The 144179-nt window shown below is 41.6% G+C and overlaps 1 protein-coding gene and 1 non-coding gene across 2 annotated transcripts; one reads left to right on the forward strand and one right to left on the reverse strand.

Moving 5' to 3' along the window:
- Positions 1–24294: 24294 nt before the first annotated feature.
- Positions 24295–24365, reverse strand: TRNAG-GCC (transfer RNA glycine (anticodon GCC)). Its single transcript has one exon. It is a non-coding gene; the product is annotated as a tRNA-Gly (tRNA).
- A 31754-nt stretch (positions 24366–56119) lies between these two features.
- On the forward strand, positions 56120–115220 carry LOC128700090 (uncharacterized). Its single transcript, XM_070098817.1, has 4 exons — positions 56120–56927; positions 79937–80123; positions 93953–94094; positions 113538–115220. The coding sequence occupies exons 1-4, from the start codon at positions 56120–56122 to the stop codon at positions 114609–114611; spliced, it is 2211 nt and encodes a 736-aa protein (XP_069954918.1). The 3' UTR covers positions 114612–115220.
- Positions 115221–144179: the final 28959 nt, after the last annotated feature.

Below are 144179 nucleotides of genomic sequence, written 5' to 3' on the forward strand. Positions count from 1 at the left end.
CTGAACATGGACCAGAGAACACCTGAACATAGACCAGAGAACACCTGAACATAGACCAGAGAACACCTGAACATGGACCAGAGAACACCTGAACATGGACCAGAGAACACCTGAACATGGACCAGAGAACACCTGAACATAGACCAGAGAACACCTGAACATGGACCAGAGAACACCTGAACATGGACCAGAGAACACCTGAACATGCCAATTATTCCTAGAGCCTTCATTTATTTATAGTTCATCAGAGTTAAAAGTTAAGATAAGATTGTGTTCGTATTTTTAACCCCGAAGGGTTAGCCACCCAGGGTATCCCAAGAAAGTCAGTGCGTCATCAAGGGACTGTCTGTCTTATTTCCATTGTAGTCCTTCAACCTCTAAGTCTGAAGAAATACTTCCTAACGTGAATATGACTCATCTGAGTTGTTAGCTTCCAGTTGTATCTTCTTGTTCCTGTGTCCCATCTCTGAAACATTCTAGCCCTGTCCACCTCGTCACTTACTCTCAGTATTTTATACTTCGTTATCATGTCCTCAGTATCCCTCTTGTCGTACAATGTCGTCAGGCTGTGTTCCATTAACCTCTCCTTGTAGGACATAGCCCATACCACCGGAACTAGTCTTGTTGCAAACTTTTGTTCTTTCTCCAGTTCGTTAACATGTTTGACCAGGTGTGGGTTCCAAACTGGTGCTGCATACTCCAGTATGGGCCTGACGTACACGGTGTACAGTGTCGTGAATGACTCCTTACCTAGATGTCGAAACGATATTCTTAGGTTTGCCATTCGCCCATATACTGCAGCGGTTATTTGGTTGGTGTGCGCCTTTTACTTGAACAAGTTTTGCAGCCTATGGCAACCCTAGGCTGTATTCCGTCTGAGGTCTCTCTTGTCCTTCCCTAAACTTTATGACTTAGCATTTGGTGGGGTTAAACTCCAGGAGCCTTTTGTTGGATCAGGCTTGCAACCTGTGCAGATCCCCTTGTAGTCTTACCTGATCCTCATCCGCTTGTATTCTCATTAGTTTTACATCGTCTTCAAACAGGGACACCTCTGAATTCATCCCTTCCGTCATATTCACATTTTCAAGGAATAGCACTGAACCTAGGAGTGACCCTTGTGGAACCCCACTCGACACATGCGTCCATTTTCACACCTCGTCACTTACCAACACTGTTTCCTTCCTGTTAGGTATTCCCTAATCCATTGCAGTACTTTTCCTACTATTCCTGCCTGCTCTTGTGTAGTACTGTTTCGAAAGCTTTCCTACAGTCCAACAAGAGGCCGTCTACCCATTCCTCTTTCTCGTGTCTTACTTCTGTTACCTTATCGTAAATGTCTCGTAGGTTTGTGAAGCAGGATTTTCCTTCCTTGAAACCGTGATGGTTGCTATGTATGAGCCAGCTCCTTTTTTTGTGCTCCACCACTCTTTTCCTGATAATCTTCTCCAAGACTTAACATACTATATGACACTGGTTTGTAGTTTAGTGTTTCCTGTCTGTCTCCGTTCTTATAAATGGGATCACGTTTCCTGTTTTCTACACTACAGGCAGTTGCCCTCTTTTGATAGATTTATTAAAGATTGTTGTTAGCGGCATGCACAGTTCATCTTTTCCCTCTCCCCACAGTTATCCCTCATAGTTCCCCGCCAGGTCTCCCACTCCCCCAACCCCAACGTTCTCCCCAGACCACAGTTTCAGAAAAGAAGTTGAAAGTTTGGCATATGCATAAGGATGGAATAACGAATAAATGTGAGGAGTGGTATGATAGAATCAAGGAGACGTCCCCAGACATTATAGCACTCACAGAAACGAAACTCACAGGGATGATAACAGATGCAATCTTCCCACGCAGATATCAGATCCTGAGGAAAGATAAAGGGAGCAGAGGGGGAGGAGTTCCACTGCTCACCAAAATATGATGGGATTTGAGGAAATGGATAGAATGGACGAAAGGGTCTTCATAGTAGGTGCAATTCAGTCTTGGGGACATCAGGTATTCATTGCAGTGATGTGCAACCTGCCACAGAACTGCAGGTGACTCAGAGAAGAATGTGAAGAGAGTAACAAAGCATTGGTGGACACACTAGCTGAGGTAGCCAGAAGAGCTCACATGGGTAGAGCAAAGCTACTTATGGGTGATTTCAATCACAAGGAGACTGACTGGGAAAACCTGAAGCCACATGAGGCCCCCAAAACATGGAAAACCAAGATAATGGATGTGGTAGTGGAAAACCTCGTGCATCATGTTAAGGACATTACCAGAAAGAGAGGGTGGATGAACCAGCAAGACTGGACCTCGTACTCACCTTGAGTAGCTCGGACATCGAGGGCATCACATTTGAAAAGCCCCTCAGAGTTAGTGATCACGTGATTCTGAGCTTTGAATACATAGTACAGAAACAAGTGGAGAGGGTAACAGGAGTAGGATTGGAAAAGGCAAACTACAAAAGGGAAGACTACACAGGCATGAGGAACATTCTGAAAGAGGTTCAGTAGGAAAAAGAATTGACAGAAAATTCAGCAAACAAAATGATGGACTACGTGATAAAATGTAAGGAGGCAGAGGAAAGGTTAGTTCCCAAGAGCAACAGAAATAATGGGAAGACCAGAAAGAGTAATTAGTTTCCCTAAAGGTGCAGGGAGGCAAAAATTTAGTGTGCTAGAGAATGGAAAAAGCACGGAAGACAAAGGATCCAGGAAAATAAAGAGAGAGCCGAAGAGCCAAAAAGCCAGAAACAGGTATGTACAGATACGGAGGGAGGCCCAGCGGCAGTACGAAAACGACATTGCATCGAAAGCCAAGTCTGACCCAAAGCTGTTGCATAGCCACATCAGGAGGAAGACAATCAAAGACCAGGTAACCAGCTGAGGAAGGAAGGTGGGGGAGCTCACAAGAAACGACCAAGAAGTATGTGAGGAACTCAACGTGAGACTAAGGAAGTATTTACAGTGGAGACAGGACTCATGGGAGTCAGGACAGGGGGGGGGGGGGTACACCAAGAAGGGATACACCAACAAGAGGAGGTGAAGAAGCCGTTAAGTGAACTTTATATCTCAAAGGCATTGGGACTGGACATCTCTCCGTGGGTCCTGAGAGACGGTACAGAGACACTATGCGTGCCACTAACAACAAATTTTCAACATATCCATTAAATCTGGGCAACTACCTGAGGTATGGTAGATGGCAAATGTAGTCCCCATTTTTAAAAAAGGAGACAGACACAAGGCACTGAACTACAGACCAATGTCACTGAAGTGTATAGTATGCAAAGTCATGGAGAAGATTATCAGAAGGAGAGTGGAGGAACACCTAGAACAGAACAAGCTTATAAATGACAACCAGCACAGATTCAGGGAAGGAAATTCCTGTCACAAACCTACTGGAGTTTTACGACAAGGTAATGGAAGTAAGACGCGAGAGAGAAGGGTGGGTAGATTGCATTTTCTTGGATTACAAGGCCTTCGACACAGTTCCTCCCAAAAGAATAGTACAAAAGCTGGAGGACCAGACATGCATAACAGGAATGGCACTGCAATAGATCAAGAAGTACCTGACAGAGAGGCAACAACGAGTCATGGTACACGATGAGGTGTCAGAGTGGGTGCCTGAGACGAGCGGGATTCCACAGGGGTTAGTCCTAGGACCAGTGCTGTTTTGGAATATGTGAATGACGTGATGGAAGGGATAGACTCAGAAGAGTCCCTATTTGCAGATGATGTGAAGCTGAGGACTCGGATGACTCTGAGATGTAAGGAAGCATTTCTTCAGTCATAGAGTTGTCAGGGAATGGAATAGTATTGCAAGTGACGTAGTGGTGGCAAGAACCATACATAGCTTCAAGACGAGGTATGATAAAGCTTATTGAGCAGGGAGAGAGAGAAGACCCAGTAGCGGACAGTGAAGGGGTCAGGACCTGCGAATCGACCCCTGTAACTACAAATAGGAGAGTACAAATAGGTGAAAAACACACACACACACACACACACACACACACACACACACACACACACACACACACACACACACACATATGGAGTACGTGCTAGGGGGTTAAAGACTGGATACCACTCAAGGAAAATGATCTTGGGGTGAATATCATACCGAACACATATCCTGAGGCGCACGTCAACCAAATAACTGCTGTAGCATATGAGCGCCTTCCAAATTATGAATAGCGTTTCGACATCTGAGTAAGAGTCATTCACGACACTGTACACCATGTATGTCAGGCCCATTTTGGAGTATACAGCACCAGTACGGAACCCACACCTGGTAAAGCACGTCATCAAGTTAGATTTGAAAAAGTGTAAAATTTCTGCAGTAACATTAGTCTAGAAGATAAAAGGAATGTCCTATGAGGAGAGGTTAAGGGAACTCAACCTAACAACATTGGAGGATGGGGAAGATAGGAAAGACATAATAACGTATAAAATACTTAGAGGAATTAACAAGGTGAACAGGGGCAGAATGTTTCAGAGATGGCATGCAAGAATTAGAGGACACAACTGGATGTTGAAAACACAGAAGAGTGATAGGAATTTTAGGAAGTATTTCTTCCACCTTAGAGTTGTCAGGCATGGAACAATCTGGAGAGTGAAGTAGTGGAGGCAGACTCCATTCATAGCTTTAAGAGGTATGATAAAGCTCCTGGAGCAAGGAGAGAGTGGACTTAATAGCAACAAGAGAAGAGGCGGAGGCAGAAGATGTAAACCGAGCCCTGCAACTACAAATGGGTGAGTAAATACACAATAACAGAGGCGGTTAGAAGACACAAGGGTAAAACAAAACTGTTTATCATGGAGCGTTTCTGACCCATAGAAACTGACTATGAACTGGAATCCAGATGTGGGACAGGCAACATAGACCTTTTTGTTGATGGAGGATACTGCAAAGAGAGAGATAGGGAAAGGAATCAGCAAAACTGGACCTACCTGGAGTACACCTGGAGAGGGTTTCGGGGGTCAGTGCCCCGGAAGCTCGGTCTGAGACCAGGCCTCGTGGTGGATCAGGGTCTGATCAACCAGGCTGTTACTGCTGGCCGCACGCAGGAACACCTACCAAGCTAATCAGGTATGGACTTTAGGTGCCTGTCCAGCCTCTTCTTGAAGACAGCCAGGGGTCTATTCGTATGCCCCCTTATGTATGCTGGGAGGCAGTTGAACAGTTTTGGGGCCCTGACACTTATTGTGTTGTCTCTCACTATACTTCTGGCCCCCCTTCTTTTCATTGGAGGAATGTTGCATCTACTGCCGAGTCTTTTGCTTTCAAAGGGAGTGATTTTCTTGTGCAAGTTTGGTACTAATCCCTCTAGGACTTTTCTAGTGTATATTATCACGTATCTCTCTCGGCTGCATTCCAGGGAATAGAAATAAAGTGACTTCAACCATTCCCAGTAATTTAGGTGCTTCATCGTACTTATGTGTGCTGTGAAAGTTCTTTTGTGCACTCTCCAGGTCAGCAATTTCGCTTGCCATGAAACGGACAGTTAGCGTACAGCAGTATTCCAGCCTAGGGAGAGAAGCGATTTGAAGAGAATCATGGGCTTGCAAGGTAAAGGTGAGGTCCTCTGACATTATCACTCCCAGGTCTTTCACATTACTTTATCGCTCTATTGTGTGGCTAGAATTTGTTGTATAACCTGATACAGTTTTAATTTCCTCAAGTTTTTCAAATCTGAGTATTTGAAATTTCTCTTCATTGAACTTCATATTGTTTTGAGTGGCCCATTTGAAGATTTGGTTGATGTCCACTTGGAGTCTTGCGGTGTCTTCGATGGAGGACACTGTTGTGGCACTTCAGGTGTCATCCACAAAGGAAGACATGGATCCATGGCTTGCATTTCAGTCTATGTCGGACATCAGGATGAGGAATAGGATGAGAGAGAATACTGTGCCTTGTGGAACAGTTTTTTTTCACCGTAGCTGCCTCAGACTTTGTTTACTATTACTCTTTGTGTTCTATTTGTTAGGAAGATAGAGATTCATCTACCAACTTTTCCTGTTATTCCTTTATCATGCAGTTTGTGCGCTATTATACTGTGGTCGCACTTGTCGAAGGGTTTTTCAAAGTCTGTGTATTTTACTACTGCATTTTGTTTATCCTCTTTAGCAGCCAGGACCTTGTCATAGTGGTCCAGTAGCTGGGACAGGCAGGAGCGACCTGCTCTAAACCAGTGTTGCCCTGGGTTGTGTAACTGATGGGTATCAAGGTGGTTGGCTATCTTGCTTTTTAGAACCCTGTCAAAGATTTTTATGATATGGAATGTTAGTGCTATCCGTTTGTAGTTCATTGCAATTACTTTACTTCTACCTTTGTGGAGTGGGGCTGTCTGTTGTTTTTAGTGTGTGTGGGATGACCCCCCTGTCCATGCTCCCTCTCCATAAAATGCTGAAGGCACGCGATAGGGACATAGTAAGATGATTGATATGAAAACGTTGACTGTATGATTTTCTTCTGTTTTCTTCACAGTTTTGTTGAGTGAGCAATTGGAAGAGATGTATATTGGTTACCATTGTGCAATAAGATACATTTCAAGCTTCTAATGGAGCTGTCTATAAACAGCCGCCAATCTCATGGTCGATATTCAAGTCCCATTCAAAGAAGTCCAGGGATGTTATCGCTGTAGTAAGGAAGAGAGTTAAGCCTCTTTTGTCCGATAAGCTGATATTTTAACTTCTTGTTGTAGACAGTTCTTTCCTTTCAGTTGAGATGTTTGCTTTGACACACTGAGGTTACGTATCAGATCACTGAGTTCTTCCTGGAAGAATTGATGTAATAGAGTTTACTTCATATTCACTTCCACTGCTGTCACCTGTGTTACATCCTAAACCCTGAGTATGGTAAAGTCTTCACTGTGTGGCACAGTGATCCTTGCAGACACCAAATCAGGATATTCCCACCTGACTTTCCTGTATCAATTGAAGCCTTTCGCATTCACCATACAGAAATAACAATTGTCGTACTGTTTTTTTCGACTCTCTTCACACCATAGGCACACCGAAGTTTAAACATTTTCTTTGCCTATTTTTCCACTGTCATAAGCATTCTACACAAGTTTTGCAAACCATATGGGAAGCCACTCCAAAATACGCAAGATTACTTTACATAATGTGATTTTTTCTTTGCTTTTGCAAAGAGTATTAGCCACAAATACAGGAAAATGCATTAGAATTATTTAGGAAGGCTCTTCATGAATAAGAAATTTTATTCTTTATTAAAACTATCTGTATATATAAGTTGTCACTACATATGTTATGGCTCAGTTTCCTGTTAATTGATGGAAAATATGCATTATCCTACAAATTAGTCAATTTTTGAAACGTACAACAGATGAATAAAGTTATTTTTCAGATGAAGTCCATGGTTACAGATCATTGGTAGTGAGACGGAGCAAGGTCGAACCTCTTCAGAAAGGACACATTCAATAGGTGACAAAGCACCCTTTTAATTAGATATTTTGGGGTAGTTTTACTGCTAAAAGCCCTGGACGGTTTGTTACTGTTAAGGGAATGGTGAATAATAAATACAAGGCAATCCTGGCAACTCACTTGCTTCCCCATTGTGGACAGAGACTTTCCTGATGGAGAAGGCATTTTCCAGCAGGATCTTACTCTGTGCCACACTTCCCCCCCCCCCAAAAAAAAAAAGCTAAACTGGCCTAGAAACTCTCCTGACCTCGACCCAATTGAGAATCTATGGGCAATAACCAAACACAGGATCGCAAAACAGGACTGTTCAGCTGTGAAGCTAATTGCTGCTGTTGTAAGGACCTGGTACCAGGACGAAGAACTTGCCAAAATGTGTTCAACATTGGTCGATTCTATGCCAAAACGTGTAGCAATGCTAATAAAATCAAAGGGTAGTCAAATCTCTTAATAAATTATCTATCACTGCCGTATATTTTCAAAAAAACATAATTTTCCAAATATCTTATTGCATCACTGCCCCAATTAATATGCACACCACTGTGTTAGACGCACCGCCAGTACGTCTAACATAGAAAAAGAATAGGAAAGACGCGTGAGCACTAGTGACCACTTGTGGAACTAAACGTACCGTGAAAGGGTAATGGAGGGAGCGAGAAACCGAACTTTAGAAGAGGGAAATTTGCAGCAATGAGAAAATTCCTGAATGCAGCGCAGTGGGAAAGAAAATGGAAGGAAAGTCGGCGGATATGAAGGAGCACCTTGCTGGAAAGTGCGGGGAAAAAGAGAGCTTCATACTAAGTAGACGGAGAAATAGCAATTAGAAAGAAAGCCTTGGATCACTCAGTGCCTGAAAGAACTGCAGGAAACGTCAGTACCAGTAGCATCAGTCTCAGCAGCATCAGTACACGTAGTGTCAGTAGCATAATAATAATAATAATCTTTATTTACTACAAGTACATGTACAAGGTATACAGTCCTAGCTGACAACAATGACATACTACTATATAGAAACTCCCTTGTTATGCTCCGCATTTCGGGCAAATTAGGTCAGTGTCCCAGGATGCGACCCACACCAGTCGACTAACACCCAGGTACCCATTTTACTGATGGGGAACATAGACAACAGGTGGAAAGAAACACGTCCAATGTTTCTACTCTGGCTGGGAATCATTGGGCGTGTTTCTTTCCACCTGTTGTCTATGTTCCCCATCAGTCTCATCAGTGTCAGTCTCAGCAGCATTAGTACCAGTAGCGTCAGAAGCATTAGTAACAGCATCAGCAGCATCAGTACCAGTAACGTCAGCAGCTTCGGTACCAGTAACGTCAGCAGCTTCGGTACGAGTAACGTCTGCAGCTTCGGTACCAGTAGCGTCAGTAGCATCAGTATCAGTAGCGTCAGCAGCATCAGTAGCGTCAGCAGCATCAGTATCAGTAGCATAGGTAGCATCAGTACCAGCAGCGTCAGCAGCTTTGGTATCAGTGGCGTCAGCAACATTAGTACCAGTAGCGTCAGCAACATCAGTACCAGTAGCGTCAGCAACTTCATTACCAGTAGCGTCAGTACCAGTAGCATCAGGAATATCAGTACCAGTAGCGTCAGCAACATCAGTACCAGGAAAAACGTGTACAATTGTCGTGGCTTCTCAGTATCCCTCCTGTTGACCTGTTGGCTGCTCCAGTCACCCAGGTGAGTGAGAGCACACCTGCGTTAATATCTTCATTTCTACAAATACATGTGCAGGGTATATAGGCCTAGTTGATATCAGTGACCTACTATATAGAAAGCCGTTTGTTACACAGAACATTTCGGGGAAATTATGTCAGTTTTGTCCCAGGATGCGACCCATACCAGTCGACTAACTCTCAGGTACCCATTTTACTTATGGGTGAACATAGACAACCGGTGTAAAGAAACACGCCCAATGTTTCTACCCTCGTTGGGAATCGAACCCAGACGCTCGCCGTGTGAAGCAAGAGCAGGCCACGGGGCACCCAGGTGAATGAGTTGGCTGCTGTGTCCAATTCATCATCTGTGTTACTGAGTACATATACGAATTACATTGGCCATCTTGCATGCCCCCGACGCGACACCCATTTGTACATGGAATATGGGGATACCTTCCTCGGTTCATACAGTGACCATAATGCATCATTTTTTCCTGGAGATGTATATCAAATATCAAAGACGACCTGCAAAGAGCTTAGTGAAAAACTTTCATAAAGACCAAGGATCACAGGGCGGCCAGCTTCCTCTCTCAGTGACTCAGTATTGCGATCCAGAGAGGAAATGTCTGCAGCATTCTGGGCACGCGGCTCACTGCCGGGAAGCTGGACAAAGTATTGGAGATATAGCTCTGAGTTCTTGTTCTACTCCTTGTTGTATCTCTCTCTCTCTCTCTCTCTCTCTCTCTCTCTCTCTCTCTCTCTCTCTCTCTCTCTCAGATATATATATATATATATATATATATATATATATATATATATATATATATATATATATATATATATATATTTTATTTATTTATGTCATGCCGAATAGGTAAAACTTGAGATTTTGACTTAAATAGCAATGCTCTTCTTGCCGAATAAGGCAGGCGAAAATTTGTGTATACAATAATTTCGCAAAAATCATTCTGAATCTAGCGAATAAAATATATTTCATTGTGCTTGTTTATTATTAAATAATTGTAAACTTATTTAAAATATATTGGATTAGGCTAAATTAAATTGAGCTTTTTATAACAAGGTTAGGTATGTTTTCTAAGGTTCTTTTGGTACAAAATTTTTACTTTTTACATTAATATAAGTAAAAAATATATGTATTTAAACATACAGAAAAAATTAAGAAAGGACTTTATATTAAATGAGTTTTAGCTAGGTGACCAATTTTATTTACACACACACACACACACACACAAATTACACATAGACATGCACATAATGTTGCATCGGTTACACGGTGAAGTGTCCGGGTTTCGTGTTGTGATGAGCTACAGCAAACACCTGTATACCTGGAGGGAATTCCAAGAGTCAGAGCCCCCGCGGCCAGGTCCATGACCAGGCCTCGCGGAGGATGATGAACCAGGCTGGTACTGCTGGCCGCACGCACGCCCACTTGCGAACTACATCCCGGCTGGTCAGGTACTGATATTAGGTACCTGTCCACCGCCTTCTTTGAAAACAGCCAGGGTTCTGTTGGTAATTTCCCTTATCTGTGCTGGGAGGCAGTTGAACAGTCTTGGGCCCCTGACACTTATTGTATTGTCTCTTAGCATTCTCGTGGCACCCCTGCTTTTCATTGGGGGGGGGAATGTAGCATCTCCTGCCGAGTCTTTTGCTTTCGTAGGGACTGATTTCTGTGTGCAAATTTGTCATTAGTCCCTCTAGGATTTTCCAAGTGAATATTATCAAATATCTTTCTTGTATGCATTCCAGGGACTACAAATCAACCATTTGCAGTAATTTAGGTACTTATAAGTACCGTGAAAATTCTCGGTACATTTCCAGGTATGTCTCAGTAGTAGTAACCAGTTACCAGTAACCAGTGTACCAGTAGATGACTCACTACCAACCGTCTCTGCCTGAGTCACTGTCTGTATTCATATTGTGCTGACCACAGCAGTATTCAGACCCCCTCACATATGGGTACTGTGGGCGGTCAGTCATACGAGAGTGAGCAAGGAGGCAAGGTTACGGCTGTTTGGGCGCTCCCCACATTATCCATAATTATACGTACTACCAGCCTACGTGAGTATTACTTTACCCTATCCACGTGTTCGAACTCCCACATGATATATGCAGTTTTGCCTGCCTTAAAAGGGGTTGTTAGTGTACAATATTCCAGCCTAGAGAGAACAAGCGGTTTGACGAGTATCATTATGGGCTTGGTATCCCTAGTTTTGAAGGTTCTTGTTATGCATTCTATCATTTTTCCTGGCAGATGTGGTAGATACAGTGCTGTGATCTTTGAAAGTGAGATTTTTTGACATCACTCCCAGGTCCTTCACATCAGTTTCTCGATCTATTGTGTGGTTGGATTTTGTTTTTTAGTTCAATTAAGTTTTAATTTCCTCCAACACGTTATTTGACACATTTTTCCATCTTATGTGTGTCAAGTTGAAATCACCCAACAATAAGATATTTGGAGTCAAGGTTGGGAGATTTTCCAGGCAGTAGTCAATTTTCAAAAGCTCTTCCTTGAATTGTTGGAAAGCTGTATCAGGTGGCTTGTATACAACCACAATGACAAGGTTTTGGTTATCAGTGTTTACTGCCAAAACTTTCACTACACCATTTGAGGTGTTTAGTTGCTCCGAGCTTATGGGTGACTCAGTGACTTAGAGGCTAACCCCCCCCCTTGTTGCTTATTCTTTCTGTCGCATCTGCATAAGATGTACCCTGGGATCCACATTTCTTTGTCAAAGTGATCCTTTGTGTGGGTCTCTGTGAAAGCCGCTAACTTTGCATTTGACTCTTTGAGCTGCCCACTAATGAAAGGCATTTTGTTGTTTGTTGGCTTTAGACCAGGTATATTTTCAAATACAAATATTATCGTATGGATGGTATGTGGGTGGTGGGTGGGGTGCTTTATTTAACACTAATATCTGTTGCTGTGGAGTGGGGTGGGGGGCACTGACTGTGCCTCCAAGGTGTATTCCTGTCATTACTTTTGTTGCCAGGTTTTTTTCCTTCCTGGAGCTATAAATCTGTCTCTGGAATGGTTGTAACTACTCTGGTTTGTTTCCCAAGGTCTGTGTGATCTGTACTTTCTTGTCCCCTTTAACTGGTGTGCCTGCAAGTATGTATTGTAGTATTTTCTTTCATGGACTGAAGAGTAACACATTTCAGGGTGAAATAGTTTACAAGAAGAAGAATTGCTTTCACCTTTGGTCATGAGGTCGTCGCATTTTTTGTGATGGTCAAAACTGCACATCCCACCTGGTTTTTTTTTTTTTTTTAGATTGTCCATACCTACAGATACCCAAGGCACAGAATTTGCAAAGATTTTATTTCTGCCAGGATTTTTGGTGGCTGGGTTCCCTACTAGTACATTTTTCTGACCACTATGTACAGCACCTGTCCTAGCATCAGTGCCACCATCAGTTATTATTGGTAACGCATCAACATTATTCCCCGAAGCATCACTCCCCTTTTTTTTTTCCATCTCCAGCAGTACTGCTATTTTGTATTTCAGGAAACTCGCAAATCTTGGTGTTTACCTGATTCGTAAATACCAGGACCACTGTCAGTGTCTGGTGCACTGTCTTCTAGTTCTGTATCCTTACAGGTACCGTCTTCCAAGACAGTACCAGCGCCTGGGGTGACAGCTCCATATGACCCTTTTTCTTGACTTACCCAACTGTTATGCAAGACTCAAATTTTCTAAAAGGAATGTTTTTTTGTTGGTGCTTCCTTTAGCATAAATATAATTTTCTCCCCCAGGTGTCTGTCACTTGGACAGACCCAAAAATATTCTCCTGTTTTAGTGGTAGACTGCTGTAGTGAAGTACGGCAAACACCTGTAGTGATGATCTACGGCAAACACCTGCAGTGATGAACTAAAGAAAACACCTGTAGTGATGAAGTGCGACAAACACCTGTAGTGATGAACTATGGCAAACATCTGTAGTGAACTACGGCAAACACCTGTGGTGATGAACTACAGTAAACACCTGTGGTGATGAACAACGGCAAACACCTGTAGTGATGAACTACGGCAAACACCTGTAGTGATGAACTACAGCACACACCTGTGGTGAGGAACTACAACAAACACCTGTGGTGATGAACCACCCCGAACACCAGTGGTTGGGAGAAGTATCGATTTGTCAGTTCAGTAACGACTAAAAATTCCCTAAAATTCTGCTTATTTTTCTATTCATGTCAACAATTATTGGCTTTATAAAGCCATGAAAAAATCCTCAGATTAACCCTATCGAACTGCGAATATTTTTATTTATTATTAAAGATTCGCCGGTATTCTCCCGGCCCGGGCCTTTTCCAAGTGGTGGCCCGGCCTTGGCTCCCTCTTCAGGGAGTGTCTGAGACCGAAGTCTCCCATGGGAGGAGACACAAGTACATCCTCATCTTTGGGACCAACTGTCCCCAGGCCTAGCCACAAGCTAGGCCTCTCTGGTCTGCCATCCCCGCCCCAAGGGGGCACATGGGAATGACAGTCTTATGAGCTAAGGGCTCGGGCTCAGGCACCTACCCTACCCTAGAAGGGTTAGGCATGGTGTCGATCGAAATATTTTTATTATTATTATTAAATATTCGCCGGTATTCTCCCGGCCCGGGCCTTTTCCAAGTGGTGGCCCGGCTTTGGCTCCCTCTTCAGGGAGTGTCTGAGACCTAAGTCTCCCATGGGAGGAGGCAAAAGTACCTCCTCATCTTTGGGACCAACTGTCCCCAGGCCTAGCCACAAGCTAGGCCTCTCTGGTCTGCCATCCCCGCCCCAAGGGGGCACATGGGAATGACAGTCTTATGAGCTAAAGGCTCGGCCTCAGGCACCTACCCTACCCTAGAAGGGCTGGGCATGGGGTCGATCGAAATACAGTGGACCCCCGCATAACGATTACCTCCGAATGTGACCAATTATGTAAGTGTATTTATGTAAGTGCATTTGTATGTGTATGTGTGGGGATCTGAAATGGGCTAATCTACTTCACAATATTTCTTATGGGAACAAATTCGGTCAGTACTGGCACCTGATCATACTTCTGGAGTGAAAAAATATCGTTAACCGGGGGTCCACTGTATTTCTACATCAAAGAAACTTAATGAATAACGGAAAAATTAATTTCCTAAATATTTGACGATTTTATGTAAACACTTTACGTATTTAAGACATTTTTAATAAAATTTTCAAAATTCTTATTTATTTTATACGTAACCTTTTAATAGTGAAAGAAATATTCACAACGTATTATTATAATATTAAAACAGGAAGATTTTTATATGGTAATAAAATTTTTTTTAATATTTTATCTGGTCATAAATTTAGATGTAGCATTACCTTGCTCTCCTAAAATATATAACTGGGTTATAATAAAAAGGAATAATATAATACAAAGTATCATGTAGGACAGCTCATGGCGTGGTTCATGACGTGGTTCATGACGTGGCTCATGACGTGGCTCATGACGTGACTCATGGCGTGGTTCATGACGTGGCTCATGGCGTGGTTCATGACGTGGTTCATGGCGTGGTTCATGATGTGGCTCATGGCGTGGTTCATGACGTGGTTCATGACGTGACTCATGGCGTGGTTCATGACGTGGCTCATGGCGTGGTTCATGACGTGGTTCATGGCGTGGTTCATGATGTGGCTCATGGCGTGGTTCATGACGTGACTCATGGCGTGGTTCATGACGTGGCTCATGGCGTGGTTCATGACGTGGCTCATGACGTGACTCATGGCGTGGTTCATGACGTGGCTCATGGCGTGGTTCATGACGTGGCTCATGGCGTGGTTCATGACGTGACTCATGGCGTGGTTCATGACATGGCTCATGGCGTGGTTCATGACGTGGCTCATGGCGTGGTTCATGACGTGGCTCATGGCGTGGTTCATGACGTGGCTCATGGCGTGGTTCATGACGTGACTCATGGCGTGGTTCATGACGTGGCTCATGGCATGGTTCATGACGTGGCTCATGGCGTGGTTCATGACGTGGCTCATGGCGTGGTTCATGACGTGGCTCATGGCGTGGTTCATGACGTGGCTCATGGCGTGGTTCATGACGTGGCTCATGGCGTGGTTCATGACGTGACTCATGGTGTCATGTGGGTTTCGAAAACGTGGATAGGGTAAAAATACTCACGTAGGCTGGTAGTACGTATAATATAACGGAATGTGTGTGAAGGCGCCAACTGCCGTCCTGCCTCTGCTCTCTATCATAAGACTCACTGACCCACAGTGCCTATGTGAGGGGGTGTTTGAAATCCTGCTATGGTCAGCAGCATGAATACAGTCAGTGATTCACGCAGAGACGGTTGGTAGTGAGTCATCTACTGGTACACTGGTTACTGGTAACTGGTTACTAGGAACTGGTACTACTACTGAGAGCTCGGCGACGCTAACGTATGTCGTCCCGACATACAACTAATACAAACTAGAGATGGCAGGTATACGGCTTGGGCTGATTCTATACAATGTCAAAGTACACAACAATTGAACATTATAACATACATAAGTAGAATATTGGAATGGAAGCTTATGTAACTGAAACTGTAATGCAATACAAGGTATAATATAGCACAACTCATCGAATGAAACTCAACATTGAGATTACACAATAGAAGTGATAAAAAAAAATTGATCGATCGATCTGTATTCATGTGATCTACGGATTCTGAGGAAGGAATATATACAAAGAAAGAAGTGTTTAACAGAAAGGCAGATTCGGTGCACTCAAATCTAGACTGTTAACTCTCAGAATTCGGAGAGAACGTGAACACACAAAAAAAATTCTTGAATACTGATAAGCTGATACTGTAATTATTCATCTATACAGGTTATTTACATTTAACCCCAACTCTGCTAGGGTGAGATTGACATATGCAGAATGGGTGTCATCTCTGGGAGGATCAAACTCTGTTGCACTGGCTAACTCATGCTGTATTTGAGGCAAATCTGAATTGGTAGTTACAAATGATACTTGAGGATTTCTCAATACCTGTCATGTACGTAGGGAATAATGACATTCAGGTTGATCGTCTGACTGAGTATCAGAGGAAGAGAGTACAGGGTCAGGAGGATTGTCAGAGTCTGTCACATTAGTCTGGGTTGGAACATCATTATCATCACATACTAACTTCATATGATCTAAATGCGATTCTTTATACTGACCAGTACTAATTTCTCTAACCTTATGCTTATTATCAGTGAGATGTTCAACTACTCGATAAGGACCAACAAACTTTTGATCAAGCTTTGGCATTGCAGACGTTTTGTTAAAGTTAGTCAGCATAACTCTCGAACCTATTTTGATTTTGGATGGCTTTGCTCGAGTGTTTGCCACTGTTGATTTATGAAGTGTTTCACGGATTCTTCTAAAAACACTTTGAGCTAAGCTGGTATGAGTTGCTATGAAATCATCAGGGTTGTAATTTGGTTTCGGATTAGAATATAACAACTCATAAGGCAAACGTTTATCTACCATACAATGCATAATGTGGAGTGTCACCTATAGAAACATTGTAAGCAGAATTTATAGCACACTGCACATCAGGTATAACTTCATCCCAAGTTTCACTGTTGGGATTGATAGTGGCTCTCAAGACATCAAGTACTACATCAAGTCTTTTCAAGTGTGTATCCACGTCTTTAGACGTGACGATTATGTCATCTAAGTACACCATAAGTGCATTACCTATGAGACCTCTAAAGATATTAGTCATGAGCCTTGAGAACGTGATAGGGGAGGATCGTAATCCAAACGCCATACGGAGGAAGTGATAATGACCTGTAGGAGTGGAGAATGCAGTTAGCTCTTGGCTGTCCTCGTGAAGGACTTGCCAAAACCCTTGTAACAAATCCAGGGTTGAAAAGACTTTGTTATCTCCGATGTTACGTAAAAGATCACCCAGTACAGGAAGTGGGAAGCGATCTGGAATAGTTTTTGCATTTAACTTCTTAAAGTCAATTACTGGGCGCCAAGTACCATCCTTCTTAGGTACTAGGATCAAGGGCGCATTCCAAGGTGAATTGCTAGGTGCAATAACTCCATCATCAAGCATTTGATTGATCAATTCTTCTGCGACAGCAACTTGTGAATGAGACATTCTGTACGCAGGTATATAGATAGGTCTAGTACCAGGTTCAAGTGGAATACGATGGGACAATAAGGTCGTAATACCCATCTTCTCACCTGGTAAGGCAATGGCTTTACGACGTTTGTTCAACAGAGTCAACAAACGCTTGACTTCATCTGGGAAGTCAGTGGGAGCTAAGTCTTTCTCCTCAACTGGTGGAACAGATTGATCCAGTGAAGTGGATGAGGTCTCCCCGGTAGAAATAGCACCGACCCACTGGTCAGGTGGCAACTCATCCTCTACCTGAACAGGGTAAGGATAGTGAACAAGGTCAACAAGATTGGTATTAGCTCTGAGACGAACACTGTGACCAGAAGTGCTAGCTAAGAAGAAATGGATCTTACTATCTCTTACAACATGTAAGGATGGTTCAACAAATAGACCTTTTACTTTGCAGGAATCACTGTCAACTAGGACGTTATCACTATCTGGAACACTAGGAACAACAACAGACACTCTAGTGAGGGCACTAGCTGCGACGGAAACGTCTTTCTGCAGACGGCATGTGACATCAACAAGAGATGGCATTACTAGTTGCAAGTAATCGTTTTCCGACAAGGCGTCCCCTGTGGAGAAACTACTACTTGAACTAGCAGACATTGTAGGGATAGGCTCAGCACTCAAGGCAGTCAGAGCGTCCTCGGACACTTGAAGTAACTGGACACTATCTTGCAAGTCTGAAGTTGCAGGAACACAGACAGGAGTGACAGGATCATCAGTGCCTGACCGCTTGGGTACGCTACTGGAAAATGCACTGGCCTGTAAGGACTTAATTCGAATGTCATACTCTGCGGCAGTATGGCAGATCTCGGATCCAAGCTGGTAACCCCAAAATGGTACGATCAAGTCATCAATTTGGCCATGCCATCGATAAGGGTCGAGCACAATGCATAAGTCTCGCATGGAAGCAAATCCCAGTAGAAGGTCACCAGGGAAAGTAATCTGGTCGACAACAAGGAAGGAAGCAGTGAAGGCTCTACCTTGGATAGAAAAAGTTAGGGAAGTCCGACCTCGGACACGCAGGTGAGAACCAGCTACTCCACTAAGGGAGGACACATGAGTCGGTTCTACGAGAAGGACATGTCGTAACTGCTTATCCTTAAACAAACTAGACCTAATAATATTGACTTGCACACCAGAGTCCATGAACAAATGAATGGGCGCATTATGAACAGATGCTTGCACTATAGGGCCTATGGTTGCATTGGAAGTTATGTGCAAACAAAAAGGTGGATTGTCATCAGCAAAGATTTGTTCCACTTCATCCCCAAAATCATCTACGTCAGAGACATGTGAAGCAACATCATCAGCAGGATTGTCATTCTCGAGACTGCTTAAGGCTTCAAAGGAATTGTGAACGGGGATGGTGTACTCATTATCACCTACTGTCACCATGGGACGGTTTGACTGGGGTGCTCGAATTCCCCCGAATTGGAAGAATGAGCCTGGTTCTGGTTAGTTTGAGAACCACGACGTCTGTTTCCTCTACGGGTTCTGCGGTTGGAACGGCTACGGAAAGACCTAGAGTACTGAAGGTTGTAGAGAGCATTGCACTCAGATGTGTCATGTCCATGTATTCTATGATAAGTACAGTACGGCAGTGACTGGTACTCATCATCAGTACGACGCCTCTTAGGGTAACTATCAGGACAATTAACTGCAATATGGCCACGGAAACCACAGTTGTAACAAGTCCGCTGAGTATGGTTACTAAATGTACTATGAATACTACGAGGTTTATAATGACTCTGTACACTGGTCCTTGGTGATCGCTGAGATGGTTGACGACCACGATTTGTCGCTGTGGCGCAAACAAGAGGTGGTGCAGACTGAGGCATAGGTGTGAAATTACTTTTGATACATGGGAAAGTACCCTGGGGGCACAAGGAACGTACATGATTTAGGGCTGTAAGTGGTTCCATTGTCACAGTTGGAGGATTAGCCTCATAAGCACACACGGAAGCAGGTGGCATTAGTTCTTTGATTGCTCCAAAAGCTGCTATTTTAGCAAACGGTGCTGTGAATGGTTTAACCTCGTCAGGGACAAAAGTTGAGGACTGGACAGCATTGATAAATGATAAAAGTTTGTCTAATCTAACAGCAAAGGCACTCAACGATTCATTAGTCATGGGTGTAGCATTCACAAGTTCCCGAAGAACGACATATGGATCAGCTGTTTTTACTGGTACAAGGAAAGAACGAATCAGTTCCTCATATTGTGACCACTTAGTAAGATTCCTGAAGTCACGCATATCAAGGAGATCAACAACGTGAACAGCAGCAGGGGATCGATGAAGAGCTTCTTTAGCAAGTCTGATAAGACTTTCCTCTGAAGGAGGACCTTCAACTAGAGCATTAGCACGAGAACAAATGGCAGTAAACCATGCTTCAAGACTATGTACATGGCCATTGAATAAAGGTAACGCATCAAGGGAATCACGAGTATAACTATAGTATCTCAGTGTCTGGGTCGGTCTGTCAGTCGCTAAGGAACTGAGAGGACTGATGACAGGAGCAGCAGTAGCCTGAGAGGTCTGAGTGTCGACATTCACTAAAGTATCACTTGACGGCATGTGAGACATAATGGCAAAGAAGTTGCACGAGAACAAATAAGGCAAAAATAATGAACACTAAAAATGATACAAAATGCTAAAATTGAAATAAAAGAGATGCAACTAATTCTGCAGAAGTAATAAAAAAATGTCTAAGATACACTGCAAGAGGAAGGACAAATCAATGTAAAGGACTGCTGGCCAAGATAAAAATTACATTGAAATTTACAAGTAAAAATATTACTGGAGACTGAATTAAATGCAAAATGAGCTGTCTGTACTCTTGCTAATAAAGAAATTAACTAATAAAATTTTAAATCAATGTAAAAAGTATAAAATAAAATTACTAAATTGTATGCAACGAGAGATAACTGGAAAATTTAAATATTTTCTAAGAATGCATAAACAAAATTAAAATATAATGCAAAGATAACATCAGGAAAATTAATAAAATGAAAAACAAGATGCAATAATGAACTGAGAATAATAAAGCATAAAAATATCAATAAAAGAAAATAATTCACTGCAGAACAAGTGCAACAAAATAATTCACTGCAGAACAAGTGCAACAAAATAATTCACTGCAACAATAAAGGTACACTGGGAAAATGTAGGTTAAATAATAAAAATAAAAATATGAAGAAAAACTGATTGAACACTTTAACTCTTAATTGTAAATTAGACAAAACAATTTACTCAGAGTAAAGAAAACACTTTACGTTAAAAGAAATTGAAATTACATCAAGAGTGAATTTGTTCAAAGAAATATAAAAATTATGAATAAAAATAAACCAAGGAACAAAACGGAAGTGTAACACTTACAAGTGGTGAGGCAAGTGTAACACTTACAAGTGGCGGGACACACAACACTTAATCACGTATTCATTATTTTAGTATATTCTTACAACAAAATCTTGCTTTGACTGATACGACAAAAATTTGCTGGCAAAAATAATGGTACACAAGTCTGCGAAAAAAATTAGAGGAATGAGACACTGCTGGCATACGAAAAAAGGTACACATAGAAATAAATGGATAATTTGGTATACTGGGGTGAATATCACTGCATGAACTACAATGACAAATACTGGAGAATACAATGCTGAAAGAATACAAGAAAAAAAATGAATCACTTCACACGGAGTGACTGACTGGTACACTACACAATAATAATACAGACAGAGAGTAGCATAAAAAAAAAACACAGATAAAAAAAATATGAGATGAGCGAATAACACTGAAAAATATTGCAAAAAAAAAAATGAGTCAAAGAAACACTGAGTCTAGACTGAAAACACAAGGCTTAGAGTGCACAGGAAATTCACTATAAATGTCTCGCACACGCAAATGTCTTTAAATGCAAGAAAAATGTCTCTAAACAGAAAATTATCACTGGAGTCTGTAGTAGTAGACGGAGTGGCGAGTGAAGGGGAAGTCCTGCGTGGTGATGACTGACGCCCCCGACACTTCCTACACTCACACTGTCGTCGTGAAGAACTGCGCTTTTTCGGTGAACTCACATAACTGGCTTTATCGTTGGCGCTCAGCTACAATCTCTTGACCAATTATGTGAGCCAAAACAGTATTAGGACCCGGTACAAGGGAGCAAACAGCCACAGGTAGATGAGGTGGGTGGCTGGTGGTGGTGGTGGATTGTGAGTAGAGTGGCGGGTGGTGGTGGTGTGACTCACTCACTGGCGCGCACTCTTACCACTCACGAAGGTGGCTTGATAAGCCACTCTATACCACAGGAATGGTGAAATTCACTCTTAGCATCCAACAGGGAGCACAAAGCGATATATGAGACAATACTTCAGAGGAACTTGCGTGGCTTACTTCTCTCTCTCAGCTGGGTTAGAAGCTGGGTTGGCTGACTGGCTTAACCCACGAGAATGGCTGACTGGCTTAACCCACGAGAATGGCTGACTGGCTTAACCCACGAGAATGGCTGACTGGAAGACGTGTAATGATGCACACAGCATGAAGGAGCAGGTGGATGACAGGAGACAGACTGGATGGTAGGCTGAGGCAGGCTGACTAGCGTTCACTTCCACAGTCCGGCTTACTGACTGGCTTAATTGCAAAATCCGGGTCAACCCCTCGGAGATTGAAGCAATTAGCACACGAACTAAGCCAGGAAGCTTGAAAAACGGCTGCAACAGGCTTGCAGGCTGGAGTACACAGGGTGGTGGTGAGTGAGGGGAGCGAGTAGCTGGAGATGGGTGAGACGGTTCACCTTTTGACCCGTCGGCTACTCACAAACAGTCTTCTAACGTCTTCAAATACCCTTAAAAAAGCTTAAATCCATGCTCCCACACCGTTGCCACCATTTGTCATGTGGGTTTCGAAAACGTGGATAGGGTAAAAATACTCACGTAGGGTGGTAGTACGTATAATATAATGGAATGTGTGTGAAGGCACCAACCACCGTCCTGCCTCTCTGCTCTATATCGTAAGACTCACTGACCCACAGTGCCTATGTGAGGGGGTGTTTGAAATCCTGCTATGGTCAGCAGCATGAATACAGTCAGTGATTCACGCAGAGACGGTTGGTAGTGAGTCATCTACTGGTACGCTGGTTACTGGTAACTGGTTACTAGGAACTGGTACTACTACTGAGAATGACGTGGTTCATGACGTGGCTCATGGCGTGGTTCATGACGTGGTTCATGACGTGGTTCATGACGTGGTTCATGACGTGGTTCATGACGTGTCTCATGACGTAGTTCATGACGTGACTCATGGCGTGGTTCATGACGTGGTTCATGACGTGGCTCATGACGTGGTTCATGACGTGGTTCATGACGTGGCTTCGGTTCCTACATGAAGGTCCGGGTTCCAACGACTTGTTTCCCGTACAATAAATATAGTTCTTTATTTGAGTTCCATTTGATGTGGTTCCCTGGATGTCCCGGACCGGGTCTTGTCCAGTTGATTACCTGGCGTTGGCCCGGTATGTCCTGGACCGGGTCTTGTCCAGTTGATTACCTGGCATTGGCCCGGTATGTCCTGGACCGGGTCTTGTCCAGTTGATTACCTGGCGTTGACCCGGTATGTCCCAGACCGGGTCTTGTCCAGTTAATTACCTGGCATTGGCCCGGTATGTCCCGGACCGGGTCTTGTCCAGTTGATTACCTGGCGTTGGCCCGTTATGTCCCGGACCAGGTCTTGTCCAGTTGATTACCTGGCGTTGGCCCGGTATGTTCCGGACCGAGTCTTGTCCAGTTGATTACCTGGCGTTGGCCCGGTATGTCCCGGACCGGGTCTTGTCCAGTTGATTACCTGGCGTTGACCTGGTATGTCCCAGACCGGGTCTTGTCCAGTTGATTACCTGGCGTTGACCCGGTATGTCCTGGACCGGGTCTTGTCCAGTTGATTACCTGGCGTTGACCCAGTATGTCCCAGACCGGGTCTTGTCCAGTTGATTACCTGGCGTTGACCCGGTATGTCCCGGACCGGGTCTTGTCCAGTTGATTACCTGGCGTTGACCCGGTATGTCCCGGACCAGGTCTTGTCCAGTTGATTACCTGGCATTGACCCGGTATGTCCCGGACCAAGTCTTGTCCAGTTGATTACCTGGCATTGACCCGGTATGTCCCGGACCGGGTCTTGTCCAGTTGATTACCTGGCGTTGACCCGGTATGTCCCGGACCGAGTCTTGTCCAGTTGATTACCTGGCATTGACCCGGTATGTTCCGGACCGGGTCTTATCAAGTTGATTACCCGGCACTGACCCGGTATGTCCGTATGTCATTACGATTTCATGGGACATGTCAGTGCCTTTGTACTTACCAACATTTGATAAAACGTAAATCACACATAACCTTTACAAAGAATTAAAAATTGTATTGTAAGTAGGTACCTCAGAGTTAGTAGACTGCTGTTTGGTTGCATCCTGGGCAAGAGGATAAAAAAAACCAGACGTGTTGTGGTAACACAATACGTCCGGTTAAGTTTTAATGTGTTTTAATTTAGTGTAATTCAAGGTATACAGGTGTTAGAGGCTCATGCATATGGTTTATTATGCTGTTTTATCCTAGGATAATCCAAACAAGTCAGTCTAAATTTATTTTCACTGGGGTTTTATTTCATAACAAAATACTACTAGAAATACGTTGCATAATTCGGGGTTTATCAATCATTGTAAACATTGTAATTCTCACTAACTCATTATATAAATTAATGCTACTTAATATTTCTGCTGCATTACAAGGACTACAGTGGAAATAAGTCATCTATTTTTTTGTTTTTTGGATTATCCTAGGTAATTTATACATGTTACTATGATAACTGTAGTCACCTAAATTTGTGTATCTGTACTTATGTGTATTTATCTATACATAAATGAACTTAATCTTACACGAAGGCCTCTTCCACCAGCCTCTGTTCACCCCCTCCTCCAAAAGTATCATAATTTTTTAGCTTCTAGGAACACACGAATATTCCAGAAAAACAATGTGAGTTCTGTCCATTAAATATATCGAAAAAAAAAAGAATGTGCATCGGCCGGGAATCGAACCCGGGCCTCCCGCGTGGCAGGCGAGAATTCTACCACTGAACCACCGATGCTTGAGTTACTTCGTACTAATTCTTTCTATTTAAATCTGTTAAAAACTATATATGATTCCTATCTTGAGAGACGTCATGTTTTGAGCAAAGATGTGCATAATGAGTTTAAGTACAGGTACACATAAGCACAATTATCAGATAATTTATATGTCTGAACTACCTAGGATAACCCAGAAAAAAGGTCAGAGCGGCTTATTTCCATTGTGGTCCTTGTAATATTTAAGGCCTGGCTGTGAGATTCACTAGAAATCAGTCATGATTATAATCTTTAAACAACTTGATTATAATCTTTAAACAACTGTGTGGAAATCAGTTACAATAAAATCAATGGAAATCAAAGACTCCATTGGAATAAGTCACATTTTTGGGTTATCCTAGGTAATGTACACATGTGCTGCTATGTAGGATAATAAAATTAAAATTCAATTCAATTCAAAGTTTATTCTCTATAAGGATTACAATGCTGAGTTTACAGAATTTGGTTATTGTGTGGTTTACATGTAGTTAAATAATGATTACAGAGTGTACCACTAGAACACCTAGCATGGCTAGGCATTTCGGGCAGACTTAGTTTAATTCTTAATTTTAAAATACATATTACAAATTATGAGGTAAGTTGGTATTATGGCTAAGTGACTAAATACTAGTTGGTGAGTTTAGCAATGTGAATGCTTTTGTTTTGGCACAGTACATAGTTTCAGTATTGGAGTATCACAGGATTCATTATTTTAAAATTGAGGTTAATATTTCTGTTTATGGTCAAATGGGTGAGTGAGTGTAAGTGTGAACCACCAGGTGGTATTCGTGTAGTTAGTTGATGAGGTGTATCAGGGAGATAAGATGTTTTCTAATGGTAGTTTTGAAGGTGATGAATGTGTCTGCAGTTCTAGAGTTCTCAGGTAGGGTGTTCCAGATTTTAGGGCCTTTGACATACATTGAATTTTTGTAAAGGTTTAGTCGGACACGGGGAATGTCGTAGAGATGTTTGTGTCTGGTGTTATGCCTGTGGGTTCTGTCACAACTGTCAAGAAAGCGTTTTAGGTCAAGGTTGATATTGGAGTTTAAGGTCCTGTAGATGTAGATTGCACAGTAGTAAGTGTGGATGTACTGAACAGGGAGTAAGTTTAGATCTATGAAGAGTGGGGGGGGGGGTGTGTTGCCAGGGATGGGATTTAGTGATTATTCTTACTGCAGCTTTTTGTTGGGTTATTATTGGCTTTAGGTGTGTTGCTGCAGTTGATCCCCAAGCACAAATAGCATAGGTGAGGTATGGATAAATAAGTGAGTGGTATAGTGTGAGAAGGGCATTTTGCGGCACGTAGTATCGTATCTTGGAGAGGATCCCAACCGTTTTGGATACTTTTTTGGTTATGTGTTGATGAGGTGTATCAGGGAGATAAGATGTTTTCTAATGGTAGTTTTGAAGGTGATGAATGTGTCTGCAGTTCTAGAGTTCTCAGGTAGGGTGTTCCAGATTTTAGGGCCTTTGACATACATTGAATTCTTAAGCTGGCACTGGACAAGCACCTAAAGACAGTTCCTGATCAGCCGGGCTGTGGCTCGTACGTTGGTTTGCGTGCAGCCAGCAGCAACAGCCTGGTTGATCAGGCGCTGATCCACCAGGAGGCCTGGTCACAGACCGGGCCGCGGGGGCGTTGACCCCCGAAACTCTCTCCAGGTAAACTCCAGGATATGGGTGCTGAAATTCAGGTTGTTGTCAAGGTATAGGCCTAGGAATTTGCCCTCATTATGTCTGGTAATTAGAGTGTTGTCGATCTTAATGTTAATTTGTGCATCTCCTGCTCTGATACCAAACATAATATAGTAGGTTTTGTCAGTGTTAAGCGTAAGTTTATTGGCTGTCATCCAAGTCGATATTTTGATCAGCTCCTCGTTATTAACAATGGTGTCGAGGGTGGCAAGATTAGGGTGAGATGACATAAGTCGTGTCGTCAGCAAAGAGAATGGGTTTCAGGTGTTGAGATACGTTTGGAAGATCATTGATGTATATGAGGAAGAGCAGGGGACCAAGGACACTTCCCTGGGGAACTCCAGTATCAAGTGGCCGTGTTGTTGATGCTGTGTCTTTAATTAATGGTGACATACCGATACCTATTAGTAAGGTAAGATTTGAAATAAGCAAGCGCATGGCCTCTTATACCGTAATGGTCAAGTTTGTGGAGTAGGATGTCATGGTCTACTGTGTCAAAAGCTTTTCTTAGGTCAATAAAAATTCCTAGTGGATATTCCTTATTTTCCAATGCTGTGTAAAGCAGATCTAGCATTTTTATGATTGCATCATTAGTGCTTTTATTTTTCCTGAATCCAAATTGGCAGGGGTTGAGTATGTTTTGTGCCGTTATAAATGAATATAGTCTCCTGTGCACGAGTTTCTCAAAGATTTTGGATAGCAATGGTAAGTTTGATATTGGCCTATAGTTGTTTAAGTCTGTAGGGTCACCACCTTTATGTATTGGTGTAACCCTTGCCATCTTGAGTAGTTTCGGGAAGGTGCTAGTTTCTAGTGACTTGTTAAAGAGTAATGAAATAGCATGCGAAAGGACATGGGCCGCTTGCTTGTACAGTAATGGTGGGACATGAGACAGATTCCCTGAGTTATTTTTAAGTGACTTTATAATCTCGGTGACTTCCGTGGGCTCAGTTGGTGCAAGATAGAAGGAATTTGGGAAATTCCCATCTAGGTAGTCCCCGGCATGGGCATTGGTATGTGGGATTTTATTGGCGAGATTAGATCCTATGGTTGAGAAGAAGTCGTTTATCTTGTTAGCTGTGTCAGTGGGATGTAGTGGTGTTTCATTAGGTTTAGTTAGGACAATATTCTTGTTTTTTTTCAGTTTGTGGGTCCCTAGAATCTGAGAGAGTGTTTTCCAGGTCTTTTTTATATCTCCTCTTGTGTCTGTGAATCTACTGGAGTAGTATAGTTGTTTGGCTTTCTTTATTACTTTGGTGAGAACTGATGAATAGTGTTTAAGAATATCTTTGTGTATTAAGCCCTGTCTATATTGCTTTTCATATTGGTTTTTCTTGTCAATGGATTTCAGAATGGTGCTGGTTAGCCATGGGCAACCAAGCTGTTTGTTTGTGATCTGTTTCGTTTTTATAGGACAAAGTTTGTTGTATAGTCTAAGTAATTTGTAGAGAAAAATGTCTGTCCAGTCATCAATACCATAGGCCTTGGAGAATTCTGTAGGTCAGTCAGCAGTCTCTAGGTCAGCTGTGAACTTCCTTATTGAGGCCTCGTCATGGAGTCTAAATGAGACTTTGTTGTACTCAAATGATGGTTTACTAATGTTTGTCAGGAGGAAGGTAGGGTAGTGGTCTGTAGTGCTATCTGTGATTATCCCTGATTTGAGGGGGGCTAGTATATTGGTCCATATGTGGTCTATTATGGTTGCACTTGTCTCAGTGAGCCTGGTTGGTTTAGTTATTGTTGGTATGAGAAGTGTGTTGTTCATGTTGTTAATGAAATCAGTTACAGGCTGATCATCTAGTAAGCCAAGGTTGATGTTGAAGTCTCCAGCTAAGAGAAGGTGGTGCATTTTCATTTGTCTGTTTGTTATTAGTGACTTTAATTTCTCACTGAAATTTGGGATGTTTGTGTGAGGTAAATGGCACCGATTGTTATAGGTGTCTTAAGGTTTTTTACAGTAAAATTAGCAAAAATGTATTCCCCATATTCATCACTAAAGCAAGTGGTGCTAATACAAGATAATTGGTTAGAGTAATAGATTGCAATACCACCCCCAACTTGGTTTGGTCTGCAGTTGTGAATTGCAGTGTATCCTGGTAGAGGGTAGATATCTATTGTGTCCTGCTTAAGCCAGGTCTCAGTAAGAATAATGCAGGAGAAGGGTGTCTTTAGTGATTCAAGGAGTGCCAGGAGGTCATCATAGTGTTTGCTTAAGGACCTGATGTTGTAGTTAAGTACTGATAGGCTTTTAGCATTGTTTAGGATAGTGCTGGCTTGTGATGCTGTGTAATAAAGGCAGTTACTTTCCAATAGGTTTTGATTGGGTGTCAGATTATGGAGGTTTAGATCAGGGTCAACGTGATCAATCATCTTCTAGGTTTAAATTATGGTTATTTATACCCTGAGTTGTGTGTTGAGTTCTAGTACTGATATTTGTAGTGGTGGGAAGTTTGGACAAGTATATAGCTAGAGTATTTTGGTCATGTAGAGTATAGTCACTAATACACATAATGAAGTTGATGTTGTCTATGTGTTGTGCTGGAATGAACTAAAGTACAACTAGGTATAAACTAGTAATATAAAAATACAAATTAAAAATAGCACCAGTCTCTCACTAGTAACTGCACTATGGTCTAATATAATGATTTTGGTATTGACTATGTATTGAGCTAGAATGAGCTATAGTACAACTGAGTTTAATCTAATAATATAAAAATGACACAAGACTCTCAATTGTAATTGCACTAAGGTCTTATATAAGTTGTTTACAAGAATGAGAGTATAACTAGATTTAAATTGACAAGATAAAATACACAAGTTTAAGGTAGCAAAAGAATAATAAAAAAAAAAATGATAAAAATAAAAATGGCAATGACTTGGTTATAATATGCTAGTAATATGGTAGACAGGATAATATAAAAGTTGTAGTTGAAAATACTAGTTTAAAAAAGTATAGAATAAAAATGGTCAATAAAAGAAGTTTACAATAAGTTTGATCAATATAGTTTAAAGCAAAATTGGGCAATAATAGGGATTTTAGAATAAAACTGGGCAATTGAGTATTTCTTAAAGTGAGGTAGAATTATTGAGGACAAGTTATGGTTAGTTTATAATAAAATAAGATAGAACAGTGATGTGGTAAGTTGTAATAAAGGAGAGAGATTCTGTAGATATTAAACACAATTAAGACCATGAGGTATTATTATTATTATTATTAAAGATTCGCCGGTATTCTCCCGGCCCGGGCCTTTTCCAAGTGGTGGCCCGGCCTTGGCTCCCTCTTTAGGGAGTGTCTGAGACCTAAGTCTCCCATGGGAGGAGGCCCAAGTACCTCCTCATCTTCGGGACCAACTGTCCCTAGGCCTAGCCACAAGCTAGGCCTCTCTGGTCTGCCATCCCCGCCACAAGGGGGCAAATGGGAATGACAGTCTTATGAGCTAAAGGCTCGGGCTCAGGCACCTACCCTACCCTAGAAGGGTTAGGCATGGTGTCGATCACTATGAGGTACAATGGTCGTTGAATACAACAATGACAATCAAAAGTAGTTGGGGTATTAAAATATAATTTATGTAACTGTATTTATGTGTACTTGTACCAGAATAAACTTTAGAAAAATGTCAGTGACTAAGAAAATTCTAATATTGATGAAAGTCAGATTAAGTAAGTTTATTCAGGTATACACTAATACAGTTACATAGATTATCATACATAGCAGCATATGTGTAGAGAACCTGGGATAACCCAAAAAAATCAGACAGAGTGACTTATTTTCATTGGGGTTCTTTTACCTCGGTGCTGCTGGAAAAAATAGAGGGAATAGTACCGAACTTGCACACGAAAACCACTCACAATGAAAGCAAAAGACTCGGCAGACGATGCAACATCCCCCCCCCCTATGAAAAGCAGGGGTGTCACTAGCAGGTTAAGAGACAATACAATAAGTGCCAGGGGCCCGGAACTTTAGCTCATTCTAGCTCAATACATAGACAACACCTAAACTAACTATACCTAGTTGTACTTCAGCTCATTCTAGCTCAATACATAGACAACAATAAATTCATTATATTAGACCTTAGTGCAATTACAAGAGTGAGTCTGGTGCCACTTGTAATTTTTTTTTTTAGTATTAGTTTATACCTAGTTGTACTGTAGCTCATTCTAGCACAACACATAGACAATATCAATTTCATTATGTTTATTAGTGACTATACTCTATATGACCAAAGTGCTTTAGCTATATACTTGTCCAAACCTCCCACCACTACAGAAATCAGTATTAGAACTCACCACATAATACAGGATATAAACAACCACTATTTAAACCTAAAAGATGAATGATCACGTTGACCCTGATCTAAACCTCCATAATCTAACACACAATCAAAACTTATTGGAAAGTAACTGCCTTTATTACACAGCATCACAAGCCAGCACTATCCTGAACACTGCTCAAAGTCTATCAGTTCTTAACTACAACATCAGGTCCTTAAGCAAACACTGTGATGACCTCCTGGCACTCCTTGAGTCACTAAAGACACCCTTCTCCTGCATTATTCTTACTGAGACCTGGGTTAAGCAGGACACAACTGATATCTACCCACTACCAGGATACACAGTAGCCCACAACTGCAGACCATACCAAGTTGGGGTGGTGCTGCAATCTATTACTCTAACCAACTATCTTGTATTAGCACTAATTGCTTTAGTGATGAATATGGGGAATACATTTTTGCTAATTTTACTGTAAAAAACCTCAAGACGCCTATAACAATCGGTGCCATATACCGGATACCCCACACAAACATCCCAAACTTCAGTGAGAATCTAAAGTCACTAATAACAAACAGACAAATGAACAAGCACTACCTTCTCTTAGCTGGAGACTTCAATATCAACCTTGGCCTACCTGATGATTAGACTGTAACTGATTTCATCAAAAATATGAACAACACACTTCTCATACCAACAATAACTAAACCAACCAGGCTCACTGAGGCAAGTGCAACCATAATAGACCACATATGGACCAATATACTAACCCCCCTTAAATCAGGGATAATCACAGACAGCACTACTGACCACTACCCAACCTTCCTCTTAATAAACATTAGTAAGCCACCACTCGAATACAACAAAGTTTCATTTAGACTCCATGACGAGGCCTCAATAAGGAATTTCACAGCAGACCTAGAGACTGTTGACTGGCCTACAGAATTCTCCAATGCCATTGGTATTGACGATTGGACATAAATTTTTCTTAACAAAATACTTAGACTATACAACAAACATTGTCCTATAAAAACGAAACAGATCACGAATAAATGGCTTGGTTGCCCATGGCTAACCAGAAGCATTCTGAAATCCATTGATAAGAAACACCAATATGAAAAGCAGTATAGACAGGGCTTAATACACAAAGATATTCTTAAACAATATTCAACAGTTCTCACCAAATTAATAAAGAAACCCAAACAACTGTACTACTCCAGCAGATTCACTGACACAAGAGGAGATATAAAAAAGACCTGGAAAACATTTTCCGGATTCTGGGGACCCACAAACTGAAAAAAAAAACAAGAATTTTGTTCTAACTAAACCTAATGAAACACCACTGAATCCCACTGATACAGCTAACAAGATGAACGACTTCTTGTCAACCATAGGATCTAATCTCGCCAGTAAAATCAAACGTACCAATGCCCGCGCCGAGGACTACCTAGATGGGAATTTCCCAAATTCCTTCTATCTTGTACCAACTGAGCCCACGGAAGTCACCGTGATCATAAAGTCACTTAAAAATAACTCAGGGAATCTGTCTCGCGTCCCATCATTATTGTACAAGCGAGCAGCCCATGTCCTTTCGCATGCTATTACATTACTTTTTAACAAGTTACTAGAAACTAGCACTTTCCCGACACTACTCAAGACAGCAAGGATTACACCAATACATAAAGGTGGTGACCCTACAGACGTAAACAACTATAGGCCAATATCAAACTTACCTTTGCTATCCAAAATCTTCGAGAAACTCGTGCACAGGAGACTATATTCATTTATAACGTCACAAAACATACTCAACCCCTGTCAATCTGGATTCAGGAAAAATAAAAGCACTAATGATGCAATTATAAAAATGCTAGACCTGCTTTACACAGCCTTGGAAGATAAGGAATATCCACTAGGAAATTTTATTGACCTAAGAAAAGCGTTTGACAAACTTGACCACTATGGTATAAGAGGCCATGCGCTTGCATATTTTAAATCCTACCTTTCTAATAGGTATCAGTATGTCACCATTAAAGACACAGCTTCATCAGTACGGCCACTTGATACTGGAGTTCCGCAGGGAAGTGTCCTTGGACCCCTGCTCTTCCTCATTTACATCAATGATCTTCCAAACGTATCCCAACACCTGAAACCCATTCTCTTTGCTGACGACACGACTTATGTCATCTCCCACCCTAATCTTGCCACCCTCAACACCATTGTTAACGAGGAGCTGCTCAAAATATCGACTTGGATTACAGCCAATAAACGTACACTTAACACTGGCAAAACCTTCTATATTATGTTTGGTAGAAGAGCAGGTGTTGTGCAACTTAACATTAAGATCGACAACACTCTAATTGCCAGACATAATGAGGGCAAATTCCTTGGCCTATACCTCGACAACAACCTAAATTTCAGCACCCATATCCAACACATAACAAAAAAAGTATCCAAAACGGTGGGGATCCTCTCCAAGATACGATACTACGTGCCACAAACTGCTCTTCTCACATGCTATCTGTGCTTGGGGTTCAACTGCAGCAACACACCTAAAGCCAATAATAACCCAACAAAAAGCCGCAGTAAAAATAATCACTAAATCCCATCCCTGGCAACACCCCCCCCCCCACTCTTCATAGATCTAAACTTACTCCCTGTTCAGAACATCCACACTTACTACTGTGCAATGTACATCTACAGGACCTTAAATTCCAATATTAACCTTGACCTAAAATGCTTTCTTGACAGTTGTGACATTATCCACAGGCATAACACCAGACACAAACATCTCTATGACATTACCCGTGTTCGACTAAACCTTTACAAAAAATCAATGTGTGTCGAAGGGCCTAAAATCTGGAACACCCTACCTGAAAACTCTAGAACTGCAGACACATCCATCACCTTCAAAACTACAGTTAGAAAACATCTTATCTCCCAGATCCACCCCGACAACTAACTTGTTCTTGTCCAGACCAGAGCTTTGGTGAGATGGGTAAGGAAGAAGGATGGGTAAGGATAGAAATTTTGGAAAAGGGTGGGAGGGGGGAGAGAGGTAGGATATAAAAGGTAAGTGGCCCAACCACTTTGGTGTAATTTAAAAAGTGTACGTGAAATGATAAGATATTCTTTAAGGGGTATAAGAATAACCCATCAGAGTCACAGACTCTGAATTGGTAGTAATTATACAAGTTGCAATTGCTTTTTTTTGCGATTGCACAACGGATATTTATGCGACAATGAAGGCAATAATTTTCTGGCCAGTTTATAGAATTACGTGACAATGGCTTCTTACAGGTGGCATAATTTTTACATTAGATTGTTACATAAGATTTCTCCCTAATTGGGGGCGATGATGTTCTCAGTATACATAGAAGGGTTCTGGTGTTACCCAATCTTCTTCATCAGGGAGGTTGCTCAATATCATGGGTCGATGGTAATCATCTTTATCTATAAAACGACGGACCCTCTGTGGGAGAGTCATTCTTTGAGTCCTTTGAGGAGGAGTATTGATGATATAATCCGTGGTATTTACCACTTGTGTAGGATGTTCTCTATCTGGCATGTATAGTTCGTGCATTGTACAGAGTTGTTTCTTTTTTAGGGTGTCAAGGCGTACATTTATGGCAGTAATATCTTGTTGTATGTGTAAATCTGCCATTTTAACTCTGTCTCTCCTCCTGGTATCGGTAATGAAGCGAAGAGCTCTGTTCTGGACCCTATGTAACCGTAGCATATTGGTCTTTGTTGTTAATGACATTGGGACACAAGGGTATTCGAGTATAGGTCGTATTAACATTTTATACAGATTTTTTTTGACATGTTGAGGGGCTTGATTGAATCGAAAGAGACTGCTAAGACCGGCTTTGGCTATGTTGGTCTTTTTAGTTACATGAGATGTTGAGTGGAGCAGCCTGTCTATTTCATATCCCAAAATCTTGTTAGGGTTTCTAATGGCTACAGGTGTACCTCTGATGGAGATACCCCCTTTATCTTCAATTGTTGATGCAAAACATCCTATCGTGCTAACAAGGACCTTGTCAGGATTAGTCGTAATTCTCCATTTCTTTTCCCAATTAGATGTTCGACGAAGTTCAATATTCATTTTTTCTATGACTCTCTCATACTTGTATTTTCCTGTTACCGGAGTTGATGAGACGACATGGATAACATCATCTGCAAACTGTGTCACAATTGTATCATTAAACTCTGGTTGAGGAAGGTCATTCACATAAATGTTGAACAAAAGTGGACTGAGACAAGACCCTTGTGGGACACCAGCTGTCGGTATAAAAGGCTCTGTCGACCTGCCATGAAAGGTGGGAATGATTTTTCTTTGAGTTAAGAAATTATATATTACTCTGAGAAAGGTCCAGTTATGGTCTGGTAGGTCAATGAGTTTGTATATAAGGCCATCATGCCATAAGCTATCAAAAGCTTTATGAACATATGTGGTGGCAATTAAGGCAAGATTGCCCTGATGATTTAGACTTGCTACAGTATCGAAAATAACAATTATTGCATGATTGGTACCTCTGTGTTTTAAAGCCAAATTGTTTTTCAGTAAAAAAGTGATTAAACTACATATAGTAGTTCAATCTGTTGGAAATGACCTTCTCAAGAACTTTTCCAGTGACTTCAAGTAAAGATATAGGTCTATAGTTCCCAGGTTGGTGGATGTCTTTATTGGGCTTAGCAAGAAAGATCATCCTAGCAGTCTTAAAAACCACTGGAAAATGTCCTGAGGCCAAGATGGCATTAAAGATATTTACCAAAGACTGTTTACAATTTCTGGGTAGGAACTTTATTTGTTTCATTGTTATTCCAGAGAGGCCAGGGGCTCTATTTCTCATTCTTCCAATAACCTGACTTATCTCTAGTAATGTAATAGGTCTAGTAAGCGGGTGGGTATCTTCAAGAGTTGAAGTATCGATGGAAGATAGTGGTTGTAGATCATCCAAGTTCTCATCTCTCCATTCATTTACCAACTGATAATGATTATTGTTAAATTGACGACTGTTATTGTGGGAGAGAATTTTCTCCCATACATCACCCATCAAATTAGCCTGGTCCTGTGGATCGTCAAGTTTAATTTCAACATCTTCATCATCCTCATCAGTGAAGGTATGAACTAGGTAGTTAGGAGCCTTGTGCTTTGCCCCTAAAAGTTGTCGGAACTTACTCCAAAATTTTGCTGGTTCACGTTTATACTGATTAGCTTGAAGAACTAGCAATTTCCATAAGTCACGTTTGTGATGACTAATCATGTTAATTAATTCTTGCCTTAATCGGTGCAGTGTAGCTACTGGTGGTTGTCGCGTTTGAAGATGCCTTCGACATTCTGCTTGATAATTTCTTAAATTGTCTCTAATTTCCCTAGTAGGTTTATATTGTTGGTATATCTTTGTGGAAGCTAATTGAGAAGTTGCATTAGTAGCTTCAATTATTCGATTATGCAGGGACCGGATTGCATCATCAATTGCACTGGAAGGTAGATTTTCCAATGACACAATTTCATCGTCACCCAGAAATGCCCTGAAGGGGTCAAATCCTAGGGTGTTAAGATTGGGTTTAGGAGTTACAGGTATTCTAAATGGAGAAGTTTGTAGTTGTATTATAACAGGGATATGGTCAGATCCTACGTTTCCACCAGGAGATATACGACAGTGAAAGATGTCACAGTCTCTGTTGATCAGTACAATATCTGGTGTCCCTGGATGAGGTCCAATGTACGATTTAAAGAATGGGCCTTGAAATGACAAGTTTCTAGCTGTCATGATATTAAATAGTTGTTTTCCTTTTAAGTCACCCAGTGGAATACCAGCTCCACAGTTGAAGAGGGCAGGGTGATGAGCATTAAAATCTCCTGCTAGAATTGTTGGAATATTTCTGCTTAATATCCTATGTAGAGGAATTGACTCTATATATTGTTGTCTCGGGGGGAAAATATCCAGTTCCTATCACTAGTTGTCCATGAGACGTTGTCATTTCTATTGCAAGAATGTTATCTTCATCAACATGAATATTTTTAAAAGTGTAGCCTAATTTAACTAAGATGGCTACACCACTAAAGGGTCCTCTCGATTTCTCCACAGTAGAGTAACCACGTAATTTAATATGTTGATCAACTCTTGCAGCTGTCTCGTTCAAGAGTATAACATCGGGATTGTAATTATGTAGTTCAACCTCAAGGAGGTAACGGTTATTAAAGAAATGTTGAACATTAAGTTGGAAAATTGTAATCCCCATTATTTCTTGCACTTCGCTCGTGTACTGCGTTCTGAACGCCTGCAAGTAATGTCATTTTTGTTATCCACACTATCCCTGCTGGACTCGTCAAGGGGAGGAGGGAACTTCTGCGTAGTTGCTTGTGTATTAAAAATGCCATCATCTTCACTAGAGGTAGTAATATTAACAGACTCATTAGAATCGTTAGAGTCATCATCATAAAACTGAGGTATGATATTCTCAGTTTCAGGAAGCAGAGGCTCGTGAGAGTTAATGGGAGACTGTGGAGGCTCCAAGGGAAAATTAGGTAGGCAAGGTGAGTTACCCTGGGAAAGTTCCTGTTCGACAGGATCAGCTTCAATAGCGGGAGAGTAGGCAACAATTTCTGGGGCATTGTTATGTTCAGGTGTTGACTTATCAGGTTGAGGGGAGTTGACAACCTGGGTATGCAAGGTGGGCGATCCCTGGGCCAGGGATGACTTAGGCTTATTTTTAGATGTAGAGTAGGGTACATACTGCTTGTTATGAGAAGGCTGGGTCATAATAGCCTTCACATTTTCTGGGATAGTGATGGGAGTGATCCCATTAGCCATTAACAGATCATTTAAAACCTGAGAGCAGAGTTGAATGTCACCACCTGTTATGTCTTTGGCCATCATATACATTAGTTGTGCTCTCGTCATATCCCCGGCTGTGGATACCTGAGACATAGGAGATGAGACTGAACCTTGTTGCGTTTGTGTATGTTGTAGGTGGGGCGCTCCAAGAGGGGCAGAATTCCAAACATTGGAACCATTGGTAGAGACCTGAGGAGTCCCACTTGATCCAGGCAGAGCTGGGAAGGAAGTTTGGGACATCGTTGGCGGTGCCTGGGGAGTGGTCTTCTTAGAAGTGGACAGTTTCTTGGCTTCAATAATTTTCTGCATTTCCTTTTTCCTTTCAGGACAAATAGCAGAAACAGCATGATGTTTTCCGTTGCAGAGGACACATTTGGGTGTATTTTTATTATTACAATCTCTATAAGAATGTTGGCCAGAGCAAATGCTACAAATCTGCCCTTGAGTACTGCATTTGTTGGTGTTATGACCAAAGGCATAACACTTAAAACATTGTCACACTGACAAATCGTTCAAGAGAGATTTGGTCAGGTGTACATCTGGTGCCAAAACATTTGAAGCCATTTTGACACACTAGTTTGGCCTCCTCAGGTGTCTCAAGTATTAACTTTAAGGTTACCTTGTTGTTGTTAGGTTTAGAGAATTTATGTGCTTCGACAGCCCTAAAGTCAGAATTCGCTGTATTAAAGTCTTCAACAATTTCATTCGCTGTGCTATGTCTCATGAAACTGTTGATTCTGGCAACAAACACAGTCCTCTGAGCTTGATAGCTGTCAGGTGCAACTGGGGTAACACCAGAAGTCTTCAGTTTTTCAAGAACATCATGCTTCAGCAGTTGAAGTAACTCTTCTTCCGAAGAGAGGAGAAGTACTGCTCCAGCGTGGGTTTGAAAAACATCCACTGGAGCAACAGTTGAGTTCGAGCAAATACATGCTAGAATTTCTTTCATCGACATTTGATTTCCATCAATACGTAATCGTACTCGTATCCTCGCCATGATGTCTAGGAAGGAACATCTGGCAGAGGAGTTTCTTAACAAAAAGGGAACTTTCCTTAATGTTATACTAGCATCCTATTTCAGCTGACTTATGAAGGTCAGCCCCTAAGATAGCCTACCCTCGAGTGGTGAGGGGAAAGGGCCCAAGGCAAAGATCGGCCGGATTTTAAAAAACCACACGGGCTACCGGATAGTCAAAATGCCTTGTGTTAACTCGCCAAAGCGAAGTTGCCGAAAAAGAAGATAGGAAAGTCAGAAGGATAGCAATGTATGTAGTGTGTGGGCCAGTGTTGATGTTTGGGTGAGGGGAGGATGGGGAAGGATGGGGGGATGGGGATGAGAGGGGTGAACAAGCAAGCAAGTCACCGCCTTACCCTCTTGATGGGATGGGGCTCGAAGTGACTGCAAGCAAGTTTCCTCTCAGCTCTGGTGAAGAACTACTCAGGATAACCCAAGAAAAATCTCGAGCAACAGTGTTCAGAGTTGCTCAGCTGAAGAGCAGGAACGACGACGTCTTCTCTCCACGGTGACTGGGCTGCAACTCCTCTCATTTGTCTATAGCCGACTTGAGTCCTGGAAATGGGAAGTACAATGTCTGCACTTTAAAGGAGGGGTTTGGGATATTGGCTGCTTCTCACAACTAACTACATGATAACCACCTGGTGGTTCACAATTACACTCACCCACTGACTATAAACCCAGAAATACTAATCTTAAAATAATAAATCCTAACTAGTCATAAGTTTGCCTATGATACTCCAATATAGACACCTTGTATTGTGCCAAAACAAAAGCATTCACATTGCTAAACTCACGAATTATGATGTAGTCACTAAGCCTTAATACCATAATCTGTAAGGATTTAATGTTAAGATTAAATCTAAGTCTGCTCGAAATGCCTAGCCATGCTAGGTGTCCTAGTGGCCCCCTCTTTAATCAGTATTTTATAACATGTAAACCACACAATACCCAAAACCTGTAAACCCCAAATTGTAACCCTTATAGAGAATAAACTTGAACTGAATTTAATTGAATTGAATTGAACTGCCTCCCAGCATACATAAGGGCCATGTGGCCTGGTGGCTAAAGCTCCCGCTTCACACACGGAGGGTCCGGGTTCGATTCTCGGCGGGTGGAAACATTTCGACACGTTTCCTTACACCTGTTGTTCTGTTCACCTAGCAGCAAATAGGTACCTGGGTGTTAGTCGACTGGTGTGGGTCGCATCCTGGGGGACAAGATTGAGGACCCCAATGGAAATAAGTTAGTCCTCGATGACGCACTGACTTTCTTGGGTTATCCTGGGTGGCTAACCCTCCGGGGATTAAAAATCCGAACGAAATCTTATCTTATCTTACCAATAGACCCCTGGCTGTCTTCAAGCAGGCACTGGACAAGCACCTAAAGTCGGTACCTGACCAGCCGGACTGTGGCTCGTACGTTGGATTGCGTGCAGCCAGCAGTAACAGCCTGGTTGATCAGTCTCTGATCCACCATGAGGCCTGGTCACAGACCGGGCCTCGAGGGCGTTGACCCCCGGAACTCTCTCCAGGTAAACTCCAGGTCTCCAGGAATAAGACAACTCAAGCCTTGCTGGAAGTATTCGTTTATCCAGGGTGTCGGTGTCAGTGAATAAGACAACTCAAGCAATTGCGGTAACTAGTGACATGGTCCTCAGACAAATAGAGAAACTAAAACCTAACAAATCCCCAGGCCCTGATGAACTGTTTGCAAGGGTGTTAAAGGAATGTAAAGAGGAACTCAGCATACCCTTTTAACATATCACTACAAACTGGCATAGTGCTTGATAAGTGGAAAATGGCAAATGTAATACCTATTTACAAGGCAGGTGACAGGTCCTTGGCTTCGAACTATAGACCAATAAGCCTTACCTCCATAGTGGGAAAATTTATGGAATCAATAATTGCCGAAGCAATTCGTAGCCAACTTGACAGGCACAGATTGATTAATGAATCTCAACACGGTTTTACAAAGGGGCGTTCTTGTCTTACGAATTTACTAACTTTTTTCACTAAGGTGTTGGAGGAGGTAGATCATGGTAATGAATATGATATTGTGTATATGGACTTCAGTAAGGCTTTCGATAGAGTTCCACACCAGAGGCTATTGAGGAAACTTAAGGCACACGGAATAGGAGAAATTTTTTCCTGGGTAGAGGCATAGCTGACACATAGACAGCAGAGAGTTTGCATAAATGGGGAGATATCAGAATGGGGGCGCGCCACAAGCGGTGTTCCTCAGGGGTCAGTGCTGGGCCCGTTGTTGTTCACAATTTACATAAACGACGTAGATGAGGGAATAAATAGCGACATAAGCAAAATTTGCTGATGACACCAAAATAGGCCCTCCAATTCATTCTAATGAGGACACTAGAGCACTCCAGGATGATTTGAGTAGACTGATGCAATGGTCGGAGAAGTGACAGATGCAGTTTAATATTGACAAATGCAAAATTCTAAATGTTGAACAGTTAAATAACCATGCCACATATAAACTAAATAATGTAGATCTTAATACTACTGATTGCAAAAAGGATTTAGGAGTTCTGGTTAGCAGTAATCTAAAACCAAGACAACAGTGCATTAGTGTTCACAATAAAGCTAACAGAATTCTTGGCTTCATATCTAGAAGTATAAATAATAGAAGTCCTCAGGTTGTTCTTCAACTTTCTATATCCTTGGTTAGGCCTCATTTAGACTATGCTGCTCAGTTCTGGTCACCATATTACAGAATGGATATAAATGCTCTGGAAAACGTACAGAGGAGGATGACAAAGATGATCCAATGTATCAGAAATCTTCCCTATGAGGATCGACTGAAGGCCCTGAATCTGCACTCTCTCGAAAGGCGTAGAATTAAGGGGGATATGATCGAGGTGTATAAATGGAAAACAGGAATAAATAAAAGGGATGTAAATAGCGTGCTGAAAATTTCCAGCCAAGACAGGACTCGCAGCAATGGTTTCAAGTTGGAAAAATTCAGATTCAGGAAGGATATAGAAAAGCACTGGTTTGGTAATAGAGTTGTGGATGAGTGGAACAAACTCCCGAATACAGTTATTCAGGCTAAAACGTTGTGTAATTTTAAAAATAGGTTAGATAAATACATGAGTGGGTGTGGGTGGGTGGGTATGAGTTGGACCTGACTAGCTTGTGCTGCTGGGTCTGGTGCCGTGCTCCTTCCTTGAGTAGAGGTGTCCTGACTGGGTGGGTCATTGGGCTAATCCGGGGGGGACATGGACCTGCTCCGTATGGGTCAGTAGGCCTGTTGCAGTGTTCTTTCTTACGTTCTTAAGACAACTCAAGCCTTGAAATAGACACATGTGCAACATCTGGGTATCTTTATTGTAGACGTTTCGCCATCCAGTGGCTTTATCAATACAAATTCTAGGACATAACTTGAAGACAGTAGAACTATGTACAGAAGATGAGGTAATCAGTCCCTCAACCTTGGAGTAGGTGCGAAGAGCACCGACTACGGTGCTCTTCACACCAACTCCAAGGTTGAGGGACTGATTACCTCATCTTCTGTACATAGTTCTACTGTCTTCAAGTTATGTCCTAGAATTTGTATTGATAAAGCCACTGGATGGCGAAACGTCTACAATAAAGATACCCAGATGTTGCACATGTGTCTTTATTTCATCTTGTCGGTATTATATACCATTCTTGCACAACTCAAGCCTTGCTGGAAATATTTGTTCATCCAGGGTATCAGTGTCAGTGAACAAGACAACTCAAGCCTTGCTGGAAATATTCGTTCATCCAGGGTATCAGTGTCAGTGAATAAGACAACTCAAGCCTTGCTGGAAATATTCGTTCATCCAGGGTATCAGTGTCAGTGAATAAGACAACTCAAGCCTTGCTGGAAATATTCGTTCATCCAGGGTATCAGTGTCAGTGAACAAGACAACTCAAGCCTTGCTGGAAATATTCGTTCATCCAGGGTATCAGTGTCAGTGAATAAGATAGTTCAAGCCTTGCTGGAAATATTCGTTCATCCAGGGTATCAGTGTCCGTGAATAAGACAACTCAAGCCTTGCTGGAAATATTCGTTCATCCAGGGTATCAGTGTCAGTGAATAAGACAACTCAAGCCTTGCTGGAAATATTCGTTCATCCAGGGTATCAGTGTCAGTGAATAAGACAACTCAAGCCTTGCTGGAAATATTCGTACATCCAGGGTATCAGTGTCAGTGAATAAGACAACTCAAGCCTTGCTGGAAATATTCGTACATCCAGGGTATCAGTGTCAGTGAATAAGACAACTCAAGCCTTGCTGGAAATATTCGTACATCCAGGGTATCAGTGTCAGTGAATAAAACAACTCAAGCCTTGCTGGAAATATTCGTACATCCAGGGTATCAGTGTCAGTGAATAAAACAACTCAAGCCTTGCTGGAAATATTCGTACATCCAGGGTATCAGTGTCAGTGAATAAAACAACTCAAGCCTTGCTGGAAATATTCGTACATCCAGGGTATCGGTACAGAAATCCTACACTGGCCAGCGAGAACTCTAAATGATGTGAGTGATGGTGCACTGTCCTTATTTTCCACCATCCAAATGCAATTCTAGAGGTCCCACAAATTTCCTGTCCCAATTCTTCAACAGGGGACATTAACACAGGTTCCTATTACAAATTCCGGCCGAAACACCCAACTTCAGCCTCACTATTAACAGACCAGTGCTCACTTGTATTTTCACTATAGTGTCCTCCCACTGTATCACTTCGTAGCCGCTGCACACCCTCCTTCACACAAAATTTAATGAAGGGTCATATCAGCTTCACATTTTAAAACACAATTATTATATTATTCATATTTACACATGCTGAATTTAGGAAAATTAAAAAAAATTCCACAGGTTATTTGGATATTTTTTTTTATAGAGAATGGTCAAAAAATGTCATTAAATATAAATATTTAATGACATTTTTTTGGCTTACATCAATAAAAATATATACATAACCCAACTGAACCATATTAATTTGGTTGGTTAATTAATTCTGCTTATACATGTTAAATACTTGTCTGCTCACTGGGTCTGATCGCTGTATGTTGCCTGTGCATCACCTGTCTATACTTATCTGGAGTATACCTGACAGTCAGGGGTCTGTTGGTAATCAGCCTTGTGTATACTGGGAGACAGTTGAACAGTCTTGGGCTTTTGACACTTACTGTCTCTTATCGTGCTAGTGACACCCCTGCTTTTCATTGAGGGGATGTTGCATCGTCTGCTGAGTCTTTTGCTTTCAAAGGGAGTGATTTTCGTGTGTAAATTTGGTGCTAATCCCTCCAGGATTTTCCATGTGTATCTCTCCTGTCTGTGTTCCAGGCAGTACAGGTCGAATAACTTCAAACGATCCCAGTAATTTAGAAGTTTTATGGCACTTACGCGTGCCATGAAGGTTCTCTGTACATTTTCTAGGTCAGCAATTTCACCTGCCTTGAAAGGTGTGCAGCAATATTCCAGCCTAGATGGAACAAGCGACCTGAAGAGTGTTATCAAGGGCTTGGCATAGCTAGTTTGAAGGTTCTCATTATCCATCTTGCCATATTTCTATCATAGGTGATTGATATAATGTTGTGATCTTTGAAAGTGAGATCCCTTGACATAATCACTCCTAGGTCTTTTACATTAGTTTTTCGCTCTATTGTATGGTTGGAATTTGTTTTATATTCCGATATAGTTTTAATTTCCTCACGTTTTCCATATTGGAGTAATTGAAATTTCTCATCATTGAACTTCATATTGTTTTAAGTGGCCGATTTGAAGATTTTTTATTGACAGTGACCTCTATGGAGGTCACCAAGCGGTGGTCATCCGCAAAGGAAGACATAGAAAACACGGAGCTATGGCTTACATCTCTCTCTGTCAGATATAAGAATGAGGAATAAATGGAGTACCTGGAGAGGGTTTTGGAGGTCAATGCCCCCGCGGCAAGGTCTGTGACCAGGCCTCATGGTGGATCAGGGCCTGATCAACCAGGCTGTTATTGCTGGCTGCAAGCAACCGTATATACAAACCGCAGCCCGGCTGGTCAGTTATTGACTTCAGGTGACTGTCCAATGCCTTCTTAAAGACAGCCAGAGGTCTGTTGGTAATCCTCCCTATCTATGCTGGGAGGCAGTTGAGCAGTGTAGGCCACTCACACTTATTGTGTTGTCTCTTATCGTGTTAGTGGCACCCTTGCTTTTCACTAGGGGGATGTTGCATTGTTTTCCGAGTCTTTTGCTTTCATGAGGAGTGATTTTCGTGTGCAAGTTTGGTATTAATCCCTCTAGGATTTTCCAAGTGTTTATCATCATATCTCTCTCCAGCCTGAGTTCTAGGGAGTACAGGCTGAGGAACTTCAAGCGTTCCCAGTAATTGAGGTGTTTTGTCACAGTTATGTGCGCCGTGAAGCTTCTCTGTGCATTTTCTAGGTCAGCAATTTCACCTGCCTTTAAAGGTGCCTGGAGTTTACCTGGAGTGAGTTCCGGGGGTCAACGCCCCCGCGGCCCGGTCTGTGACCAGGCCTTCTTAGGTCAGTGTCCCAGGATGCGACCCACACCAGTCGACTAACACCCAGGTACCCATTTTACTGATGGGGAACATAGACAACAGGTGGAAAGAAACACGTCCAATGTTTCTACTCTGGCTGGGAATCGAACCCAGGCCCTCACCGTGTGAAGCGAGAGCGTTAACCACCAGGCCACCAGAGCCCTTTGCTGTTAGTGTGCAGCAATATTCCAGTCTAGATAGAATAAGCGATTTGAAGAGCGTCATCATGGGCTTGGCATCCTTAGTTTTGGAGCTGCTTCTTATCCATCCTGTTATTTTTCTAGCAGATGCAATTGATACAATGTTATGGTCTTTAAAGGTGAGATCCTCTGACATTAACACTTCCAGGTTTTTTACATTAGTTTTTTTGTTCTGTTGTGTGGTTGGAATTTGTTTTAAACTCCGATATAATTTTAATTTGTTCACGTTTTCCATATCGGAGTAATTAAAATTTCCCATCATTGAACGTCATACTGTTTTCTGCGGCCCATTTAAAAATTGGGTTGATGTCCGCCTGGAGTCTTGCAGTGTCTTCATTGGAGGACACTGTCATGAAGATTCGTGTCATCTGCAAAGGAAGACATGGTGCTGTGGCTTACATCCCTGTCTATATCAGATATGAGGATGAGGAACAGGATGGGAGCGAGTACTGTGCCTTGTGGAATAGAGCATTTCACTGTAGCCGCCTCAAACTTTACTCTGTTTACTATTACTCTTTGTGTTCTATTTGTTAGGAAGTTATAGATCTATCTACCAACTTTTCCTGTTATTCCTTTGTCATGCATTTTGTGCGCTATTACGCCATGGTCACACTTGTCGAAAACTTTTGCAAAGTTCTGTGTATACATCTGCATTATATTTATCCTCTACAGCATCCAGGACCTTGTCATAGTGGTACAATGGCTCGGACAGGCAGGAGCCACCTGCTTTTAACCCACGTTGCTTTGGGTTGTGTAACTCTTGGGTATGTAGTTGGTTAGCGATCTTGCTTCATAGAACCCTTTCAAAGATTTTTATGATATGGGATATTAGTGCAATGCGTCTGTAGTTCTTTGCAATTGCTTAACTGCCACCTTCGTAGAGTGGGGCTATGTCTGTTGTTTTTAGTGAGTGTGGGATGACCCATGTGTTCATGCTCCCTCTCCACAGAATGCTGAAGGCACGTGATAGGGATTTCTTGCAATTCTTGATGAATACAGAGTTCCATGAATTTAGGACTCTGGCCGAGTGCATGGGCATGTCATTTATTGCTTTTTCAAAGTCTTGTGGTGTTAGGATAATATCAAAGATTTTTGAGATGACCAAATTATGGGTCTCGTTCATAAAGAATACATCTGGATTGTCCACCCTTAGTCTGGGTAAAGGCTCGCTGAACATTGAGTCATATTGGGATTTTAGTATCTCACTCATTTATTGGCTGTCATCTGTGTATGTCCCATCTCGTCTAAGCAAGGGCCCAATACTGGATGTTGTTTTTCCTTTAGATTTAGCATTAGACAAGTTTTTTGTTTTTCAGTTTTCTTTATGGCTCTTAGTTCTTCCTGTGATTCTGGTCTCCTGTAAGATTCCGTCAGCTTGAGTTCAATATTCATTTTACTGACCAGTGCCTCACTTCGTATTTCAAATATTTTGGCACCTCTCATCAGCTCAGTGATTCTTTGCCTTCGTCTGTATAGGGAGCGTCTCTCTCTTTCTAGTTTACATCTTCTCATTCTTTTTCTTAATGGAATGTGCCTCGAGAAGAGCTCAAGAACTGCAAAGTTTGTTTCTAGGCAAAGGTTCACATCTGTGTTGTTTAGGATATCTTTCCAGCTTGTTTTTGTTATTAAAGTTGAATTTTGTGGAGACACCATCATGACTGATCACATTTTGCTGGTTAGGAGCCGTGTGCATTCATGTCTGTACCTTTATAATGTTGTGATCAGAATGTATCGTCTTTGATACGGTTAAATTACATATCAAATCGTCGTTGTTAGTGAAGGTGAGGTCCATTGTATTTTCTAGTCTTGTACTCTCTAATATATGCTGGTTTAAAGTGAGTTTGGTGTAGATTTAATAGCTCTTGTGTGTGTGAATTTTCGTCTTAGCTGCCTCTTGAGGTGATCTCTGCTAAAATATAATTTGCTACACTCCTCTATTTTAGGTGTCACAAGTTGAAATATCCCAGTAGCAAGATGTTTGAGGCAGAAGTTGGGAGATTTTCTAGAAAATGGTCGATTTTCAAAAGCTATTCTTGGAATTGCTGGTAAGCTGTATCCTGAGCTTGTATTCAACCATACTGACAAAATTTTGGTGTTTAATCTTCTCTGCCAAAACTTCAACTACATCATTTGAGGTGTTTAGTACTGTGATGTATAAGCAACCTTCCCCTACCCCCCATGTTGCCTTTTTAGTCTCTCGCATCTGAATAGGTTATAACCTGGGATTCGTATTTCGTTGTCAAAACGATGCTTTATGTGGGTCTCTGTGAATGCTGCAAACATTGCATTTGACTCCGTGAGTAGTTCCTTGATGTAAGGAATTTTATTGTTTGTTGACGACTTTAGACCATATACCTCTACCTCCTGCTTTCCCTATCCCATCATCTCCATTCCCCCCTTTTTTCCCCCTTTCCCCCTCCCAACCCACCCCTTTCCCCATCCCATTTGTAGTCTCCCGGGTCTTCCCCTCTGTCATTACAGTTTCTAGGTAGAGATTAGTATTTCTTTACACTGGTATACAGTTTGCTCTCTATATATTTTCCCTTCCCGTGCATTCTGTATCTTGGATACTGCGTTTTTGATCTCTTCCATCTCCCATCTTGTTAGGTGATTTTAACGATCAACATCTGTGGGGAGGGTCCCACTGTGACTCTCGTGGTGATCAGTTGGAGAGACTTCTCGCTTCTCATTCTCTTCATGTTTTAAATACGGTTGCTTCTACCCATTTTGACTCTTGCACTCAATCTCTCTCTTGCATTGATCTTTCTGTCCGTTCCTCGTCAATTGCACTTGATTAAGCTTGGTCTGTTCTTCCAGATTTACACGAGAGTGATCACTTTCCTATTCTTATCTCTACGTATTCCCCACCGCCTCGTAGCCCTCGTTGGCAATTTACACGAGCGAACTGGGACTTGTACTCTCATTTTACCACCTATTGTGGGGACCCTCTTTCGTCCTCTATTGATGAACTGGTACACCAGTTTTCGACCTTAGTTTTGACTGCGGCGTCACGTTCTACTACTCAAACCTCAGGCAGGCATTCTCAGACGTGCGTTCCGTGGTGGTCTCCTGTGTGTGCCCATGCAGTGGGCCGTTATCGATATAATCGGACTTCAGATAGTCTTTTGAATTTTAAGCGGGCAAGGGCAGTTGCCTGGTGCATCATACACGATGGTAAATGCTCTTGTTGGCAAGACTGTGTGTACCATTACCTCTTCATCCCCTAAGTGTGCAGTTTGGAAGAAGGTGCGGAAGTTTTGTGGCAAGTACTCTCCGGACCCAGCTCCTGCTTTGCGGGTTGCCTCTTGAAGGTGCCACGGAAATCGGGAACTATCTTGTCGTGTCTCCTAAGGGCTTCACCTTTGTCCCTCATTTCTTGCGTCTAAGTCTACCAAGGAGCAATTGCAGTAGGATTTCTCCTCTAAGGGAATGGAGCCGTATAACGTACCTTTCACTCTCCTAGAGCTAGAATCCACAGCTGGACATGATGGTGTTCATGTCAGCATGCTGCAACATCTGCATTCTATGGCCCTTACAGTCCTTTTGCATCTTTTCAATCTTATTTGGGCGTGAGGAGCTCTCCTTCAACAACGGAAATCTGCCATTGTACTACCTTTTCGCAAACCAGGCACTTCGGGGCTTGATACTTCTTACTATCGTCCCATTGCCCTGACCAGTGTAGTTTGCAAGGTGATGGAAAGATTGGTGAATAGTCGTCTGATATGGTTCTTGGAGACTTACAATAGTCTTTCCCTCTCCAATATGGCTTTCGTAAGGGCAGTTCTACTTTGGACTCCTTGCTCCACTTAGATACGTATGTGCGAAATGCCTTCGCTAACAAACACACTATCCTAGCAGTCTTTTTTGATCTTGAGAAGGCATATGACACCACTTGGAGGTATAACATCTTAGCCCAGGCCTAGTCCATAAGCCTCCGCGGTAATCTATCAACCTTCCTTGTTGCTTTCTTATCTGACAGACATTTTCGGGCTCGTGTTGACGCCTCGCTTTCTTCAGACATTGTTCAAGCCGAGGGAGTCCCACAAGGTTGTGTCATTAGCACTACCCTTTTTCTCTTAGCTATAAATGACCTACCTTCCGTTCTTCCATCACATATATGGTCGTCACTTTATGCGGATGACTTCGCTATAGATTACTCAGGCGCTGACTGTCACCTGGTAGCAGCCTCCCTTCGGGATGCAATGGACCGAATTTCACATTGGACCACTTCTCATGGCTTTGAATTTTCTAGTACGAAAACCCATTTAATTACCTTCACTAGACGTCCTCTTGTCCCAGATATTCCATTGTATTTACTCGGCTCACGTATTCTAGAATGTGATATAGTCAAGTTTCTTGGCCTTCTCGATCGCCGGTTGACAATGTCACCTCACATTCCTTCTTTGAAGGCAGCCTGCTATGGTCGGCTGAATCACCTTAAAATTCTTGCGCATCGTTCATGGGAGCAGATCGCCGAACTCTCCTCCGTTTGCATTCCACCCTAGTCTTGTCCAAGCTAGATTATGGCGACCAAGTTAATTCTGTGGCTTCTCCTACAACTCTTTCTAAATTAGATTCCCTTCATCATAGGGTCTATGTTTATGCCTTGGTGCCTTTCGTTCATTCCCCGTTGAAAGCCTCTATGCAGAGGCGAATGTTCCTTCCTTAGGTGATCGTCGTGATGCTCATTGTCTTCGTTACTTTGTCTGCGCTCATGATCTTCGTGTTTCTTCTACATATAGGTTAGTCTCAGACGTTAGTAGAAGCCCACTGTTTGTTCAGCACCCCTGCCTACTCCAACCGTCTTCTCTTCATTTTCACTCACTCCGGTCGTCTCTCTAGTTGCCTTCCTTGTATGTTCATTTAGTGTCTGCCTTTTCCTTTTCCCCTTGGGAAGTTCCGACGGATTGTGTCTGTTCTCTCCTACTTCTGTGCGACAAAGCTCTCCTGCCTACGACTGCTTCTCACTCTCTTTTTCTCTATCACTTCCGGTTACATGCTCATGCCATCGCTGTTTATGCAGATGGTTCTAAATTTTCCGACTTTGTTGGGTTGGCAGCAGTATTCCCTGTCGATGTTGTCCGAGGTCATTTGTTAGACTCGGCTAGTATTTTTACAGCCGAATTGTATGCCATCCCAGCCCCTGGACCCATTATGTACCTCCTTAATCTGTAAATACCTTTATAACTTGTCATGATTGTGACCAGATCTACCTGGAGTTCATTACTTTTGTAACTTGCTCAGCTATTAAAACTTTGGGGCCCAGTCCCTTGACCCATTATGTACCTCTGTAATCTTTTGACTACCGCCCACAGGATGGGTGTGGGGTGCATAATAAACCTATTAAGCTAACTCATAGTGCTTCTTCTTATTGTATACATGTCGCCTTCGATGTTTGTGATCATTTCAGATTCCCTCAGTGCTTTACAAGCCATTAAACAATTTGATTCCCCTCATCCATCGTATTCAACTATGGCTGTGCCGTGTGGCTAGCAATAACAAAGACGTCGCTTTCTGTTGGGTCCCTGGACACACTGATGTGCAGGGCAGTGAATAAGCGGATGCTGCTGCGCAGTTAGCAGTGCATGATCTTCCGGTTTCCTATAGAGGTATTCCGTACAGAGAAGATTTTCCAGTCATCTCGATCTGTCTTCACAGCCGTTGGTAACAACGGTGGTTGGACATGCACCATAACAAACTGCAGTCTATTAAACCGCTTTTAGGTTTGTGGCCATCTTCTTACCACTGTTGCCATACTCAGAATAATATAATAATAATAATATCTTTATTTACTACAAGTACATGTACAAGGTATACAGTCCTAGCTGACAACAATGACATACTACTACGTAGAAACTCTCTTGTTATGCTCTGCATTTCGGGCAAATTAGGTCAGTGTCCCGGGATGCGACCCACACCAGTCGACTAACACCCAGGTACCCATTTTACTGATGGGGAACATAGACAACAGGTGGAAAGAAACACGTCCAATGTTTCTACTCTGGCTGGGAATCGAACCCAGACCCCTCGCCGTGTGAAGCGAAAGCGAGAAGACTGCTCTCTTCCGGCTCTGCATTGGCCACTCGCCTTACCCATGGGTATCTCATGGAACGGCACCCTATTTCTCTCTGTGAGGTTCGTCAGATCCCTATTTCGGTTCTTCACTTTGTCAATTGCTCGGTTTACCAGCGAGTTAGCAGGATTTACCTCCACCGCCGCCGCCGCCACACTACCACTCTTACCTTATCTTCCTTCTTGCAGACGGTCCTGCCTTTGACTTAATCACTTTTTGACTTTTTGTCAGCAACTGCTTTACTGTACAAACTTTGACACATAGTCCTCAGCGCCCCTTCCAGCCTTTTTCTCCTCTCACCTCTGATCTCCTCTCCACCTAGCTGTTTATAGTCTCAGCAACATTTTCTGCCTCACAGCGATGTATGACCCTTGTGGGTTTAGCACTTTCTTTGATTATAATAATAATTTAGACCCTGTATGTTTGCAAAGACAAATGTTATATTGATGGAATTTAGTTTTTTTTTTTTTATTTGCTGGCTCTAATATCTGCTGTTCTGGAGTGGAGGCCAATGACTGTGCCTTTGCTATAGAAGTGTTTTCAGTCTGTGTAAGACTTCTGTCATATCTTGCTTGTCTTTTTTCCTTTCTGACACTAAAAGAAAACCTCTTTCTCTAAAGAGGTTATGGCTCTCCTAGTTTGTTTCCATAGTCTGGCTGGTCTGTGTCTTCTTGTCCCCTTTAAATGATGCGCCTGGCAGTATATGTTGTATTTGTAGATGAATGGTTCACAGAACCGACATGTTGATAAATTAGACACATGTGCAACTCTTGGGTATCTTTATTGAGGAAACGTTTCGCCACACAGTGGCTTCACCAGTCCATACATAGGAGAAACTTGAAGAACAGGAGGAGAATGAGGTAATCAGTCCCTCAACCTTGAGTCGATGTGTTCAGTCCATCAATCTTGATGTATTCTACTCAAGATTGATGGACTGAACACATCGACTCAAGGTTGAGGGACTGATTACCTCATTCTCCTCCTGTTCTTCAAGTTTCTCCTATGTATGGACTGGTGAAGCCACTGTGTGGCGAAACGTTTCCTCAATAAAGATACCCAAGAGTTGCACATGTGTCTAATTTATCAGTATATGTTGTAGCATTTCCTTTCATGGAATGACGAGTGACACATTTCGGGGTGAAATAAGATACAGGAAAGGGAGTTGCACCCCCCTGTTGTCATGTGGGTGTGACATTTTTGGGGATGGTCAAAGGTGCATGTCCCACCTGTTTTACCAGATATACCATACCTGCAGATATCCACTGCATAAAATTTGCATATATTGGAATTTGGTTTGCTAGGATTTTGTGTTGCTGCATTCGCTGCTGGTGCCTTTTTTTCTGTTTCCCCTCTACGTAATGTGTCATCATTAGGTATGTTTATGAAGGAAAAAAATCCTTATTAAAGACATTCAGGTGTTGCACATGTGTCTAATTTATCAACTCCTCTCTGATAAATTCTGCAGGCCAGTCAACTGAACTTAATGCTGTAGTGGAGTTTCAAACTTAGGTTGGATAATTACATGAGTGGGAGGGGTTGGATTTGAGTGGGACTTTCACATCAGAGCTTATTTCTTGGGTGGCATTGAAAATTGGGTTGGTCAAATGTTTGTTAGTGGGATGAATTGTAAAGGACCTGCCTAGTATGGGCCAGCAGGCCTTCTGCAGTGTTCCTCCTTTCTTATGTTCTTATGTTTCTTATGTTCTTATGGAGTTATTCATTGATGCCAAATCATGGAGGTAAAATGAAATGCTTAGAAATGTTTGTTAGGATGAAGGAGAGGTAGTGGTGAGTAGTGTTGTCATTGATTTTCCCTGTTTTGAGGGAAGTTAATATATTTGTCCATATATGGCCAATTATGGTTGTACTCACCTCGGGTAACCTTATTGGTTTAGTTATAGCTGGAATGAGCTCTGAATTATTTAGTATTCAAACTATTAATGAAGTCAGTTACTGGATGGTCATCTGTTAGGCCAGGATTAATTTTGTAGTTGTAGTAGATAATGTTTGAAATTTGGGATATTAGTTTGGGTATCTTTTAGATAGCACCAACTGTAATGGGAGTCTATTGATTATTTTGCAGAGAAGTTAGCGAATATGTATTCACCATAATCATCTCTGCAGAGTAACACTTAACATTTTAAAAACTGTGTAAGCAGTTCCATGTAACTGGTAAACTTGTACAACGCTTCACTGTAGAGGACTCTGACACATCTAGAATTACTGCTCTGAAGTGGATGCAGGAACAAGCAATGGTGCCTTATCAGCTCTGTAAAGTATTGCTGGATACTATACAACAGAGATGCATGACAATACTTTAATTAAGGTTCTAGTAAGTAACAGCTCTATATTGACCTCAGCATACGAGCCCCAGCCATTCACTTCAGCCAGCTAACTCCACCCATCCACTTTAACTAGAAAACCCAAGCCATCCACTTCATCCAGTGAACCCAAGCCACCTGCTGGAACCTGTAAATCCCATCCATACACGTCGGCCCATGAAAGCCAGTTATTTCATCCATGTCATCCACCTCATCAGAGACCCGGTAGGGACACACCAAGCTTCTCCACTGACATGAAGTCACTTCAGCAATAATAACACGAATTAGGTTATACTATATGTTTCAATGTGTCCACAACATCTGCATACCTTTTAAAAAGCTTTTAACAATTACTAAAAATATTTGGCTTTTCTTAAGGTGGCATAGAACGTAACCTATTTTTTCCCATAAGTTATTCACTCCTCCATATTTTCTCGTATACCCCCGTTTTCGTGGACTGTATTTTGTGAGAAAAATAATATATATTATAATATATATATACTACTGCCTTGCCAAGTGAGCGTAAAATGGAAACCTGTAATTGTTTTACATGATGGTGGGATTGCTGGTGTACTTTTTCTTTGTCTCATAAACATTCGAGATTTCATGTAAATTTTGCTACTTCTTCTTACACTTAGGTCACACTACACATGCATGTACAAGCATATATCTACACACCGCTCTGGGTTTTCTTCTATTTTCTTAATAGTTCTTGTTCTTGTTTATTTCCTCTTATCTCCATGGGTAAGGCTGGGTCACCATCTGGAAAAGACCCGGGCCAGGACAGTACCAGCGAATCTAGAAATCCTTGGGTAAGTGGAGCAGAATTCTTACTCCATAAGTCATGCGCGTTGTAAAAGGCAACTAAAATGCTGGGAGCAAGGAGTTAGCAACCTCTTCTCCTCAATATTACTAACTTTAAAAAGAGTAACTTTCGTTTTTCTTTTTAGGTCACCCTGCCTCGGTGGGATATGGCTGGTTTGTTGAAAAATACACACACACACACTTACACACACACACACACACACACACACACACACACACACACACACACACACACACGGGGAGACATGATAACGCCATACAAAATACTGCGTGGAATAGACAAGGTGGACAGAGACAGGATGTTCCAGAGAGGGGACACAGAAACAAGGGGTCACAATTGGAAGCTGAAGACTCAGATGAGTCAAAGGGATGTTAGGAAGTATTCAGCCACAGAGTTGTTAGGAAGTGGAATAGTCTGGCAAGCGATGTAGTGGAGGCAGGAACTATACATAGTTTTAAGGCGAGGTATGATAAAGTTCATGGGGTAGGGAGAGGGAGGACCCAGTAGCGGTCAGTGAAGAGGCGGGGTCAGGAGCTGAGTCTCGACCCCTGCAACCACAATTAGGCGAGTACGTACACACACACACACACATACACACACACACACAAACACACACACACACACACACACACACACACACACACACACACACACACACACACACACACACGGAGTAGCAACTTCATTAGATACACCCTTCTAATACTAAGACTCACTAAGTGGGATGAATTTAACAAAGTGTTGCAAATATTCCTTAGAGATCCTGGTTCATGTTGACATGGTAGCAGCATCACGTAATTGCTGCAGATTTGTCAGCTTTTCACTTCATACTGCGAATCATCCCAGAAGGCTGTCAAATTCGACCCTCTCTTTTGTATGTCACAGCATTACCATAATAGTGCGTAGAGATCATTTATGTTTTTTCAGAAGCAAATGTTACTTGCCGTTGTTTACCCCAGGCTGATGTAGCTGAAAACTGGTGATTGATGTAGCTGAAAGCAGCTGACACTTCCTCTCTTGGATCTTGTCTTAAAATCATAGCCAATGAAAAGCAGGGGCGCCATGAGTACACTAAGAGACAACACACTAAGTGTCAGGGACCCAAGACTGTTCAATTGCCTCCCAGCACACATATGGAGGATTACAAATAGAGCCCTGGCTGTCTTCAAGGAGCTGGAACGGCACCTAAACTCAGTACCTGACCAGCCGGGCTGTGTTTTGTACGTCGGTTTGCGTGCGGCCAGCAGTAACAGCCTGGTTGATCAGGCTCTGATTCCCCACAAGGCCTGGTCACAGACCGCTTCGCGGGGGCGTTGATCCCTGAAACCCTCTCCAGGTATACTCCAGGCAAGAAAGATTTCGTTTGGTCAGTGACCCTTCCACTAGTCGGTCTCATTCTCACTCTGTGCTCCATGATGACTGACAAAGTGGTCATCCTGTCTGTCTCGCGTCAGCGGTAAAATACACATCTGCTCGTTGTGGTTGTAGTTGACGCAATAGTGAGGAACCAATGTACTGTTACTCCCGACTCCCGCACCGCTCATTTGCTGTATACACAGTTGTTGAATCGCCTTTTGCGATTCACAAAATGTTCATTGTTCATATGACAATCATTTAACTTTGTTTAAATTTAGTGCCATGGTAAAGTAACACTTCGCAGTCATATCAAGAGTATTTCTCTTTTTCCAGGAGTTGATTTGTTCACCTTACTGGTGAAGGCCTGAGAAGAAGCGATACAGTGGAGTGGTTGAGGGAGAGAAAGGGAGGTATGGTTGGGGCTGGTAGTGGAAGGAGAGGATGGAGGGAGAGATGGAGCATTATGTGTGGGAGAAAGATTCAAGGAAGTGTAAGGTGGTGTTGGGTACTGTTGCTGCTCCTTCCCCTCCTGCTGTCCTGGGTAAACAATGACTTGTCTCTCAAAGCCGTCTTATCTTCGCCTCTTTCTACCATGCCCGTTTCACCTGCACCTTCCACTTCAGTCTCACCTCCATCCGTCTCTCCCACGTCCATTTCTCTCACGCTCACCATCCATGTGCACTCACACCTCCAGACTTCTCTACCACAGGGTCAGGCACAACTTCACTTGTTGCACCCTCTGAACGTGCAACTCAAAAACCACTTCACCAGTCACTTCAACAGCCACCCCAGCAACCACACCCCCAGCAACCACACCCCCAGCAACCACACCCCCAGCAACCACACACACAGCAACCACACACCCAGCAACAACACCGCCAGTAATCACACCGTCAGTAATCACACCTCCAGTAATCACACCCCCAGCAACAACACCCCCAGTAATCACACCCCCAGCAACAACACCCCCAGTAATCACACCCCCAGTAATCACACCCCCAGCAACAACACCCCCAGTAATCACACCCCCAGTAATCACACCCCAAGTAATCACACCCCCAGTAATCACACCCCCAGTAATCACACCCCCATTAACCACACCCCCATTAACCACACCCCCATTAACCACACCCCCAGTAACCACATCCCCAGTTACCACGCTCCCAGCAACCACACCCCCAGTAACAACACCCTTAGTAATCACACCCCCACTAACCACATCCCCAGTAACCACATCCCCGGTAACCACATCCCCGGTAACCACACCCCCAGTAACCACAACCCCAGTAACCACACCCCCGGTAACTATACTCCCACAATCCTCACTAATGGAAACCACACCTTCAGCTTCAACAACAACGACACCACTACCAACGTCACCATGGATGAATACATCAATGGTAAGAGAGAGACAGCAGTATATTTAACAGAACGACTGTTAGTAAGTTGGATTCGTTCGCAAGATCATTAACTTACTCGACTGTCATCTTACCTACGCATTCCAGACTGTATGTGACTGATACCCAAAAGTTAGTGCTAGAGACAGTCTGTTAAAACTGTGATGGAGACTCGAGGTAAAATCTTGTATTTTCTTCTTAAAGTTAACTTGGTGTTTTCTTCTCATATCTCTCTTTTTTTCTTTTTAATAATGAAACATGATTTTTCGATACTAATGAATTAAAGAGAATACAACGCATTCATAAATATTTTTATCACTTTTAAATATAAAATACCTCAATCATCTCCTCAAACTCAGTTCGTGGGTCCAAGATACAACAATCAACGAACAAATAACTAGCACTAAGGAGACTGAAACCTGAGTCAACGTTTCAGTATTGTGACTTTTTATTCTTTATACAACAGACGTTATCTTTCAAGATCACATATCTGAGGAAAAAAAACTTGATTACTCCGGAAGCCTTGGTATTATTAGTGATTTTGATTTGTCAGATCTTAAAGGAATTTTTAGTGAATATTTTTCCCATGAGCCTTGAGTCCACGAAGGTGTGAGAGTGAAGCTGCAGTGATGAGCCCGTAACTCTATATTTTATAGACATCTGGAAGTGCTGGAAGCTAGAGGCTGCACCTCCTGCGGTGTTGGAGATTTAAAAATAGGTTTCATTTATTGTGAGTATATACATCTAGTAGTTAGGGCTTCTTTTGTTGTAAACGGTATACTGGGGAAGGGCTCCACTTGTTATTATTTATATCTTCATGTCTTGTAATCATTTCATCTGATCTAAGGCATACGATACAATGGAAGCCAGACAGACTTGAGATGATCTACCGGAAATGTGTGTGTGTTCGGCGAGGATATGGGTAGCAAGGTGAAGGAATACTCGAATATAAATGATTTGAGGATCAAAGTTAGCGTCCGGGATGGAATTAGGGAGAACCAATAGAAAATATCCAACAAGAGAAGTTGGAGTTGTGTTCATACATGACGAAATTTCGTGGTGAAATATTCTCCTCTCTTGGGCTGGGTAGAGACTAGAGAGAATCTATCTGTCTGCAATGGAAATCCTGACTCAAGGCTATCTACTACTACTACTACTACTGCGGAAGCTGTTCTGGAATTAGTTTTTGACACAAGACCTGTTAAAATTATCCCGGAACTGGCCATGAAGCAAGACCTGTTAATGCTGCAATTGAAAGTTTGGCAGAAAATCTGCTATTGCCGCTCAGGAAACGTTTACACAAGACGACCGATTGTTGCTATAAATCGTTGGAAATAATACCTGCTAGTGCGTTGATACAAGAAATGTAAGAGCTACTGTGAAAGTCTTGGCACATGGTCTACTAGTAGGTCCATTAGAGCTACTAGCGTTCGTATAGCTGGAGGTTACCAGGGGTTGCTTCCATGGTTACCAGTGCTGCCGTGGAAACCTGATCCAGTGCTTCCTAATGTTGTCTTGAAAGTCTTGCAACAAAACTCTCTAATACAGCTTTGGAAGCTGTATTAGTCTCTTTCACCATACTTTCTTCATGGCCTTCAGCCGTTATATATTTCGAAAAGTGCTTCTTTGGTCTCCTATCTGTTTTTGATCTTAGCCCAGAGTTTTGAAGCGAGTCTTCCAGATCTTGAGGGTTACGTCCGGACATAATAAAGTATCAAATATTGTAATTAAAGCGCCTCCTGATATTTTGTGCTCAGTCTCTGCTTCTCAACTACACGGTCATCGAATATTAGTGAGTTCAGTCAGTCGTCTGTATTATGTAAGACCGTGTGAATCCTTTACCCTTTGTTAGCCCAACATCTTGGCATACTCCTCGGTGCCCCCAGAGTCCAGCTCATGGTTATTGTATCCATAGTTTAACATCTTCATTGTGCACCCCATACCCATCCTGTGGGAGGTAGTCAAAGGATTACAGAGGTACATAATGGGTTCAGGGTGCTTGGTGAGGTGTCAGAGTGGGCACCTGTAACGAGCGGAGTTCCACAGGGATCAGTCTTAGGACCGGTGCTGTTTCTAATATTTGTGAACGACATGACGGAAGAAATAGAGTCCGACGTGTCCCTGTTTGCAGATGTGAAGTTGATGAAAGGAATTCAGTCGGTTGAGGACCAGGCAGAATTACAAAGGGATCTCGAGAGGCTGCAGGCCTGGTCCAGCAACTAGCTTCTGAAGTTTAACCCTACCAAATGCAAAGTCGTGAAGATCGGGGAAGGGAAAAAAAGACCGCAGACGGAATATACTCTAGGGGGCCAGAGACTTCAAATCTCAGTCAAGGAAAAAGATCCTGGGGTGAGTATAACACCAGGCACATCTCTTGAGGCGCACATCAACCAAATAACGGCTGCAGCATATGGGTGCCTAGCAAACCTAAGAACAGCATTCCGATATCTTAATAAGGATTCGTTCAGGACCCTGTACACTGTGTACGTTAGGCCCATTTTGGAGTATGCAGCACCAGTTTGGAACCCACACCTAGCAAGCATGTAAGGAAGCTAGAGAAAGTGCGAAGATTAGCAACGAAACTAGTCCCAGAGCTAAGGGGTATGTCCTAAGAGGAAAGATTAAGGGAGATCGACCTGACAACACTGGAGGACAGGAGAGATAGGGGGGGATATAATAACGACTTGTAAAATACTGAGAGGAATCGACAAGGTGGACAGAGATGGGACACAACAATAAGGGGTCACAGTTGGAAGCGGAAGATTCACATGAATCACGGAGTATTTCTTCAGTCAGAGAGTTGTCAGGAAGTGGAATAGTCTGGGAAGTGATGTAGGGGAGGCAGAATCCATACATAGTTTTAAGAAGAGTTATGATAAAGCTCATGGAGCGGGAAGTGTGACCCAGTAGCGGCCATTGAAGAGGCGGGGCCAGGAGCTATGAATCGACTCCTGCAGCTACAACTAGGTGAGTACACACACACACACACACACACAGGTCTATGGTGCATCCAACGAAATAAGCAGACACTTCGATGTCACTACCGCCAGGCTCCGACTGGGTTACAAGTATCTTCAGGAGGTTAAATCACCACCACTAGATGTTGACCAAACGAAATGTAAACTTTGCCTGATAGACAATTGTCACACCCTGCGTTATGTACATTATGTACACAGTTCCACACAAGAGATTAGTGCAAAAACTGGAGGACCAGTCAGAGATAACAGGAAAGGCACTACAATGGATCAGGGAATACTTGTCAGGAAGACAGCAGCGAGTCATGGTACGTGGCGAGGTGTCAGAGTGGGGACCTGTGACCAGCGGGGTCCCACAGGGGTCAGTCCTAGGACCAGTGCTGTTTCTGGTATTTGTGAACGACATGACGGAAGGAATAGACTCCGAGGTGTCCCTGTTTGGAGATAACGTGAAGTTGATGAGAAGAATTCATTCGATCGAAGACCAGGCAGAACTACAAAGGGATCTGGACAGGCTGCAGACCTGGTCTAGCAATTGGCTCCTGGAGTTCAATCCCACCAAGTGCAAAGTCATGAAGATTGGGGAAGGGCAAAGAAGACCGCAGACGGAGTACAGCCTAGGGGGCCAGAGACTACAAACCTCACTCAACGAAAAAGATCTTGGGGCGAGTATAACACCAGGCACATCTTCTGAAGCGCACAACCAAATAACTGCTGCAGCATATGGGCGCCTAGCAAACCTCAGAACAGCATTCCGACATCTTAATAAGGAATCGTTCAGGACCCTGTACGCCGTGTACGTTAGGCCCATATTGGAGTATGCGGCACCAGTTTGGAACCCACACCTAGCCAAGCACATAAAGAAACTAGAGAAAGTGTAAAGGTTTGCAATAAGACTAGTCCCAGAGCTAAGAGGTATGTCCTACGAGGAGAGGTTAAGGAAAATCAACCTGACGACACTGGAGGACAGGAGAGATAGGGGGGACATGATAACGACATACAAAATACTGAAAGGAATTGGCAAGGTGAACAAAGACAGGATGTTCCAGAGATTGGACACAGTAACAAGGGGACACAGTTGGAAGTTGAAGACACAGATGAATCACAGGGATGTTAGGAAGTATTTCTTCAGCCACATAGTAGTCAGGAAGTGGAATAGTTTGGGAAGCGATGTAGTGGAGGCAGGATCCATACATAGCTTTAAGCAGAGGTATGATAAAGCTCACGGTTCAGGGAGAGTGACCTAGTAGCGACCAGTGAAGAGGCAGGGCCTGGAGCTTGGTCTCGACCCCTGCAACCTCAACTAGGTGAGTAACTAAGTGAGTACACACACGTGGTAATGCTTTATTTACAGTGGATAAAATCCTTTGACATATCATGAACATTTCTGAGTGAGTTGTCTCCGAATTCATTAATTTTATCGCATTACAGTACATAATGACGCAGGGTGTGACAATTGTCTATCAGGCAAAGTTTATATTTCGTTTGGTCAACATCTAGTGGTGGTGATTTAACCTCCTGAAGATACTTGTAACCCAGTCGGAGCCTGGCGGTAGTGACATCGAAGAGTCTGCTTATTTCGTTGGATGCACCATAGACCTGTGGATCCTCTTGTATGATAAGAGGGACTAACTGGTGTTAATCTCTGGTAAAAGGGGGGTATCCTTCAGCCCTCTGAGGGACTTAGCCCTCCCTGGAGGGGCTTGTGGATTAGTCCTTCCTCGCACAACTTTTATGAGAGACCCACTTATGTACCACGTCTCTCTCTCCTTGCTAGAATTTCTGATCAGCTACACAGTATTATTGTTCTCAATCTCCTAACTGACAGCCAAAGATTGTATTATATTCCCTCTTTGAAGGCATAAAACTTAGCCAGGTCATCATTTCTATTATGCATCTGAAGACCAATTGTATCCTCGAAGCAAGGCCCGTTTGTTATCAACAGATAACTTGCAAGGCCCGTTTGTTATCAACAGATAACTTGCAAGGCCCGTTTGTTATCAACAGTTAGATAACTTGCAAGGCCCGTTTGTTATCAACAGTTAGATAACTTGCAAGGCCCGTTTGTTATCAATAGATAACTTGCAAGGCCCGTTTGTTATCAACAGTTAGATAACTTGCAAGGCCCGTTTGTTATCAATAGATAACTTGCAAGGCCCGTTTGTTATCAACAGTTAGATAACTTGCAAGGCCCGTTTGTTATCAACAGATAACTTGCAAGGCCCGTTTGTTATCAACAGATAACTTGCAAGGCCCGTTTGTTATCAACAGTTAGATAACTTGCAAGGCCCGTTTATCAACAGTTAGATAACTTGCAAGGCCCGTTTGTTATCAACAGTTAGATAACTTGCAAGGCCCGTTTGTTATCAACAGTTAGATAACTTGCAAGGCCCGTTTGTTATCAACAGTTAGATAACTTGCAAGGCCCGTCAGTGTCCACCCTTACTTCAGCCTTGAAAATTAATTGGGCAACTATTTTAATTAGAGAGTTTGAGCTTGAGAAAGACGTGCCTAGTATGGGCCAGTAGGCCTGCTGCAGTGCTCCTCCTCCCCTTTTTGTTCTGAGAATAATTTCTTGGGCCGTATATTTTATTATGTTTTTATGATTGATTTTTAAACCGTATTTATTAATTATTTCAATTGGTTATTTTGATGGAAAAAAATATATTTTTTTTTATCACATTAATGAAATCTTTTGATTATTTCTTATGTTAATATTTTCACGTTTATTTTCGTACTATATAGAGGATGTGTTCTCTAGAATCTCTTAACCTTTACCTTATACACTAATATTCAGATATAAACACACTAATATTCAGATATAAACACACTAATATTCAGATATAAACACACTAATATTCAGATATAAACACACTAATATTCAGATATAAACACACTGATATTCAGATATAAACACACTAATATTCAGATATAAACACACTAATATTCAGATATAAACACACTGATATTCAGATATAAACACACTAATATTCAGATATAAACACACTAATATTCAGATATAAACACACTAATATTCAGATATAAACACACTAATATTCAGATATAAACACACTAATATTCAGATATAAACACACTAATATTCAGATATAAACACACTGATATTCAGATATAAACACACTAATATTCAGATATAAACACACTAATATTCAGATATAAACACACTAACATTCAGATATAAACACACCTCTGCGTTAGTCAAAACTCTTGAACAGTAAATTAAAAGGACTTATTATTGTTTTGAAATATGGATGTTGGAGCATGACTGTTGTGTGAAGATGGAGGAAAGTACAGAGTGAATTTATTAAGGAATTATTATGGAGTTTGATATGAAAAGGCAGAGTAGAATGAGAATATAGTGCGATAATCAGATATTCACAGCGAGCTCTGGTTCGTACCTCTTCTTAAAGCTATGTATGGATTCTGCCTCTACTTCACTCTCCAGGTTGTTGTTGTTGGTGTGTGTGTGTGTGTGTGTGTGTGTGTGTGTGTGTGTGTGTCGCTCACTCAACTGTACTTACCTAATTATGGTTGCAAAGACCGAGTCCTGGAGCCGCCTCTTCATTGGCAGCTATTGTTTTTACTCCTCCCTGCATGATCATATACCTATTCTTAAAACTATGTATGGATCCTTCTTCTGTCACTTCGGTGTTTAGATCATTGCACTTCTTAATTACACAAAGGCTAATGCAGTATTTCGTAACTTCCCTGTAACTCATCTATGTTTTAAACTTCCACCTGTGCCCTCGTGTACCTAAGACGTTCCTCTGACAGATCCTGTGTCCACCTTGTCAATACTCTCGGTATTTTGTACGTCGTAATCATGTCACCTCTGATTTTTCTGTCTTCTTATGTCGTCAGGTTTAGCTCATCTAGCCTCTCCTCTTAACTCATTTACTCCTCAGCTCTGGGACTAGTTTCGTAACAAATTTTAGCACTTTTTCCAGCTTTACATGGTTTTTCAGATACGGGTTCCATACTGGCGCTGCATACTCCAGGATGGGCCTGACGTATGCCGAGTATTAGGTCGTGAATGCCTTCTTGTTGAGGTTACTAACAGCTACTTTAATAGTTGCCGGCCTTGCATTTGCTGCAGCAGTTATTAGAGTGACTTGTGTTTCAGGTGAAATGTTTGAGACTATGCTCACCCCAAGGTCCTTTTTCTTCAAGGGATGGGGGGGGGGGGGGTATGTTTGCAGCCTTTGTCCCACTAGCCTGTGCTCTTGTTGTCTTTACCCTTCCCTGATTTTCATATGCATTTACTTGGGCTAAATTCTAATAGCCACTTGTCAGGTCAAGCAGCTTGTCCAGAATCATCTGTAGTCTTCACTGGTCTACTGTTTGTATTCTCTTAATTAGCTTCACAGCATTACATCATCGATTTTCCCTGTCATGTCGTTTACATATTCGTTCACAAGACACAGTGCTGGTCCAAGTACTGCCCCTTCTGGAACCCCACTCGTCGCATTTGCTCATTCCGACGCCTCCCGGACAATTACTAATCGTTTCCTTCCTGTTAAGTAATACTTGATCTGCTGTGCTGCTTTCCCTGTTATTCCTGCCTACTTCTCGAACGTTTGTCCCAGTCTCTTTTGAGGTAATATATCGAACGCCTTCTAGTAGGCTAAAAATATCCAGTCCACCCATCCGTCTGTGTACTGCTTTTCTTTCATTACCTTGTCATAGAACTCTAGTAGATGTTAGTTACATAATTTACCATCTCAACAACCGTGCTGATTGCTGTCTATTTTCCAGATAATCTTCAAACCCTTACAAATTATGTATGTTAGTGACAGTGGACCGTAGTTCAGTGCCACCTGTCTGATACTATATTTAAATATCGAGACTACATTCACCGTTTTCCAGACCCCTGTTAACTGCCTTATTATAATTGTTGAGGATTACTGATAGTGGTTCACCCAGTTCTTCTGCTCCTTTTCACAGAATCCAGAGAGAGATGTTTGGTCCCATTTACTGGGTAGTTTCTTCACCTCACCTCCCGTTGTTTGATTTGTCCGGTTCTCTTTGGTGCACTCAACGTCTTTGACTCTAGAATTGTTCCTGATTCCACTCTTTAACCAAATCTTTTGTTTAGCTCCTCAAAGACTTGCTGGTCATTCCAAGTAAGCTTCCCACCTTCTTCAGCGTTATTACTTGGTCTTAAACAGCTGTCTTCTTTTGATTGTGGCTGTACACCAGCTTTCGTACAGATTTGGTATATGATGCTGTCATTGTCAATTTTTTGTTCATTCTTTCTCCTATCCATGCATATTCGTTTCTGGCTCTTCTGCCTGCTTCCATAGTCTCCTTCATTCTTTGTTTTCTATGTTTCTTCCATGCTCGAGATTGTGCTTTAAGCTTTTGCCTCCCCGCAACTCTGGGTAAACCATGCACTTAATATGTTGAAAGTCAAGTCAGATTCTAAAGATTAATTTCCACATGATCCAATGTTTGTACAGAAATGGATGACATTTGGTTGTGTATACAGAAAGCCCACGGTTATGCAGGGGTAGAAATATCCCAATTCTTGAGTCGGCATATTAGTTATATGCTTGTACTGATTCTGCTTCTGAATTTCTCCTCTGCCCCCTTACACTTTTCAGCTACATACCCAACATTTCATTTGTTGTCTTTCTGCCTAGCTCCTATTCCTACTACACTCTGCTTAGGTGTTGTCCCACCATGCTCTGTGGTCCTCTCTATGTTCACTCCCACAAGGTATTCAAACTCAGCACTGCATGATCACCAGCACTAAAGGATTTTTCATACGTGATGTCCTCTACATCAGACCACTTAGGGTCTTGCTGGTTCGTCACCTCGTCTCTCCCTAGTTATGTCCCCGACATCATGTCTCATGAATGGGCCAAATGACACTCGACCCTCTCAAACACAGGCAGCTAAAAGACAGCCAGCTGACACACGATCCTCTTAGACACAGGCAGCTGGAAGCCAGCCAACTGAACCAACTGAGGTTCAATCCCTCTCATACAGAGGTAGATAAAAGCCAGATATGCCAGTTGACACTCGATCCTCTCAAACACAGGCAGCTGGAAGCTAGGCAGCTGAGACTCGACCCCTCTCAGACACATATAGGTGGTCACACAAACACTTAAAAACATTGCAGACGAGATGAAGATTGCAACAGTAAAGGTTAAGTTTCGTACTCTCTGTTTGCAGGTGAATATCTACTGATACTTTTTATAAAATTGTTGTATATAGTCACTTTCGTTCTCTTCGTGTTCACTATCATCGTCGTCGTCATCATCATCATATTCAGTTCCACCATATTTACCACCATTATTGTCGTCCCCATCATATTTACAGTCATAATATTATCACGTCAGAATATTTATGTTAAATACGCTAATGCCTGGCTATAACAGACCGACAATACTGTTGTTAATCACAGTAACACCTGACAATGACTTGCTGACAATACTGTTATCAACCACGGTAACATCTGACAATGATACACTGGCAATACTGTTGACAAACACAGTAACACTTGGTAGTAACATACAGGTAACACTGTGTAAGCACCAACTACAGTGTTTTACTGGCATCAGTCAACACACGGGGCTAGTAATAAATGCTCACCCATTTGCATTTATGAGAATCGTCTATTAAATTTCAGTCGCCGGCATTATTGGTCCTTGGACACTTAGGTCCTATCGTACCCACTCTTGAAACTGCGTGTGGTGTTAGCCTCCATCACTTCTTCATCAACAGCATTCATCTTATTTACCATCTAGAGACTGAAAACTAATCTTAATGTCACTTTGGCATAGTTGTGTATAGCTTCTGTATATGGCTCCTCGCCCCTTGAATTCTGTAGTGTTATACTGCTGTTCACGGCCACACTTGCATATTGAAGAATGAGACCCTTGTCAACATTTGGGAATTTTTATTGTGGAACTTTTCACCAGCCAGTGGCTTCTTCAGTCCGATATAGAGAAGAACGGTGGAAGATGTGGAGGAGTTTGAGTTAATCGACTCCAGGCTGAGGGACTGATTACCTCAATCTCCTCATCTTCCGCCGTTCTTCTCTGTATTGAGCTGAAGAAGCCACTAGCTTGTGAAAAGTTTCCACAATAAAAATTCCCAAATGCCCCAGGCCCCGACTAATGGAACTCTGTGCTCATCAAGAACTGCAAGAAGCCCCTGTCACGTGCCTTCAGCATTCTGTGGAGAGGGAGCATGAACACATGGGTCATCCCACACTCGCTAAAAACAACAGACATAACCCCACTCTACGAAGGTGGCAGTACAGCAATTACATAGAACTACAGACCGATAGCACTAACATCCCATGTCATAAAAGTCTTTGAAAGTTTACTAAGGTAAGACACATATGCAACAGTTAGGTATCTTTATTATGAAACGTTTCGCCTACACAGTAGGCTTCTTCAGTCAAGTACAGAAAAGTTGATAGAAGCAGAAGATACTTGAAGACGATGTAATCAGTCCATCACCCTTTAAGGGTGATGGACTGATTACATCGTCTTCAAGTATCTTCTGCTTCTATCAACTTTTCTGTACTTGACTGAAGAAGCCTACTGTGTAGGCGAAACGTTTCATAATAAAGATACCTAACTGTTGCATATGTGTCTTACCTAACAACCTGTCGGTATTTTATACCATTTTAATGTTCAAAGTTTACTAAGAAGCAAGATCACCAACAACCTAGATACACATCAATTATACACAGCCCTGGGCAACACGGGTTTAGAGCAGGTCGCTCCTGCCTGTCCCAGCTACTGGACCACTATGACAAGGTCCTGGATGTTGTAGAGGATAAACAAAATACAGATATACACAAACTTTGCGAAAACCTTCGACAAGTGCGACCACGTTGTAATAGCGCACAAAATACGTGATAGAGGAATAACGGGAAAAGTTGGTAGATGGATCTATAACTTCCTAACAAGTAGAACACAAAAAGTAATAGTAAACAGAGTAAAATATGAGGCAGCTACGGTGAAAAGCTGTTCCACAAGGCACAAGGATTAGTGTGGACGGTTACAAAGCATGGCTTCCTTTTGCAGTGTTTTAAAAATTAAGGTTGGAGAGTTGAATGAGGAAGTCTTGCTTCTCCAGAAGGAAGTTAGGAGGCTGAAGATTCACCTCAATGGGTTTGGGAGTGAGTGTGAGGTGGCTGGAATGGCGGAGGGGAATGAGGCTACCAGCAGAGAGGTGCAGTCTCTCTCGCTGTGAGGAAGCTGTACGTGAGGAGGTAGCAACGGCTACCAGCAGTGAGGTGCAGTCCAGCACCTGCTACAGTTGCAAGTGGTTCCCAGTAATGGGAAGAACATCAAAATAAGGAAAGTTAAGAGAGAAGATTTGAAGGTAGAAAATCGCTTCTCTATTCTTCAGGATGAGTGTACTTCAGTGGCCAGTGAAGGTAAAGGTACTACTTCCCCTGCTAATAGAGGTAAGCACATCCTTGTGGTTGGTGACTCACAGGTAAGATATATGGACCGTGTTTTCTGTAATAGGAATAAAAAGGTAAGAGATAGTGTGTGCTTCCCTGGAGCTGGTGTTAGTGACATAGTCAACAGGTTGGATAATATCATGTCAGGTAATGGGAACAAGCCTATTATCTGTCTCAGTGCTGGTGGGAATGATATTGGGAAGGTTAGGAGAGAAGAGCTGCTAGATAAGTACAGGTCAGCTCTAGATTTAATTAAGTCTAAAGGAGGGGTCCCAATCATATGTAGCACCTTGCCTAGAAGGGGAGTGGGCAATGAATGTTTGTCTAGGGCAATTGGTGTAAATTGCTGGGTAGACAGATACTGCAAGGAACTTGCAGTCCCAGTCAACTTTTATGGCAAATATGATATGCATGCAAGGGATGGGGTACATCTCTCTGGGGCAGGGGCGGTAGCACTTACAAACTCAATCGAGAGGGCCATTGCTGAAATGCCTAGGATTTTAAACTGATAGAAGATAGAGGTATGGATGTGTGTGAGAAACAGTCAGGTTGCAACACTAGGGTTGAAAACAGTAAATGCATATAAGACATTCATCATGAAATTATAAATGAAGACGATAGATCAGGTCAGCAAACAAAGGGGGACAGCAGAGGGAAGCAAGGGACTAGCTCCCTTAAGGTCTACTATACTAATAGCAGGAGTGTAAGAAATAAGATAGATGAGCTAAGATTAATTGCAAGTGCAGGAAACATAGATATTGCTATAACAGAGACCGGGCTCAATCTGAAAGATAGATGCTTTCTGAATGCCACATACAAGGCTATAAATTATTCCACACTGACAGGGTCAACAGGAAGGGTGGTGGAGTAGCGATGTATATCAGAGACAATTTAAATTGTTGTGTTAGACAAGATATAAAATTAGAAGCGTCAGCCACTGAATCTGTTTGGTTACAGCTTCTCGAGGGCCGTGAAAAACTAATTTTGGGTGTGATTTACAGGGCCCCAAATCTTGATAGGGAGTGTGGTAAACTTCTATGCGATGAAACTCGTATGGCGGGAGAGATACATGATTATATACACCTGGAAAATCCTAGAGGGACTAGTACCGAACTTGCACACGAAAATCACTCACAACGAAAGTAAAAGACTCGGCAGACGATGCAACATCCCCCCAGTGAAAAGCAAGGGTGTCACTAGCACGTTAAGAGACAATACAATAAGTGTCAGGGGCCCGAGACTGTTCAACTGCCTCCCAGCATACATAAGGGGGATTACCAACAGACCCCTGGCTGTCTTCAAGCTGGCACTGGACAAGCACCTTAAGTCAGTACCTGACCAGCCGGGCTGTGGCTCGTACGTTGGATTGCGTGCAGCCAGCAGTAACAGCCTGGTTGATCAGGCTCTGATCCACCAGGAGGCCTGGTCAAAGACCGGGCCGCGGGGGCGTTGACCCCCTGAACTCTCCAGGTAAACTCCAAGTAAATGGAAAATGTTGTGATAATGGGAGATTTCAACTATAAACAGATTGACTGGAGCAATTTGACAGGAAATTTAGTCAAGTTACTTTCTTGATACGATTCATGATTGTTTTTTAAAACAGTTTGTGACAGAGCCAACTAGAGAAAATAACCTGCTTGACTTGGTTTTTGCCAGCAGGGAAACGCTAATTAATAATCTTGAGGTTAATGATGAGCTTTAATATATCATGGAATTCCCCTAATAATGGCAATCAAGTCTCTGTCCCTGACTTCTGCTTGGCTGATTTCATAGGAGTGAAAAATTATTTGGGTGGGCTGAACTAGAATGACCTGACTATGGGTCAGGTCATTCCAGGTGATGATTGCCGATATGACGTTTTCCAGGGCATAGTTCTAGCTTCTCAGGCAACTTATGTTGCAAATAGGGAAATCAGATCAAACAAAAATGATCCTAAATGGATGAACAATAGATTAAAACATCTCTTTGGTCAAAAGAGAGGCATATATAGGCAAATCAAAAGAGGAGAGGGGCAATTAAGAAATCAATATATTCAGTTAAAGAGAGAAATAAAAAAGGGAATAAAAGCAAAAAGAGATTGAGGTTAAAGTTGCAAGAGAATCGAAGGCTAACCCAAAAGGATTCTTTCAGGTATACAGAAGTAAGATCAGGTATAAGAAGACCCACTCCAAAGTTACTCAGGTCAGCTCACCGACAGTGGTAAGGAAATGTGTAGAATTTTTAACACATACTTCCTCTCAGTTTTTACACAGTAAGATACTAGCGATATTCCAGAAATAATAAATTATGTAGAACAGGATGATGATAAACTATGCAAGATTAGGGCCACAAGTGACATGGTCCTTAGGTAAACAGATAAATGAAAACCTAACAAATCCCCAGGCCCTGATGATTGGTAAGCAAGGGTTCTAAAGGAATGTAAAGAGGAGCTTAGCAAACCTTTGGCTAATCTTTTCAACATAAAACTACAGACTGGCATGGTGCCAGACAGGTGACAGGTCCTTAGCTTCGAACTATAGACCAATAAGCCTAACCTCCATAGTGGGAAAATTTATGGAATCAATAATTGCCGAGGCATTTCGTAGTCACCTTGAAAAACATAAATTAATCAACGAATCTCAGCACGGTTTAACAAAGGTGCGTTCCTGCCTTACGAATTTATTTTTTTTTCACTAAGGTATTTGAGGAGGTAGATCATGGTAATGAATATGATATTGTGTATATGGACTTCAGTAAGGATTTTGACAGGGTCCCACATCAGAGACTATTGAAAAATATTAAGGCACATGGAATAGGAGGAGAAATTTTTTCTTGGATAGAGGCATGGTTGACAAATAGGCAGCAGAGAGTTTGCATAAATGGGGAGAAATCAGAGTGGGGAAGCGTCACGAGCGGTGTTCCACAGGGATCAGTGTTGGGCCCCCTGTTGTTCACAATCTACATAAACGACATTGATGAGGGCATAAAGAGCGACATCAGCAAGTTTGCCGATGACACCAAAATAGGCCGTTGAATTCATTCTGACGAGGACATTAGAGCACTCCAGGAAGATTTGAATAGACTGATGCAGTGGTCGGAGAAGTGGCAGATGCAGTTTAATATAGACAAATGCAAAGTTCTAAATGTTGGACAGCAAATAACTATGCCACATATAAACTAAATAATGTAGATCTTAATATTACGGATTGCAAAAAAGATTTAGGAGTTCTGGTTAGCAGTAATCTGAAACCAAGACAACAGTGCATAAGTGTTCTCAATAAAGCTAACAGAATCCTTGGTTTCATATCAAGAAGCATAAATAACAGGAGTCCTCAGGTTGTTCTTCAACTCTATATATCCTTGGTTAGGCTTCATTTAGATTATTCTGCACAGTTTTGGTCACCATATTACAGAATGGATATAAATGCTCTGGAAAACATACAAAGGAGAATGTCAAAGATGATCCCATGTATCAGAAATCTTCACTATGAGGATAGACTGAGAGCCCTGAATCTGCACTGTCTAGAAAGGTGTAGAATTAGGGGGGATATGATTGAGGTGTATAAATGGAAGACAGGAATAAATAAAGGGGATGTAAATAACGTGCTGAAAATATCTAGCTTAGACAGGACTCGTAGCAATGGTTTTAAGTTGGAAAAGTTCAGATTCAGGAAGGATATTGGAAAGCACTGGTTTGGTAATAAAGTTGTGGGTGAGTGGAACAAAGTCCCGAATACAGTTATAGAGGCTAAAATGTTGTGTAGTTTTAAAAATAGGTTAGATAAATGCATGAATGGGTGTGGGTGGGCGAGAGTTGGACCTGATTAGCTTGTGCTACTAGGTCAGTTGCCGTGTTTCTTCCTTAAGTGAGTGTGACCTGACCTGACTAGGTTGGGACATTGGCTTAAGCCGGAAGGAGACTTGGACTTGCCTCGCATGGGCCAGTAGGCCTGCTGCAGTGTTTCTTCTTTCTTATGTTCGTATATCTGACATAGACAGAGATGTATGCCATAGTATGTCATGGCATGTCATTGCATGTCATGGGCATGTCATTTATTGCCTTTAGAAAGTCTTGTGGTGTTAGGATAACATCAGAGATTTTTGATATGACTAAATTTTTGGTCTCAGTCGTAAAGAATTTATTTAGATTGTCGACCCTTGGTCTGGGTAACGGCTCACTAAATATTGAGTCGTAGTGGGACTTTAGTATCCCACTCATTTCTTTGCTGTCATCTGTGTATGTCCCATCTCGTCTAAGCATGGGCCCAATACTAGATGTTGTTTTATCCTTAGATTTGGCGTAAGAGAAGAAGTATTTTTTTTTCAGGTTCCTTTACGGCTTTTAGTTCTTCCTGAGATACTTGTCTCCTGTAAGATTCCTTAATTAAGCTTAAGTTCGATATTTGCTATTTCTCTGACCAGTTCCTCCCTTCGTATTACAGATATTTTGGCCCCTCTCAGCATTTCTGATTCTTCTCCTTCGCCTGTATAGGGAACATCTCCCTCCCTTTAGTTTACATCTTCTCTTTCTTTTTCCTAACGGAATGTGCCTTGAGCAGACCTCATATGTCAGTTAATTTTTTCTTGGCCAAGGTTCAGATCCCTGTTGTTTAGGATATCTTCCCAGCTTGTTTCATTTAGGACATGGTTGACTTGTTCCCATTGGTGCAGAGATTTAATAGCTCGTGTGTGTGTGAATTTTCATCTGAGCTTCCTCCTGGGGTGATCTCTGCTAAAATATTATTTGCTACACACTCCATTTTAGGTGTCAAGTTGAAATCCCCCAGTAGCAAGATGTTTGGGGCAGGAGTTGGGAGATTTTCCAGACAGTGGTCAATTTTTAAAAGCTGCTTCTTAAATTGCTGGAAAGTCGCATCTGGAGGCTTGTATACAACCACAATGACAAGGTTTTGGTTTTCAATCTTTACGCCAAAACGTCATTTGAGGTGTTTAGTAGTTCTGAGCAAATGAGAGAGACTGTGACGTACAAGCCAACCCTCTTCCCTCCCCTTGTTTCCTATTTAGTCTTTCGCATCTGAATAAGTTATAACCTGAGATCCACATTTCGTTGTCAAAATGATCCTTGATGTGGGTCTCTGTGAAAGCTTCAAACATTGCTTTTGATTCCATGAGCAGTCCCTTGATGTAAGGAATTCCTGTATGTTTGCCATGATAAATATCGTTATACTGATAGAATTTAGGGGGGGGGGGTTTATTTGCTGGCATTAATATCTGTTGTCCTGGAGTGGAGGCCAATGAATGTGCCTCTGCTCCAGAAGTGTTTTTAGTTGGTGTTAGATTTCTCTCATTTCTTGCCAGCCTTTTTTCCTTCTTGACACTGAAAAACCTCCTTCTCTGGAGAGGTTAGGGCTCCCCTCGTTTGTTTCCCATGGTCCGGCTGGTCTGTGTCTTCTTGTCCTCTTTAGATGATGTGCCTGGCAGTATGAATTGTAGTATTTTCTTTCATGGACTGACGAGTGACACATCGGGGTGAAATAAGTTATGGGAAGGGTAGTTACATGTTAGTATTGAGTTTATACCTCGTCTCCGAAGTATACAATCTTTTATTCACGGGGTACTCATGAATAAAATAACTGTGGATTTGCCGTACATTTTCACTGTGAACCCTGCATCAGGCTTGGCTAAGGTGTTGTACGCGTGTGCTAGTTTTGAAGACACTCGGTGACGTAATGATCCACTATCCAATATGCATTTCTTTGGCTAGTTTGATGCCAGTACCTGCATACTTGCGATCTTCTTGGCATGGTATTACTTGGCTAGCCGTGTTAAATTGTTTCTTGACAGTGTGTATGAACAGAAATTTCTGCGTCTCTCGGATCACTGTTGAAGATGTTGGATATGGTTAACGGTCGCATCACAATGCCTCTTCAAAAATTAATACCGCCGTTGTTTGTTGCAACAGTTAGACGCTGAATCAAAAGTTCTGGTTCGACACTGGTGTTATTCTTGTCATCAGTTTTCAGTCTGATGCTAGTGTTTTACCGCTATCATTTCTGTTGCAGGAAAATGAAAATACATCATTTCCAGTGAGGTGATCAACTATTTTCCTGCCAATACTTCATAAGTCATGAACATTCACTTCATCCTCATCAAAGGTGATTCCAGTAACTATATTTTTGGTGGATGGATCCGAAGTTGAAGAAACTTGCTTATTTTGGCCGGATCACTTCTATCTTGTAAGAGAAGTAAGCAACATTTCTTCATGCTGCTCGCTTGTCGAGTATGATGTGCTAGCCAACACATGCATTGCCATTAAACTCACAACATATACATATGAAAGAACCCATAGAGATTGCTGAATATCTGAAAGCTCGCTATCTTGTTTCAGACCGCCAGTAGTCTTTAGTGAAAGCATTAACACTTGTTTGATCACCAGGTCACATCTCAGGCCTGACCAAGATGTATCAGTCATGTGCACATGTAGAGCTTTTGGAAATGCAGCGTGTACAAGTGGTTTCAATTTTGAAATTTGCAGTATAATTTTCCAGGTAAAGGTAACCAGATTTCAGATAATTAGTGTGACCGGCTGTTGTATATATATAGGTAAGATTGATGAACTGTTTTCAAATGCAGCCTCCATGGCCAGTTCTAGCTGCTTGCACAACTTTACGTAATAACGCAGTGACTGATACTCTGGCCACATCATGATTGTCAAGGAATTTTTACTCAGGTCTGCTCTTTTCTCATTTAAAATCTCTTTCAAATGAAGTAATTGTTCTGACTTCTCGACTTCATCAGCAAGCTTACTGTGCGTTACAAGTTCTGCATACAAGTCCGGGGTACTTGGTACTAGACTAGTGTAGTCTTCACTCCCACCACTTCACCAAAAACATCGTTAAGTAATAGGGGACGTGAAAGCTGAGTAGCCAGCGTGTGGCCACGAAAGGTTCTTGAGACTGCTTTCCCTCTTGCTATGTGACTAACAGCTTTCTCTCCAGAAACTACTTGTAAGACTTCTCGAAGACCAGATCCTTAAGTCTAAGTTATAATGGCACCTAGGATATTCATAAGCGAATTAAAGGAGCTCAATAAAATGACTGAGTCTTCCACTTCAGACGTACGTACAATCGGCAGAAATGATTTACGGTTCACCTCCCACCCCCCTCAGAAAAAAAAAGGCTGGTCAACTATTATGATAGGAGTAATTTGTCGAGACTTAGGTCTCGGACAAATTACTCGCCCGGGCCGGGAGAATACCGGCGAATCTTTAATAATAATAATACATAATAATTTCCATCAGTTATTCCCAAGGTAGGAAATTTTTTAACTTCATCTGGATGACACAGTGAAGGTAGGTGGAAGGTGGGTGGTGGAGACTCATTGTAACAGCCACAGATGTTCTCAATGGGATCACAGACAATCAGCTCTCCTACACGCTTGTGAAGCAGCGCCTCCTGCTGCTGCTGCTGCTGCTGCTGCTGCTGCTGCTGCTGCTGCTGCTGCTGCTGCTGTTTACATCTGGAGGTGAAGCAGCACCTACTACTGCTTATGTTGCTGCTGTTGTCTATATCCCGAGATGAAGTAGCACCAACTACTACTAATGTTGCTGCTGTTGTCTACATTCGGAGACGAAGCAGCACCTACTACTACTACTACTACTACTACTACTACTACTACTACTACTACTACTACTAATGTTGCTACTGTTACCTACTTGCGGAAGTCGCTTATCTCTCTTAGAGGACCTTGACGATTCTGTGAATCAACGCTTCTTGCTGCTGCTGCTGGGTACAGAGGCGTGCTGCCGACAGTAATGACGAAAATAAACAGGCGCCGAGCAGGCTTTTATTGTAACAACGTTTCGCTCTGTTATTCGATAAAGAGGCTGAAAGGATGTCACCGAAGCTTGTTCAGCACCAGTGTCCTTTCTCATGCTGCTGCTGCTGATGTTGTTGCTGGATGCTGCTGCTGCTGATGTTGCTGGATGCTGCTGCTGCTAAATACTGCTGCTACTGCTGCTACTGCTGCTACTGCTGCTACTGCTGTTGCTGCTACTGCTGCTGTTGTTGCTGCTTCTGCTGCTGCTTTTTTTGTTAACATCTGTCCAGAATGGAAGACACACAGGGGAGCAAGAAGTTTGGAAGACATATGTAGAGGTGGGAGCAATGTAAGACGTACATCACGGGGTGTAAACAATGTAAGACGTACATCACGGGGTGTAAACAATGTAAGACGTACATCACGGGGTGTAAACAATGTAAGACGTACATCACGGGGTGTAAACAATGTAAGACGTACATCACGGGGTGTAAACAATGTAAGACGTACATCACGGGGTGTAAACAATGTAAGACGTACATCACAGGGTGTAAACAATGTAAGACGTACATCACAGGGTGTAAACAATGTAAGACGTACATCACGGGGTGTAAACAATGTAAGACGTACATCACAGGGTGTAAACAATGTAAGACGTACATCACGGGGTGTAAACAATGTAAGACGTACATCACAGGGTGTAAACAATGTAAGACGTACATCACAGGGTGTAAACAATGTAAGACGTACATCACAGGGTGTAAACAATGTAAGACGTACATCACAGGGTGTAAACAATGTAAGACGCACATCACGGGGCGTAAACAATGTAAGACGCACATCACGGGGCGTAAACAATGTAAGACGCACATCACGGGGCGTAAACAATGTAAGACGTACATCACGGGGTGTAAACAATGTAAGACGCACATCACGGGGTGTAAACAATGTAAGACGCACATCACGGGGTGTAAACAATGTAAGACGTACATCACAGGGTGTAAACAATGTAAGACGTACATCACGGGGTGTAAGCAATGTAAGACGTACATCACGGGGTGTAAACAATGTAAGACGTACATCACGGGGTGTAAATGTAAGACGCACATCACGGGGCGTAAACAATGTAAGACGCACATCACGGGGTGTAAACAATGTAAGACGTACATCACGGGGTGTAAACAATGTAAGACGTACATCACGGGGTGTAAACAATGTAAGACGTACATCACAGGGTGTAAACAATGTAAGACGTACATCACAGGGTGTAAACAATGTAAGACGTACATCACGGGGTGTAAACAATGTAAGACGTACATCACGGGGTGTAAACAATGTAAGACGTACATCATAGGGTGTAAACAATGTAAGACGTACATCACGGGGTGTAAACAATGTAAGACGTACATCACAGGGTGTAAACAATGTAAGACGTACATCACGGGGTGTAAGCAATGTAAGACGTACATCACGGGGTGTAAACAATGTAAGACGTACATCACGGGGTGTAAACAATGTAAGACGTACATCACGGGGTGTAAACAATGTAAGACGTACATCACGGGGTGTAAACAATGTAAGACGTACATCACAGGGTGTAAACAATGGAAGACATAAATCACAGGGTGTAAACAATGGAAGACATGCATCACAGGGTGTAAACAATGGAAAACATACATCACAGGGTGTAAACAGTGGAAGACATTACATCACAGGGTGTAAACAATGGAAGACATTCCATCACAGGGTGTAAACAATGGAAGACATTCCATCACAGGGTGCAAACAATGGAAGACATCAGGGGGTGTGAACAATGGAAGACATTACATCACAGGGTGTAAACAACGGAAGACGTACATCACAGGGTGTAAACAATGGAAGACATTACATCACAGGGTATAAACAATGGAAGACATACATCACAGGGTGCAAACAATGGAAGACATCAGGGGGTGTGAACAATGGAAGACATTACATCACAAGGTGTAAACAATGGAAGACATACATCACAGGGTGCAAACAATGGACATTACATTACAGGATGTAAACAATGGCAGACATACATCACTTGGTGTGAACAATGGTAGACATACATCACTTGGTGTAAACAATGGCAGACATACATCACTTGGTGTGAACAATGGTAGACATACATCACTTGGTGTGAACAATGGTAGACATACATCACTTGGTGTAAACAATGGCAGACATACATCACTTGGTGTGAACAATGGTAGACTTACATCACTTGGTGTAAACAATGGCAGACATACATCACTTGGCGTGAACAATGGCAGACATACATCACTTGGCGTGAACAATGGCAGACATACATCACTTGGTGTGAACAATGGCAGACATACATCACTTGGCGTGAACAATGGCAGACATACATCACTTGGCGTGAACAATGGTAGACATACATCACTTGGTGTGAACAATGGTAGACATACATCACTTGGTGTGAACAATGGTAGACATACATCACTTGGTGTGAACAATGGTAGACATACATCACTTGGTGTAAACAATGGCAGACATACATCACTTGGCGTGAACAATGGTAGATAGATCCAGGAAGCAACATGCTTGACCAGTGTGGGTAAGTCATCAGGGGCATCGCATGCTACTTAACCAATGTAGAGTCTTGTTCAACCTTCGCTTGAGATCTTGTGCATACTTGCCTTTGTCGTGATGGTGGTTGGTGCATCGTATGATCAGTTTCTGTACGGTTTTCTATCAAATTACTGCAGTGTTGGCATCACTCTTTAAGAGCCTAGATTATTTTGTAGGTCATCCTAAAAGTAAGTAAAATGGTGTGTTGGTTATCGTCTGCATTCTTACTGGTATTTTAGGTATCTGCGCTGCTTTTTGATTGAATTCTAAGTTGAAATAAGAAGGAAACTTGAGTTTAAAGAAAATATTTGTAGTCGTCTTATACTCACTTTCAAGGAGCTTCAGGCCCCATATTTTGTTTCCTGTAGACCTGAAATTTGAGTATGTTTCGAACTTTAAGAATTTTGACATCAAGGAAGGGTAGTTTATCATCTCGTACTCTTGCGATGGTGAATCATATGGATGCTACCATTGTGTTAAGGGGGTCTAGAAAGAAATCTATTTTATATCATCTATGATTATTAGAATGTCTTCAGCTTACAGTAACCAGGTCACAGAGGTAGGTATAACTGCAAAATGTTCTGTTTGCAGTGACCTCATCGATATGCCAGACTTAAGTCTATGGGAAGTGTTGTTAAATAAATGAATTTGATAGAGTTGTGTAAAATTGACAAATTATTTTGCAAGGTAGAGGACGATCTAGACTGTGTTGTATCTGTGGAGAAGAGAAGTGACTTGATTAGTGGGATGATTATAAGCAAACATGCAACATTTATACTAACTTGTGGTTCCTTAAGCTGATGCCACTGAGTGGGATGAGTGGGACAGCTGAGTGGGATGAGTGGGACAGCTGAGTGGGATGAGTGGGGCATCTGAGTGGGACACCTGAGTGGGATGAGTGGGACACCTGAGTGGGATGAGTGGGATACCTGAGTGGGATGAGTGGGATACCTGAGTGGGATGAGTGGGACACCTGAGTGTTGTAGATGGGTATTGCTTTAGGCGCCTAGGGGTGATATACCATATTTTGTAATGACAATACCAAGTGTGATTGGGTCTCATCAGTATGTTAACCTTCTATGATTTTGGGAAACTATACACGATTGTCAAGTACCAAATACAATGGTTTTTACCTTTAGTAAATGTTTGCTTCATACTAAGTCTATATTCGGGACTTGTCGCAAAGACCTGCCTTAAAACATTCTTTCTGGTAGCTAATGTGGTATCAGAAGTTGGGTTAGAGGCGACGTCCAGTGAAGTGTGCAGCCAGCAGTACCAGCGTGAGGCGGACACCCCGCGCCTGGTGCTGCTATGGACACCCTTCTGGCATAACTGGACATCTTGGAAGGATGTCGTCAACCAGCATGGTAGACTACGGCAGGAACGCTGTCCTGTCTGGAGGTAGGTCGAAAGTAGGAAAGGGAGGTGGGAGGCGAAGGAATTAGGTGGGTAGTACATGTACGTAGGAGGTGGAGGTAGGTGGTAAATAGCTCTTGGAACTCATGAGCCACCATTTCCTATTTAAGAGTGTGCCTGACTAGTGCTTTCTAGATCCCAGATTAGGAGCACGTTCATCTCTAGTAGCATGTGTACATCTTTTTACTACGTCAGTCGTCTACCACATTGGTAGGTGGACCTTGAAAAAAAAGGAAGCATTCACCATCCTTCATTTAATAGCTGTCTTTCCAGAAGTGCGCAAACATCACAAGCTAAATGAACCAACAAACGGCAACATTCCCCTCCTCCCTCCAGAGTGCAGACACTCTACTTCCCAGCTTCAGTATTCTCTGAATCCCTCCATGAGTGTTACCTTGTACACACTCCTGCAGTACATGCAATTCTTAAAAAAATCTTGTTTCACTCTAGTCTAATATTATACCCTCCCTTCAGCATTTCTGGAATGACTTACACACACAACACACACACACACACACACACACACACACACACACACACACACACACACACACACACACACACACACACACACACACACTACATATATATATATATAATATATATAATATATATATATATATATATATATATATATATATATATATATATATATATATATATATATATATAAAATGTGTGTGTGTCGTGCCGAATAGGCTGAACTTGCGATCTTGGCTTAAATAGCAACGCTCATCTTGCTATATAGGACAAGTGAAAATTTGTGTATGCAACAATTTCGCCAAAATCGTTCTGAACCTAACGAGAAAAATATATTTCACTGTGGTTGTTTAGTATTAAATTACTGTAAACAAATCTAAAATATATTTATTTGGGTTAGGCTAAAATAAATTGATCTTGTTTTAATAAGGTTAGGAAAGTTTTCTAAGATTCTTTTAGTGCAAAATTAAAATTTTTTAAATTAACATTAATGAAAAAATATATCTTTAAACGTATAAGAGAAAATTTCAGAAAGGACTTAATTTTAAATGAGTTCTTGCTAACTGACCAGTTTTACATATTCGGCACATTATATATATATATATATATATATATATATATATATATATATATATATATATATATATATATATATATATATATATACAGGTAAAACTTGCGATTTTTGCTTAAATAGCAACGTCCTTCTTGCCGAATAAGGCAAGCGAAAATTTGTGTATTATTAAGAAGTAAATTATACAATATACGGATTCAAAAAGGTAGGTCAAAATAATGCTCGGGGGGTTATTTGGCGAAAAATAATTTTGATGTCTAAAGAACAGAGTCGTTGAGATTGGAAATATAGGGAAGGCAGAGAGCAGGAGATTTCACAGAGGTAGAGAGTTTGGGAGAAAAGGAAGACCGTTTAGTACGTGAGAAGGCAGAGTTTATGAAATCGGAAGGGTAGTCAAGACGAGAGAACGAATTACGAAGAGTGTAAATTTCTGATTTAAGGAACTGAGGGTCACAAATGCGGAGAACACTGAGAAAGAGAGAAATAACATTTTTCTTGACAGAGGAAGCATGGTAAGAAAAGTAGTGGATGTACATGCCACTATGCACAGACTTGTTATAAACGGAAAAAGAAAAGACTGTAGCCGAGCGATGGACATGTACATCAAGGAAGTAAAGAGTTAGATTCTCATTCAGCTTTTAACTTTATGGAAGGAGCAAGATTGTAAAGGGCATCGAGAAATAGTTGGAAGAGACTAGAGTCATGAGGTCAAAGAGCAAAGATGTCATCGACATAGCGGAACCAGAAGGAAGGCGCAGATCAATAACAGGAAGAAGAACAGTCTCGAAGTATTCCATATAAAGGTTAACAAGAACAGTGGGTAGAGGAGATCCCAAAGCGACACCGAAGATTTGAGAATAAAATTTACCTTTAAAGGATAAGGAGGTAGTCCACACAAAGCCGAATAAGAACAAGACAGACATCAGTAAGTATAGGGAGGTGAGGTAACCCTTCACTGGACTTCAGTCTGAGAAAATTAAGAACATCTTCAAGAGGGACATTGAAAAGGGACTCAACAGGTCGGTAGAGGGAGAACACATTCGATGAAGTCTAGGGAGTGACGTAGGGAAGCACGAGAAAAAGTACTAAGAAATGGAGTAAGAGTTTTGGCCAGCCAAGAAGCAAGAGAATAAGAGATAGAACCTCTGGAGGATATGATGGGGCATAGAGGAATATCAGGTTTATGAGTATTAGGAAAAACCATAGAAATAAGGAGAACAGACTCACGAAATCGTAAAGACACGATTGCAAACAAACCATACCACGGGCGGGGATAGAACCCGCGATCAGAGAGTCTCAAAACTTCAGACCGTCGCGTTAGCCACTAGACCAGCTAGCCACAATAAGATTCATCCAACTAGGTGTATTTCTACACCATAGGAAGGTTAGCATAGGCACCGCTGTGGCCAGCAGTGGCTAACGCGATTGTCTGGAGTTTTGAGACTCTCTGATCGCGGTTCCATCCCCGTCCGTGGTATGGTTTAAGGAGAACAGATAACACGGAAATATTGAATAAGATCAAAGTCAGGAGGACAGAGAGTCCTAAGTTTAATGTTCCAAGTTCTTTTAATGCGATCAAGAGGGTTGGAAACGAGCGGAGTGTAGATATGAGTCAGCGAGCAATTCAGCTTTGTGAAGGTAAATCTCGCGATCAAGGACAACCACCGAATTGCCTTTGCCAGAAGAGATGATGACAATATTGGTATTATATTTAAGAGAAGAAAGGGCAGGTTGATAGTGTCGAGGAAGGTGGTAATTCTTAGACAACATGCTATCGAAATGACACGATTGCAAATATGTCATTACAATCGCTTCAATACGATTTCGTGAGTCATGATGACGGCTTTGAGAGGACTTGAGCTAAAGTTCACCACAACCACGATGGCAGGAGATTCATCTGTAGAAACTTGCATTTGTGATCACAGTGGTGGCCTGTGCTGTATAAATATGATGTATAAGTATACCTAGTTGGATGAATCTTATTGTAGCCAGCTGGCCCAGTGGCTTAGGCGCTGGTCTGGCATTTTAAGACACTCTTGCCGCGAGTTCAAGTACCACCCGTTCCATGGTTTGTTTGCAATCGTGTATTTACGATTTTGTGAGTCAGTCTCCTATGTACGGGTTATCTGTGTATTAAGTAAGTTTATTTAGACACAGGTACACATAAGTAGAATAATTATATCTTGTAACATATGTAAATTACCCAAGATAACTCAGAAGTCAGACAAAGTGACGTATTTCCATTGGGGTTCTTTCCTAACTTTGTACCTGGAGATTAATGGCTTCATACTGCATCTTATTCTTGACTCGGATAAGCCAGCATCACTTAAGAATATTGTTAGATCCTGTTCATTACCTGGGATTGATTTCCATTCAGTAATTTTACCCTCCTCGCAAAACACTATTATCGTTCTTTCAACAGCCTGCCACAAAACGGTAGAATATATTTCCTCCTTCCCACATCTCGTGCAGCAATAGGGTGGAACACATCACCTCTTTCACCCACCATATACCGTCGCTGCGTCCAATGAAATGACTCCCTCTGCACTCTTGCTCCACTCAGCATGTCGTACCTTATTCAACCCCTCCCCCATCCCCCAGGAAGCTGGATGGATGCAACTCAGGAGTAAGCCAGCAACCAAGGAAATGACGCAACTGGTAATGTTAAGAGAGGCAAGTGTTGATCGTGTTTGTTTACAGGTTTATCGCGTTAACACTAATGGTTTCCTCAAACTTGGTAGTTGCCCTACTTTAGGATGTCCTCCCGTGGAAATGATGACCCACAGCCACGTCAAGCACCTGAGCACACTCCATCAAATCTTATCTCATCAGATAATATGAAAGCATTCAAAGCAACACAGCTACCATGACACTCCCACATATTCCCAACGCAACCCGTTCACACGCAGCTGGGAACTCACAGACCCCCTGAAAAAGTAAACGACATTGCCATTATCCTAAATGCATCATCAACTATAAAGGAGTGGCACAACTTGCTACTTTTTGCCTGCTTAACTGTGCCGGAAAGAAGTGGCAAGTCGCTAGCCTCGACGGCCATTAAATCATTGAAAGATTTTCTTAAAGCCAGCTACTTCATTTGCCTTCCTCAGTGAAGAAATCAAAGTCCATGTGAAGAAAAAAGTTGGAGGCAAACAGTTGTTCCCAAGGATGCTGACACTACTTAAGTACTTAGAGAAAACTTCCATGCCAGGGTAAGCAGGGGCACCAGGAGCTCAAACACTATTGTGGAACCACTGTGAAAGAATCAGAAGTGTATAAAACATTTATGCCATTCCCGTCTGATTCTGCTGAGAGTTACACTGGAATAAAAAGAAATCCATTTCTCGGGAAGATCGCAGACACACTTCTTTCGGAGATCAGAAGGCTTGTTAACTCTGGCTCGTCTGAGTCTTCACAAAATTAAACTTTTCTTCTTTGGTTCATCGTTTTGTGCCCTTACAAAGAAAGCTGGAAGAGTTAGGCCAATTGCCGTAGACAATACTCTTTTCCGCCTCGTTTCTAAATCTATTGTCCGGAGTATTGGCAGAGAGGCGGCCATGATGTTATAAGTAAACGAGCTCGGCCTCAGGGTTTCTCATGGCAGCAAAGAAACGGTTCGTGAGGCAAGGGTGTATATCAGTAACCTGCCTGTGGATAATGCAGTAATAAAACTAATCTTTAAGAATGCATTTAATCTTCTGAAAAGAGACGTGGAATTTAGAACTGTACAAGAACATTTTTTCTAGTCTCTTCTCTTTTTGTTTCAGCTGGATACAACAAAAAATCAGTGCTCGTTCTTGGAGGGTGCCCGATAAGGGGATCTTCTCGCTACGTTTCTGTGAAAATGACCAGTCAACTAAAGAAGTTCCTTTTAGCAGATCTTGCTAAGGTGAGAACACGGGACAGGAAATGGGATTCATAGTTAATCGACGCAGTGAGATCCGTACTACCAGTCAACCCACAAATTACGTTTTGCTTGTAGCTCCTCTTGGAGCTGATGCCAATGACTCAATTCTCAAAAAAGAAACTAGACAATTTGAAGAGGATGGTAGAGCGAGTAGGCATTCTAAACACCCACGGTGCCTTGTTCCTTCTCAGAAAGTGCTTGAGTCTGCCCAGGTTAACATATTTCCTAAGATATGCACCCACATCTGAGATCCCTGTACAACATAAATACGACAGTATCCTCAGGGTGATATTCACAGAAGTAATTAAATCTTTAAGATGGACAGGGGGACCAAGCTACACTTCCAGTCAGGCTTGGAGGTATCGGTGTCTGCAGAGTATCACAGATTACACCCCTTTCTTTCCTATTTCATGCGTGGCATCTAGTGAACACCTTAGTGACAATGTTGGGGGTTCGTGACCAAAAATTCATTGATGAAGCCAGGCTTTGGGATAATCTGATAGGCTCTGAAACCAGACCTGATCCCTCCAACAACTACAAACTCACAGTTGGATGACCCAGTAGTGGGAAATATAGGCACAACAATGCATAAGTGTGTGTCTTGGAAGGACAGAGTTCACTTCCTGGCAATATTAGCTGTTGCCACTTCCTCCCTTGGCACAAGTGAAGAAGTCTTCAAAAGGAAATTGGACATGTACGTCAGACAAATTGATTGGAACAATATGCAGGAAATCTTGAGTCTAGTGACTTTCTTGATAGGATTCAGGATTGCTTTTTAAAGCAGTTTACTACAAAACCAACTAGAGGAAACAGCCTGCATGACTTGGTTCTTGCCAACAAAGAATGACTAATAATCTTGAGGTAAATGATGAGCTTGGGGAAGGCGATCACAAATCACTTAGTTTCAATATATCACAAAATTACCCAAATAACTGCAATCAAGTCTCTGTCCCAGACTTCCACTTGGCCGATTTCATGGGACTGAGAAATTACCTGGGTGGGCTAAATTGCAATGACCTGACTATGGGTCAGGGAGGTGGTGATGGTTGGCAATATAATGCTTTACAGAGCATAGTTCTAGCTGCCCAGACAACTTATGCTCCGAGTAGAGAAATTAGGTCTCACAAAAATGATCCCAGTGGTTAGCGAAGTTCAAGGTACCACTAACTCCCCTGCTAATCAAGGGGAACATTCTAGATGTACTTACCTATTTGTGGTTGCAGCGGTCGAGTCATAGCTCCTGGCTCTTCCTCTTCACTGATCACTACTAGGTCCCCTCTCTCCCTGCTCCATGAGCTTTATCAAACTTCGTCTTAAAACTATGTAGGGTTCCTGCTTCCGTTACATCACTTTCTAGGCTATTCCACTTCCTAACAACTCTATAACCGAAGAAATACTTCCTAACATCCCACTGACATATCAGTCTTCAATTTCCAATTGTGAGCCCTCATTTCTGTGTCCCATCTCTGGAACATTCTTCGTCCACCTTGTCAGTTCCTCACAGTATTTTATATGTCGTTATCATGTTTCTCCTAACCCTCCTGTCTTTCAGTGTCGTCAGGCCAATATCCCTTAACCTTTCTTCGTAGGACATTCCCCTTAGCTCTGGGACTAGTCTTGTTGTAAGCCTTTGAACATTCTCTAATTTCTTGATGGGCTCGACCAGGTGTGGATTACAAACTGGTGCTGCATACTCCAACATGTGCCTGACATGGTGTACAGAGTCTTGAACGATTCCTTACAGAGGTATCGGAACGCTATTCTTAGGTTTGCCAGACGCCCATATGCTGCAGCAGTTATCTTGTTGATGTGCGCTTCAGAAGATTTGCTCAGTATTGTACTCACCCCAAGATCTTTTTTCTTGAGTGAGCTTTGCAGTCTTTGGCCACCTAGACTATGCTCTGTCTTCATGACTTTTCATTTGGTGGGGTTAATTTCAAGGAGTCAGTTGCTGGTCCAGACTTGTAGTGTCCAGGTCTCTTTGTAGTCCTGCCTGATCCTCATCAGATTTAATTCTCCTTATTAACGTCACATCATTTGCAAACAGGGACACTTCTGAATCTATCCTTCAATCATGTCATTCACATATACCAAAAACAGCACAGGTCCTAGGATTGACCTCTGTGGAACCCCCCGCTCGCCACAGGAGCCCACTCTTGACACATCGTCACGTACCATGACTCCTTGTTGCTTCCCTGTCAGATATTCTCTGATCCATTGCAGTGCCTTTCCTGTTAGGCATGCCTGATCCTCTAGCTTTTGCATTACCCTCTTGCGAGGAACTGTGTCGAAGACCTTCTTGTAGTCCTTCCGTTACCTTGTCATAAAACTTTAGTAGGTTTGTGACACAGGATTTTCCTTCCCTGAAACCGTGCTGGTAGCCGTTTATAAGCTTGTCTCTTTCTAGGTGTTCTCCCACTTTCCTTCTGATAATCTTCTCCATGACTTTGCATACTATTCATGTCAGTGACACAGGTCTATAGTTTAATGCCTTGTGCCTGTCTCCTGTCTTAAAAAGTGGGACTATATTTGCCATCTTCCATACCTCAGGTAGTTGCCCAGTTTCAATGGATGTGCTGAAGATTTTTGCTAATGGCACACACACATGGTGGATCAGACCCTGATCCACCAGACCAGGCCGCGGGGGCGTTGACCCCCGAAACCCTCTCCAGGTATACAGCACTCTGCTCCCTCTCTAAGGATCCACGGAGAGATATCCGGTCCCACCGCCTTTGAGGTATCAAGTTCACAGCTTCTTCACCTCTTCGGTTGTGTTTCATTCAGCACTTGTTGGTGTACCTCCTAATAGTCCTTCTTGTCTCCACTGTAAATACTTCTTTAAATCTCATGTTGAGCTCATCACATACTTCTTGGTCGTCTTTTGTGAGCTCCCCACCTTCCTTCCTCTGCCTGATTACCTGGTCCTTGACTGTTGTTTTCTTCCTGATTTGGCTATACAACAGCTTTAAGTCAGACTTGACTTTTGATGCTATTTCATTTTCGTTTTGTCGCTGAGCCTCCTTCTTAGCTGCGCATATTCATTACTGGCTCTTCGGCTAATCTATTTATTTTCCTAGGTCTTTTGTCGTCTGTACTTTTTCCATTCTGTAGTGTACTTAGTTTTTGCCTGCCTACACTTCTGGGTGACCCATAAACTCTTTCTGGTCTTCTCATTATTCCTGTTTCCATTGGGAACAAAGCTATCCTCTGCCTCCTCGTATTTTGTTGTCACGTAGTCCATCATTTCTTTTACTGGTTTTCCTGCCAATTCTCTTTCCCACTGAACGTCTTGCAGGAAGTTCCTCATGCCTGCGTAGTCCATCCTTTTGTAGTTTGGCTTCTTCCGTCATATTCATGCTACACTCTCCACTCTGTACCTCAACTGTGTATCCAGTCTTGCTGGTTCATTTTCACCCCTCTCTCTGGTAGTGTCCCTAACATGCTGATGCATAAGGTTTTCCAATGCCACATCCATCATCTTGGCTTTCCATGTTTCGGGACCCCATGGGGCTCCAGGCTTTCCCAATCTTCTTGTGATTGAAATCACCCATAATTAGTAACTTTGCTCTATTCATGTGAGCTCTTCTGGCCACCTCGGCTAGTGTATCTACCATTGCTCTGTTGCTCTCTTCATATTCTTCTCTTGGCCTCCTGCAGTTCTGTGGCAGGTTGTGCATCACTGCAATGACTACTTTATGGCCAGACTGGATTGTTTCTACTATGTAGTCCCTTTCACCCATTCCAACCATTTCTTCCATTTCCTCAAATCTCCACCAGTTTCTGATGAGCAGTGCAACTCCTCCTTCCTTTCTGCTCACTCTCTTTCCTCAGGATTTGATATCCGTGTGGAAAGATTGCATCTGTTATCCTGGTGAGTTTTATTTCTGTGAGTGGTATTATGTCTGGAGATGTCTTCTTGATTTTTTCATGCAACTCCTCACATTTATTCTGCCTGCATTTGTATACCACACCTTCAACTTCTTTTCTAAAACTGTGATCTGTGGGGTATGTTGGGGTTGGGGAAGTTAGAGACCTGATGAAGAACTATGGGTGGTTACTGTGAAGGTGGAGTTTGTAATGAGGTGGAGGGGGGCAATGGGTATGCATGTGTGTTGTGGGTTAGAATGTTTGGTTGCATTGGGGTTGTCCTGGTTGGGGATTTCTGTAGGTGGTTGTGAGGGAGGTTGTATTTGATCTTCCTCCTGAGCCTGGGTTCTCTTGTTCATCTCCATCTTTGCCTCTCCTCCTCCTTTGTACCCTCTCTTTCAGTTTCTGCCTTTCATCTCGTGTTCTGTTGTGGTTGAGGTACACCCTCTGGTACGCCAACCTGTCCCTTAGTCATGTAATCTCCTGCCAGATCCTGTTTCCAGCCGATTTTACCTTGAAGATCACTTTGGCCGATTTCTTCCTCTTGCAAACCCCCCTATTCTCAGAAAATTTGCCAGCTGGGTTATGTTTCATGATTCTTTAAAGTGCTTTTTTCTTCCCCTGTCTTCTTGCCCTGTAAGTTTCCCCTTCAACTTCCTGGGGCCCATAAACAAAAAATGATCTCTCCATTTCATTCTCCCACTGCATATCCCTATGTATCCCCTGATTCGATTTAGTTGCCTCCATTACAGCTTTCCTTTCTTCAATCTCTTCACTATCTGTTGTCCCTGGACCCAGTGGTCTGTCATTTTACCTTTTCAGCTTTCCCTAGGCACTGCTGTGGTCTGTTAGGACCTCTGTGTATAGCTTAGTTCTTTCATTTTCTATAGTCCGAAACCCTATAAACGTATACTAAAGATATATAAAAGGAATATCAAAGGAGGGATATGAGAATAGATGTATCATGAAAGCTTCTGAGGCTCTTAGATGAAAGAGTCTCGGTCAGAGTGGGTGCTGCTGTTGCAACTAAGTCACAGTGCTGAGTGCAAAATTATCCTATTTTAAGCTCTGTGGTTGTTATATGCATGAATCACTGCTCAGTGTTCCAGTCCATTTTTCTGTTTATTCTGTTTATTCACACACACACACACACACACACACACACACACACACACACACACACACGCCCACCATTCTCCCCGGACCACAGTTATAGAAAAGAAGTTGAAAGTTTGGTACACGAACGCTGATGGAATAACGAATAAATGTGAGGAGTGGTATGAAAGAATCAAGATGTCCCCAGACATCATAGCAGTCACAAACACAAAACTCACTGGGACAACAACATATGCAATCTTCTCACCCGGATATCATTAAAAACCGATTGGGATATCAGGAAATGGAAGGAATGAATGAGATTGGAGTAAGGGATTACATAGGTACAATTCAGTCAGGGGAACATAGGGTAGTCATTGCAGTGATGTATAACCCGCCACAGAACTGCAGGATCAACAGAGCAATGGTGGAGACACTAGCTGAGGTGGTCAGAAAAGCTCACTTGAGTAGAGAAAAGTTACTGGTTATGGGCGATTTCAACCACAGGGAGATTGGGAAAACCTGGAGCCACATGGGGGTCCCGAAACATGGAGAGTTTGGAAAACCTCATGCACCAACATGTTAGGGACACTACCAGAGAGAGAGGGAAGGATGAACCAACAAGACTGGACCTTGTGTTCGCCCTGAGTAGCTCAGACATTGAGGACATCACATATGAAAGGCCTCTTGAAGCTAGTGACCATGTGGTTCTGAGCTTTGTAAACATCGTAGAGCTACAAGTGGAGAGGGTAACAGGAGTAGAAAGGAAAAAGTCAAACTATAAAAGGGGGAACTACACAGGTATGAGGACCTTCCTGCAGGAGGTTCAGTGGGGAAGAGAGTTAGTAGGAAAGTTAGTAAATGAAATGACGGACTACGTGACAACAAAATGCAATCAGGCAGAGGAAAGGTTTGTTCCCAAGAGTAACAGAAATAATGGGAAGATCAGAATGAGGCCTTGGTTTCCCCGAAGGTGTAGGGACGCAAAAACTAAGTGCGCTAGATAATGGAAAAAGTACAGAAGGCAAAGGACCCAGGAAAATGAAGAGATAAGTTGACAAGACAGAAACGAGTATGCACAGATGAGAAGAGAGGCGCAGCGGCATTACGAAAACGACATAGTATCGAAAGTCAAGTCTGGCCTTAAACTGCTTTATAGCCACAAGAGGAGGAAGACAACAGTCAATGACCAGGTAATCAGGCTGAGGAAAGAAGGTGAGGAGCTCACAAGAAACGACCAAGAAGTATGTGAGGAACTCAACACGAGATTTAAGGAAGTATTTACAGTGGAGACTGAAGGGACACTGGGAAGACAACTCAGAGGGGTACAAAAACAAGGGATGTACCAACAAGTGTTGGATGAAATACATACAACCGAAGAGAAGGTGAAGAAGCTCCTAATTGACTTTGATACTTCAATGGCGGTGGGACCAGACAACATTTCTCCGTGGGTACTTAGAGAGGGAGCAGAGACACTGTGTGTGCCATTAACCACAATCTTCAACACATCCCTTGAAACTGGGCAACTACCTGAGGTATGGAAGAAGGCAAATGTAGTCCCCATCTTTAAGAAAGGAGACAGAAACGAGGCACTAAACTATAGACCAGTGTCACTGATGTGTATGGTATGCAAATTCATTGAGAAGATTATCAGGAGGAGAGTGGTGGAGCACCTGGAACAGAACAAGATTAAAAACGACAGCCAGCACAGATTCATGGAAGGCAAATCCTGTGTCACAAACCTACTGGAGTTTTATGACAAGGTAACTGAAGAAAGTCATGAGAGGGGGTTGGTTGATTGCATTTTCTTGGACTTCAAGAAGGCCTTCGACACAGTTCCTCACAAGAGATTAGTGCAGAATCCAGAGGATCAGGTACGTATAACAGGAAGGGCACTGCAATGGATCAGAGAATACCTGATAGGGAGGCAGCAAAGAGTCATGGTACATGACGAGGTATCACAGTGGGCGCCTGTGACGAGCGGGGTCCCACAGTGCTCAGTCCAGGGACCAGTGCTATTCTTGGTATATGTGAATGACATGACGGTAGGGATAGACTCAGAAGTCTCCCTGTTTGCTAATGATGTGAAGTTAAGGAGGACAATTAAATCAGATGAGGACCAGACAGGACTACAAAGAGACCTGGACAGGCTGGACGCGTGGCTCAGCAACTGGCTCCTAGAATTTAATCCCGCCAAATGCAAAGTCATGAAGATCGGGGAAGGGCAAAGAAGACTGCAGAGTATAGGCTAGGTGGCCAAAGCCTGCAAACCACACTCAAGGAGAAAGATCTAGGAGTGAGTATAATACCGAGCACGTCTCCGGAAGCACACATTAACCAGATAACTGCTGCGGCATATGGGCGCCTGGCAAACCTGAGAATAACGTTCCGATACCTCAGTAAGGAATCGTTCAAGACTCTGTACGCTATGTACGACAAGCCCATACTTTAGTACGCAGCACCAGTTTGGAACCTACACCTGGTCAAGCACATCAAGAAATTAGAGAAAGTGCAAATGTTTGCAACAAGGCTAGTTCAAGAGCTAAGGTGAATGTCCTAAGAGGAAAGATTAAGGGAAATCATGCTGACGACACTGGAGGACAGGAGGGTCAGGGAAGACATAATAACGACATACAAAATACTGCGTCGAATAGATAAGCTGGACAGAGACGGGATGTTCCAAAGATGGGACACAGAAACAAGGGGTCACAATTGGAAGCTGAAGGTTCAGATGAGTCAAAGGGATGTTAAGCATTTCTTCAGCCACAGAGTTGTTAGGAAGTGGAATAGTCTGGCAAGTGATATAGTGGAGGCAGAAACCATACATCGTTTTAAGACGAGGTATGATAAAGCTCATGGAGCAGGGTGAGGGAGGACCCAGTAGCGGCCAGTGAAGAGTCTGGGCCAGGAGCTGAGTCTCGACCCCTGCAACCAAAAATAGGAGAGTACACACATACACACACAAACTATATATATATATGCTTAAATAGCAACGCTCATCTTGCCATATAGGACAAGTGAAAATTTGTGTATGCAATAATTTGGCCAAAATCATTCTGAACATAACTAAAAAAATATATTTGATTTTGTTTGTTTAGTAATAAATTATTGTAAACGCATTTAAAAATATATTTAGTTGGGTTAGGCTTATATAAATTCCTCTTTTTATAATAAGGTTAGGTAAGTTTTCTAAGATGCCTTTCGTGCAAAATAAAATTTTTTTACATTAACATTAATGAAAAAAATATATCTTTAAACGTATAAGAGAAAATTTCAGAAAGGACTTAATTTTAAATGAGTTCTTGCTAAATGACCAGTTTTACATATTCAGCACGACATATATATATATATATATATATATATATATTATATATATTTAAATATATATATATTATATATATATTTATATATATATATATATATTATATATATATTATGTATGTATATATATATATATTATATATATATATTATGTATGTATATATATATATATATTATGTATATATATATATATATATATTATGTATATATATATATATATATATTATGTATGTATATATATATATATATATTATGTATGTATATATATATATATATATTATGTATGTATATATATATATATATTATGTATGTATATATATATATATATATTATGTATGTATATATATATATATATGTATGTATATATATATATATATGTATATATATATATATATATATATATATCAAAATTAGCCAGAGGCACTGCACACTATTTCAAAGCATTTCCTGGTAATTTGTAAATGATATGCACATATATAGTGCTGTGTATTACGGCAGTGATATAACGTATAATGTATAGATAATGAGTATTGTATGTGTAATGTATTAAGGTAGTGATGTATTTGCAAGATGTGAGTTCGTGTGGTCCCCTGAAGCCACGTCAGCCAGGATCCTGGATGCTGACGCTGTTGTCTTCTTCAGTTTGGACTTCCCAAGCCGGCCGCTACCCCGCCGCTCTCCCCGCCACCAGTGGATATGGCTAGAAATGGAGGTAGTATTCTGGTATTTAACCCAGTAACAAACACACACACAACTTTGACGATATATGGGAATTATGTATATATCTCATTATAATAATCTGATGCAGGTTAATGGAGAAACTTTAACTGAAGTATTTATTCCGTTTAATGGTGATACTTGGCTTTATTTTACCAGAATTTGAAGTTGACAATTAGTCCGACTTGTCTACCGGAACATAAAATCGTGGGAATGATTATTATTATTACTTTATTGCTATTTTATTATTTTATTATTGCTTATTACTATACCACGTCTAGAGTTTCATACTTTTAGGTAACGTTTCACCTTACATTGGATACGGTATTTGTGCTGTGACAACCAGTCAACTAACCTACATTACTACAGGCAATGTTTAATGGGACAGCCAAATGGCAGGTTGTAAATAAGGTTGGCTTGTGGCACTATATTACAGATCAGTATCATTATGTGCATTTTCCATAGTGATGGAGAACATACAGGACGAGGTTGATGGATCACCTGGAGAGATGGAGCTTCATTGTCGAGATCAACGCAGCTTAGGAATGAAAAACCCTGCCTCGCGAACTTAATTTCCTGTTACATATTCACGATGATTAAGTCAGCAAGACGGCAGTCTTACCTGGAGGTTGTTCTAAGGGTCGTCGCCCCCGCGGCCCGGTCCTCGATGAATGTTCTTGGACTGTGAGGCTTGCTTATATATAATCAAAGAATCTCAAAAGAACAGAAAAAGTGGCGATAAGGAGGAAATGATCTGAAAATGAAAATTTGACAAGCAAGGTTTTACAAGGATCAATTCAACATACAAGAGAAAAATGTCTGCTCTCTCTCTCTCTCTCTCTCTCTCTCTCTCTATATATATATATATATATATATATATATATATATATATATATATATATATATATATATATAACACTGCAAAAAAGCCAGGGGGTTGGAAACCTATAGCTCAAGTACTTTCACAAACTTCTTGGTGCGTCATCAGGAGCTGTACAATGTTGCTGTGCAATTAAATTGCACTTGTTATAATAATATTATGTAAGTTTTCTAAGGTTCTTTTGGTACAAAAGTGTTAACCTTCACATTAAAGCAAATGAAAAAAATATGACTTTAAACGTATAAGAGAAAATTTCAGAAAGGACCTAATTTTAAATGAGTTCTTGCTAAATGAACAGTTAGAGAATCTTGTGGTTTTCGCTCACCATGAGGCTAGCCAAAACAACATGGGTTCGAGTCCTTGGCTAGTCGCAGTGTTACTGATCAATACCACTCGTTCGTGGGTATAATAATATAAAATACTGCGTGTTGAGGCTAATACACCAAACGGTAAGTAGAATGAAATTAGATCAGAGGCACCCCACACCACCGTATGTCCTTCGATCACGGTAAAGCTTCTAATTCTGCTGGGTGCGTGATTCTTGTAGGATTTGTAGGTCCTGTGGGTTAGAGCGTCATGAGCGTCATGTGGAAGAGGGTGGAGCTGCCAGCCACAGGGAGACCCAGAAGATCCGCAAATATGAAGACCTTCCCCCTTGCTATAACTTCATCCCAATAGAGTCGGAGACCCTTGGAGCATGGCACAAGTGTGCTCTAAAGTTCCTAATAGAGCTGGGTGAAAAGCTCATCATAGAAACCAAGGACCACAGGGCGACCAGCTTCCTCTTTCAGAGACTCAGTGTTGCAATCCAAAGAAGAAATGCCTGCAGCATTCTGGGCACGCTGCCCACCGCCGGGGAGCTGGACGAAGTATTCGAGATGCAGCTCTGAGTTACCTATGATGTTTTACTTTCTATCGTGTTTTTGTGAATGTTTTGTCAATGTATTTTGTCTTTAAATAAAATATATATAAAATATAGGGGGTGGTAGGAGAAAATTCTCAAACAGCTTCAGGGAGAACCTTGAGTTTTCCCTGAAGCAAGTTTATTCTTTTCTCTGAGGATGAGGGTCCCTAGGACAGTTCTAGAGGTGGTACCTCCCTATATATATATATATATATATATATATATATATATATATATATATATATATATATATATATATATATATATATATAATCTCAATGAAATCACGAAAATAAGTGATTTTAATTCATTTACCAAACTGCGGCAGGCCAGGACTCGACCCTACGAACGTTGCACCGCCTCGTGAGACACAACATACACATCGCCCTTACCACTCAGCTACCGCGTATGTTGTATTGTCTCACGAGGCGGTACAACATTCGTAGGGATGAGTCCTGGCCTGCCGCAGTTTGGTATATATATATATATATATATATATATATATATATATATATATATATATATATATATATAATATATATATAATATATATATATATAATATAATGTATATGTATATATAAATATAAATGTATATTATTTAAATTTAGTAATTTATGCAGGAGAAGGGGTTACTAGCAACTTGCTCCCGGCATTTTAGTCGCCTTTTTCGTCACGCATGGCCTATGGAGGAAGAATTCTTTTCCAGTTCCCTATCGATATATATATATATATATATATATATATATATATATATATATATATATATATATATATATATATATATAATGTATATACATATATATATATATATATATATATATATATATATATATATATATATATATATATATATATATAATATATATAATGTATATATATATGGCTCATGGGGAAAGAGTGCGTCTAAGTTCCTTAAGGAGCTAGGCAAAAGACTCATCAGGGTAACTAGGGATCCCAGGGCAGCTAGTTTTCTATTCCAGCGACTCAGCGCTGTTGTTCAGAGGGGTAATGCCTGCTTTATCTTGGTCACGCTCCCCAGCTCTGCGGTGCTGGATGAGATTTTCGCATCATAATCAGTTACAAACACGTAACGTTGTGTACTAGACATGTGCCTCTCACCTCATGTACTGTACATGCCATCTTTATACCAACAATGTGTCTCTCAAATCGTTTGTATCATATTATACAATAAAATATATCTATTGGTAAACAAAATGAAAAGATGGGGTGGCATGGGAAGTGGAATATTCAAATGGCTTCAAGAAGAAATCCAATTATTTTTTCTCGAAGCCTTTTTATCCACTTCTCCGAGGCAACGAGTCCCACAATTTGCACCAGAGGTGGACATGTGTGTGTATATATATATTAAACTATTTGTTCGCCTATATATGGTTGCAGCGGTAGAGTCACAGCTCCTGGCCCAGCCTCTTCGATGGTCGCTGCTAGACAATGAGAAGCATACGAACAAGTATGGGAATAGGCTGTCGGAAGACTAGGACAGACTCTAAAAACGGGTCAGACACAGATTACTTGAGTTCACCTCTAAAAGCAAAATCGTGTATCTAAAGCAAGGGTTTTTATCCGGTGGCCCTTGGACCACTAATGGTCTATGGCCTTATTTTTGTGTGGTGCACTGGAGAATAGAAAATAATTTTATTCTTCTCGCTTATTTAAAAAAAAAAGTGTCATATATTTGGAATAGTCCACCACTAAAATTGTAAAAAGTTTTATTGTTTATTGAGAGGGTAATAGAAAATGAAAATATTTCTGGAAATATCTTGCACATGTACTAGCTGGTGACCAGTCCCTCAGGGAGCACAACACAATACCATCTGCCACTCCCTACGGACTCCGTGCTGACGGGGTAAGTGGCAGACCAGCTTCCGAGCTTCTCCCTGGAGCCCCGTAAGGGCGGGGATTGTAGTTAGGATTAAGGATAGCTAGTGTCTCAGAAGATAAAGAGGAGCACCTGTTCCTAAGGCAAAAACATGAATGTCACGACACTCCCCCATTGGAGAGTCAAGACGCTGGTGGCAAAAGCTCTCGCATCACACGGTGAGCGTTCGGGTTCGATTCCCGGCGAAGGGGTGGAAACACTAGGCATGTTTCCTTACACCGGTTGTCTCTGTTCACCCATCAGTAAAATGGGTACTTGAGTGTTAGTCGACTGGTGTGGGTCGCATCCTGGGACAAAACTGACCTAATTTGCCCGAAATGATTTGCATAACAAGGGACTCTCTATATAGTAGTACGTCATTGTTGTCAGCTAGGACTGTATACCTTCTACATGTACTTGTAGAAAGAAAGATATTATTATTGGGAAAGACCAGGACAGCGAAATGGTGCAAATCTCTACCGAACCGATCCGAACCGAACCAGTCCCTGAGACTCTGTTGTGTTCTAGCCATTATACATAGCAGGTGTGTTTTATCCTCTGATGTTTTTCCAGTTACAATTGCCCAAATAAAGTTAGTGTCTGGCTGTATACATTTCGTAACAGCTGTAAAGTTTCTTCTCTTACCATAATTTATAATAATCATAACCTATATTAATGACACATGTTCATAGCTCATTTCATACTATTTCTAGGACTGACACCTATAAAAATTATTAATAAATAGATTAATACGAGATATAATTCTGTCCTAGGTTATTTAATGTTATGGTTGTATGTATTACTTTATTATTTCGATACTGTTATCTCTTGGCCACAGTGTGTCAGGGGATCCAGAAACAGTGAAAATAATATATGATATATGTGTTCACAATACATTATTTGTGCAAAGATATTAAGAAATGACTCAGTGAAACCAGTATAGGTCAACTTCATCTTACCTGTCTTGCTTCAGAGGTAGCAGATGAATTTGTTGCGTACTTCAGAGCTAAATGTACTGGTTTAGAAAACTGGTAGATTAGCCTGGTTCTCCTGCCAGCAAAACAAAAGTTTTAGTATCCCTGATGATCGCACGTGTCGAGAGGCTGCATAGTTTTGGAGAGACCTTAATCAAGTTTTGTATCACGTTTACGAGTTGTCGTCTGTTTGGGGAGTCGAGTTGTGTTAAGGTTCGTCAGTTGTCACTGGCAGATGGTCAAATCACGAATGTCTGATACGTTAGCAGACGTAAGTTTTAATCCAGGTGCATAAATCAATAGATAAAGCCTCTTGTTCACTGTTTCTGTTGCTGGTTTTCGGTATGAAGATTCAGTTGAAGAGGAATTTCTCTTTTGCCATCCATTTAAAACACCTATTGATGCTGCCTGTGTTATGAACTTAGTTTCAGCATTTTTCTGAAAAGGTAGACTTGTCAAAGGATCAGCTCTGTAGGATTTGTACTGATGGTGCTCTGCAGTGCTTGGCTCACGATTAGGACTCGTCAAAAATAGGTAAAAGAGAGAGACTCCAGTATTGTAGGTACTCACCGTATGGGTCATGGTGAAGCACTTGTCTCCAATGCTTCCAAGATTTAGCAAGCTGCCATATAGATTGTGAGCTACACGAAAGGTAGTGCTCTGAACTGAAGACTATTTAGAAAACTGAGCCAAGATCAGGTCATCGGAATCTCTTGTTTCACAAGTTCGCTGGTTATCCGAATGCAACATGTTGGCAGATGCTCTGAAATTACGGGAAGAACCAAGTACGTTAATGGAAGCTCGAGGGAAAGTTGACTTTCCAGCTTCACTTAACAATAAAAGATTTGTGCTGTCTCTTTCATACCTTAGGAATATGTTGGAAGCAATAAATTAATTAAGCATGAAGCTTCATGGAAAAGAGAAAGCAATGATTAATTACATTGTGATTGATTGATCTACGGTGTCCCGAAGCTCGATTGCTAGTGTACTCAGCACACACACTGAGGTCCAGGGGTGGATTTCCGGCACGGCTTGAACATTAGGACGTGTTTCCATAAGACGCCTGCTGACTGCTGTCACTGTTCACCCATCAGTATAATGGGTTTCTGGGTGTTAGTCTACTGGTGTGGGTTGCATACTGGGAAAAAATTGCCCGAAATGCTCTGCATAACATGGGACTTTCTGTATATTAGTATGTCATTGATGTCAGCTAGGACTGTATACCTTGTACTTGTAGAAAGGAAGACGTTATTATTATATAATAATAATAATCTTAACTCGAAGAGAAACATTGATACTGGTTATGTCATTGCTGTTCACAATTTGGCGAAACTCGTTTGATATTCCAGCCGAACAACCTTGGCAAGACAACATCAAAGGGCACCTTGCAATCCTTGGGTAGATGATTTGTCTGAGTAAATACAGGAAGAGTTCATGGACTTCATCAATAACGGAAGAACTTGGCACATTTTGGGTGAATATAAACAAAGACCGTTGCAAAGTTGGTCGTCTTCCTTCGGCAACTCTGCTACCGTTTTTTTTTTTTCAATATGCCTTTGTGAGTCTTGATTCTCCACATTATTGATGATAAAGACGCATCACCGATCTAAGTTGTTTGTTGAACCTGACCTTCTATGCTCTACCAGTGAAAGAAACAGTATCAAGTCTCATAATTACAGTGTTCACCATCGCTCCGTCTTCATTCCTAATTTCTTTCCCTAACCCTCTTTCCATCTTTCCCCCTCCCCACCCACATTTCTTCCCTCACCCTTTTCTGTCTCTCATTCTCCTCTCAGCATTCTTTTTTTCACCTTCATCACTTTCCTTCCCTCTCTTCTGACACCTTCAATTCTCCTCTTTCCTCTCTTCTCCCTTCCCCTTCTATTTCTTCTCACACTGTTTACTTTTCTTTCCAAAAGATGAATTTGGTTACTAATGGAAATAATTATTGCATTAGTTCAGTTTTGATACGCGAAGAAGTTAGTTATAGAGGCATATTTTTTCTTGAAATGTGAAGAATAAAGTCATTGATAGACCTATTGTTTAGCACTGTTTTTTTTCTGATACAGGGTTTTCCAAGTGGTCCAAAAGAGGGTTAAGAATCCCTGATCAAGAGAGAAGAGAAGATCTGAGGAATAATTAAGACTAGAAGTAACGAAACATTGACATCGATTATGAAAAATGATCTAGGGGTGTACATCACACAGGTAATATATATGAAGCTGGCAACCGTAAGAATAGTCTTCAACATCCTCAACCATGAGTCAGTACAAAATATATCATAGCAAATCACGTACGGAGTATTGAGCACTATCTTAGATTCTACCTAATTAACCATGTACATTAGTACAGTGCGTGAAGGACAACATGGAGCCCTAATGATCAATCATGTACATAAATCGAGAAATTATAGATGCTCGCAAGAAAAAAAGATTAGTTCTAAGTGATAGAAGGAGAGAAAAAAAGGTACTTAATCTATTGAATTTAGAAGATCCAAGACCCAGGGGAGACATGATAATGTCGTCCAAGATACTCGAATGAATTTAAAAGATAGATAGTTATTATTATCACACTGGCCGATTCCCACCAAGGCAGGGTGGCCCGAAAAAGAAAAACTTTCACCATCATTCACTCCATCACTGTCTTGCCAGAAGATAGATAGGTAAACACAATTTTAATAAAGTGCAATGATTAGAGTCGAGGTGGTACATAAGGAAGATGACAATGCACAAGGGCGTCAGGAAATACTTCTTCAGTTTCTGTGCGGCAGGAATGTGGCTTAAACTAGATTCAGTCTCAAGACTAGTTTTAATTGGGTTCAAATGGTTAAGGATAGACAGCGTCGGTGGATCATGTAATAGGAAGGTTAAAGAGAGACCGGAACAAGAGTTAAAACTCGACTCTGGTAACAACACACACGTTTAAAGACACAAACATGCAAACAAAGAGGACAGGAACTAAGGCAAGCCTCGTGACCTTTGAATCCTCAGTCTTATAAGATCAAGTGACACGATCCGTGTTAATTGAACAGTCTTAAAACAGTGCATGACTCATTGTGTCTTCTGTCTGCTTCTTCTGTATGTCTGCATATCTCTGCACATGTCTGCCTCTCTCTGTTTGTATATGTCTCTGCCTAGCTTTTGTATGTATTCGTGTGTCTACCTCTGTGTTCCGTGTGCTTATAAATGCCTGTCACTGTCTCTCGTCTGCGTTGTAATGTCTGTTTCCTGTCTGTCCTTCTGTCTGTCCGCGAGTATCTCTCTCTTCTCTGCCTTTCTCTCAACCTGCCCCAATCTGCTTTTATATCTCTCCTTTCTTTCCTTTTTTTTCTCCTCCTGTCTGTCCCTGTTTACCTCTCTTCTGTCTCTTATTCTCTTTGTTGGCTCCTTTTTACCTATCTTGTGTCTCCTTATTCTCTTTGTTGGCCCCTGTTTGTCCGTTTCTTTTTTCCTTATTCTGTCTTCCCTGTTTCTCTCTCTTCTGTCTCTTTATTCTGTCTGCCCTGTTTACCTCTCTTCTGTCTCTTTATTCTGTCTGCCCTGTTTTCTTCCCTTCTATCTTCTTACTCTGTCTTGTTTGCATCTTCTGTCTCTTGTTTCCTTCCTGTTTGCTTCGCACACTTCTTCCTTCGCTTGTCTCTCATCATTCAGGATTAACATTTCTTACCATATGTATGTACTCCTGCGGGATTATATGCGAATAATCACTTGAGTACACACACATGAGTGCTAGAGTACATGTATGTAGGTACTTGAATACTATACATAACTGCCTTGGTTCATACATAGTAGCGAATCCAAAAAGGAGAATATCTGAGTACATACACATGAATGCTTGTGTGCATACAGTGCTTGAGTACATACACAGTAATTCTGTACTGCAAACATATTAATATTTGAGTACTAACAGAACTTGAGTACATATACAGTAATACATAAATATATATTATTGTTTCAATATATATTTTTAAGATTGTGCTTGAATGTATAAATAGTAGTACCTGAGTACACATACAAAAATTCGTGAGTACATAAACAGTAGAATATAAATTGAATATATATGCAGTAGTACTTCAGTACATACGCAGTAACACTTGAGTACACATGGAGTAGTACTTGAGTACATACACAATAGTACTAGAGGAGATAGCGATAATGTCAGAGGATCTCGCGTTCATGGATCATAGCAGTTAGGTTAGGTAAGGTTCGCCAGGAAACAGGGCAAATGTTTCCTGACGCGGGTCTTAGTCAGATGATGACCCGCCTTTGGAGCTTTGGTCATCTGACCGAGGCCTTCCGCTGGCTTACCTTTAAAAATAATGATATAATTATCAGCATCATAACAGTGACATTGTTACAACACTGTGGACAATGATAGGATGTATAATGTGAACCTTCAAACAAAGGATACCAACTCAGTGATGATTCTCTTTAAGTAACTTGTTCTCTCTTGGCTGGAATATTGCTGTACACTAACAGCCCCTTTCGAGGCAGGTGAAAGTGAAGATCAAGGGAATGTACAGAGAACCTTCACTGCATGCCCCTTGATCTGTACTCCTTGGAACACAGGCGAGAAAGATACAACAAAATTTATACCTGGAAAATCCTTGAGGGATTAGTTGCAAATCTACACACGAAGTCACTCACTACGAAAGCAAAAGGTACTAAGAATACAATGAGAGAAAATACCTAAGTGTAAGCGGTCCAAAACTATTCAGCAGCTTCCTATCATACATAAGGGGGATTACCAGGGTAGGTTAGGTAAAGTTTGTCAGGAAACAGGATAAGTGTTTCCTGACGAAGGTCTTAGTCATATGATAACCCGCCGCTGGAACTTTTGGTCATCGGACCGAGGCCTTCAGCTGGCTTATCGGTCCACCCCTTTAAAAATTAGGTCTATGGTTATAACAACTGCTATTTGAGAATTGCCAAATAACAGTTGTTATACGGTAATATTCGGTCTGTGACCGTTCCGCGGGGGAGCTGACCCTCGGAACACACTCAAGATAGACTCTAGGTAAAGTACATACACAGTAGCTCTTAAGTACATACACGATAGTACTTGAGTACATATACAGTAGCTGATCAGTATATACACAATAGTCATTGAGCATATAACCATTAATTCTTGAGTACATACATATTAATTATTGAGTACATAGAGTAGTTATTGAGTACATACAGCAGTGCTTGAGTACATACAGCCAGCTTTGAAAGCTGGCTGCCTTGGATCAAAGTCTAGCGCAAGCTGGACTCCAAGGTATTGGTCCAGTGTGGGTAGATTGGCAAAGCACTGCGTACCTTGTTCCAAGGTTCGTAGGTTCGAGTCTCCTTCAGCCAGAGATCAGTGTTTGTGCATATTTCGCCTGCTCTTGCGAATTCCTTGCATTGTTGATATCTCTAGTAAGGCTGATGCATGCAGGGGATGAGATGAAAAGCTGTAAGCCTTCTCCCTGAAAGCTGGCGGCCTTGGATCAAAGTCTAGCGCAAGCTGGACTCCAAGGTATTGGTCCAGTGTGGGTAGATTGGTAAAGCACTGCGTACCTTGTTCCATGGTTCGTAGGTTCGAGTTTCCTTCAGCCAGAGATCAGTGTTTATATATATATATATATATAGGATGGGGTCCACCTCTGGTGTAAATTGTGGGACCCATAGCCTCGGAGAAGTGCATAAAAAGGCTTCAAGGAAGAATATTTGGATTTCTTCCTGAAGCCGTTTGAATATTCCACTTCCCCTACCACCCCATCTTTTAGTATATATTTTTTTTACCAATAGGAATATTTTATTACATAATATGGTACAGAAGATTTAAGAGATACATTGTTGATATAAAGGTGGTATATAAGGTACATGTTGTTACGTGTGTATCACCGATTATAAGGCGAAAATCTCATCCAGCTCCTCAGAGCTGGGGCATGTGCCCAAAATACAGCAGGCATTACCCCTTTGAACAGCCGCACTGAGCCACTGGAACAGAAAACTAGCTGCCCTGGGATCCCTAGTTACCCTGATGAGTCTTTTTCCCAGCTCCTTAAGGAATTAAGATGCACTCTTTCCCCATGAGCCAAGGGTCTCTGAGCCTATGGGAACAAACATATAATGATGGGCAAGTTCTCCATATTTTCTAGACTTTTGGGACTCCCTGAAGCTGGTAGCTGCCCCTCCTTCCTCCCTCGTGTATTGGAGATAGGTATCAGCCAAGGTAGATGCACATGTATAGTCCCACACCACCTGCTTCCCATCTGTCCAGGCTTGAAGGGTGATACCATCTGGATGCTTCTGGCTGCCATCAGATCTGCATAGTTGGGGTGGCTCCCTTACTGCTGGGCATCCAGCTGTTGTGAGGCTCCTCTTGATGTTAGTTATTTATTGATGTTATTAACCTCCTCATGTCTTGCAATCTTTCCCTCGGATTTACGGCACACAAGACCATGGTACCCGAATCGGTCTGCTGTTTCACTGCCACAAATACACCTGTGTTCGGCGAGAATAGGGGGCGGCAAGTCGAAGGGCAACACCGATGCGGATGGTCTGTGGGTCGAGGCGTGTGCCAAGGCTGGAGTTGGGAACAGCCAACAGAAAGTCCCCAGCATGAGGGGCTCTCACTGCCAGCAGGCGAGCTCTATCCTTCCCTGACACACTCTGAAGCATTGTTGAGGCTATATTTTCCACTATTGGACCATCCCAGTGCGATTGTTTGTAGTTGTTGGGGGGAGCAGGTCTGGTTTCTGAGCCCGTTAGATTATCCCAGATCATTGCTCCGTCAATGAATTTTTGGTCCTGGACTCCAATCTTGTTCCTAAGATGTTCAGGGAGAATCGCTGCTACAAGCTCTCTGGATGCAATACACGAGGACAGAAAAGCAGGTAACGCAATCTGTGATGACTTGCGGATACCAATGCCTCCTAGTCTGACTGGAAGTGTAGCTTGGTTCCACTGCCCGTCTTCTAGAGTAAGGTTAAGTACTTTCGTAAAAATCTGCCTCAGAATACTGTCATATTCGTGCAGTATAGGGTTATCATATGAAGGTGCACATCTTAGGAAATATGTCAACCTGGGCAGACTCAAGCACTTTGTGAGAAGGTACAAGGCATCGTGGGTGTCCAGATTGCCTATTCGTTGTTCCATTCTCCTTAACTCTTCCAATTTCTTCATGAGAATTGTGTCAATGGCATTGCTTCCCAGAGGTGCTCCTAGCAAGACACTATTTGTGGGGGTAATGACTGCTGCTCCTGGTAGTTTTGATCTCACTGCATTTATCACTTGTTGACTGACTGAGATGATTTCACATTTGGATGGATTCAGGACGAGACCCATTTCCTGTCCCCGTGTCATTACCTGTGTAAGGTCATGTAGGAGGGACTCCTTTGTACCTGCTAGTGTGCCATCATCTAGGAACAAGATGTTTAGCTCGCTGGTCAGTCTGACTGTGATTTCCCTAACTGCTATACAGAAGAGAAATGGTGCAAGAGGATCTCCTTGTTGGACACCCTCCGATGATGTGATTTCATGCTCTTCAAAGAGAAGCATTGATTCCTTGCTATACCCAGCTGAAACAAAGGGGAAGAGACCAGGGAAATGTTCTTGTACTGCTGCTAATACCACGTCTCTTTTCAGGAGATTGAACGCATTCTTGAAATCTAATTTTACCACTGCATTGTCCTCAGGCAGGTTGTTGATATACGCCCTTATTGCATGAACCGCTGCTTCACTTCCTTGAGAGACCCCAAAGCCAAGCTGGTTTGGTTGAAGCATCATGGCTGCCTGTGCACGAATACTTCGGACAGCAGCTTTGGATACGAGGCGGCGTAACGTGTTGCCTACTGCAATTGGCCGAATTCCTCCATCCTTCTTTTTAAGTGCACAAAGTGTTGCACCAAGAAAGAAAGGTCTAATTTCATCAGGAATCAGACCAGCCAAGGAATTGTTGACGAACCTTGTGATCTCTGAAAGCAATGTCTCTGCAATTTCCCCAATAACTGGATTAACCATTTCCTTTAAATGCTGTGGCCTTATTCCAGTGTAACCCCCAGCAGAGCCAGATGGGAACGACATTATTGCTTTGTAAATGTCTGAGTCTTCCACAATCAATGGTTCCATAGTTGGGACAGAGGTGTTGGAACTGTTGGTGCCACTGGTTTCCCTGGCAGGGTGCTTTCCTCTAAGTGCTTCAGCCGTGTCAGCATCCCTGGGAGCAACTGTATCTTCACTGATAATAATTCTGATTGCCCCCACTGTGTTGCCCTCTTCAATTTTCTTGCTCACTTGGACTCTGACTTTTTCACTGTCAGTAGAGTGAGTGGGGGTTCTGCCTCTCCCTTTTTTGTGTTGACGGGGAAGGCGAATGAGGTTATCAACTCTAGGAAAATCTCTTAAGGATTTAATTATCATTGAGGCTAGCCTCTTTCCCCTTCTTTCCGGCACAGCTAAGCAGACATTGCCAAAAAGTAGCAAGTTGTGCCATGCCTTGATGGTTGGTGGAGCATTTAAGATAGTGGAACCATCGTTTACTTTTTTCAGGAGGTCTGTAAGTTTCCCAGCTGCGTGTGGACGGGCTGCTTTGGGAATATGTGTGAGTGTCCTCGTACCTGTTGCTTTAATTGCTTCCAAGAGATTGTCTGATGAGATGAAATCTGTTGGAGTGGGTTCAGGTGCCTGAGGTGGCTCTGGATCATAACTTTCCACAGGAGGACATCCTGAACCAGGGCAACTACCGAGTTTGCGGAGGAAACCATTAGAGTTGAGACAACGAAGCTGTAAGCATGACCGACACTTGCCTCTCCTAGTATTGCCAGCCGTGCCATTTCCCTGGCTGCTTGCTTCCTCCTGGTTGGCATCCATCTGCTAGACTAGACAATAGGAGTGGAATATGACATGCTGGGTGGGTATGGTGCGTGGAAGGTAGTGAACTTGACCGTGGTGGCCTGGTGGAGTTTGAGGGGCCGGGAGGGGAAGGGGAAAACTTCCCCTGGGAATTAGGTGGGGGAGGCGCAGGTTGTTGAGTGGGGTTATCCTGGGGAGTACAATACACATGGACTTGCGCACTATATATTGTTCACACTGTCTTACAATACACATAACTTTATTTGTTTCCCATGTACACTATGAACAATGTGGGTATGGGCACTGCTGAACCAATGTGTTCACTCACCATCTAGTTACACATCCCACCTCTTCCACCCACCCCCGTGACGTGGGGGTGGATGCACTCACTATCCTCGTAAAAACTTTTCACCGCTTTCAATAACCTATATATATATATATATATATATATATATATATATATATATATATATATATATATATATATATATATATATATATATATATATATATATATATAATTTATTTATTAACACACCGGCCGATTGCCACCAAGGTAGGGTGGCACGAAAAAGAAAAACTTTCATCATTCACTCCATCACTCTCTTGCCAGAGGAGTGCCTATACTACTACAGTTATAAAACTGTAACATTAACACCCTTGAGAGTACAGACACTGTACTTCCCATCTCCAGGACTCAAGTCCCGCCTGCAGGTTTACCTGAATCCCTTCATAAATGTTACCTTACACTCCAACAGCACGTCAAGTCCAAAAAAACATTTATCTCCATTCGCAACTTTATAACACGCTCACGCACGCTTACTGGACATCGAAGAGCCTCGCACACAAAACCTCCTTTACCCCCTCCCTCGAACCTTTTCTAGGCCGATCACTACCCCACCGTCCTTCCACTACAGATTTGTATACTCTCGATGTCATTCTATTTCATTCCGTCTTCTCTACATGTCCAAACCATCTCAGTAACCCCTCCTCAGCCCTCTGGATAATAGTTTTGGTAATTCCACACCTAATCTCCAAACTACGGATTCTCTGCATTATATTCACACCACACGTTGCCTTCAGACATGACATCTCCACTGCCTCCGGCCTTAACCTCGTTGCAACATTCACAACCCATGCCTCACACCCATGCAAGAGCATTGGTATAACTATACTCTCATATATTACCCTCTTAGCTTTCATGGATAAAGTTCATTTATCCTCTGCTCAACTTTTTTTCCTTGTCAATTCTATGATTCAACTCATCTTTCAAAGACCCATCTGATGACACATCCACTCTCTAATATCTAAACACATTCACCTCCTCCATACTCTCTCCTTCCAATCTGATATCCAATCTTCCATTACCTATTTTTTTTTATCCTCATCACGTTACTGTTTCCTATATTCACTTTTAACTTCCTTCTTTTACATACCCTACCAAACTCATCCACCAACCTCTGGAACTTCTCTTCAGAGTCTCCCAAAGGCACAGTGTCATCAGCAAAGAGCAACTGTGACAACTCCCACTTTGTGTTAGATTCTCTATCTTTTAACACCACACCTCTTGCCAACTCCCGAGCATTCACTTCTCTTACTACTCCATCTATAATTATATTGAACAAGCACGGTGACTTCACACATTCATGTCTAAGGCCTACCTTTACTGGGAAATAATCCCCCTCTCGGCTGCATGCTCTAACCTGAGCGTCACTATCCTCGTAAAAACTTTCCACCGCTTTCAATAACCTACCTCCTATTCCATACATTTGCAACCTCTGCCACATTGCCCCCCTCCTTTTCCACCCTATCTACCCCCCCGTATCCACCCTATGCCACGAAAACCTCTTTACCCTTATCTAAATGCTGTTCACCTGTGTGTTTCACTGCAAACACTTGGTCTACTCATCCCCTAACTTTCCTAAAGCCGCCTTGTTCATCTGCTATCCTGTTCTTCTTCTTACTCATAATTCTGTTAATAATAACTGTACCATACACTTTACCAGGTATTCTCGACAGACTTATTCCCCTATAATTTTTTGCCTTTATACAAAGGAACTCTGCATGCTCCCTGCCAATCCCTGGATACCTTACCCTCCTCCATACATTTATTGAATAAAAACACTAACCACTCCCAAACTAAATCCCCACCTGCTTTTAGCATTTCTATCTTTATCCCACCAATCCCAGGTGCTTTACCCCCTTTCATTCTACTCACTACCCCACTCACATCCCCCACACTCACAAATGGTTCTTTCTCACTCCTACAAGATGTTATTCCTCCTTGCCCTATACACGAAATCACAGCTTCCCTGTCTTCATCAACTCTTTCCCTAGGCTTTCTCAACTTATTAATCTCGCTCCAAAACTTTTTCTTATTTTCAACAAAATTTGTTGATAACATCTCACCCACCCTCTCATTTGCTCTCTTTTTACGTTGCTTCACCACTTTTAACCTTTCTTTTACTCTCCATATACTTCTCCCTCCTTGCATCACTTCTACTTTGTAAAAACCTCTTTCTCTTTCTTTACATCATTCCACCAATCTTCTTCCGTCCCGTACCCACTTTCCTGTAACCACAAACTTCTGCTGAACACTCTAACACTATTCTTAAACTTACGCCATACATCTTCTACCCCATTGCCTGTAGTCTCACTAGCCCATCTGTCTTCCAACAGTTGTTTATATCTTACCTTAACTGCCTCCTCCTTTAGTTTATAAACCTTCACTTCTCTCTTACTTGCTGTTTCAATTTTCCTTGTATCCCATCAACCTTTTACTCTCGCTGTAGCTACAACTAAAAAGTGATCTGATATATCTGTGGCTCCTCTATGAACATGTACATCCTGAAGTCTACCCAACAATCTTTTATATACCAGTACGTAGTCCAACAAACTACTGTCATTTCGCCCTACATAATATCTTGTATACATATTTATCCTTTTTTTTCTTAAAATACGTGTTACCTATAACCAAACCCCTTTGTGTACAAAGTTCAATCAAATGCTCACCATTATCATTTACACCTGGCACCCCGAACTTACCTACCACACCCTCTCTAAATGCTTCTCCTACTTTAGCATTTAGATTCCCTACCACAATTGCTCTTTCACTTGAATCAAAAATTCCTACACACTCGCTTAACATCTCCCAAAATCTCACTCTCCTCTACACTCCTCTCTTCTCCAGGTGCATACACACTTATTATGATCCACTTTTCACATCCGACCCTTATTTTAATCCACATAATCCTTGAATTTATACATTTATATTCTCTTTTCTCTATAAGTGTTCCTTTAATATTATTGCTATCCCTTCCTTAGCTCTAACCTTCTAAGATTCTCCTGACTTAATCCCATTTATTTCTTCCCACTGAAACTCCCCTACCCCCTTCAGCTTTGTTTCGCTTAGGGCTAGGACATCCAACTTCCTTTCAATCATAACCTTTGCAATCATTTCTTTCTTATCTGCACCACATCTACACACATTCAAACATCCCAATTTTATAAAGTTCTTCTTTCTCTTCTTTTTAGTAATATGTACAGGATAAGGGGTTACTAGCACATTGCTCCCGACATCAAGTCGCCTCTTACGAGACGCATAGCTTATGGAGGAAGAATTCTGTTCCACGTTCCCATGGAAATAAGCAGAAATAAACAACAAGAAATAGGGAGAAAATAGAAGAAAATCCAGAAGGGTTAGTATATATATTCCTCTACATGCATGTGTAGTGTGACCTAAGTGTAAGTAGAAGTAACAAGACATACTTGCAACCTTTCATGCTTGAGACAGAAAAAGAGACGAGCTATCCTACCATCATGCAAAACAATTACAGGCTTGTGTTTCACACTTATTTGGTAGGACGGTAGTACCTCCCTGGGTGGTTGCTGTCTACCAACATATATATATATATATATATATATATATATATATATATATATATATATATATAAAGTTAACACTAATTGCACAAATATAGTAATACAAAAGAGACAATAGATGCACAAGTATGAAAGTTGATTTAATGTGAATAGAAAGGTTGCGACTAATATATTAAACATTTACATAACTAACGTACAATATGTAGAATCTATGTCACATTTAAGATATAGGACAGGGAGCTTCTACTCGTGTTGTGTCGGACACCAGAATTATTACAGATAAGTGTTCCTTGTATTGTGTGTGTGTGTGTGTGTGTGTGTGTGTGTTCTGCAGTTATTCAGAAAGATTTAGAACGCTGGGTCGGTATTCGTACCAAGTTTCCTGTGCATTTAATCTGTACTGAGCAAATTCAGTCTTTCGAATAACGTCGGTGTGAATTGTTTGATCATAATTGTTTGATCATAATTGTTTGATCATTGTTTGATCATAATTGTTTGATCATAATCGTTTGATCATAATTGTTTGATCATAATTGCTTGATCATAATTGTTTGATCATAATTGGGTGATCATAATTGTTTGATCATAATCGTTTGATCATAATCGTTTGATCATAATTGTTTGATCATAATTGCTTGATCATAATTGTTTGATCATAATTGTTTGATCATAATTGTTTGATCATAATTGGGTGATCACTGTAATAGCTGTTTTTTTATTATTGTAATGTAACGATAAATTTTAGGTGATTAGCTATTGCAGATCCCAAGTACAAATACCAAAACTGAGGTCAAGTTAGATTAGACATTAGAGATTAGTACAGACTGAATAATGATGTTTATTTTTCTGGTATATATTTCTATATTTTGTAAAGAATGCTTGCAGTTTCTTATATATATATATATATATATATATATATATATATATATATATATATATATATATATATATATATATTATATATATATATATATATATATATATATATATATATATATATATATATATATATATATATATATATATATATATATAATCTTCGATGAGAGTATTGAGTCTTACCTTGTCTCATCTATGTGTGTGTTTTATGTATCTCTTCAGCTGATTATTTTTAATTTTATTCATAATATGTTGTAGGTCTTATCAGTAATGACAGAGATTTTGGTTGTCAGTTATTTAGATATCCTCATAAACTCGTCGTTATCTGTTATGTCGAGGATAACCGGATCCGGATTTGATAAGACGGAAGTTGTTATCTGCAGACAGGACTGCTTTAAGTCCCTGGGGAGGCATTACGTAGGTCACTGATACACATAAATAAAAGAAGGGATAGGACGCCTCCCTGTGGCGCCCCAATGTTGGCAGGTTAGGTTGGTCACATGTTATAGTCTGTCCTTAATTAAGGACAAACTTCAGTCACATGTAGTCTGTCCTTACTATGTCCTCACAAACAGTCATAAGACTGTGTGAGCATTGTAAGTTTATTTAGGTACAAGTACAATTATCATTCACTGTAAATTACCTAGGATAACCCAACAAAAGAGTCAAGGTGACTTATTTCCAATGGGGTCCTTGTAAAATATTTAAAGCCTAGCAGTAAGTTACAGTGTTCTAGTTTAAGTACCATTATATTGTGATGTACTGTGTTAGAAGCTTATCATAGATCAGTAGACGTCCATTGAATAGTTATTATTTTTTAGAGTGGAATACACAGTCTAGTATTTTTATTATAGCATCACTCGCACTTTTCTCTGGCCTAAAATCAACCTAGCAAGGGTTAAATGTTTTGTTTAGAATTTAATACATACGAATATATTTGGTCCATTTATTATTATTTTTTTTAGGTGGAAATTGACCTGTAGTTGTTGATTTCTGTTCGGTCTCCACTTTCATGAATTGGCGTAAGACACGTTGTGTTAAATGTTTGGTGAAATCTGCAATGATAGGTGATAACACGAGATGCTTTCTTATGTATGACCGATGGTAAATTCCCCTTGGCTTTTGCTTATTATTCAGCGAATTTAAAACTGGAAATCCAGCACGTTACATGCACATGTTACATGTTAAAATAGTGTCTGAAGCATTCCCTCACCCTCAGGCACCGTCCGTGAGCCAGCTGACTACTGGGGCGTGGGCAACAGCGGAGCGTAATGGCGTCTTCTTCAATTTGACCATGTCTTATCACAGTCTCAACCATATCGTTATCCCTAATGGCTATCTGCTGCCCCTGGACACCCCGCCACACTGCCCCTTACAGCCAGTCACCATATTAAACACCTCATCATCTACTTTCATCAGCTATAGTGAACATATGAGAGAGTACGACGCACTGCTGCGGGCAAAGGGTCGTCACATGGACAACTGGTTGCGTACTGAAGCAACTCTGCGCCATCAGAGCTCTGAAGGAGTCCATCCAAAGATAGGCGAGGCAGAAAATGAAGCCCCGATGAACATTACTCAAACTCGGAATACACACACTGAGAATTACACATTAAAGAATCAAAATATGTTTGGAAAACGTCCTGGATTTATGAAAGAAGCGAAGATAGAAAACAGTGACTATGACAATGACAATTACAATTATGGGTTAACGAGGGAAGAGATAATGTGGGCAAGTAGGCGACAGCTGGTGGCCTGGATGGCTAGCCACTGTCCCACTGTTTCTCGTCGGGAGTCGCTGGTGGCAGCGCTGCAGACACACATCTCCGTCACCACAGTAGGAAAGTGTGGCGAGCTTACCTGTGGCAGGAACCACATGGACACCTACTGCTTCCGCTGGCTGGCTGGCTCACACCTCTTCTACTTGGCGTTTGAGAATGATCTCTGCGAAGACTACCACACTGAGAAGCTTTGGCGCCCGCTTGAGTATTCCATGGTACCGGTAGTGTATGGCGGCCCTTCCTACGAACATCTTCTTCCATTTGGTTCCTATATAAATGTGATGGCTTTTTCGAGCGCTGAAGCGTTGTCTGTTCACCTGGTGCACCTGGCCAATCACCCAACAGCCTACCTGAGACACCTTCAGTGGAAGAAGTACTGGAGGGTTAGGTGGCCGGTGCCGTGGTGTAACCTGTGTGCTTATCTCCACCAGCCACACCACAACCACCATCATACCACTCTTGATTCATGGTGGAACTCCACTACGCAGTGCTACGACCCTCTGATGTGGTAACCTTTCATTTTAACCTTTGTTCTACACGTGTAATGTACATATATGAGGCCTACCTTCGAGTAGCGACTGACAGTGTGAATATTTACGAAAACGTAAAAAGGGTAGAAAAGAGCAAAGATTAAATAAATTTGAAAAATGTAGCTAGACTCGTTAGGGATCGTTTTCTTTAAATTTTGATAAAAAATAGTGTATATGAGTGAACCGTATAATATCTCAGAGTAAATCAGGACATATAATGATAGATAAATCTCAAGTGGACGGAGATGATAAAGAGGGATAAATGAATTTTTGCTTCAGGATCCAAGTGCATCTCTTGTAGCTAACAGGAAGAAGATATCAGAAGACTGCAGACATTCTCACTTATTTGTTGAAAACACATTAGGTCAGTATTAAACAATTTAGTGACCTTAGCTGACGGTAAGAGATAATCAGCACCAGGCTCTCCAGAATTAGGTATTCGCCCTCTTTATAGAATTAGGTGTCCATGGAGGCTGTAGACTCAGGCAGCAGATTATGAGTAGTAATCAGTAATAATTAGATACATCTCTGTGATAATTAGCATGGGTCAAGTGAGTTACAAAATAAACTTATCTTCACTGCTTTTTTAAATACATTTCCAAGGCAGCACTATGTTGCTACTCATACAAAAATGAAAGAGGCACACATTCGTTATGGTCAATTACTCATGGAAAATCATACAGATTTATCAAGGATAATCTAACACTGATAAAATATACAAATTCGAGAACACAAGAAACGAAAGCATGCAAATCTGTACAAATTCATGGCAGCACTCGAGTCTTGTGGCCCCTCTCAGTTGTGTATCAAAAACCTGTATACTTACCACGGACGGGAGGCTGGCACAGAGACCGGTTATCTGAGTAGCATTCTGGAATGCCTCTACAGCTTTTCTTGGTACAGTGCTAGATAATTATTTTATTGGCCCAGTTATTTTATGGAAGGCCGAGAATCGAGCCTCTGATATTTTAGCATGCTTCCCAAGAAGCAAAACAAAATTCCAAGATGCTTTTGACCACCGAGCTATCAGTGCTACAAACATCAGGTGCCACTGCATATGTCACTCCTGATCTGAGCACATAAAGTGCTCGTCACTGCATTATGCCGGGTGAGCGCCCCGGCATAATGCTGTGATGAAAATCAGAGGCCTATCATAGTGGGGTTTCTTTTTCGTCAGTGTATTCTGCTGGGTAGCAGCCATTAGCATGACGTCACGACCTTCTGCCATACTTCACAGTGACTTCTCATTGCTCACGTGGGTGCCGTGGTGCAGCCACATGAGCAATGAGAAGTGTTCCCTTTGGTTTTGGGGCTATACATCTTTGATTATGGGTAAAAGGAAGTCTTTAACACATCATAGGGCTTCACAAAACTGGGCACCAGATGAAAGAAATAGTGGAGACTTAGTGTGTGTGAGCGTTCAGTGAGGAACTGTGTGCAGCATTTCAAGGGTGATGGCGGTGTTGATTTATCGTGTGCCAAACTTCCGCCTGACTCCTCCATGAAGACATTTGTTCATGCCTTAACTGTGTTAAAGAAGCAGTTACTCTCTGATTCTTTAACACAGTTAAGGTACGAACAGATGTTTTCTTGGAGGGGCCAGGAATAACTCAACACTGCCACCAGCCTTGAAACGCGGCACCCAGTTTCTTACTGAACGCTTACACACATTAACATTCTCCATTATTTCTTTCGTCTGGTGACCTGCTTTGTGAAGCCCTATGATTTGAGCTATAGTTTCAGGTGTTAAAGAAATTTCAGCATAGTTGCTGATCCCCTACATGTGTTGTATATCTTATCTGAGTATCATAGTACCATCCATATGTTTTACATACACGACCCCTTTGCTAGGCCTAGTGACTAGTTTGTATGACGTCAGCTGCTGATGCCGTAAGATCCTTTGTGGGTCTAGCAGGTTTTTATAGATCTTTCATTGCTAATTTTTCTTCCATAGCTGCTCCTCTAACTGAGTTGCTTAAGAAAGATGCTCCTTTTGTTTGGCCCTTCCGTCAAGAAAGAGCATTCCAAACACTAAAAGAAAAGCTAACATCTACTCCAATTTTGAAATTTCCAGATTTTTCTAAGCCCTTCTATCTGAAAACTGATGCTAGTTCAATTGGCATAGGTGCCGTTCTAGCTCAGAAGACTGATGGCAAGTACAACGCAGTTGCATTTGCTAGCCGAGTCCTTACGAAGGCTGAACGAAATTATACAGTAACTGAGCAAGAAGCTTTAGCAATAGTATGGTCTTTAAAGCACTTCCGAGACATTATTTATCAGTACCCTGTTCATGTCTTGACAGACCATGCTCCACTGATACCTTTATTCCAGAACAAACAACCTACTGGAAGGTTATCCAGATGGACCTTGACTATCCAAGAGTTCAGTCCTACCTTTGAACATTTACCTGGCAAGTCCAATGTAGTCGCAGATGCTTTATCACGACATGTTAGTATAATTATTGCAGATCATCCATTTACTGCCGAGGACGTAAAGAATGCCCAAAGAGCAGATCCCATGTGGTCTGGTGTGATTCGATTCCTGCTCCAGGAAGATCTTATTCTGACTGTGAAGCCACCAGCACCCATCAGTGACTTTGCCATGAGTCAAGAATTACTGTGTCGAGCAGCCGAGTTGGGTACTCCAAGCAGAAGAGTGTACCAGTTAGTAATTCCACAGTCACTAGTGAACGTAGCTCTACAGCTAGTTTACGATGCACCAGGTGTTGCACACCCTGGTATGGATCGTTCTGTGAAACAAGCCAGAATGAAATACTTTTGGCCACGTATGGCAACTAACATTTCCGAGTATGTTAAGAAATGTAGTGTCTGTATGCAACATAAAGGAAATGTCAGTGGTCCTAATCCAATCCAGGTGTATCCAACCACAAGCGAACCGTGGGAAAGAGTTGCGCTAGATTTGTTAACCAATTTTAAATGTTCCCTCAAAGGCAACAAACATCTGTGTATTATGGTAGACCATTTCACCAGATATTTCGAGTTCCTATTGCAGAGAAGACTGCCGAGACAGTAGCTAAAGCGTTTAAAGAACGCATTATCTGCAGGCATACCACCCCTAAGTCCTTAGTAACAGATAATGGAGGTGAATTCTGTAATGAGATTCTTGAAAGTTTGTGTACCTTGTACAAAATCTCTAAGTCAACCATTGTTCCTCATCATCCTGCGAGTAATGGTTTAGCAGAACGAACCAATAAGAAAGTACTTGATGTTTTGAGAGCCACTATCAACCTCAATAGTGAAACTTGGGATGAAGTTATACCAGATGTTCAATGTGCCATAAATTCTGCTTACAATGCTTCCATAGGTGACACTCCACATTATACATTGTACGGTGTAGACAAGCATTTACCTTATGAGTTGTTATATTCCACTCCGAAACCCAATTATAACACTGATGATTTCATAGCAACTCGTACCAGCATAGCTCAAAGTGTTTTTAGAAGAATCCGTGAAACACTTCATAAATCAACAGCAGAATTTACTAGAGTAACTAACAGCCGTGCTAAGCTGACAAAAGTTAAAGTGGGTTCGAGAGTAATGCTGACTAATTTCAATAAAACATCCGCAATGCCTAAGCTCGACCAAAAGTTTGTTGGCCCTTATCGAGTAGTTGAACATATCAATGGCAATAAGTATAAGGTTAGAAAAATTAGTACTGGTCAGTATAAAGAATCGCATTTAGATCATATGAAGTTAGTATACGATGTTGATGATATAGCTGCCCAGACTAATGTGTCAGTCGCTGACAATCCTCTTGACTCTGTACCCTCGACCTCAAATACTCAGCCAGATAATCAACCCGAATGTCGTTATTCTTTGCATACTCGACAAGTAATGAAAAACCCACAAGTATCTTTTGTAGATACTTGTTCAGATCTCCCTCAGTCAAGGCATGTGTTAGCCATTGCAAAGGAATTCGATCCTCCCAAAGACGATAACCATTCTCCATATGTAAATCTTACCCTCGCAGAGTTGGGTTTAAATGTACATAGTCTGTATAATTAGATGTTCAAGATGAATGAAGTTGCCAACCGTGTGTTTTGTTATTAGCTGATCAGTTCTGCAGAATTTTTTTTTTGTGTGTTCACGTTCCCACCGAATTCTGAAAAAATAGCAGTAATAATCTGTTCGTGCTAGATTTGCCTTTTGGTGTTAATTTAGTTTCACCTTTGTAAATATATATTTATTCTTCCTCAGAATCCGTAGAGTGCATGAATACAGATCGATCGATCAATTCCATCCTTTATTATAATATGACTTGTACTTATAATTTGTAATGCATTACGTTAACACCCATTACGATACCATCCATCAGTTCTAAGTTACATATGTCTTTGCTATTGTATAGAATCAGCCCAGAGCCACCTGCCTGTTCAGCCTATAGCGTAGTATTATATGTCAGCGTAGTTGCTGATCTCCTACATGTGTTGTATAGCTTATCTGTGTATCATAGTACCATCCATATGTTTTACATACACGGCCCCTTTGCTAGGCCTAGTGACTAGTTTGTATGACGTCACGTGATCCCGCATGAGTGCATGGGACGCGCTGCATCGGCCTCAGTTCTCCGTAATCCAAGCAGGCGATAGGACAAGCAGTTTGGGCTCTCCCTTCTCATACTCTGCAATATAGTGTTCCCATCCAACAAGTGTGTTTCCTCAACCTTCATGTCTCCTACGAACCCCCACTACACTTCCTGTTACCCACAATCAAAGATGAATAGCCCCAAAACCAAAGGGAACACTTCACAAAAGATGGGACAGATGAGAGACAAAAGTGCAACACTTCCTCTCACCACGGCAGCCACGTGAGCAATGAGAAGTCACTGTGAAGTGTGGCAGAAGGCCATAACGTATTGCTAGCGGCTGCTACCCAGCAGAATACACTGACAAAAAAAAAAAAAACCTGTATGGTAGGCCTTTGACTTTCATCACGGTATTAACATCAATGAAAAAAAATATATCTTTAAACATATAAGAAATTTTTCAGAAAGGACTTAAGTTTAAATTAGTTCTTGCGTATTGACCAGTTTTACCTATTCGGCACGAATGTCGTGCAAAATATTAACATGTCGACTGATTTTACACTTGTTAGTTTTGATGTCACTGCGTTGTTCACGAGAGTCCCTGTTCCCGACTTGCTATCTTATTTGGAAGAGGAATTACATGAGTTCTCTTTGCCGTATGATAAAAATATCATTATTGGATTGATTAAGCTTTGTGTAGTTGATTGCAAGTTTGAGTTTGAGGGGAATTACTATGTCCAAAAACAGGGAATCGCGATGGGTAATCTGTTGTTCCTCTTATTGAGCAATCAATTTATGGATTTTTTTGAGGCTAGACTGTTGAAATATGTCCTGCCATGTAGAGCTAAATGGTTCATATATGTGGATGACATCTTGTGTCTTTGGCTAAATGATATGGCCCTTGATACGTTTTTACCAAGACATAACGCTTTAGTCCTGTCTATTAAATTCACCGTGGAGATAGAGGTGGATAGTAAACTTCCATTCTTAGACGTGTTGATACACCTGCTTGATAGAAAGTTTAAGTTTACAATATATAGGAAGGCCACTAGTGTGTCTTCATTCATTCACTGTTATTTCAACCATGAGATGAAAGTCAAAAGGAGTGTATTTCTTAGTATGTTTTTGAGAGCCTATGGAGTGTGCAGTCCGGAGTTCCTGGATGAAGAAAGTGTTTATGGAATCTGCCTTACTGACAGCTAAGAATACGTATTATAAAACACCGGTGGCCTGGTGGCTAAAGCTCCCGCTTCACACACGGAGGGCCCGGGTTCGATTCCCGGCGGGTGGAAACATTTCGACACATTTCCTTACACCTATTGTCCTGTTCACCTAGCAGCAAATAGGTACCTGGGTGTTAGTCGACTGGTGTGGGTCGCATCCTGGGGGACAAGATTAAGGACCCCAATGGAAATAAGTTAGACAGTCCTCGATGACGCACTGACTTTCTTGGGTTATCCTGGGTGGCTAACCCCCCGGGGTTAAAAATCCGAACGAAATCTTATCTTAATCTAGGATAACACCTCAGACCAAGAATGTGCTGGTCCTCCCATACGACGAGAATTTATCTGTCCTGCCGAATGCTCTTAGAAGACTTAATATACAAGTAGTATTTAAAAATTCACGGACTGTTAGAAGCATCCTGATGAAGAATGTACCACAACAACATGTTGGTGGTGTCTACGGAGTTGGTTGGAATGGTTGCAGTCTCTCCTATTTGGGGCAAACTGAAAAGTCATTGGAGGTGAGAATGTCCCAGCACCGTTATTCCATACGTACTGCACAGGAGTCGAAAGCGATTTTCAACCATATTAGTACTTGTAATAATCCAGCAAATTGGCAGGAAGCAAGAGTCATCTTCCATTGTTCCTCTCGGCTTGAAAGGAATATTGTAGAATCTTCACTTATTAAGCATGATAGGCAGTCATTATACAATATCAGTGGTGGGCTGTTCAAATTAGATGCGTTTTTAGTTAAGGCAATAATACAGTCTAAAATTGGGCTTTTATACGAATGCATCAGACTGTCTTAAATGTAGTGCCACACCGAGGAATCAGGACCTAAAATTTTTTGTTTTCCTGCAGTTTCTGAAGGTTGACCCAGAGTTTGCCTCAGAATTATGTGGGATGAGTATCTTTGACTGGCATTCCTGTTATCACAGAGGTCTCCCCCTTTTAACGAGTTCATTTTACTGAGCCCCGTTTCCTTTACATAACTTTTTAGAAGTCTCCCTTCTATAAGGTACCGTTTTCCTTCTCTTGTAATATAAAGGGACACGTTGTCCCAGGCGGGCAGGATTTAAGTGCCAATGATTTCTCTATCACTGACAATACATTTATATATTCATAGTTATAGATGTCATAGCAGAATATGACCAAATTTTTTACTGTCATGTCTTTTACAATATCAATGCTTGTGGGATTTTTTCTAATACTATAATATTTATCTCTCTGGCTATGGTACTCTTTTGGTGCCTGGTCACTTCCAGTACCCACTCCATTCACCCTCTCTCAAGTAAAGACGGTCCTCTGGGAACCTATCATTCAACTCCCCACGTGGTTTTATATATATATATATATATATATATATATATATATATATATATATATATATATATATATATATACATATCAATGAAATCACGAAACAAGTGATTTTAAATCATTTACCAAACTGCGGCAGGCCAGGACTCGACCCTACGAACCTTGTATCGCCTCCAGAGACAGCACAATGTATGCATCACCTTACCACTGCACCACCAATCCTACAAGAATCATGCATGCAGCTGAGCTACATGTTTTTCTCGTGATCCGAGGACACTCTTGGCAGTGGTATCTCGAGGATGTGTACATTGTGCTGTCTCTGGAGGCGGTTGTGTGTGTGTGTGTGTGTGTGTGTGTGTGTGTGTGTGTGTGTGTGTGTGTGTGTGTGTGTGTGTGTGTGTGTGTTTGTGTGTGAATCTGTATATATATGTGTGTGTGTGTGTGTGTGTGTGTGACTCAACAATCAATATTTGCACCAATAACTCACTACAGTTGTGACCGGGTGTGGAAGTGTGAATTGCTCATTACACTATAATTTGTTCATAATTGTAGCCATGTATAAACGTAAGTAACCATTCTACAGAATTCATTACCTTTGTAACTTGTGAGTTCATTACCTTGTACCTAGTTCAGCCATCCAAACTTTGGGGGCCCAGTCTCTGGATCCATTACGTACCTCTGTAATCTGTAAATACCTTTGTAACTTGTCATGATTGTGACTAGACCTACCTGGAGTTCATTACCTTTGTAATTTGTGAGTTCATTACCTTTGTAAATTGTGAATTCATTACCTCTGTAACTTGCTCAGCTATCAAAACTTTGGAGTCCAGTCCCTGGACCAATTATGTACCTCTGTAATCTTTTGACTACCGCCCACAGGATGGATATATGGTACATAATAAACATATTAAACTAACTGGAGGCGGTACAAGGTTCGTAAGGTCGACTCCTGGCCTGCCGCAGTTTGGTACATGATTATATAATATATAATATATATATATATATATATATATATATATATATATATATATATATATATATATATATATATATATATATATATATATAGATTGTGTGTGTGTGTGTGTGTGTGAGCAAAGTAACATTTATGAAGGGATTCAGAGAAACCGGCAGGCCGGGCTTGAGTCCTGGAGATGGGAAGTACAGTGCCTGCACTCTGAAGGAGGGGTGTTAATGTTGCAGTTTAAAAACTGTAATGTAAAGCACCCTTCTGGCAAGACAGTGATGGAGTGAATGATGGTGGAAGTTTTTTCTTTTTCGGGCCACCCTGCCTTGGTGGGAATCGGCCAATGTGCTAATAAAAAAAATAATATATATATATGACCATGAAATTGACTCATGTGAGGGCATGCAAAAGGGGGACCCTCTCCCCCCCTTTCTATTCTGTTTGGTCATCAAGGAAGTCACAGAAGCACTCTCCAGTGAGCTCAATATCTGATTCCTGGATGATGGTACCCTAGCTGGCACAACAGAATCTCTCCTAGAGGACATCAGTAAAATTAAAGACTCTGGAGAAAGCCTGGGCCTTTCTTTAAACCCCACCAAATGTGAAATAGTTTCTACCAATCAACAGATGATCCAGAATATTAGTACCGTTTTACCAGGAGCACGAGCCATTGATCCAGCCAATAGCACTCTCCTTGGTGCTCCTCTTGGATCCAATGCCATCGATCTGATCCTAGAAAAAAAAGTCTCAGACCTCCGGACGATGGAAAGCAGGATGAAAGACATTGACGCACACGATGCCTTCTACCTACTCACTAGGTGCCTGTCAATCCCAAAACTTATCTACTTTCTGAGATGCTCCCCAGCCTTCAGCAGTCCAAAACTCAAGGAATATGACTCCTTAAGACCATGCTAGATAGTGTATTGAATCTTTCCCTTGAAGATGGACAGTGGTTGCAAGCTTCACTTCCGGTCAGGCTTGGAGGGCTAGGAGTACGCAGATCCTCCCAGATTGCTCTACTAGCTTTCCTATCCTCTTCCATAGCATTAAACGAGTTGATAAGACAAATTCTTCCTGTCTCTACGTCCATAGCAGGATTCAAACCTGCAAACTCTGTATCAGAGTAACCAGTACTTCTCTGGGGGTCTAGCTCCATGGTAAAGTACTGGTTACTCTTATCAATGCCATTCGTTCGAGGTCACAGTATATATATATATATATATATATATATATATATATATATATATATATATATATATATATATATATATATATATATATATAATGTGTGTGTGTAAGCCTGCAAATCATATAATGATAGCTCACCTGAGTGGTAGAAGACGATCGTGTGAACCAGCACACATCTTCAGAGTTCAGTTTACCTTCCCGTGTGTCATCAACAAGTTTTGTTTGCAGGCATCCTCAGCTAATATCTTGCGCCTTACACAAACTTCCTTCCCAAACTTCTGCTTTTTGGTCAAAAGTTCAAGATTGTCTCCCACTAACTCGTGCTGACAGCTATGTCAGCGCTGGGCTCGGCTTCGCCGGTCCCCCCACCTGACTAGCAGAAAGTAATTTTTTTTAACGGAAGCTCCTAATTATGGATTTGTAGCTACAAGATCAGTTATGCTTGTGGTGTCCCGTTTTCAGTAATTTTCTCATTATATTTATTTTTAAAATTTTTCACTGGTTGAAAACCAATTCAACTGAGCATTTTCTCGGTTTCATTATTTTCTCAATTTATAACTGTGGTCTGTTATTATCCTCGTTGCAGCTACTAAGAAGAATTATTTCGTGTCACTTTATGACCTAATATGTCATTATCATTGTTATGCTGTTGTCCCTTATTTCTTTGATAGTATGGTTCTCACTACATGTTCTAGTGTGGGGTAGCTTTTACATAAAGGCCTTAAAAGTCTAGGGTAATACTTACATTCATGATTGATCATTCTCAGTGTTTCTGAATTCCTTTCACCAGCCCTTCCAATAGATTATTTAAACTATTACAAAATTAGGGATATATTATAGATATATACAGAATATAAAATATGTAGCACTCATATTCAAAACATAAGCCTGCACACCCATTAGCTGCTCTCCCAGGACAGCCCACATGGCGCATCTGAGTCAGAGAGAGGGAGGAGCCTAGCTAAGCTCCTCCCACACCCACCAAAACAAAGAAATGACTGTTGCCAAGCACAACTCTCTAGTTACCACAATAATGTTTCCCATTTCCACACCTTTACTTTTACAAAAAGAAATACAGCTTTATAAACTACTTATTTAAATGTCTATAGTATAACCTATTATGGTGAGAAAAACAGACTTGACCCAGCTGCCTCTCAGCCCCTAAGTGATCTGCCCTTAGGGCCATTTAAGTGCTGTGCCCCCATCAATTCAATATAATTAGGTATTCCAGAGTAACTGTTACTTAAATACATCAATATGTGTTGGGTCCCATAGTCCCATAACAGTCATGTCATCTCTTTCTCTCCTATCTTGAGTCAACCTGGAAGGTGTTCTGGGATCAACGCCCCCGCAGCCCGGTCCACGAGCAGGCCTTCCAGCGGATCAGGGCCTGATCAACTAGGCTGTTACTGCTGACCGCACGTAATCCAACTTACGAATCACAGCCCGGCTGTTCCGGTACTGACTTTAGGTACCTGTCCAGCTCCCTCTTGAAGACAACTGGGAGCCTGTTGGTAATTCCCCTTATGGCTGGTGGAAGGCTGTTGAACAGTCTTGGGCCCCGGACACTTATTGTGTTTTCTCTCAGTGTACTAATGGTGCCAGTACCATTCGTTGGGGGTATGTTGCATTGCCCTCTTTCATAGGGAGTGATTTCTGTGTGCAGATTAGGGACCAGTCCCACTAGGATTTTCCAGGCGTAGATTATGATGTATCTTTCTCGCCTGCACTCCAGTGAGTACAAGTCAAGTGCTCCCAAGCGTTCCCGGCAGTTAAGGTGTTTGATGGAACTTATATGTGCAGTAAAGGTTCTCTGTACATTCTCTAGATCTGCCTGACTTGAATGGAGATGTTAATGAACAGCAGTATTCCAGCCTAGAGAGAACAAATGATTTAAAAAGGATCATCATTTGCTTGGCATCTCTTGTCTTGAATGTTCTCATTATCCATCCTATCATTTTCCTCGCAGATGTGAAAGTGGCACTGTTATGATTCTTGAAGGTGAGATTCTCAGACATTACCACTCCCAGGTCCTTCACATTACTTTTCTGCTCTATTGTGTGATTAGAGATTGTAGTATACTCTAGCTATCCTAGCTATTTATGAAGACTTTCTGTTTTTATAAATATTTTTTCATGGTTTGGTTGCCATTTTGTAGCTCTGCTTCGGATCTTTTCTTATTTATCCGCATGATTTTCAGATATGAATATTATGTAGATGCAGCATTTTCCAATTTTGACCTATGTTACACTGTAGCCTTTGTTACGTTGTAACCTATGTTATGCTGTAGCCTATGTTACGTTGTAACCTATGTTACATTGTAACCTATGTTACGCTGTAGCCTATGTTACGTTGTAACCTATGTTACGTTGTAACCTATGTTACGTTGTAACATAGGTCCAAATATATTGGAAAATTATTTTACAGTTTGCCAGTGAAACAAATGAATTTCTCGTATCGTATGTGTGATCATGTGATCAAAAATTCTTTGTCAGTAATAACGTTTGTGATATTTGGTCAATATTGGTATCAAATAACGAAATGTATGTAAATAAGACACAAGTGTAGCATAAGAATATTAATGAGACGTTTCGCTCACTGGGAGCTTTGTCAATCCAATGAGACACTTCCCAAAGAGACACTTCCCGGTAACCGAATAATTTCTTAAGTAAATGTACGAGTGCTGCACTAGTATCTAATTTACATTATCATTATCTTATTATTTATTCAATAATATCTTTTAGTGATGTAACTATTACCACTATTCTATGATTATCTTTGTATCATATATTCATTATTTTTTTAAATCTTTACATTTACTTTCCCAACTGCGAGTACTGCAATATGTAGTGACTTTATCTACCAACATTTATACTCACTTATACAGTGGACCCCCGCATAACGATCACCTCCGAATGCGACCAATTATGTAAGTGTATTTATGTAAGTGCGTTTGTACGTGTATGTTTGGGGGTCTGAAATGGACTAATCTACTTCACAATATTCCTTATGGGAACAAATTCGGTCAGTACTGGCACCTGAACATACTTCTGGAGAGAAAAAATATCGTTAACCGGGGGTCCACTTTGGTACAAGGTCAGTGATATACCCAGGTCTTATCTCGGGCCAGTTTTATCAGATATTGACTAATTTTCGGTGAATAACCTCATAAAAATTAACAATGTACGAGCAGTGCTGTAAGACTTATGGTTCACGCTTCAACACCTAGCACGTAACCGTTCCTATTCATATATTTGCTTTATATTTTTTGTTTTAACGCTACTCAAAGTTTTGGATGCACGACCTGTGTCAGGAAACACAAATCCTTTTTCCTGACGAATCAAACAATCTTGGCCACGACTTAAGAAATCGTAATGACACGATTGCAAATAAACCATACCCCCGGCCGGGATTGAACCCGCGGTCATAGAGTCTCAAAACTCCAGCCCGTCGCGTTAGCCACTAGACCAGCTAGCCACAATAAGATTCATCCAACTAGGTATATTTCTACACCATAGGAAAGTTAGCACAGGCACAGAGGTGCCTGTGCTAACTTTCCTATGGTGTAGAAATATACCTAGTTGGATGAATCTTATTGTGGCTAGCTGGTCTAGTGGCTAACGCGACGGGCTGGAGTTTTGAGACTCTATGACCGCGGGTTCAATCCCGGCCGGGGGTATGGTTTGGCCACTTGGCTTGCAAAGTGGTCGAGATTCATCATTATCGGAGAGCTGCCCCGATGAAAACAAAAATGTCTATTATCTACGAGCGCCTGTATTCACTTGACCGTTCCTGACTAAAGTCCTCTGCAAACAAGCTGCTACTTAGCTATTATTTGAAAAAAAAAAAAAATGATTGTGGCAGGCCATTCTGTCCTTGGGTGAGACACTTGTATAACATTCTGCTGTCTTTATTGTGGATCGTATCTCCAACAAGTGGCTTCATCTGTCCAATTCAGAGAAAAGCGGTGGAGATGCGGAGTTTGATGTAATCACTTCCTCAGCCTGGAGATGTGTTCAGTCCACCAGTCTTGATAAAAGTATAGCTAATGCACGGAGAAGAGGTGTGGAGAAATTTTCTCCAGGAGGGGGGTATCAGCCCCCTTCAGCCCCTTTCAGCCCCCTTCAGCCCCTTTCAGTCCTGAGGGGCCCAGCCCTCTCAGAAGGGGCAAACATCTTGTTTACTGCTACAGCAAGTAATTGATCCCTGATACAATACGAGTATGTGACATGGTCAAGCGACCACCGCTCCTTGCAAGAGTCCAGTGTTGCAAAGTGTAGTTTAATAAGAGACAGTCCATCTCTTACCTTAGCAGGACAATTAAGGAAAATCCTGCTCCCACTTTATTACCATGGTAAAGATAGTGTACATTGTTGTCTATGCTTAAGATGGAAAGAAACAAGCATTCTGCTTTGCTTCATGGAGGAAGTTTAGCAAGGAAGCAAAAAGTACTAGGTCAGCTTTTCCTTTATGTTCTAGGGGCACTGCAGTGGTGTAGGACGCTGTGAGGTCAGATTACTTTTGACTCTACTGAGAGAGACATTGGCGTGCCAGGATAACCAACAAAGAACACTATTCCGTGCGTTTTGCACAAAAGAATCTCAAACACTTACAGAGATGTGTGAACAGCTTCTTTAGTGACATTATGGTGTGAACAATTATTGATGAACAGTGTAACAACGAGTGTAGTGCGACATTCTTCAAAGAACACTATTCTTCAATCAAGACATCGGATATCCGGGCGTAACCAGGGGTCAGATGCATATACCCAGGTAAGTGTACTAACTCGTGATGTAGTACTATTGACTGTGCAGTTGAGTAGAAAGTTGCGAGTTAGTCACTTATAAACCCCGGTGATAAGTGGACCTTTGAGTCTACACACGTGTTGTCAGCAATCAGTGTCTGATATATGCTGACATAACACCCCCTAGGGGTAATTTATAATCATACATAATGTACTCTCTTACAGCCCGTTGCGAAGTGGTTATGACTACTCAAGACCTCGCCTGCAGGGGCGGCTGTGGAAACGAGCTGTCTTACCAAGCTAAGTTCCCCCTATATTTAATCTTTAACCTTAGCTGGTAAACCATTTCTCAACAAGAGGCTTGTATTCTGCAGACAGATGATACAAAACAGGTGGAGGCGGCGTCAGAGGTGGACAGCGTCCGCTAGTGGAAGTAGGTCATGCTAATATGTTTGGCAAGCGTTGGAGATGTATCAAGATTCCAGAATGTTGCTGTCTCGGTTATTAATAAATAAATGGTTAAGAAAACGGACAAGCTACGTTGGTGATGGGGGGAATGAGGCAGAGGATGATACAGCCAATGCAGCTATAAGCCATCCTCAGATTGGGCTTACCGTTCCAATCAGCTTGAGGCAGGCATAGCTAATAGCTGCTAGAGCTGCGAGACTAACAAGGGAAGATCTTGGCGAAACGCAGCTTCACTTACAACTTAGGGCAATACAACGAACCATCACCATTTACTATTGCATTGGACAGAGTCGAGTTCACAACCATACACCACTTACGGTTGGTCTGTCCAACGAGTAGATTGCTGATTGATAATGCGGAAGAACAATGTTGTCATTGCTATCAGGCAGTCAGTCACCCTCTTAGTTTAAATGCTATGGGCTCTCCTCTATCCCTGTTCTTGCCCTTAGCAGTCTTGCTCCTTCCATCAAGTTTAAATCTGAATGGTAATCTAACTCTTGTCCTCCTTTTGATATAAATGTCCATCGTTCGGCTACTGTTTTTTATTTTTCGTTTATCGCAAGCCTATGCACAACTGCATGTATATTCACTACTTTTTATATCATGTTCCCTTTCAAGAAAAGTGTTCTAATTTCTCACTTTTTTCCATACCCTCTGCAACATAGTTAATTGACTCACGAAATCATAATGACACGATTGCAGACAAACCATACCACGGGCTGGGCTAGAACCCGCTACCTGGCCCCGTGGCTAACGCCTCGCGGGTTCTAACCCTGCCCGTGGTATGGTTTGGATAGTTAATTGAGTTTAAAGCGGCCTATTAACATGTCAGGGGCACCAAGGCTCCATTTCACCTGTTCATCACAAACTGAAAATAACTATGGGAGCTAAGTATTTTCTGTGTATATAGAAAGTGAGATATTTATCCCACCACGTGTACATACACTTCTTCTGTCAGTGTACACACGTCAAGACAACTATACTTAATTATACACACAGAATCCATAGATATTTACTTATCAATATATCTATGGATTCTGTGTGTATAATAAGTATACTTATCAATATATGAAGTTACTATACATAACGTACTAAATATGTAAAACTGCAACACCGATGTTCTTTCAGAATAATTGTACAGATTTATATATGTAAATCATTTGAAACTCTCCTGAATAACGATAATCTTAAAAATAAAATGAGAATTATAATTAACTTTATTATTTCTTTTCAATATACATGGAAGTTACAGTTTATGGATTTGCAATCTGCTTGGTATAGTTACAAAAATATGCACCGTCATCCTTGTTTTTCGAAGTATTTCGTGCACTGCGAAGCTTATCTGACTCTTTTTGGGTTATTCTAGTTAATTTACACAAGTATAATTATCAGACGTGGTAACATGTATATCAGCACCTTAATAAACCTACTGCACTTAAAAAGAATTTCTTCAGGTTAATTCCGGACGGCTATTAGCCAGGATAACCACGAACTGTTATTTTTTTTTGTTTACCGCTAAGTTCTTTCCCAGGATGAGACCCACTAAGTATAGAATAGATGTCCATATATTTCGCCCTGCCTAGGTCCATTAATGAACCTCAGCAGGAATAAACTACGCTACACAGATATACTGGGTTAAACACAGAAGAAAGACTTAATTATTTTCTATAAAGCTTAATTGAAAGCGTCCTCAGCTCTCACACTGAGGATCTGGGGATCGATCCCGGCAAGGATAAAACTTTGGGCGTTTTTCCTTACATCTGCTGCTCTGTTCACATGACAGTAAGTGATACCTGTGATACATGAGTGATGTGGGGCCACAGCCAGAGGGACAAGATTAACCTAAATTATCCGAAATGCTTTGTATAACCAGGATCTTTCTATATAGTATGCCACTAATGTCAGCTAGGTCTGTAATAGTTCGATCATGTATTTGTAGAAATGAAGATAATTATTTTCTTTATAATAACACATAGTACCCTCTAGTGAAACAAGACAGAAAACGCCCCAGCATAACTTACAACTGAAAACGAAAAAATTTCAAGGATAACCAAGTTATTCAGGGAAATTTTGTCAGGAAGACTAATGCTTTTCAGACAAAATTCTCTAGTATATTTAAGCTTCAAGAATGACCCGTAGAAGAAACTGACATATTTTGTAAATGGAAAATGCAGTGTACTTTAGTTTTAAAAATCGAAGAACGTCTGGACATTCCCAGAGAGCTCTGGCAGCAGCTACAGTCACTGAGTACGTAGATCTATAATCCGTTCAAGTAGAGCTCAGTATTGATACTGAGGTATGTCATGAAGTATCTAAAGTCAGTCACAGGATATATACCCCGAGAGGCCCATTTCTCTTTTTGGGTTATCCTAAGCAATATACATTGGTTACTATGCAACAAGATCACAGTAAACGGGTAATACCACAATTTGCAAAACAACTCTGTGAAAAAATAGTAAACATCTAAACGCTTTCGTGATTTCTCACATTATCAAGGACACGTCCTTGATAATCTGAGAAATCACGAAAGCGATAAGTGCTCACTATTTTTTCACAGTGGTTGTTTTGCAAATGTTACTATGTATAATAATTGTACTTAAGTGTATCTGTACTTAGGCTGAGACTTTAATCCCTGCTTCAGGGATCGAAATATTCTTGTTTAGTGGTGAAAAGGTTACCTTGCAGTCTTAACACAGTGGTGTTACTCAGGTCTGGCCGGAGACCTCACTGGACACACGGAAACTACACACACCCGCGGTACATGCGGTACAACATGGCTTAAACTAGCAAATGATGCTTTTCTGTGCACAAAACTGACACTAAGCTATACGCTAACATGCGAGAACACTGACTGAGAGGAATTAATTAACACACGACATATATCTTCTCTCAATCTTCTCGACAATACTGAAATAATTACTAGAACACTCGATGTGACATCATGTAATGTCGCGAGGTGACGTCAGCAGCACTGTGACGTCAGCAGACATCTCGAGGTGATGTCAGGCAGACATCGTAACGTCATGAAGTCGGGCAGCATCGTCGGTGACGTCAATGTGATGCGGGCAGCAGACCACAGCATGAGGCCTGGGACATCTGGCTCGGTAACTCATGTGGCTTGTAGATCCACGTGGCATTGCCCACACCCCACGTCGTGTCAGGATCCACGTGGTGTCGTGATCTACGTGGCATGCTGATCCACATGGCTTGCTGATGCATGTGGCTTGCTGATCCACATGGCTTGCTGATCCACGTGGCTTCGAGTGATCTACGTGGCATGCTGATCCACGTGGCTTGTTGATCCACATGGCTTGCTGATCCACGTGGCTTGCTGATCTACGTGGCATGCTAATCCGCGTAGCTTCGAGTGGCCTCGGGCACTCGGATACACAGCTCTGGCAATGAATTCACATGGAAAACAGCAGAAAACACAGCAGAGGGAGTGAGCAGTGGTGAGTGTATGGTAGTGTGGTGGCGAGGAGTGTGGGTGAGTGTATGGCGAGGGAGCATCTGGCCACTTCCTCCTCTCAAACCCACAACACGGTGAAACGCACACTGGACGCAGAAATCACCACAAAACTCACCTCTGGCATGCTGAAACAGCTGTGCTGAGCTGAACAACAACAGCAACATACATGTGATGCTGAACACGTGACTTGAGAAATAGCGTGGGACGCTGTAGAGTGGGGTCACTTGCAATTCTCGAAGAAATTCGGTAAATTTCGGCTGGATCCTGCTTGCACCTGTGTCTGGATGCTCAAACGTGCAGACACGACATCAGGATAAGTCGCTGAGAGATGGATGCTTCTTGCATGGGGTGATGAAGTGAAGATGACTTCATTCATCCCTCTTCCTTCCTCTCTCTGGGCAGACACAACTGCTGCGACCACCGCTTCCCACCAATGTGAACCACGATTAATTGGTGTACTGAAAGCGGGTGGTTAATGATAGACGTCTTCGGAGGCTTCTTTGTTTATTTGTAAAGTCTTGGTGGGTACACAGGCTTGTGTGTTGTGCCCATGGCCCGGGAGTGCCATCCCACGAGAGAGAGCTACTAGTAGACCTTGTGTCTTGCTGCTTGGCCGCTGAGAGAGTGAGAGTGTGTGGGACCAGCTTCCCACAGACCTGGACAGGCCCAGAGGGCAGCACCTGAGTGGCGTGAAATATAAACTAAGCTGGCAGACAGCATGGGCTGTCTGTGCAGACAGTACAGGCTGTCTACATAACACTCAGGTTGTAAAAGAACTGCCAGCGGTCGCCAGTACACTCAACTCGCATTTTTTAATACACTTTTGCATCAAAGTACATTTTTAATAAATTTTTACAGCAGCTAGCTTACCTAGGAGATCCATCAAGTGTACCAAATGTTCATGACATTGGAATTATTTATAAGCTATAAATCCAACACGGAATCAAAATATTATCAACATGAAAACCTGTGTACACTGTAACAATGGTTCCAAGCAAATTACTGGTAGATTAAAATGCAATGTTTGCCAGGAATGGAGTCATAGTCCATGTACAAATATTCATCAATATACCAACACTGATATTAAAAAAAAAAGGAAATGTTTTTTGGGTTTGCTCGAAAGACATAAAACAGTCAGAGCAAATTGCCCTCTAACCGGACAAAATTCCCCACGGGAGAAAAATCCCCAATGACAAAATATACCAAGGCAGAACTTAGGAAAAGAAAATACAGAAAACAAATGAGGCAGAAGGCGATGAGGCTGCAAAGATTAGGTTATGTCTCGGGAGTTCTAATGATCCGAGCATTTGACAGTATAATAGAAGAAGACAGTCAGCTACAGAAACAAAGCCACAACTAAGATTTATGTTAGGAAACTTGTGTATAAGAGTTGATACAAGAAGACGACGTCTTTGAAGGCTAGAAGAAGGGTAGATAGTTTTAGCAGAGGATCAGTTAATAGGATAACTATGATCACTATGAGCATTGCTAATGTTGCCAAGTCGAACACACATTTTGCGACTCTGAAGACTGCCAGAAAGAGAACTGACAGTCTCACTAAAGTACTGGAGAGAACAGGAAAAGCAGGAAATGGAGTAAACACCGGAAGCTCAGTGAGTAGAGAAGCATGAACAAGATCAGTGGGAAGGGCATTAATTTGACGAGCATCAAGTTTGACAGCTTGAGGACGGAGAGTGTTAAGATTTTGAAAGAATAAAAAGGCACATAACCGTGACTGGAACAAAGCACAAAAAAAAACCGCACACAGGAGACTGAAACTTATCGCGACGTTTCGGTCCGATTTGGGCCATTAATTAATCCATGTCGGGCTGGAACGTTGTTATAAGTTCCAGTCTTCTATGTGCAGGTTATTTGTGTAAAATTTCGTAAATTGTAAGTAAAGGGAAAGCAAAGAACAAATTTCAAAATTTTTTGGGGGGAGAGAAGAAAGTGCGTTTAGCTCGAGACGAGGTAAAATTTACGAAAGTGAAGGAGAGCCAAGGCGAGTGGAAATTATAGTGATTATAAATAATCTCAAATATCTCAGATGCGGAGGGCACCAAAGAGAAAGAAATAACACTTTTCTTGACAGAAACTGCGTGATAAGAAAAGTAGTGAATGTACATCCCACTGTCCATTGATTAATGGTAGATTGAAAAAGAAAGGCATGTTACTGAGCGCTCGGCATAAACATCAACGAATGGAGGCAAAGAATTAGTCTCCCACTCAGCCTTGAACCTGGTGGAAGGAGCAAGATTGTTAAGGAGGTTAAGAACTAATGGAAGAGACTAGGCATGTGGTATTACAGCAGACATCATCTACATTGCGAAGCCAAAGAGAAGAACGTATTCCAATATTAGGAAATAAGAACAGGAAATAGAAGCGTGCCCACAGTAGCACCAAAAGTTTGAGAATACAATTTACATTGAAAGAAAAACAAGTTAGAATGCATATATAGGCGAATAAAATAAAGAAATCATCAGGGATAGGGAGATGAAGAAACCTTTCAGTGGCCTTCACTCTGAGAAAATTGTGAACATCGTCAAGAGGAACATTAGAGAAGAAAGATGTGGCTGAAAACTTAAATGAGGCCTTGAGAATGACGGAGGTGAGCAGGGGAAAAAAGAGTTTCATGGGTTTTTGGAAGACCATATGAATAAGGTAGAGTGGGACAGATAACACGAGAACGTTAAACAAGACCAAAGTCAGGAGGACAGAGATTAGAAAGAATACCCAATTTCCAGTTAGAAGTTCTCGGAATCAAAAGAGTTGGAAAAGAAATGATTGTAGATGCGTGAATCAGAGCAAGGATTTGACTTTTTGTAAAAATTACTCAAGATTAAGGATAATCACCAACGTTGATTTGTAGCGGACCTCTGAGAGGGAAGGAGAAGTTGACAGCGACGAGGAAGGTGGTGATTCTTGGACAAATGGCTATCAAGTGCAGGAATGAGACCGCCAGACTAGTAGACATGTCAGACATACTCTGAGATTTAGCATGGCAAAAGGGCTTAAAGGAGTTAATTACATCAATTCCAACACGAGGAGACATATAAGACCAAAGGCAAGACCAAAACTAAGAAGTTCAAGCTGATGTTGGGACAGAATGACAAGATAACCGAGACCAGAGACTGTTAGAGATGAGCCGGGGTGTAGTTTTTGTAAGACAGCAAAGTTTAGATGTGAATTAAGGCGACTAGTGTCGAGAACCATAATGGTGAGGGTGGAGAGATTGTTTAGTAGAAAGGAAAATAGATTATCGTCAACTTGATACTTAGTAGAAAGTCTAATAAGCTGTTGAAGTAAGAGGCTGGATGGATCAGGAAACGGCATGTCCAAATAGTTGAATCTGAGGAAATGTGAGAAGGAAGGGTGCAAGATATGCTCTTTTTCACTACTGCTATTGAAATTAATTACTCGTTATTGCACTGCTACTATTCCCTCTAAGACTTATTTTACCACTATTATTCCTGCTGCTGCTTCCTCATTACTACTACGATTGCTGCTGCTGATCTTGTCGTCGTTGTGTTCCTCCTCCTTCCTCTCATTCTGTCTTCCGGCCTTCGCATTTTTTCTTTTTCAATTGTGACTTCATGATTGTCCAGGATGGACCGACACGTCATCCTAAGGTTCCTCTCCTAGGTACAGATTTTTAGTGATGTGGAGGACGAAAAAAGAAAAAAAAACACATGCAGTCACTTAAAAGTCCACCTTCAGTCATATCTACTTATTTCTGAGTTGAACTGATTACTTAAATTTTCCATATTCATTACGTATGCTGATAATGGTTAGGATCTAGTTATTATATTCAAATGACCAGAATTCTTGTAGAATTACGACCCATATGTTATGACAACTGATACATCTGTAATCAGTCACCTCTGGTTAGAAATTAGTTCATGTATCACTAACTCTGTATTTCCTAAACTGGTTGATCAATACTCTAGTTATGTAATTAAGGTAATGATAAGTGTTGACTCTGGGAGCAGTGTCCTACACGTGTTCACACGATCACTGTTAATAATTGTATCACTCAACTTTTGTATTGTTACCGCCGGTAGGTTGATATCAACTATCTGGCTTCCATGTTCCTGGTTTGTTTCCAGATATCTAAAAGTATTACTTTGAGTTACCTTATTATTGATGTGAATTAATTTTAGGAATTAAGGCTGTCTTTGGAAAATGATGCCCCTTTATATTGGCAGTACTCTACATTTGTTGAAGCTAGTGTCCCTTTTCTGGGACACTAGCCATGTTATACTTGCTGGAGATACTTCGAGCCAAAATTTAAAATATCAATTAGTTTTCCATTATCGGTTGGAGTCAGTTAAAACTATTTATTTTATATGTAGGTAAGTGATGAAGACAATTGTTAACTTGACTCTTTTTCATATATGGGAGAAAATAACATCTGCATCTTAAGTCATGATGGAAGCTTTGAAGGTACTTGAACTATGACTCACGAAATCATAATGACATGTAATTAGTCATAAAACTCGGTCCCGAGTTTTATGAATCCCTGATCGCGGGTTCTAACCCCGCCCGTGGTATGGTTTACTTGAGCTGGTGTTGGTCCGGAATATGGCTATAAAAACCTGCACATCTAGCTATAGTGGGGCCTTTACTAACCCTCCATATGATGTATAAAATATACCTAGTTGGATGCCGTCAGTTTAAATCCTAGCCGTTCTGTGTTAAGTTTATAATTTTTTAGAAAAAATGTGGTTAGTTATCAGGCAAGCGTCTCTGACGTCATGAAACCTGTTTTTTTTTTTCAATCAGCCACATTTAATATCTGTTCCCAGGGTGGCTTGGCGCCAGGTAGCAACATGAAACAGCTTGTATTCTCCCTAAATATGTGAAGAGTCAAAGAGTAGTACACAACAAACGTTTGACCCAAATGTGGATTACATGACGGGGATTCGAGGCGTTTTTCCTCCTGAAGTAGATTATACATGCTATCACACACACAAAAATTCTTACACAAAATTTCCAGTAAATAAAAAAAAATCACCAAATTATAGTATGTGCGCCGTGCAGAAGCTAGGCGGTGTTTTCCATGCCCGCAGCACCAGGCTTGTGATAAGTTATTTCATCTCATCCTGCCATAATCTGGCCTCCTAAGAGATTTTAGAATGCTTAACAATTCACAAACGAGTGAAATTATTAACAAATATCTCTCAGTCCAATTAGATCGGAAAATGTTCCAATTTTTTCCACAGCCGTAATTAAAACATCGTCTGACAATTTTTCATATATCACATGTATCATAAGAATTTGAACTGAAGGAACGAATTATGATGAACTCAGTCAAAAAGTACTGGAACTGATAACATTGCAACTTAATTCTTAAAAAAATGGTGCCTGTGAAAAATTTGGTGTATTTGGCATGTGATTAAGAGAACATTACACTGGATATTATAGTGATTATTTTATGTAATAAATATTATGACTGAATTTTTCTGATCATTACGAAGCATGTATGATAGGATGATCTGACCTCCAGCAGGAGCCTGGTCTCTGCCTCGGCCTTTTGCCTTGTACCTATGTGATGGATATCATAATAAACTCTATCTATATTACCTTCTTGTCCTTTATCCACATGGTACAATGAGTAGGACCCAAACTTAAGGAATCTGCTAGGTTATAGCTAGGATGCTGCTTAGGATGGAGACAGGAAGGAAAAGCCGCCACGTGCCACTTTGGGTCAAGAGCCCCGAACTGGTAAGCTCCGTGTGAGAAATTTACTGTTCTAATATTTACTTCGGACTAAAAATATGAAACAGCTGGGTAATAATTATCTAACTACTGTTATTCAGTAGGTTGTCATTCATAAATCCTCCTGTAGGATATCCATGATTTAGAAAAACATAAGCAAACACTAGGACATATTTATTAGAAAGCTTTTCGGTCCTGAGACCTTGATCACCTAACATACAGAGGTTGAAAGACATATATAGGCGGAGAGTGAGGTGTGAGTGGCGCATGGTGACCCGAAGAATGCCATGTTGTGATGAGGACGGGTAGACGATGAGATCATGTGACTCTGTGTTGCTGGGTTGGTGGTGTTTTACCTGGTTGAGCATCATGTATGTTAATGCTTTAGAAATTTTGTGGTTTCCATTGTTACGTTCTATTGTGTAGGTGACGGTGATTGTCGGTATTTATTACCAAGGTTTATACCAGGATATCTTTCACTGGTCTTATAATTGCCTACACACACACACACAATCCTGATTAATGAATAGGCTTGTATCATTACCCGATGATTAATTCACTATTTATTAAAACTCGTAGGATCGTGGCTGGACTGTATTAAGAACTTCATATGAGATCATTATGGACATCAAATAGTTAATAACTTTTATCCTATACAAGCTAGAAGCCACATAAAAAAAAACAAGAGTGGTGTTAGTGGTGTTAGAACCCACGATGCGAGTCTCAAAACTCCAGACCATCGCGTTAGCCACTGGGCCAGCTAGCTTCGGTAAGATTCACCCTACTAGGTATATTTTGAGACTCTCTGATCGCGGGTTCTAACCCCACCCGTGGCATGGTTTGTTTTCAATCGTGTCATTAGGATTTCGTGAATCATGTTAGTAGCCACATGCTTAAATCCATCGGAAACCTTACCAGAACGAAGAAATATCACCATCTCAGGACCAGTGTTGTGTAGGAGACAGTTTCTTCATCTTCTTGTGATTTAATAAGTGTTGTCCAGTAACACACTCCCACTGTTATCTGCCTCGTACTGAGGTCGTGCCTCTGGATGACAGGGCGCCTTATGACCCTTGTAGATTTGGTCCTTCTTTTTGATTACAATAATCTGGATGACAGGAAAAAGTTGAGTCATGGTTGATAAAGAGAATATCGTCTTAAAACTGTGTCACCCCAATACGTCTGGTTAGTAAACCTTCACTTCCCTCTCTTCTCATCTTTCTACACAAGTCATTTTTCATCACTATTTCATTTTACGTTGCTTCTTTAATATCACAATTTAGTGTTAATTTTTGTTATAAACACTGTGGAACACTTTACGTGATGGGGAATTAAAACGACAATAATAAAATATTGTTGTGCAGCATATGCAAGTTTCCTTCAACTTGACTGATTACTGAGAGAGAGAGAGAGAGAGAGAGAGAGAGAGAGAGAGAGAGAGAGAGAGATTAGTTTTTAGATTATGATTCATTGTCAGTTCTTTATGGAGGATTCAGTTCTTCCTCCACTGAATGAAAACTGAGACACATGTGCAACATCCGGGTATCTTTATTGTAGACTTTTCGCCATCCAGTGGCTTTATCAATACAGATTATAGGACATAATTTGAAGACAGTAAAACTATATACAAAAGATGAGATAATCAGCCTTGGAGTTGGTGTGAAGAGCACCGTAGTCGTAAATAATCTCCAGAATCATCACGATTGTTAGCTGCTATTGTAGTATCAATTGGACAGTAACATTCAGTTATTCCTTGCCTGTGTGACAGTTCTGAGAGCTCTTGTTCATGAAGTCAGTTCTCTCCATAAATTTATCCTGATATTGTTCGAGATAATCACAGATCACAGTATCAAAATAGGCTTCTTGGTCCCCATGACACATTACCATGTATTTTCAACGGTATCAACTTCTCAGTGAGACAAACTGATCACTCATTGGCTTACTACCTCTACCATTCTGACTGTCCCTCCCATATTGTCCCATATCGTCTTGGACAGAGTTCCGTGATCCTGCGCTTTGTCCTACCTGGAGGTTATTCCGGGGATCAACGCCCCCGCGGCCCTGTCCATGACCAGGCCTCCCGATGGATCAGGGCCTGATCAACTAGGCTGTTACTGCTGGCCGCACGCAGTCCAACGTACGAGCCACAGCCCGGCTGATCCGGCACTGACTTTAGGTATCTGTCCAGCTCTCTCTTGAAGGCAGCCAGGGGTTTATTGGCAATTCCCCTAATACTTGATGGGAGGCTGTTGAACAGTCTTGGGCCCCGGACACTTATGGTGTTTTCCCTTAGTGTACCAATGGCGCCCCTACTTTTTATTGGGGGCATTTTGCACCGCCTGCCCAGTCTTTTACTTTCGTAGGGAGTGATTTCTGTGTGCAGATTTGGGACCATTCCTTCCAGGATTTTCCAAGTGTAGATTATGATATATGTCTCCCTCCTGCGTTCCAACGAGTACAAGTCAAGTGCTTCCAAGCGTTCCCAGTAGTTAAGGTGCTTGACAGAACTTACATGTGCAGTAAAGGATCTCTGTACACTCTCTAGATCTGCGATTTCACCTGCTTTGAATGGAGATGTTAATGTACAGCAGTATTCCAGCCTAGAGAGAACAAGTGATTTGAAAAGGATCATCATTTGCTTAGCATCTCTCGTTTTGAACGTTCTCATTATCCATCCTATCATTTCCTTTGCACTTGCGATCGTGGCACTGTTGTGATCCTTGAAAGTGAGATCCTCAGACATTACTACTCCCAGGTCCCTTACATTATTTTTCCGCTCTATTGTATGGCCAGAGTCTGTAGTATACTCTGTTCTAGGACAGATATTATCAATAATCACTGTATCAATTAAAGAAATCAAACACTGATTCTTTGCAGCTTGCGCCTAATAACTGTGTTCCCATAAATTCACCCAAAATTCCATTTTCTACACTTTTCAATGGTTCTAATTATTTGTATAAATTAATCAGTCAACCTAATAGGATCATTACAATCTTATTCACACAACTCCTTTATTCTAATAGGTGGAAAGAGTTCAAGGTACCTACCATTAATTGAGTTAAAATTTTCCCTATCTCCGATTTGATCACTAAATTCACTATGAGTCATTATTTATCCTATTTTCTAGTTTTTGTGATCATTGTTGCTCTTCTAAATTGATCTTTTAGCTAAACAATAATTTCTTCCACACTATCATCCATTCGTAAACCCATCCTCCACTGTGCTCTTGGCTTGATGAATTCCCATTCATAATGGCGTTGATTGAACATTTGGATTACCTGGGGAATATAAACATACAGGACGGGAGCGCAAAGGGGAATGAGAAGGGAGAAGAGGCACGATTTGCGCAAACTGCAGGGCAGGAGTGCCCTCAAGGGTAAACAAAAGTGGGGCAGGAGTGCCCCCAAGGGTAAACGAAAGTGGGGCAGGAGTGCCCCCAAGGGTAAACAAAAGTGGGGCAGGAGTGCCCCCAAGGGTAAACGAAAGTGGGGCAGGAGTGCCCCAAGGGTAAACGAAAGTGGGGCAGGAGTGCCCCCAAGGGTAAACGAAAGTGGGGCAGGAGTGCCCCCAAGGGTAAACAAAAGTGGGGCAGGAGTGCCCCCAAGGGTAAACGAAAGTGGGGCAGGAGTGCCCCCAAGGGTAAACGAAAGTGGGGCAGGAGTGCCCCCAAGGGTAAACAAAAGTGGGGCAGGAGTGCCCCCAAGGGTAAACAAAAGTGGGGCAGGAGTGCCCTCAAGGGTAAACAAAAGTGGGGCAGGAGTGCCCGCAAGGGTAAACAAAAGTGGGGCAGGAGTGCCCCCAAGGGTAAACGAAAGTGGGGCAGGAGTGCCCCCAAGGGTAAACAAAAGTGGGGCAGGAGTGCCCGCAAGGGTAAACAAAAGTGGGTCACGAGTGCCCTCAAAGGGAAGCAAAAGAATTTTCATGGGACACGTGACAGAGTTTTTATAATCCTGTTGTCTTTATTATCGTCACTGATCTTTCACAATTATTCATATTCAGTATTTTATAAACGTTATATTCCCCAAATATCGAGAGAACCTTGTTTGACAAAATAAATAATTCAGTTCTATACTTGAAAAAAAGTACACGTCAAAGTAAATTTTTATTTTACGAATGTGATTTGTCTATGTTCGTCATTCATTCATTACTTCTAGCCCGGATGAAAGAGGTAAATTCGCATATAAGAAAATTCCCTGATGATGATGTGTGTGTCTGACAAGTTGTACATGAATGGTGCACAGTATCTATAAGATGAAGAATTCGGCACTTGTCCTGGAATTTGTATTGATGAAAACCACTGGATGGCGAAACGTCTACAAAAAAAGATATCCAGATGGTGCACGTGTGTGTAATTCTTCATCTTGTCGGTACTGTATACCATTCATGTACAGTACATGGACACATGGTATATAAAGGCGTTAGAGTAAGATGTAAAAGTGAAATATAGTTATCGCTCTTGGTAGTAGTGGTAGTGATAGTACTATGAGTACTTGTAGTAGTATTACTTGTACTATTAGTAGCTGTGTGATGGCGGGGGTTATTGCTTTAAGGAGAACTCTTGCTAATACCGTCAAAGATAATAAAACTGTCATTATTCTGGAGAATGAATCGTTTCCACAATAAAATGTCGCATTAGTTGCACTTGTGTCCTTTTACCTAATATATTGTTGGTAATTCTACCAACATTATTTCAAGTACTATATTTTAGTTTATATGGTTTAGGGTTATTTACATTCCTGAGCTTCAGGACTTTTCATTTGTCCACATTGAACTGCATCACATGACCTTGTCTAAATCCTCCTGAAGTTGGGTGGCCTCTTCCTCTGAATCAATCCTGCTTATTTTTGTATCGTCAGCGAATTTGCTCATATCACTAGTTACTCCCTCGCCAAAGTCATTAATGTATATTATGAACAACACTAGGCCTATAACTGATCCTTGTGGAACGCCACTTGTGACTGATCCCCACTCAGATTTCACCCCATTTATGTAGACTTTGTTTCCTGTTGATCAGTCACGCCTCGATCAATAACAAGACTTTTCTACTGGTACCATAAGTTGCCACTTTCTTTAACAGTCGTTTGTGTGCTACCCTGCCAAAGGTTTTATTAAATTCCAAATAAATAATATTGTATTTTTTATCGTGATCAACAGCCCCAAATGAATTAATGAAGAAAGTCAGTAAATTAGTCAGGCAGGAGCGGCTCCTCGTGAAACCATGCTGAGAATTATAAATAAAATTATGATTATTAATATCAGCCTACAATTGAGGTTAGGCTTATTGGACAGTAATTTGACGGTAATGACTTATCTACTGCTTTAAAAATAGGAGATATAGGACATCTTCCACATCTCATACACTACTCCTGTTTGAAGAGATATATTAAAAAGATTTGTTAATGGTTCACAAATTTCCATTTTGCACTCCTTAAAAACCCTTGAAAAAAAGTTAATCAGGAGCCTGGGGATTTATGTTGTTTAATCGGTCAACTTGTTTGTTTATCATTTCCAAAGTGACTGTGATATTACATAATTTATTTTCTTCAGGATTACTATATAGTTTGTGTCTTCTTGTGTAAAAACTGAGAGGAAATAATGATAATGGAGCATATTTCCTTCCCTTTGTCACTAAGCTGTCCAGAGTTAGATTTAACAGAGCGTAACTTTTCGGGTTTGTTTTCGATTCTTTAGCAGGTCTTGCCGAGGGCAGAGTGGTAGACCAGGGTGGCGGGTCTGAGTGAGGGTAGAGTAGTAGACCAGGTTGGCAGGTCTGAGTGAGGGTAGAGTAGTAGACCAGGGTGGCGGGTCTGAGTGAGGGTAGAGTAGTAGACCAGGGTGGCGGGTCTGAGTGAGGGTAGAGTAGTAGACCAGGGTGGCGGGTCTGAGTGAGGGTAGAGTAGTAGACCAG

This window comes from Cherax quadricarinatus, chromosome 64, assembly GCF_038502225.1.
Source record: "Cherax quadricarinatus isolate ZL_2023a chromosome 64, ASM3850222v1, whole genome shotgun sequence".
Taxonomy (NCBI): Eukaryota; Metazoa; Arthropoda; class Malacostraca; order Decapoda; family Parastacidae; genus Cherax; species Cherax quadricarinatus.

Excerpts from the sequence above, each read along its gene's own strand:
- LOC128700090 (XM_070098817.1), top strand. The coding sequence starts at position 56,120 with ATGCCCGTTTCACCTGCACCTTCCACTTCAGTCTCACCTCCATCCGTC. Across the intron at positions 56,928-79,936 it reads CATGGATGAATACATCAATG|CTAATGTGGTATCAGAAGTT; the intron begins GTAAGAGAGAGA and ends TCTTTCTGGTAG. Across the intron at positions 80,124-93,952 it reads GAACGCTGTCCTGTCTGGAG|ATGTGAGTTCGTGTGGTCCC; the intron begins GTAGGTCGAAAG and ends TGTATTTGCAAG.